Raw genomic sequence first — 144,179 nt, forward strand, 5'->3', positions numbered from 1 at the left:
AAAATGCGTTAAAGGAAGTGAAACGATAATCTCCGTCTCGCGTCACAAGCGGAACTGTGTCAGTTTTGCTCCTTGAAAGTACACGTAGCGGTACATGAGCTAGAGAACATTTCAAATCATGTTGTTGTTTTTTTGCTTCGGAGTATCAAGATCGTGAGGACATACATAATATATTAATAAATAAACTCCGGGCAAAACAATGTCGCCGTTACGTTACCGTCGAACCGTCGAACAAAGACGAATTTGAATTCTCCGACTCTCCCCCGATCTGTTCATACTATACCAGTTTAAACGGACGCAATCGTAAGGAGTTCACGAGAGTTATGGATCAGTATCTACGAGTATCTACCGTCTTTGCGAACATTATCTATAATTATTTATTTAATCATTTGAAAATATACTTGAAGGTTTCAACAACGAGCAATCTTGTCTAATAAATCTCACGATCAACCATCCTCTACACACAAGTCCTCTGAAAACATAACGACTTTTCAGTTCAATTTGAATCGTTGCGTTCAACGCCATCAGGGTGTCCTGCATAACGCGGGCATCCGACTAGGTGCTGATACCACATACAAGAACAAGCCGAATATGTGAAATAAAGCTTTTTAGCTTAAGGTCCCGTTTTGAAAAAAATACAGTTTGAACATGTTCGGTTGGCAATTGGCTTAATACACGCGTATGATAAATAATAAGATTTATTACATGATTTTACAAAATTTGTTAAAATTGATTAAGAAGTTACTTTCAAGAAGTAATATTTACATAATTGTAAATTGAACCCTATGTTTAACAAAATTAGGCATTCTTAAGTATTTGTTATTGTAAATTACTATTATGCTTCGCCAAGTGTGATTGGCTATTTCTGGAACACAGCGTCCATCGATGTCTTCAATGAAAGAACATAAGTTTAATAACCTAACTTATCGACGAAATAAATCCCTGGCCCCCGGGTACCGTGTTAGGAAGCTTCCGTGGTAATTCTTTTAAAAGCAATTAACGAGTGATCTGTTCGCGAATTATTGTATTGTATTATATATTATGTGGCATCATGATATCATAAGAAATACAAGTCACTATGATTTCTTCGTACTATTTCACAGATGGAGTGTGCAAATTTGACTTTACAATGAACAAAGTCAAACGTGACAATGACAAAATTGTATGTGGCAAAACTGGATACCTCAATGTTATACAGTGTGTCAAGAAAGTGTTTGTTGTCATCTTATGTCTTTGGGAGGTAATTCTACACCTTCGGATTTGCGAAGATCGGTTGAAAAAGAGGATCAAAAAGCAAAATTGACCTCGAGCATTCTATTGCACGTATTGCGTGTTTGTGCGCGTATTTATCCATCGATGTATTGCAAAGAACAGTTTGTCCAATAGGGGTTTCACACGCAGCAGTGGGAAAAATAATACTCTCACCCTGAGAGAATTGACCGGCGAGGGCGCGGCAGAGGCCATGGAAGCGCTTCGGTGAGGCGCGCTAGGTCCGCCGCGCCCCCCGGTGGGGTGCAAACTTAGGCGCTGGCAACTCAGCGCCCCGGGGCAGCAAATCAGCCCGGCAGGGGAACCGGACTGTCTGGCACGGCGGCTCCGGCGACGAGGCGCGGTGTGACGTGGCCGCATATCGCTCCGTTAGGGGGTGTATTGAGCGCGGGGGGGGTGTATCCCTCACACCAGTTCCCGGGCCCCTCTAGATCGCTGCCGGGACGGTCATCATGGAGGTTTTAGTCCGTTGGCGTCCGCCACTACCACGCCGCTTTTTCCCAGAAGCGACCTGGTGTCCTCCACGTTAATAAAAAAAAAAAAAAAGTGGGAAAAATAATACGCCAAAAAGGTGTACGTTATAAGGTTCGCCGTGTGCGAAATTATGTCGTTTGACGAATATTCGATGGTTAGCCGCTAAGAAAATTATAACGCAATCCTTGGAAATATCTTGTTTACGGATGAGAGCGATTCTTCCGATAGCAATGTTCTCGATCGTCAGACTGCAAAGATTTAGGCTTGTGAAAGTTCTCACATTATGATACAATGATACAGAGATTCAAGCAGGCTCGAGCAAGTTTGATTTATTCCACAGCTCGCTTTAACGTGTAGATAAAATCAATTTGAAAATGGAATAGATATCATATGTTCGCGAGCAGCCAGAAAACAACACTGACGTTATTTCGTATCGCATCTGACTTTAAAAACGAACATAAAATGAAAATAAACGGTTTTTCATACAAAAATGCATACTTGTTACGATGCATCGTGAGTAGCAGAGTAACGCATATGTTCGTGTATTACAGCATGAACGTATTAATGAATAAATAATATATATATATTACATTAAAATTTTTAATATTTTTATAATTTAATAATAATAATAATTACTATATTTATATAAGTATTATAAATAAAATATTTATAATAATATTATTAATATCTTTTTATTAGAACTAAAAATATAATTTAAAAATTTTTAATATTTTTATAATTTAATAATTATATTTATTTAAATATTATAAATAAAATATTTATAGTAATATTATTAATATTTTTTTTATTAATATTAAAAATACAATCTTAAAATTTTTAATATTTTTAATTTTATAATATCATTAATATTTTTTATTTATATTAATATATAATTGAAATTTCTGATATTTTATAATTTAATATATATATATCATAAATAAAAAATTATTAAATTATATATTATACAATTTATATTATAGTAATTTCCATTTTTTCAAAATAAAAAAAATTGTATATTAAACAATTTAAAAATAAAGGGTAGAATATTTAAGTATTAATATTTTATAATTTAATTTTATAGATAATTAAATATTTATAGTAATATTATTATTTTTTATTAATATTTTAAAATATTATATATATATATATATATATGTCGGGTTTACATTAGAATTAGGGTTAGGGGCGTGAAACGAATCTTCGTTTGGGTTACACGTTGTCGTTATGCAATAGAGAAGACATTGACTAGTGCAAATACGATTATTACAGAACCGGACAAGTAACCGTGGTAGTTAGGTACTCGAGAAACTAATGACAATGATCCTAGGTTCAATAACGAATCCGCGGTCGACGGGATGATAGATGAACGTACTCACAAAATCAAAGTCGGACGCGTAATATTCACTGATCGTAAAGAGTTACTCCTTTCATCAATGAGATCGCGAGCGAGAATGCCTTTCCCGTCCCGATGATGCCACAGAGGAAAACTATAATGGGGTGTGTCTAAGGATACGAGATCATCGGGTTCGTCGAGAAAAGCCTTCGTTCAGAAAGTAAGGGAAATTGGCGTTGCTGCTAATTGGTCAATCTCCATATCGGTGGTTAGAAAAAGATGCTAGCCGCCCTCGAGGGAAAGTTGCTAGTGGGAGACGCCGCTCGTTGAAAAATATGTCTCCCCTATCTTCCCATAGTTGGGACAAAGACTGTTTGTCTGTTTGAAGGACTTTAGTTAACTAAACCTTAAGATTTATAACGGGCCCTCGGGCTAGCCGAACATGTACTGCGGAGACGCATCGACATCTGGCAATCATCTTACTCGAAGAATAGGGTCTGCGTGTGGCGAGCCACGGGACAGAAACCGTTGGAATGTTTACTGTCGCGTGTCGCCACGAATATTTCTTTTAAGGAGAGCTAAGAATTACTCCATACCTTTGTTAAACAAAGCGTTCATCCCGTAACCGCGGCTACGTTCGGCGACTGACTGTGTCCTCGAGCCCAAGCTCATTATCACAACTCTCGAACAGTTACAATCGGATTGAATAACTACAATTGTTCAATTACAGACTCCGGTGTTCTTTCATCTCCGACATATATATATTTTTTACATTTGTAGTTGCGCACAGATTTTATTAAAGAAAAGTGTTAACAATGTGTTTTCATGATTTATTTCTCGCGACTGACTTCCATTAATCCCTAATATTCCTGTCGCTATACGCGTGTAAATCTAACATGGCTGCTCATAAATGTCATCAGTAAAGTTATAGTGACGGGTCTTTAGTTTTGTTTAATATCGAAGTAATTTTCCGTCTGCCGCTCGTTTTTCCTTATTCTACCGCAATTAGAACATTTATTTATTAATATTGCTTTAAAGTGACAAAAGTATTGTTCGTGTGAATATACGTATATATATATATATATATATTTATGTTGTGTGTCATTTTAATATGGCTAATGTTTTGTAATTCTTCGATTGCGTTATTTATTGTTTTGAGTAGTTTATTTTATAGAGTATTCGATAATATAAATATATATATATATATATATATATATATATATATATATATATATATATATATATATATATATATATATATATATATATATACGTATTCATATGCATATTTCTCTTGGCAGTGTAGTATTCATACGAAATGAAATGTCAATTATTTATTTATCCTTTACCGGAATGTAGGCTAGTTTTAAGTATGTATCTTAGATTATCGGTTTGATAGAATTCGCACACATATATATATTTCTGACAATGTAACCTTCATTTCTTTAATAATACAATATTGTATGTTTTATGTATTCGTTAAACTATTAGTTTTTGACTTCATGTATACTTATATTTCATAAATTGATAATATTGTATTTATTGCATAGTATTGGAAGCACTGTCTCTAATATTTACTAGGTTATTACATGTTCGGCATATATGTTTATACTTATATGTAACTCTCCAAATTGATTGATTGAAATATATTTATATATATATATATATATTCCTGGCGTTTCAATTATTTCCCCCTTTTGTAGTTATTCTTATTTCCTGGTTTATTTAGAATTGTGTGTATATGTATTTTGTTTATTGTTGGATCCGTTAATCGCCCTCGTTTTGTTAATCCTTCCTTTCGTTTCGTAGTGCCGTGTGTTCGTTTGTGCATTCAAATCCTTATTCGCGTGTTTTGTATAGAATGGTTTTCTTGTTCTTGTTACGGCGCGTGCGGAGCGCGGGACGTGACATCCCCGCCCTTGGAGTTCAAATTTCCAAAGGAAATTTGACTGATGGTATCTCTGAGTTCGCTCAAGGCGGACGTAGATGTCGTTGGTAGTTGAGTGACTACCGGTGTTATCGATATCCCTTGAGGCTGTGCTGTTTGATCATCGATATTTCGTCTTCTTTTGAGGTATAGTAGCGGGTGGGTGACTGAGCCGCATATTGCTCCTAATATGGCGATTCACATTCGTAAGTTTCACGTAACTGGTATCCGTGTGCGGCTATATCTATTATCGTTTTGATTAGTTTAAATATTGCGAGTATTCCAAATATTGCTGCACTGACAGTTCCAAATTCCATAAAACCAGTCCATAAGCTTGATACGGTATTTTTCGCTATTGTCGTTAATGTGTTTTGTCCATCATTCCCAGAATGTTTACTGTTCCAGGGACGATTGTTTTTCCTGTTGCTCCTCTGGCCAATGCGTTCAAGACTGCAGATTTTCTGCCGGGAACATGACGTGGTCCCGTAGTGCATCGAGGTCTTTTGGGTATATATTCCGCTCGTGGCCAACGACGATGGTGCTGAATATCGCCACGTTTGGCGTACGTCCGGGCGGAGTTCCTGTGGTGCAATTGTTTCCATGGGTTTTGGTACGAATTTGTGCCAGAGTCCGTCGATATTGTATAGCGTAGGTAGTACCGCGCTACATTCTCTGTGGTTTCCGTGTTGCGTTAGGATGTGTGTTTTTGGCGTTAAAAATGCGGTGCGATTCCCTTGCCAAACGGGTAGCTCCGAGTAGCATTCTGTTGTATGTCGTACTTTTACTTGTACCGGAATGCATTTGACTATGTGGACTGCTTCTCCTGCGATCAGGGCCATGTGTCCTGGGGTTTTGGATATGGTATATGCAAATTCATCGGGCAGTAAGATTGCTAAGCTTAAAGCATTTTCTATTAGTTTCTTCTGTGTGGTACATCTTTGTGTCAGTATATCATGGTACAATGTTGTCATTTGTCGTTTAATATGTTTCTCTACGTAAATGAATTTTGAGTTGACGTATGCGAATATGTCCAAGTTTTCGACTGCTGTCTTGCTTTTGGAGATAAACGTATTTTCTCTTGTTGTTTCAACTATTTGGGGTGTTCGGTGGATAGTAGGGTATATCCACACAGTGGCTGTTCTCCGGTTTTAGTCAGTGCAAATGTTACTTCTTGCGTTGTTAGTGCGTAAACTGGTTGTGCTGATTCTCTGTTGGTTTTTATTTCCTGGATCTTTGTAGCAATTCCTTCATATAGCACATCGTACTGATCAAATTTGCATGGTGAGGGTGGTTGTGGTTGCCAATAAGTGTATCCGTCTTCAGCGTCTAGACAGTTTCCTTCGCTAAAGGTACATACTGTTCCTGATTTCAGTAGAATTTTGTTCGCCTCGATCCGTACTGGCACAACTGCTGATTTTAAACTTATCCTTACTGTTGCTTGTACGACGACCTTTTCCCAGCTCCCGTATGGGTCTACATACTGTGTTCCCTGGCAGCTGTCGTCGTCTGTTAGCTTGCCGGCTAGGACAAGCGACCTTGTTTCTGTTGCATTATCTTTTAGGCCAACTATAAGGTTTTGTGGTCCGAGTGAAAACGTGCCGTCTTGGTGCATCCTTGCACATTGTTGGTCGGTTGTTTCATGGAGGTATTCGGCGAATCCGTTATGCACTGCCGACGTGTGAGAGTGCATGCCACAGTAATATGCAATTCGAGTTATTTGCACCTTGCATTGCCTTACGTTGGTAAATTCAAATTCTGAGAGTTGAAGTAGTTGTATATAAATATCTTGGGTTTCAGTCATTGTAGGCTGTATGCTGCAGTCCCCGATGGAGTTTAGAGAGATAGTGGTAACGTTGAGGTGGTTGCCATTGCAGTCATATCCTACCAGGCCGTATGCTATTTTGATGAGGGTAAGTACGATGACCAGGCGATTCATCTTCCTATTAACAATTTATTAAATTGTTTCTTACTCTCGAGTTTATTAGAAATAAGAATAATCTTTTATTATTATTAATATATATAAAAAAAAATTTATATTTATATGTTTTTTTTTTTTTTTGTTAAAACTTATTATCGGTGAAAATAAATACCATGAATGTTACCTGGGTTATAATTATATACGTATATGCATACGTATTGGTAAGTAATATAGATGAGATTTGTTTTATCGTTATAAATATATAAGTATATATTATCTATAGGAATAGATATTACAATTATAGCTTGTCTTTGAATATATATATATGTGCGTGTAATGGTAAATATGACGACTTATTTTACGAGTCACTCGGATTATCAATGGAAGTGAGTGTCATAGATATCGCCTACTTTACAACATGCGTGCATATATATATTGGTAAACATAAGTGAAAATTATATGCATAATTATAAATGTCGTTTGTTTAGGTGGATAGCATCAGTATTTGGTCTTGTGCGTAGCATACAAGTACTTTATAGTTCTACGGCGCGGATTGCTATTCCTTGAACTAAAAAGTTTCTTTCAAGGTGAGTTAGATTAGTGTAAACGATCATGCATTGGAGGCATGATATAGCGGGTTGTAGGTCCGCTAGGTTTATATCACACATACGACAGTATGATATTCGTGTTCTTGCAGATACTCCGCATATGAAATGAGTGGGTGGGTCGTCACATAGGTCCTGGTGGTCTGGATCTAAGTTATCGAAACAGTCTTGACAAAGATGACCGTTATCTAAATGGTAGACAGAACGTATCAACCGAACACAGAGGCAAGACTGAACATCCTCCATCGCTTCCAGATCGAATGCGGGTACGGGCCCGTCTGAGTCCTCTATGTTAGGGTTGATGAACTCGCCACCTGTTCTGGACATACATATGAAAACAGTTAATATATATATTTTATAATTTTTTATAAGTTTTGTTCGGACCTATCCCTTTGTACAAATACTGTATCCCTGTATGTGGTATAATATATAATATGTTATGGTTATGTTAGTTGTTGTTTATTATATATATTTTCCTTATCTCTCTCTTTTTTTTCTTTTTTTTTTTATTATTTCTTTTTTGTGTTCAGTACCTAGCATTGCTATTATAATGCTGTATTACATTGTGTTGGCTATTATTTGTGTTGGGGTGCGTATGTGTGGGGTGCGTGCGACGAATTTTCAACATGGTCGCTTGCGTGTATCGTTTGTTTAATGTCAACAGTAGCGTGTTGTTGAAATAGTTAATTTGTTAATCATTATAGTTTATTTTGTAGTGTTTCTGTAATATTGTTTGTGTTTCATGATATTGTGTGTGTCAATACCGTGTGCTACCTTAATGCGATAGCATAGATTGTGTTGTTTTCGAATTTCGATAGTCATTGTTTTGATTATACGTGACTCGCATTTATATAAATCTTGTTTAATTTAGTTAATGTTTTTTTTCTTTTTTTTTTGTGTATTGTGTTACCAGATATTTTGTGTAACGTAACTTTATTCCTTTGCACCGAGTTCAGTCATGTTGTTAATATTTAGTTAGTCTATCTTGATTAATTTCTAACCTATTCCTGTGTTTATTAACCTTTCTTATTTTCCCTATTAATTTATTATTGCATGTACTTGCTATTTGCTATTATTTTGTGTATGATATGAGTTAGTTCCCTTATTAGTGATTAAAACCTACTTGTTAGATTAACATTGTCTGTAATTCTTCAGATTCTACTCTTCCGATGCTGCATCACTTACCTAGATCATTCCCACATCACCTGATTCTTCGATATGCCTTGGATACTTACTACGGTTGTCTTCAATCGTCTTATATCTGTGGCCATAAAGGTACTGTTTAGTTTATTTAGTTTAATATGTGTATAATGCATTGTGTGTGCGACCGCTATTGTGTATTACAAAATCCACTTCTACATGTTAGATATAATAATATAACAATACTACGTAGATTAATACATAATAAGATATCCTTTTACTTTCAATTAATCTATCTTAATTATTTTCTAACCACTTTCTACACTTATCAGCTATTTTATTTCTTCTTGTTAATCTGCGACATTCATGCATGTACACTTCCTTGTATGGTGATTAATTGTTCACGAGGTAAGTTGCACTTCCACTGTTTTAGTTATTCGTTGAACTAACACGTTTTACATTCAAACAGTAATCGGAGCATTTGTAATAAACTTCTTTTTCTTTTCAGGTTTCCGCCATCTGTGTTGTTCGACGAACAGTGCCATGCTTCCATAGTATTGTTATAACATTTAGTACTGTTGTATTTTGCATTAAGGCAGTTGAAGTTATTTTTCAGCTGGCTGTTGTACATGGTGTTTCGCAAACCGAGATCCATAACCTATTTTGCACGTAAACCTTCTCGTATGATGATTACTTGTTCACAAGGTAACTTTCACTTTCAATTTTAATTCAACTTTTAATTTTTATTGAATCAACACGTTGTATATTCAAACAATAATTGGAGTACACCAGATAATTTTCCTTTTTTTTCTTTTAGGTTTTCGCTATCTGTATTATTCGACGAACAATGTCACACTTCCTTTTGATTTATCCATAATATAGTTATAACACTTAGTAACCTTGTATTTTGTACTGAGACAATTGAGACTAATTTATTCACTTATTTTAGGTAGCTGTCATACATTATGTTCCGCGAACAACGATCCATAACCTATACTTACACGTACACTTTCTTGTTTGTTGATCACTTGTTCGCAAGGTAACTTTCACTTTCACTCTTTTAATTATTTATTGAATCAACACGTTTTATATTCAAACAATAATTAGAGTACATATAATAATTTTTCCTTTTCTCTTTTAGGTGTTCGATATCTGTATTATTCGACGAACAGCACTACAACATACACTACTGCACTACGTTGCCCACTGAAATCACTTTATTCATTGCTTATTTCGGTTATGCGCTAGTTTTAGCTTGTTTAAGTGCACTGTTCGCGGAATCCCTTTTACTTCAATCTTGACGTTCTGGTTCTGCAAGATTTCTAGCACCTTGTATGGTCCAGTATATTGATCGGAGAATTTTCCTTTACTAGGTTCTTTTAGTAGATATATCGAATCTCCTGTTTTAAAATCTTGAGGGTTAATTCGTCGATCGTTAGTCTTAGTTTGGATTTTATCAAATTTTCTCTTGCCATTCGTTGTACAGTGTTAATTTTATTGAACAGATCTTCGAGATATTCTGCGCATGTTGGTTCCGTGTTCTCTTCGATTGTTACTTCACCAATAGGTTCTCTGGCTAGATGTCCGAAACTAATTTGTGCGGGGAGAATTTCGTTCCTTTCCTTCATTTTAGTTTTTATTTTACGCCAAGACACAGGTTTACTGACATTGATCCAATTATCCAATTGCTTGCTAATAGCATTTAAGATACAAATTTTTGAGAGTGCCGCAGCCATATTAACCCAAAAATATTTTGTATATAGTATAGTGTGATACCATCCATATTTTCCTGGGGGAATCATAAGATCAGCACTACTTACTATGTTACCTACGTCAAATATTAGATGTAGTAACCAATAAAGTATTTTTAATCCAATTATAATCCAATGGCTAGCATATTTATTCAAGTTTTTATATATATCTTCGACTGGTGATTCCCTGTTTTCTCCCTTTTGATTTCTTTGAGCTCGTTGAACTTGCGTTTCTTCAGCTTGAAAATGTTTAGAATCCTTTTCCTTAGTTACCCTTGTTTCTTCTTCATTTATTTTATTCGCAGCACCTTTATTTTTCTCTACCTTTTCAGGATGAATAGTTTTACTGGAAGTGCTTATTATAATTAAATTATTATTTATTTGTATGGAACGTTTAGGAATATTTTTGGTAGATTTGGAATTATTCTTTGAATTTTTATTACAAACCTTTTTGCTTATAGATTCTGTTTTGGATTTAGGGATAGCTATATTTTTATTTTCTATAGTGTGATCTTCCTTGCAATTTAATGATTTGGCTTTGAGTTCGATAAAGTTTCCTTCTGATGGTTTTATAGAAGTTTTTGAGAGAGATGCACTCACTATCTCTTTTCCTATTATGGTTGAAACATTCACGAAATTCGTGGAGTCTTGCTTTTGTATCTTTGCCAAGTTGAACGTGGAGAGGCGATTTGCACTTCCCAGCGGGTCCAATATCTCTGTGAAGTTAGGCAGTGGATAAGCATTGCCTGTCGTCTCGTCGTTCAATTTCCTAGTTTCTGCTTTGTCTGAAAGTTCTTTGGCACTAATATTATTTATCTTGTTTGGTAACTCAGAAAATTTCTCACTCATGATCCTGTCTATGGCACCGTGCGTCCTTTTATTATTTAACGTGACATTATCCCTTATCACAGCAACGGAATGATGTTTGCATTGAAAAGTTGATTGGTTGAAATGATCAGCATCTCTCTTTTGATTTAGATCTCTATCGAGGTATTTATTTATGCGTTTTTCTTCCCAAGTTATTGCTCTTGTTTCTTTCCTGACATTTTCTTCTATTCCCGGGTTGTTTAGATGTTTCTGCGACGGCGGTACAAATCTCCAGTCCTGGCGGATGTTTACAGTATAGATACTATTGTATGGTGGATGAGCGTTGTTTTGGTTATAATTATCCGAAGGTGTCGGACGTTGGTATCGAATTCTATTGTTCACTTGTTTTAATTCTCGTGTTGCTTTCACGGCTTAGCGGTACGCATCGTCCAAGGATTGGTATCCTGCTATCTTTACTCGTAAATACACCTCGTTTGGGAGCCCCTTAACGAAAGCTTCCCTCGTGTCTCGATCTATCCTATCTTGAAATACGGTGCCGTACTCGTACCTTTCCCCGTTCATTATCGCCAGCCTGAGATCTTTGACGCGTTCTATGTAGTCCAAAATATCTTCTCCCGGTCGTTGAAATATTGTAGCTAATTCCCCTTTATATTCGTTAACCGTTTTTCCCGGACCGAACATATCTTTTAATTTATTCCCGAAATCGTTTAAACTTATTACTTCTGTGTCTTCTACGGCGAGAAACGCGTGTCCGCGAAGCTTATTCGTTAATAATTTTACTAACTGAGATTCTTGATGCCTAGGAACCATGTTTCGTGCACGCTCGCATGCTCTTAAAAATCGAAATACCGAGGGTCGATGTCCGTCGAACACTGGTACTGTCTCTATTGCATCTTTTAACTTAATTGATTGGGGATTAACTTCTATCGGTATTGTCGCTTGGGAAATTATCGGCGATGATACGGGTGTCTTGATTTCCTTTTTTATTTTCAGTGAACGCACATCGTCTTGTAATTTATTCGTTGTTGTACTCATGTCGCGAAAATTCGCATCCCATGCTTTAAGTTTTTCCGATAACATCAAGATCATGCCTTTGTCCAACGATTCTAATTTAGTCGACATTATTTCTTAGGTATATATTTTATCGATAATCGTGACAACTTTAATCCCTTGTGGAGCGAATCGAACCGTTTAAACCAACTTTAATCCTCCGTAGAGCGTATCCCACCGCTGCCACCAAAAATTTATTACTTTACTCTGTTACGTATCTATTTGTTTAAATCGATCAAATCTAAAGTTAAATTTTACTGAAAAATTTTTTTTTTATAGTTTGAGTTTTGAATTTAATCGGAAGGGAAATAAATTGAAATGATATTATTGTGTATTTAATACTGATTTAGATTTCTAATTAATACGGTAGTTGCTGCCACCAGAAATAGTCTAAGGACTATTTCAAAATATTTTATTTTTATTATTTTCTTTTACGCTTAATGGGTAGCGTTAACTGACGCTTAATGCAACTGGTAAACGAATTCCACTTTTCGGCTAACCTGCTATGCGCAGGGATACTAGCACGGGAGAGGATTAAAGCTGGGTAGAATAAATATTTTTCCTCGTTGAACGGATTTTTATTTGAATGTAAAATGGCTTAGGTTATTATATATATATTTTATTAGCTAGATAATATATATTTTAGCGTTGCTGGATTGGATAGGAATGTGAGATTTTTGGTTGTTTTATATAAATTTATTTTTACGTTTGACTTCTTCTTCTCTTTTAATTTCGCTGTAGTAGTTTGCCGTTAGGACCGAAACTCAATTCATTTACTACGATGGATTTTGTCACCACGATTTTCTTGCCTTTTGAGTTTAATAATCGGGGATGATTCTAACGATCCTCTCTGTGTGGGACTCGTGTGATTTCGCAAGCCTTGCCCAAAGACGGGTAATATTTTACCAACAGTGGGAGGAGGAATGCGAAGATCGATGGGTGTTTTCGATAAGCGAAAACACCGTTTGCACAAGCCAACACAGCGAACGATCCTTTGGTTAAATTCTCGAAGGGAAATTGTTCTGTTATATCTCTCTTACAATCGCATGCAATGATGGCAAGAATATCAGTTAATAGCAATGCCGGTATTGTTCTTAATTTTCGATTGACCCCGACGATGTATTTAATAGTCCTTTCTGTGCGGGACTTGTGTGATTTCGCAAGCCTTGCCCAAAGGCGGGTAATATTTTACCAACAATGGGAGGAGGAATGCGAAGATCAGTGGATGTTTCAGTAGTTGAAAACACCGTTCGCACAAGCCGACACAGCGGACAACTCTTTTGTTAAAAGTTTAAACAATGATTCTATCTTCAAAACCGTTCACGAAAATAAAACGAAATCGATGATAGGAAGTTCTAATTCAATTCTCGAGGGCAACGAGATTACCAGAGAAGAAGGAAATTTTCAAAATTAATTTTCTTACCTTGAGGAGTAGGTGCTGTCTGGTGCCATTGCCTCAGCCGCTCCGGTGGTCGTCGAAGTTTTGTTGGGTTTATTATTTGAACTCGAATATAGTTTACTATCAACTCTTACTTTATTTATCTATTTTAATACAGACTGAGCAATTCACTTAGCTGGATTAATACCGCAATTACAATGCGCGTTTGTGTTTAAACGATGAAATGAGGACTTCAAAGATAAAATTTTCTTTTTACTTAGTCGCGACTCTCTTTTCTTGACCGAAAAAATTAAGACCCCGAAACGCAAAATACTATACAAAATTTCTAAACGCAGTGACGAGCGCAATAACGAACGTAGTAATAAATTAATAATGGGCCGTAATAACAAACGATCACAAGAATTATGAACGAACTAATGAGCGAAGAATAATGAGCCGTAAGGAATGAACACTATAAAAAATGAACGAACGCAAATTATAAGAAGAATGGACACTATAATAATGAACAAAGAATAATGAACCGTAATAAGAATGTTCACCAGAATAATAATGAGCGCTGCGCTATGTTGCTACGCTTATTTATAATGCCATCCCCCACGGGGTGGTGGTCCACTGGGGGTACGCTTCCGTGGGAATCGGGATGTTGCAGTTTGGGCTTCTTGGAATCGTACGTGACAAAATGCAAATTCCATATTTCGACTTAGTTTTTATCAGTCCTGTGTTCCGCTGAGCTAGCGTCTAGGAGATTTGAAGCATTCCACGCTGATCTAGTCCTTTCCACGAGAAACTTCCACGTGCTGTACCGTGGGAATTACCGGTGTTCTTCGGCGCGTGGAAGGGCTGGTGGCTGCAGCATCATTATCATTTCAATGTTTACTGGGTAAACACACGCAACTCCGCTGCTCTCCCATAACAAGGACCTCCTCCTTCGAGTTGTTTTGCGTAAGTTTGGATGTTTGCATATTAAGGTTGTTTTTGTGATTTTGATTGTTTTTTCCTTTTTTGCTATTTCCCTAGGCTTCGGTGATCGACGTTCGAACAATGTTTGCGGAGTCGTTTCCATCAGAGGTTCCTTTCCAGACTTCCCTGGTACGTATTTAGTCTTGTTCTTAGTCCGCTTGATTCGTCCTGTTTCGTTTTATTTAAAATATACCGTGTTGTTCTCAGCCCAAGCGAAAGAGGGATTCCGAAGAACCCTTGGGCGACTCGGGAGGACCAATCAAACGCATGCGGCCCTGTGATAAACCACGAGTATCAGAGTGGTTGGAGGAACTATTCAACATTGGTGCCGAGGCCGTGTCGAAATTGGGCTTTGACGATTTGGTTACTTTCGACGAGAATTTCTTCGATGCAGAGACCGTCGTATTGGAGAGGGAACCCCCTCTGGTTGAAATCGTTGATACCGATCGTTGCGTGAAAGTTCGTTTTGCGAATGAAATTCCCGAAGAGGTTTTGGAGGCACATCTTCGTCACCATGCTTCTGGGAGAAAGGGAATTTCCCCTGTTGTGCGCTATTGGTGTAGGCGTGAGTTCAGCGAACTTTATCCCGGAGCTCCTTGCTTCGATTTTGATTTAGTGTAGCTGCTTCAATTTCGTTGGTTCGCTGTTTGATGTTCCTTATTATTATTAATTTTTTGATGTATTTTGTTTTGTGTTCAATATATATATATATATATATATTTTGAATGTGATAGTGTTAGGTTATCTATTTTACGTTTGTTATTTTTTTCAATTTTATATTTCCCCCCTTTTAATTAATTATATATATATATTTTTTTTTTACATTTGTAGTTGCGCATAGAATTTATTAAAGAAAAGTGTTAACAATGTGTTTTCATGATTTGTTTCTCGCGCCTGACTTTCATTAATCCCTAATATTCCTGTCGCCATGACGCGTGTAAATCCAACATGGCTGCTCATAAATGTCATCAGTAAAGTTTTTAGTGACGGGTCTTTAGTTTTGTTTGATATCGAAGTAATTTTTCGTCTGTCGCTCGTTTTTCCTTATTCTACCGCAATTAGAACATTTATTTATTAATATTGTTTTAAAGTGACAATAGTATAATATGTATATATATATATATATATGTTTATGTTGTGTGTCACTTCAATATGGCTAATGTTTTGTAATTCTTCGATTACGTTATTTATTGTTTTGAGTAGTTTATTTTATAGAGTATTCGATAATATAAAACATATGCACTCACACATACATATATATATATATATATATACACGTATTTATATGTATATTTCTCTCGTTCATGTAGTGTTCGTACGAAATGAAATGTTAATTATTTATTTTATATTAATTTCTTTTAATAAGATAGAACACGCACACGCACACGTATATATGTATATATTTCTGGCAAAGTGATTTTCATTTAGATTCTTTTGTGATATAGTGTTGTGTATTTGAGGTTATGTGTCAATCATTTGATTTCATATATACATATATATTTTGTATTGTGACAACATAGTATTGAAGGTTTTGTTTCTAGATTATTGTGCGTTTTATGTGTGTTTACATATTTGTGCTTGATGACAGAATTTCTGTAAGCAATTCCTCAAGTCGTTGCGGTGTTAATTATTTTGAGCGTTTGGCCTGTCGACAGGTTGTCGCTTGGTCCCAAGTGTTGCGTTGTGTGTTCTATTTCTTTTGTAGATTATTAATAGTGGTTTTAGTTTAGAAAATAGATTATTTATATGTTTATATAGAGACATGCATGTTTCATAATGTAGTTCTTATTTTATAATGCTTTACCGGCATGTAGGCTAGTTTTAAGTATGTATTTCAGATTGTAGAATGCACATAGATTAGTAGTAGTTTAGAATATAGATTTTTATATGTTTATATAGAGACATGCATGTTTCGTAGCGTAGTTCTTATTTTATAACTCTTTACCGGAACGTAGGCTAGTTTTAAGTATGTTTCTGTTTAATAGAATGCGCACACATATATATATGTTTCTGACAATGTAACTTTTATTTCTTTAATAATGCAATATTGTATGTTTTATGTATTCGTTAGACTATTAGTTTTTAACTTCGTATATACTTATATTTCATAAATTGATAATATTGTATTTGTTGCATAGTATTATAAGCACTAACACTAATATTTACTAGTTTATTACATATCTAGCATATATGTTTATACTTATATGTAACTCTCCAAGTTGATTGATTAAAATATATTTATATATACATGTATTTCTGGCGCTTCAATTATTTCCCTTTTTGTAGTTATTCTTATTTCCTGGTTTATTTGTTTGGTTCGTAACTCGTTCAATCCGTTAGCTGGTTTTATTTATTTTATTTTATACTGGTTGGATTTATTAGTCGCCCTCGCTTTGTTAATCCTTCCTTTAGTTTCGTAGCGCCGTGTGTTCGTTTGTGCATTCAAATCTTTATTCGCGTGTTTTGTATAGAATGGTTTTCTTGTTCTTGTTACGGCGCGTGCGGAGCGCGGGACGTGACATCCCCGCCCTTGGAGTTCAAATTTCCAAAGGAAATTTGACTGATGGTATCTCTGAGTTCGCTCAAGGCGGACGTAGATGTCGTTGGTAGTTGAGTGACTACCGGTGTTATCGATATCCCTTGAGGCTGTGCTGTTTGATCATCGATATTTCGTCTTCTTTTGAGGTATAGTAGCGGGTGGGTGACTGAGCCGCATATTGCTCCTAATATGGCGATTCACATTCGTAAGTTTCACGTAACTGGTATCCGTGTGCGGCTATATCTATTATCGTTTTGATTAGTTTAAATATTGCGAGTATTCCAAATATTGCTGCACTGACAGTTCCAAATTCCATAAAACCAGTCCATAAGCTTGATACGGTATTTTTCGCTATTGTCGTTAATGTGTTTTGTCCATCATTCCCAGGATGTTTACTGTTCCAGGGACGATTGTTTTTCCTGTTGCTCCTCTGGCCAATGCGTTCAAGACTGCAGATTTTCTGCCGGGAACATGACGTGGTCCCGTAGTGCATCGAGGTCTTTTGGGTATATATTCCGCTCGTGGCCAACGACGATGGTGCTGAATATCGCCACGTTTGGCGCACGTCCGGGCGGAGTTCCTGTGGTGCGATTCCTTTGCCAAACGGGTAGTTCCGAGTAGCATTTTGTTGTATGTCGTACCTTTACTTGTACCGGAATTCATTTGACTATATGGACCGCTTCTCCTGCGATCAAAGCCATGTGTCCTGGGTTTTGGTTATGGTGTATGCAAATTCGTCGGGCGGTAAGTTTGCCAAGCTTAAAGCGTTCTCTATTAGTTTCTTCTGTGTGGTGTATCTTTGTGTCAGTGTATCATGGTATAATGTTTTCATTTCTCGAGTTTATCAGAAATAGGAATAACCTTTTATAGAAAAAGAAAATTTTATATTTATATATATTTGTTAAGGAAATTCGAGGATATGGGAATACAAATTATTGCCTACATTTCCCACACAACAGTTATACATCTATATTACTCTCTGAAGAACGTCTTGCACGCACGCTGGTCGCCAACCGACTATCCTAGATTCTTCTAACATCTGGCAACAGTCTTTTGTCTCCACTAAGACCTTGACGCCCTCTGGCCCTTACACACACACTCTCATGTACAGTGTAAATGTATCACTTCCCTAACAATGTTATATTTTTTTTCTTTCCTTTTTTCTTCTTCCCCTTTTTCTTTTTTTTTTTTTTTGTTTTTTTTATTGTTAAAACCTTTGTTTTATTTTAGGTTTTACGTACTTGTTATCAGTGAAAATAAATATTATGAATACTACTTGGATTGTAATTATATACATATATGCGTACGTATTGGTAAGTAGTATAAGTGAGATTTGTTTTATTGTTATAAATATATAAGTATATATCATCAATAGGAATAAATATCACAAATGTACCTTGTTTTCGAGTATATATATATATATGTGCGTGCAATGGTAAATATGACGGCTTATTTTTATGAGTCACTTGCATTATCAATGGAAGTGAATGTTATAAATATCGCCTACTTTACAACATGCGTGTATATATATATAGTGGTGAACATAAGTGAAAATTATATGCATAGTTATAAATGTTGTTTGTTTACAGGTGGATAGCATCAGTGTTTGGTTTCGTGAGTGGCGTACAAATACTTTACAGTTCCACTGTGTGGATTGCTATTCATGTTCTTCCATCCGTCGTTCAGAAAATGGTTGATGAGTTCGCCATCAGTTCTGTACACACATATAAAAATAGTTAATGTATATATGTAGTATCGTGAGTGAGAGGCCTGGGAGTTGGCGGGTGAACCGCGTGGAATGTCGCGAGAGCCGAGGCGTTTGTTTTTGATCGCGTAGTTTCGGAAAGAGGAGACCTACGTGATCTTGGCTACGAGCGGTTGCCAAGGGACGGGAGAAAAGGAATCAACAAACAGAGTTTGCGAGTGGCGTTGCCGAGAGAGTGTTGATTGCATTTTGTGAAAGTCGAGTCGTTATCTAATTATTTAGTTGTGCTGTTTTCTGTACGTTTGGTGTGAATAGTTCAGGTTGAACAACAATCGTCTTTTTCTGTCCGATTAACATCTGTATCATCCATTCCTTGTAAATATATTATATCACGATATTACATTTTTGGGAGCTCATCCGGGATTGGACAAGACAGAAAACGAAACGGTTTAACAGAGCTATTCGAGCTAGTTGTGAATTTACCGGTACGCGGTGCGATAAAAGACGATATCGTTGACTGTTTAAGTTTGTGTAGTGTGAAAAATGGCAAACGTTGGGGACGAACGATTGTCGGGTGAAGAGGGTTCGACGCTGGAGGAGCTGAGGAGTAAGCTCGCGCGAATGAACCTCCCTATATCTGGTGCGAGGTCAGTGCTGATTGCAAGGCTGAATCGGGCGTGTAGGGCTGGACAATCGTATCCTAAGGGATCGACGGGCGGTGAAGAGCTAACCGGTCAACGAGATTTAGGAAATGTACAGAGAGCTGAGCGTGATTGTAACGAAGATGAAAATTTTGAGAAAATGAATACGAAGGAGTTGAAGGAGCGCCTCGCTAGTTTGGGTTTAAAAACGACGGGAAGAAAAGTAGAATTACGCGCACGGCTACAAGCGGCCATGGATGGTAATGACATATCGTCGGAAGAAGAAAGCGACGACGAAAGTGAGTATGAAGATGATAAAAAAAAACGCAAGAGGATACAAGAGAGGTACGCGAAGGGTGTATCAGGACCGTGATGAATATTGTCGAAGGGCATGTGTTGGTTCGACACTGAGTTTTAGAGACGTCGAAGATGCATTAGAGTCGTTTAGTGGCAACAAAGGTGAAAATGTCGAACGATGGTTCGAGTCGTTCGAGGAAGTCGCTGATACGTGCATGTGGTCGGATGGGCAGAAGGCAGTCTACGCGAGGAAGCTGCTGAAGGGATCAGCGAAAATATTTGCGAGCTTCGAGTGTCATGCCAGGACTTGGCATGAGTTGAAGAGGGGGCTAGTGAAAGAATTTTCGAGGAAAGTCAACAGTAGGCAAGTACATCAGAAACTTGAAGAAACAAAAAAGGAGAGTGATGAAGCATGTTTGGCTTACATGTACCACATGCTCGAAATAGCCAACCATGTGGACATAGAGGAGGAAGCAAAGGTGGAATACATAGTGGATGGAATAATAGACGACGAGAACAATAAGGCTATATTGTACGGCGCTACGTCAATCAAAGAGTTGAGGAAGAGGTTAGTGATGTACGAAGAGCAGAAGAGTCGCAGAGTAAAGTCGATTGTGAAGCCGGCTAAAACCCAGAAGAACGGGAAGCCCAGTCAATCTGTAGATGCAATGAAGAAAAGAAGATGCTTCATTTGCGGTAGTGAGGATCATCTAAGTGTTAAGTGTCCGGAGAGGGGAGATGGTGTTAGGTGTTCCGAGTGCAGCGGATTTGGACATATTGCAGCGAGGTGTACGGCACGACCGAAGGAGACTTGCGTAGTGTCAAGATCCGAAAAGGGGAAGTATGTGAAGGAAGTGGCGATAGATGATTGTAGGTTTGTGGCACTAGTGGATACGGGTAGTGATCTCACGTTCATTCGATCAGACGAGTATGCAAGGTTAGGGTCACCACCGCTAGGTGAATGCACGCTTAAGTTCGACGGTGTTGGTTCCGCTGGCAATGAGACCTGGGGTGAATTCACCAAGGTAATGACGGTTGATGGGTGTAAACTGCCAATCACTTTGCACGTTGTTTCAAACAAAATATTGACGAAGCACGGCCTGTTGTTAGGCACTGATTTTCTGGATCAGGTATAGTTACGGGTTAAACGAGGCGAAGTGACTTTCTTGCGGCTTGACGAACAGACTAACAAAGACGTGCCGGATGTGTTTAGAGTTAACGTGGTAGAACAGACCGACGAAACAGACCTAATACACGTACGGGAACCGCATTATCGTGAAGCGATTCGCGATATCGTTAGGGGGTATACCCGGAGAAAAAGCGGGACGTTGGGATAACGGCAAAAATCGTTTTAAAGAGTGACAAACCTGTGGTTCGAAGGCCGCGAAGATTGGCACCTTCGGAGAAAAAAGAGGTGGACGAGTTGATGGAATTATGGACAAATGAAGGCACAATAAAACCGTCAAACTAAGAATATGCAAGTCCCATAGTTGTAGTTAGAAAGAAAGATGGTTCTATCAGAGTCTGTGTTGATTTTCGCGAGCTTAATGAACTTATTGAGTGTCCACATTTCCCATTGCCTTTAATTGATGATATTTTAGATGCATTGCAAGGTACTCAGTTTTTCACAACGTTGGATTTAAAGAATGGTTTTTTCACGTGTGTTTAGACAAAGACAGCCGAAAATATACATCTTTCGTTACGCCATCGGGCCAATATGAATTTTTGAAGTTGCCGTTTGGTTTAAAGATTTCACCCATTGTGTTTCAGAAGTATATTTTGATGATCTTTAAGGAACGTAGTAGGTAAAGGTATTGTTATCGTGTATATGGATGACATTATTATTCTTGCAAAGAATTTAGAGGAGGCATGGGAACGTTTGCAAATGGTCATAGAGTTAGCTGAGCAGTATGGGCTAATTATAAACTGGGGAAAATGTCGTTTTCTGCAGCAGGAAATTGAATATTTGGGGTATATAGTCTCAAAAAATACCATAAGGCCGTCTACACATAAAACTAGGGCAGTAGCAAACTTTCCCAAGCCAACATCTGTTAAAAAGGTTCAGAGTTTTTTGGGACTTACGGGGTACTTTCGAAAATTTATTAGGGGATACGCGAAGATTGCTAAGCCTTTGACGGATTTGTTGAAAAAGGAGGTAAAATTTCAGTTCGGCGATCGAGAAGTAGAGGCCTTTGAAATCTTGAAAACAGCGCTTGTCAACGAACCAGTGTTAAAGTTGTATAGAATGGGCGCGGAGACTGAGTTGCATACAGACGCGTCCGCAGAGGGTTACGGAGCAATTTTAATGCAACTAGATCTGGACGATGGAAAATTCCATCCGGTCTACTTTGCCAGCGGAAAAACAACTCCCGCCGAGGCAAAGTACACCAGTTACGAACTGGAAGTACTAGCAATTGTAAAAGCGTTGAACAAGTTTAGAATATATCTGTTAGGTATGCCGTTTACTATCGTCACGGATTGCCAAGCGTTTGCTATGACAATGAAAAAGAAAGATTTGTGTGTGCGTGTAGCCAGATGGGCCTTGTTACTAGACGAGTTTAAGTATCAGGTGTGTCATAGGCCAGGTAAAAGCATGCAGCATGTGGATGCTCTGAGTAGAAACCCCCTGCCGAGCACTATGTATGTAACGGAAAGTGAAGACGGGCTGATTGCACGGTTGAGAAGTGCACAGAACAAGGACGTTGAAGTCCGTAGGATTTTAGACGCCGCAACGTGCAATCAGGTCGATGGGTATGTAATAAGGAACAATATTTTGTATAAAGAGTGTAAGGATGATGTGTTAATAGTAGTACCGAAGGCTATGCAGGTTCAGGTAGTCAGGCAGGCGCACGAGCGTGGGCATTTTGGGGTCTCCAAAACAGAAGCTATAGTCAAGAAGGACTTTTGGTTTAAGGGGCTACGTGAAAAGGTCGAGCATGTGGTATCTAACTGTCTCGATTGTATCCTAGCCGAACGAAAATTGGGCAAGCAAGAGGGATATCTAAATCCGTTAGACAAAGGTGACACACCGTTAGACACTTACCATATTGACCATGTGGGCCCTATGACAGCTACAAAGAAAAGATACGCACACATCTTTGTAGTAGTGGATGCGTTCACGAAGTTTACGTGGCTTTATCCTACTAGATCTACTGATACCGCGGATGTTATCGATCGACTGAAGAAGCAAGCGGCTGTTTTTGGGAACCCACGACGAATTATCTCTGATCGGGGAACAGCGTTCACATCCAACGCGTTCCAAGAGTACTGCGAAGAAGAAAATATAAAGCATTTATTAGTCACGACGGGGGCGTCGAGGGGGAACGGGCAGGTAGAGAGGGTAAACAGGACACTCATACCTTTACTAACTAAACTGACTGCCCCTAAACCCGATGATTGGTATAAACATGTCGACCAAGCACAGAAATACCTGAATTTTACATTAAACAGGAGCACGGGAAAAACTCCTTTCCAGCTACTTGTCGGGGTCGAGATGCAAACTAAAGAAGACCCACAGATCCGAAAATTGGTTGAAGAAGAATGGGTGGTGGAATTCGAAGAGCAACGTCGTGAACTGCGTGAGGACGCGAAAAAGAAAATTGCTGCTACTCAAGAGGAAAATCGGAGGCACTACAACAAAAGAAGAAAAGGTGCGAAACAGTACCTAAGTGGAGAGTTGGTGGCCATAAAGAGAACGCAGTTTGGCCCAGGATTAAAACTGGGAGGAAGATTTTTGGGTCCGTACCGGATAGTGCGAGCAATGCGGAATGATCGCTACATTGTGGAGAAGGTAGGAGAGCATGAGGGGCCAAAACGGTCATCAACTACTGCTGATTTTATGAAACCTTGGGTCATAAACGCCGAAAGTGACGCATCTGATGACAGCGAGATAGAAGGCAACATCTGAGGGCAGATGTTATCGCAGGATGGCCGAGTGTAGTATCGTGAGTGAGAGGCCTGGGAGTTGGCGGGTGAACCGCGTGGAATGTCGCGAGAGCCGAGGCGTTTGTTTTTGATCGCGTAGTTTTGGAAAGAGGAGACCTACGTGATCTTGGCCACGAGCGGTTGCCAAGGGACGGGAGAAAAGGAATCAACAAACAGAGTTTGCGAGTGGCGTTGCCGAGAGAGTGTTGATTGCATTTTGTGAAAGTCGAGTCGTTATCTAATTATTTAGTTGTGCTGTTTTCTGTACGTTTGGTGTGAATAGTTCAGGTTGAACAACAATCGTCTTTTTCTGTCCGATTAACATCTGTATCATCCATTCCTTGTAAATATATTATATCACAATATTACATATATATATTATTTATTGTTTTTTTATATATATAATTTTCGTTTGGATCTGTTCCTTTGTACGAATACTGTATCCCTGCATATAATATAATATATATAATATGTTATAATTATGTTAGTTGTTATTTATTATATATATTTTCCTTAACTCTCTCCCCCTTTTTCTTGTGTTTTTTTTTTTTTTTATTAGTACCTAACATTGCTATTATGATGCTGTATTGTATTGCATTGGCTGTTATTTGTATGTGCGCGCGACGAATTTTTCAACATGGTCGCTCGCGTGTCTCTTTGGTATGGCGTTGGTTTAATGTCAACAGTAACGTGTTGTTGAAATAACTAATTAATTGTTAATCACTATAATTTTATTTAGTAGTGTTTTGTAATATTGTTTTGTGTTTCATGATATTGTGTGTGTCAATACCGTGTGCTACTTTAATGCGATAGCATGGATTGTATTGTTACCGAATTTCAATAGTCATTGTTTCGATTATACGTGACTTGCATTTATGTAAGTCTCGTTTAATTTAGTTAATGTTTTGTGTATTGTGTTACCAGTTATTTCGTGTAGCATAACTTTATTCCTTTGCACCGAGTTCAGTCATGTCTTGTCGTTAATATTTAGTTAGTCTATCTTGATTAATATATATATTTAACAAATATTTAAGAAACAATGGCGAGTGTAGTGGAATCGTTGGACGAAGAAATGGTTTTGACATTGTCGGAAAAGCTTAAAGCATGGGATGCGAACTTTCGCGATATGAGTGCAAAACTCGCCGAATTACAAAGCGGCTTATTCGAACTTAAAACAAGAACCTAAAACACCCATATCGCCGCCGACAACGCAACAAGAGACGGTCCAGCCGAGTGGACATACCCAGCCAATTAAGCTAAAAGATGCGATCGAATCGGTGCCAGTGTTTGACGGATATCGACCATCGGTATTCCACTTTTTAAGAGCTTGTGAGCGCGCGCGAAATATGATTCCCAGATATCAAGAACCTCAATTGGTAAAATTGTTAGTAAATAAGCTCCGTGGACACGCGCTCCTCGCCATCGAAGACACAGAATTAATGAGTCTAAACGATTTCGGAAACAAATTAAAGGATCTATTCGGCCCAAAGAAATCTCTTAACGAATATAAAGGGGAATTAGGAACGATATTTCAACGACCCGGGGAAGACATATTACATTATATGGATCGCGTTAGAAATCTTAGATTGGCAATAATGGACGGAGAAAGAGGCGACTACGGCATCATATCCCCCGATATCCAAGATACTATAGATTGGGAAACGAAAGAAGCTTTCGTTAAAGGACTTCCGAACGAGGTATATGTGCGAGTAAAAATAGCAGGGTACCATACTTTAGAAGATGCGTATCGTCAAGCCGTCAAAGCAACACACGAATTGAAACAAATAACCGATAGAACGCGACCCCAACGACCGACACCCTCGAACTATTACAGACGCGACAACGCACATCCTTCGAACACTAACAACAATATCAGGAACAACCGCCAAGATCGAAGATCGCTACCTCCATCGCAGAATTTTTTGAATTCTACAAGACAAAATATCACGTGTAACTATTGCAAAAAACCCGGGCATCTAGTGAAAGACTGTTACAAATTTAAAGCCCGAGTAGATGCCGGATTAATCGTACCCTATGCTTCGAGACCATCGGGAAACCAAACACGTCCTTCGGGAGAATGGGGCGAGCCACGAAGGAACGATACGCCGAATCGCCCAAGAGTACAGGCGGCAACCAGGCGACCGGCGCCGACGGCAACAAACACAACAAGGACAGCCACCCCCGCGAGATCGACTCCACCACCCATAACGAGAGACAGAGCGAACGCAATGTCGACCATAAGATCGAACGAACAACCACTAAATATTGTGGGGGAGTCATCCCACAACCAAACGAGGTCACAGACAGAGAATCCAGAATCTCAAGGCAAAAGGAAAAGAGGGAAGCACAAGCAACCGGCGAAGGAAAATCATCAGGAGTTGAATTCAGATTCGGAAGGCGACCTCTCCGAATTATTTCAATAAAATTTAACGATTCCCCAACGACCCCAACTGCACGAATAGTTTCCCCAGATCTAAAGACTAAGACGAGTTTATTATTAGACTCTGGATCGGAAATCAACATTATCAAGAAACCTGCTATACTCGATTCAGCCATCATCGACGAAAAGGAATCAATCGAAGTGCGAGGAATTACGGCAACGAGCCTGGTCTTCTTAGGGCAGACGGTAATACAGGTTGCGGGCCATCCGGTTGTTTTTCATGTAGTCCATGATTCATTGCTAATCGATCAAGACGGAATCCTAGGATCCGAATTTTTTGCAGGTTGTAAGGCTCGTTTAGATTATGAGGGAAAACATATCAGATGGGGAAATATTTATATTCCCTTCGATACTAAAGAAAAAATAATTATACCGAAGCGAAGTTCAATAACGTGTTCGATTAATATCGCTAATCCAGAGATAAAAGAGGGATTTATTCCAAGAATCGAGCCGAACAAGGGAATCTATTTTGGTAATGCAGTTGTGAGGAATCATAAAGGAAAAGGTTACATAAGAGTAATAAATACTGCTTCGAGAGATTACGTATTTACAACACCAACGATGGTAATTAAAGAATTTGAAAATCCCCCGTCCCCGCTTCCTAGGACAGCGTGCAATACAGTTCTAAGATCGGAGGAAAGTAGATACGATAAAATAAATGAGTTACTACGACTCGAACATTTGAACGAAGAAGAAAAGGAAAATGCTAAAAAATTGATTCGTAATAATCAAGATAGGTTTCATATTCCAGGAGATACATTGGAAGCAACCGAAGTTCTGGAACATAGGATAATTACAACGGATAATATACCCATCAATACTAAACAGTATCGATATCCACCAATACATCGAGAAGAAATAAATCGACAGGTCCAAGAACTACTAGATACGGACGTAGTGGAACCATCAATATCTCCATATAACTCCCCGTTATGGATTGTACCCAAAAACCCGATTCGCAAGGAAATAAGCGCTGGAGATTAATCATCGATTATAGAAAATTGAACGATAAAACGATTGGCGATGCCTTCCCACTACCCAACATTACAGAAATATTGGATCAATTAGGAAGTGCAAAATATTTTTCCACGTTTGACTTGGCATCGGGCTTTCACCAGATCCGTATGTCACAGGAAGATGCCCACAAAACTGCATTTTCGACACCATACGGGCATTTTCAATTCAAAAGAATGCCCTTTGGATTAAAAGATGCCCCAGCAACATTTCAACGTTTGATGAATTCAATATTATCTGGTCTGCAAGGAATAGAACTATTCGTCTATCTGGATGACATAGTGATTTATTCCACGTCTCTCCAAGAACACGAAATTAAATTTAATAAATTAATGGAAAGACTGAGGAAAGCTAAATTACGATTACAACCTGATAAGTGCGAATTTTTACGACACGAGGTGAATTATTTAGGACATATAATTAGTGAGGATGGCGTGAAACCCGACCCAAAGAAAGTCGAAGCCGTATCAAAATTTCCACGACCAAAGAGGGCGAAAAATATCAAACAATTTCTGGGACTAGCAGGATATTACAGAAGATTTATACCCCGATTTCCCCAAGGTCGCGAAACCATTGACACAACTATTAAAGAAAGACACTCCCTTTAAATGGACAGAAAATCAAGAAAACGCATTCAATAATTTAAAGACAGCGTTAGTGACGAAACCCATCCTGCAATATCCAGACTTTTCTAAACCCTTTAACCTTACTACAGACGCATCAGGATATGCAATAAGCGGTGTACTGAGTCAAGGGCCAATCGGAAAGGATTTGCCGATTGCGTATGCCTCAAGGCTATTAAATCCCGCCGAACAAAACTACTCTACCATAGAAAAGGAGTGTCTGGCAATTGTTTACAGCGCAATGCACTTCCGACCGTATCTTTACGGAAGAAAGTTTACCATCGTAACCGATCATAAACCTTTAGTGTGGATGCATTCTATCAAAGATCCTACTTCAAGAATTTGGAAAGGGAAATTAAAGTTATCGGACTTCGAATTTGATATTGTATACAAAGAAGGCAGGGCGAACGCAAACGCAGACGCATTATCTAGGAACCCTCCGGAAGTTTGTTTACCAATCAGAAAGAGAGAGGAAGTCTCACCGATTCGCTATCCTGTCTCAAAAAGATTCGAAATAGATACGTCAACCGAAGACTCTCCCATATTCGAAGCTAAACCATACGTCTTGCCTCAATCCAGTGATTCTAAAAATCAAGGAAAGGGTTTTACCCGAAAACATTTTACAATAGAAGAAACCCCCATAAAATATTTAGACCAAGCATTAGAAGAAATCGATGTAAGTACAGATAGAGAAATAACCAATCGAGAAAAAGAAGGCACGGATACAACAAGCGAAAAAGAGACCTCCACTGTAATTCCAGAACTAATTCAACAAGGAGAAAAGGACACGAGACCTACGATAACTGCGGAACTAAGAATTTCAGAAACCCGAGACTCAATTGCGAGAGTAAATGACCATAAAGTAGTATTTATAGATATACATGGCAATCCGATAGATAAAGGAGCCTTAGAAATGAAGGAAACGGGAAAATTACCTCGTTATGAAGATTTAATGTTAGAAAAAGCAAGATTGAATTACGATTCTGGAAAATACATTGTATTCCTACCGATAAAGGAAAATAGAAATATTCCAATAACACCAGAAAATTTATTAAACTCGCTAAGATCTCTATTAGACGCAGTAAATGAAAAACAGTTAACTTCGTTCAGCATTAGCAAAGGAAACTTGGAGGAAATACCCTGGCGATATACAATCAGAAAATTAAAGGAAATATTTATGGAAAAACCCTTAACCATCACCATTTGCACTGGGGAAGTAATTACCCCATCTGTGGAAGCGCGGAACAACATAATACGAGAAAAACATGAATCAAGCGTAGCAGGACACAAAGGAATAACAAAAACTTATCAAAGAATACGACAACATTACTATTGGGAAAATATGAAAAAGGAAATTCAAGATTACGTAAGAACATGTAAGGAATGTCAATTGAAGAAACTCACAAGAATAAAAGCAAAGCAACCAATGGTACTTACAGACACACCAGGTAAAGCGTTCGATAAGGTTAGTATGGATATTATAGGTCCATTATCAAAAACCCAAAAGGGAAACGAATATATATTAACTATCCAAAACTTATTAACAAAATACTCAATTGGGATTCCACTAGGAGGAATCTCTTCAGCCGAGATAGCGGACGTTTCTGTAAAGCGATTTATTTGTCGTTTCGGGTCACCGAGAGCTATTCTCACTGATCAAGGAACGAACTTTACATCCTCACTAATGAAGAAAGTAGCAAAGAGATTCCGCATCAAACAATATACCACGACGGCATATCATCCACAAAGTAACGGTTCAATCGAAAGATCTCACCACGTGCTGATAGAATATCTCAAATTATACATTGAAAATTCCAAAAATTGGGACGAATGGGTAGAATTAGCTATGTTTTCCTATAATACCTCTGTACACGAAGGAACGAAATTCTCCCCACACGAATTAGTTTTTGGACATCTAGCCAGAGAACCTACTGGTGAAGTAATAATCGAAGAGAACATGGAACCAACTTACGCAGAATATCTCGAAGATCTGTTCGATAAAATTAACACCGTACAACGAATGGCAAGAGAAAATTTGATAAAATCCAAACTAAGATCAAAAGAATATTACTACCGACGAATCAACCCCCAAGATTTTAAAATAGGAGATTCGATATATTTACTAAAGGAACCCAGTAAAGGAAAATCTCCGATCAATATACTGGACCATACAAAGTGCTAGAAATCTTGCAGAACCAAAACGTCAAGATCGAAGTAAAAGGGATTCCGCGAACGGTGCATTTAAACAAGTTAAAACTAGCGCATAATCGAAATAAGCAACGAATAAAGCGATTTCAGTGGGCAACGTAGTGCGGTACTATATGTTATAGTGCTGTTCGTCGAATAATACAGATACCGAACACCTAAAAGGAAAAAGGAAAATTATTATACGTGTTTCAATTATTGCTTAAATATAAAACGTGTTAACTCAATGAACAATTAACTAGTGAAAGTGAAAGTTACCTTGTGAACAAGTGATCAACATACAAGAAAGTGTACGTGCAAGTATAGGTTATGGATCGTTGTTCGTGGAACACAATGTATGACAGCTACCTAAAATAAGTGAATAAATTAGTTTCAATTGCCTCGGTGCAAAATACAGGGTTACTAAATGTTATAACTATATTATGGATAAATCAAAAGGAGGTATAACACTGTTCGTTGAATAATACAGATAGCGAAAACCTAAAAAGAAAAAGGGAAAATTATTATGTGTACGCCAATTATTGTTTGAATATACAACATGTCAATTCAATAAATAATTAAAAGAGGGGAAGTGAAAGTTACCTTGTAAACAAGTAATCATCATACAAGAAGGTCTACATGCAAAATAGGTTATGGTTCCCTGCTTGCGGAACACCATGTACCAGCTGAAAATAAACGAACGAATTAACTTCAATTGCCTTAATGCAAAGAGCAGCATCGCTAAATGTTATAACGGTGCTGTGGAGGCGTGGCACTGTTCGTCGAATGACACAGATAGCGGAAACTTGGAAAAAGAAAAGAAGTTTATTACGAATGTTCCAATTACTGTTTGAATGTAAAACGTGTTAGTTCAACGAATAACGAAAACATTGAAAGTGCAACTTACCTCGTGAACAATCAATCACCATACAAGGAAGTGTACATGCATGGATTTCGCAGATTAACAAGAAGAAATAAAATAGCTGATAAATATAGAAAGTGGTTAGAAAATAATTAAGATAGATTAATTGAGAGTTAGTAATAAATATAACCGGAGTAAAAGGATATTTTATTATGTATTAATCTACGTAGTATTGTTATATTATTATATCTAACATGTAGAAGTGGATTTTGTACGCATATATGTATATAATTACAATCCAAGTAGTATTCATAATATTTATTTTCACTGATAACAAGTACGTAAAACCTAAAATAAAACAAAGGTTTTAACAATAAAAAAAAAAAACAAAAAAAAAAAAGAAAAAGGGGAAGAAGAAAAAAAAGAAGAAAAAAGGAAAGAAAAAAAATATAATATATATAAATATAAAATTTTCTTTTTCTATAAAAGGTTATTCCTATTTCTGATAAACTCGAGAAATGAAAACATTATACCATGATACACTGACACAAAGATACACCACACAGAAGAAACTAATAGAGAACGCTTTAAGCTTGGCAAACTTACCGCCCGACGAATTTGCATACACCATAACCAAAACCCAGGACACATGGCTTTGATCGCAGGAGAAGCGGTCCATATAGTCAAATGAATTCCGGTACAAGTAAAGGTACGACATACAACAAAATGCTACTCGGAACTACCCGTTTGGCAAAGGAATCGCACCACAGGAACTCCGCCCGGACGTGCGCCAAACGTGGCGATATTCAGCACCATCGTCGTTGGCCACGAGCGGAATATATACCCAAAAGACCTCGATGCACTACGGGACCACGTCATGTTCCCGGCAGAAAATCTGCAGTCTTGAACGCATTGGCCAGAGGAGCAACAGGAAAAACAATCGTCCCTGGAACAGTAAACATCCTGGGAATGATGGACAAAACACATTAACGACAATAGCGAAAAATACCGTATCAAGCTTATGGACTGGTTTTATGGAATTTGGAACTGTCAGTGCAGCAATATTTGGAATACTCGCAATATTTAAACTAATCAAAACGATAATAGATATAGCCGCACACGGATACCAGTTACGTGAAACTTACGAATGTGAATCGCCATATTAGGAGCAATATGCGGCTCAGTCACCCACCCGCTACTATACCTCAAAAGAAGACGAAATATCGATGATCAAACAGCACAGCCTCAAGGGATATCGATAACACCGGTAGTCACTCAACTACCAACGACATCTACGTCCGCCTTGAGCGAACTCAGAGATACCATCAGTCAAATTTCCTTTGGAAATTTGAACTCCAAGGGCGGGGATGTCACGTCCCGCGCTCCGCACGCGCCGTAACAAGAACAAGAAAACCATTCTATACAAAACACGCGAATAAAGATTTGAATGCACAAACGAACACACGGCGCTACGAAACTAAAGGAAGGATTAACAAAGCGAGGGCGACTAATAAATCCAACCAGTATAAAATAAAATAAATAAAACCAGCTAACGGATTGAACGAGTTACGAACCAAACAAATAAACCAGGAAATAAGAATAACTACAAAAAGGGAAATAATTGAAGCGCCAGAAATACATGTATATATAAATATATTTTAATCAATCAACTTGGAGAGTTACATATAAGTATAAACATATATGCTAGATATGTAATAAACTAGTAAATATTAGTGTTAGTGCTTATAATACTATGCAACAAATACAATATTATCAATTTATGAAATATAAGTATATACGAAGTTAAAAACTAATAGTCTAACGAATACATAAAACATACAATATTGCATTATTAAAGAAATAAAAGTTACATTGTCAGAAACATATATATATGTGTGCGCATTCTATTAAACAGAAACATACTTAAAACTAGCCTACGTTCCGGTAAAGAGTTATAAAATAAGAACTACGCTACGAAACATGCATGTCTCTATATAAACATATAAAAATCTATATTCTAAACTACTACTAATCTATGTGCATTCTACAATCTGAAATACATACTTAAAACTAGCCTACATGCCGGTAAAGCATTATAAAATAAGAACTACATTATGAAACATGCATGTCTCTATATAAACATATAAATAATCTATTTTCTAAACTAAAACCACTATTAATAATCTACAAAAGAAATAGAACACACAACGCAACACTTGGGACCAAGCGACAACCTGTCGACAGGCCAAACGCTCAAAATAATTAACACCGCAACGACTTGAGGAATTGCTTACAGAAATTCTGTCATCAAGCACAAATATGTAAACACACATAAAACGCACAATAATCTAGAAACAAAACCTTCAATACTATGTTGTCACAATACAAAATATATATGTATATATGAAATCAAATGATTGACACATAACCTCAAATACACAACACTATATCACAAAAGAATCTAAATGAAAATCACTTTGCCAGAAATATATACATATATACGTGTGCGTGTGCGTGTTCTATCTTATTAAAAGAAATTAATATAAAATAAATAATTAACATTTCATTTCGTACGAACACTACATGAACGAGAGAAATATACATATAAATACGTGTATATATATATATATATATATATATATGTATGTGTGAGTGCATATGTTTTATATTATCGAATACTCTATAAAATAAACTACTCAAAACAATAAATAACGCAATCGAAGAATTACAAAACATTAGCCATATTGAAGTGACACACAACATAAACATATATATATATATATATACATATTATACTATTGTCACTTTAAAACAATATTAATAAATAAATGTTCTAATTGCGGTAGAATAAGGAAAAACGAGCGACAGACGAAAAATTACTTCAATATCAAACAAAACTAAAGACCCGTCACTAAAAACTTTACTGATGACATTTATGAGCAGCCATGTTGGATTTACACGCGTCATGGCGACAGGAATATTAGGGATTAATGAAAGTCAGGCGCGAGAAACAAATCATGAAAACACATTGTTAACACTTTTCTTTAATAAATTCTATGCGCAACTACAAATGTAAAAAAAAAATATATATATATAATTAATTAAAAGGGGGGAAATATAAAATTGAAAAAAATAACAAACGTAAAATAGATAACCTAACACTATCACATTCAAAATATATATATATATATATATATATATTGAACACAAAACAAAATACATCAAAAAATTAATAATAATAAGGAACATCAAACAGCGAACCAACGAAATTGAAGCAGCTACACTAAATCAAAATCGAAGCAAGGAGCTCCGGGATAAAGTTCGCTGAACTCACGCCTACACCAATAGCGCACAACAGGGGAAATTCCCTTTCTCCCAGAAGCATGGTGACGAAGATGTGCCTCCAAAACCTCTTCGGGAATTTCATTCGCAAAACGAACTTTCACGCAACGATCGGTATCAACGATTTCAACCAGAGGGGGTTCCCTCTCCAATACGACGGTCTCTGCATCGAAGAAATTCTCGTCGAAAGTAACCAAATCGTCAAAGCCCAATTTCGACACGGCCTCGGCACCAATGTTGAATAGTTCCTCCAACCACTCTGATACTCGTGGTTTATCACAGGGCCGCATGCGTTTGATTGGTCCTCCCGAGTCGCCCAAGGGTTCTTCGGAATCCCTCTTTCGCTTGGGCTGAGAACAACACGGTATATTTTAAATAAAACGAAACAGGACGAATCAAGCGGACTAAGAACAAGACTAAATACGTACCAGGGAAGTCTGGAAAGGAACCTCTGATGGAAACGACTCCGCAAACATTGTTCGAACGTCGATCACCGAAGCCTAGGGAAATAGCAAAAAAGGAAAAAACAATCAAAATCACAAAAACAACCTTAATATGCAAACATCCAAACTTACGCAAAACAACTCGAAGGAGGAGGTCCTTGTTATGGGAGAGCAGCGGAGTTGCGTGTGTTTACCCAGTAAACATTGAAATGATAATGATGCTGCAGCCACCAGCCCTTCCACGCGCCGAAGAACACCGGTAATTCCCACGGTACAGCACGTGGAAGTTTCTCGTGGAAAGGACTAGATCAGCGTGGAATGCTTCAAATCTCCTAGACGCTAGCTCAGCGGAACACAGGACTGATAAAAACTAAGTCGAAATATGGAATTTGCATTTTGTCACGTACGATTCCAAGAAGCCCAAACTGCAACATCCCGATTCCCACGGAAGCGTACCCCCAGTGGACCACCACCCCGTGGGGGATGGCATTATAAATAAGCGTAGCAACATAGCGCAGCGCTCATTATTATTCTGGTGAACATTCTTATTACGGTTCATTATTCTTTGTTCATTATTATAGTGTCCATTCTTCTTATAATTTGCGTTCGTTCATTTTTTATAGTGTTCATTCCTTACGGCTCATTATTCTTCGCTCATTAGTTCGTTCATAATTCTTGTGATCGTTTGTTATTACGGCCCATTATTAATTTATTACTACGTTCGTTATTGCGCTCGTCACTGCGTTTAGAAATTTTGTATAGTATTTTGCGTTTCGGGGTCTTAATTTTTTCGGTCAAGAAAAGAGAGTCGCGACTAAGTAAAAAGAAAATTTTATCTTTGAAGTCCTCATTTCATCGTTTAAACACAAACGCGCATTGTAATTGCGGTATTAATCCAGCTAAGTGAATTGCTCAGTCTGTATTAAAATAGATAAATAAAGTAAGAGTTGATAGTAAACTATATTCGAGTTCAAATAATAAACCCAACAAAACTTCGACGACCACCGGAGCGGCTGAGGCAATGGCACCAGACAGCACCTACTCCTCAAGGTAAGAAAATTAATTTTGAAAATTTCCTTCTTCTCTGGTAATCTCGTTGCCCTCGAGAATTGAATTAGAACTTCCTATCATCGATTTCGTTTTATTTTCGTGAACGGTTTTGAAGATAGAATCATTGTTTAAACTTTTAACAAAAGAGTTGTCCGCTGTGTCGGCTTGTGCGAACGGTGTTTTCAACTACTGAAACATCCACTGATCTTCGCATTCCTCCTCCCATTGTTGGTAAAATATTACCCGCCTTTGGGCAAGGCTTGCGAAATCACACAAGTCCCGCACAGAAAGGACTATTAAATACATCGTCGGGGTCAATCGAAAATTAAGAACAATACCGGCATTGCTATTAACTGATATTCTTGCCATCATTGCATGCGATTGTAAGAGAGATATAACAGAACAATTTCCCTTCGAGAATTTAACCAAAGGATCGTTCGCTGTGTTGGCTTGTGCAAACGGTGTTTTCGCTTATCGAAAACACCCATCGATCTTCGCATTCCTCCTCCCACTGTTGGTAAAATATTACCCGTCTTTGGGCAAGGCTTGCGAAATCACACGAGTCCCACACAGAGAGGATCGTTAGAATCATCCCCGATTATTAAACTCAAAAGGCAAGAAAATCGTGGTGACAAAATCCATCGTAGTAAATGAATTGAGTTTCGGTCCTAACGGCAAACTACTACAGCGAAATTAAAAGAGAAGAAGAAGTCAAACGTAAAAATAAATTTATATAAAACAACCAAAAATCTCACATTCCTATCCAATCCAGCAACGCTAAAATATATATTATCTAGCTAATAAAATATATATATAATAACCTAAGCCATTTTACATTCAAATAAAAATCCGTTCAACGAGGAAAAATATTTATTCTACCCAGCTTTAATCCTCTCCCGTGCTAGTATCCCTGCGCATAGCAGGTTAGCCGAAAAGTGGAATTCGTTTACCAGTTGCATTAAGCGTCAGTTAACGCTACCCATTAAGCGTAAAAGAAAATAATAAAAATAAAATATTTTGAAATAGTCCTTAGACTATTTCTGGTGGCAGCAACTACCGTATTAATTAGAAATCTAAATCAGTATTAAATACACAATAATATCATTTCAATTTATTTCCCTTCCGATTAAATTCAAAACTCAAACTATAAAAAAAAAATTTTTCAGTAAAATTTAACTTTAGATTTGATCGATTTAAACAAATAGATACGTAACAGAGTAAAGTAATAAATTTTTGGTGGCAGCGGTGGGATACGCTCTACGGAGGATTAAAGTTGGTTTAAACGGTTCGATTCGCTCCACAAGGGATTAAAGTTGTCACGATTATCGATAAAATATATACCTAAGAAATAATGTCGACTAAATTAGAATCGTTGGACAAAGGCATGATCTTGATGTTATCGGAAAAACTTAAAGCATGGGATGCGAATTTTCGCGACATGAGTACAACAACGAATAAATTACAAGACGATGTGCGTTCACTGAAAATAAAAAAGGAAATCAAGACACCCGTATCATCGCCGATAATTTCCCAAGCGACAATACCGATAGAAGTTAATCCCCAATCAATTAAGTTAAAAGATGCAATAGAGACAGTACCAGTGTTCGACGGACATCGACCCTCGGTATTTCGATTTTTAAGAGCATGCGAGCGTGCACGAAACATGGTTCCTAGGCATCAAGAATCTCAGTTAGTAAAATTATTAACGAATAAGCTTCGCGGACACGCGTTTCTCGCCGTAGAAGACACAGAAGTAATAAGTTTAAACGATTTCGGGAATAAATTAAAAGATATGTTCGGTCCGGGAAAAACGGTTAACGAATATAAAGGGGAATTAGCTACAATATTTCAACGACCGGGAGAAGATATTTTGGACTACATAGAACGCGTCAAAGATCTCAGGCTGGCGATAATGAACGGGGAAAGGTACGAGTACGGCACCGTATTTCAAGATAGGATAGATCGAGACACGAGGGAAGCTTTCGTTAAGGGGCTCCCAAACGAGGTGTATTTACGAGTAAAGATAGCAGGATACCAATCCTTGGACGATGCGTACCGCTAAGCCGTGAAAGCAACACGAGAATTAAAACAAGTGAACAATAGAATTCGATACCAACGTCCGACACCTTCGGATAATTATAACCAAAACAACGCTCATCCACCATACAATAGTATCTATACTGTAAACATCCGCCAGGACTGGAGATTTGTACCGCCGTCGCAGAAACATCTAAACAACCCGGGAATAGAAGAAAATGTCAGGAAAGAAACAAGAGCAATAACTTGGGAAGAAAAACGCATAAATAAATACCTCGATAGAGATCTAAATCAAAAGAGAGATGCTGATCATTTCAACCAATCAACTTTTCAATGCAAACATCATTCCGTTGCTGTGATAAGGGATAATGTCACGTTAAATAATAAAAGGACGCACGGTGCCATAGACAGGATCATGAGTGAGAAATTTTCTGAGTTACCAAACAAGATAAATAATATTAGTGCCAAAGAACTTTCAGACAAAGCAGAAACTAGGAAATTGAACGACGAGACGACAGGCAATGCTTATCCACTGCCTAACTTCACAGAGATATTGGACCCGCTGGGAAGTGCAAATCGCCTCTCCACGTTCAACTTGGCAAAGATACAAAAGCAAGACTCCACGAATTTCGTGAATGTTTCAACCATAATAGGAAAAGAGATAGTGAGTGCATCTCTCTCAAAAACTTCTATAAAACCATCAGAAGGAAACTTTATCGAACTCAAAGCCAAATCATTAAATTGCAAGGAAGATCACACTATAGAAAATAAAAATATAGCTATCCCTAAATCCAAAACAGAATCTATAAGCAAAAAGGTTTGTAATAAAAATTCAAAGAATAATTCCAAATCTACCAAAAATATTCCTAAACGTTCCATACAAATAAATAATAATTTAATTATAATAAGCACTTCCAGTAAAACTATTCATCCTGAAAAGGTAGAGAAAAATAAAGGTGCTGCGAATAAAATAAATGAAGAAGAAACAAGGGTAACTAAGGAAAAGGATTCTAAACATTTTCAAGCTGAAGAAACGCAAGTTCAACGAGCTCAAAGAAATCAAAAGGGAGAAAACAGGGAATCACCAGTCGAAGATATATATAAAAACTTGAATAAATATGCTAGCCATTGGATTATAATTGGATTAAAAATACTTTATTGGTTACTACATCTAATATTTGACGTAGGTAACATAGTAAGTAGTGCTGATCTTATGATTCCCCCAGGAAAATATGGATGGTATCACACTATACTATATACAAAATATTTTTGGGTTAATATGGCTGCGGCACTCTCAAAAATTTGTATCTTAAATGCTATTAGCAAGCAATTGGATAATTGGATCAATGTCAGTAAACCTGTGTCTTGGCGTAAAATAAAAACTAAAATGAAGGAAAGGAACGAAATTCTCCCCGCACAAATTAGTTTCGGACATCTAGCCAGAGAACCTATTGGTGAAGTAACAATCGAAGAGAACACGGAACCAACATGCGCAGAATATCTCGAAGATCTGTTCAATAAAATTAACACTGTACAACGAATGGCAAGAGAAAATTTGATAAAATCCAAACTAAGACTAACGATCGACGAATTAACCCTCAAGATTTTAAAACAGGAGATTCGATATATCTACTAAAAGAACCTAGTAAAGGAAAATTCTCCGATCAATATACTGGACCATACAAGGTGCTAGAAATCTTGCAGAACCAGAACGTCAAGATTGAAGTAAAAGGGATTCCGCGAACAGTGCACTTAAACAAGCTAAAACTAGCGCATAACCGAAATAAGCAATGAATAAAGTGATTTCAGTGGGCAACGTAGTGCAGTAGTGTATGTTGTAGTGCTGTTCGTCGAATAATACAGATATCGAACACCTAAAAGAGAAAAGGAAAAATTATTATATGTACTCTAATTATTGTTTGAATATAAAACGTGTTGATTCAATAAATAATTAAAAGAGTGAAAGTGAAAGTTACCTTGCGAACAAGTGATCAACAAACAAGAAAGTGTACGTGTAAGTATAGGTTATGGATCGTTGTTCGCGGAACATAATGTATGACAGCTACCTAAAATAAGTGAATAAATTAGTCTCAATTGTCTCGGTGCAAAATACAGGGTTACTAAATGTTATAACTATATTATGGATAAATCAAAAGGAGGTATAACACTGTTCGTTGAATAATACAGATAGCGAAAACCTAAAAAGAAAAAGGGAAAATTATTATGTGTACGCCAATTATTGTTTGAATATACAACATGTCGATTCAATAAATAATTAAAAGAGGGGAAGTGAAAGTTACCTTGTAAACAAGTAATCATCATACAAGAAGGTCTACATGCAAAATAGGTTATGGTTCCCTGCTTGCGGAACACCATGTACCAGCTGAAAATAAACGAACGAATTAACTTCAATTGCCTTAATGCAAAGAGCAGCATCGCTAAATGTTATAACGGTGCTGTGGAGGCGTGGCACTGTTCGTCGAATGACACAGACAGCGGAAACTTGGAAAAAGAAAAGAAGTTTATTACGAATGTTCCAATTACTGTTTGAATGTAAAACGTGTTAGTTCAACGAATAACGAAAACATTGAAAGTGCAACTTACCTCGTGAACAATCAATCACCATACAAGGAAGTGTACATGCATGGATTTCGCAGATTAACAAGAAGAAATAAAATAGCTGATAAATATAGAAAGTGGTTAGAAAATAATTAAGATAGATTAATTGAGAGTTAGTAATAAATATAACCGGAGTAAAAGGATATTTTATTATGTATTAATCTACGTAGTATTGTTATATTATTATATCTAACATGTAGAAGTGGATTTTGTACGCATATATGTATATAATTACAATCCAAGTAGTATTCATAATATTTATTTTCACTGATAACAAGTACGTAAAACCTAAAATAAAACAAAGGTTTTAACAATAAAAAAAAAAAAACAAAAAAAAGAAGAAAAAGGGGAAGAAGAAAAAAAAGAAGAAAAAAGGAAAGAAAAAAAATATAATATATATAAATATAAAATTTTCTTTTTCTATAAAAGGTTATTCCTATTTCTGATAAACTCGAGAAATGAAAACATTATACCATGATACACTGACGCAAAGATACACCACACAGAAGAAACTAATAGAGAACGCTTTAAGCTTGGCAAACTTACCGCCCGACGAATTTGCATACACCATAACCAAAACCCAGGACACATGGCTTTGATCGCAGGAGAAGCGGTCCATATAGTCAAATGAATTCCGGTACAAGTAAAGGTACGACATACAACAAAATGCTACTCGGAACTACCCGTTTGGCAAAGGAATCGCACCACAGGAACTCCGCCCGGACGTGCGCCAAACGTGGCGATATTCAGCACCATCGTCGTTGGCCACGAGCGGAATATATACCCAAAAGACCTCGATGCACTACGGGACCACGTCATGTTCCCGGCAGAAAATCTGCAGTCTTGAACGCATTGGCCAGAGGAGCAACAGGAAAAACAATCGTCCCTGGAACAGTAAACATCCTGGGAATGATGGACAAAACACATTAACGACAATAGCGAAAAATACCGTATCAAGCTTATGGACTGGTTTTATGGAATTTGGAACTGTCAGTGCAGCAATATTTGGAATACTCGCAATATTTAAACTAATCAAAACGATAATAGATATAGCCGCACACGGATACCAGTTACGTGAAACTTACGAATGTGAATCGCCATATTAGGAGCAATATGCGGCTCAGTCACCCACCCGCTACTATACCTCAAAAGAAGACGAAATATCGATGATCAAACAGCACAGCCTCAAGGGATATCGATAACACCGGTAGTCACTCAACTACCAACGACATCTACGTCCGCCTTGAGCGAACTCAGAGATACCATCAGTCAAATTTCCTTTGGAAATTTGAACTCCAAGGGCGGGGATGTCACGTCCCGCGCTCCGCACGCGCCGTAACAAGAACAAGAAAACCATTCTATACAAAACACGCGAATAAAGATTTGAATGCACAAACGAACACACGGCGCTACGAAACTAAAGGAAGGATTAACAAAGCGAGGGCGACTAATAAATCCAACCAGTATAAAATAAAATAAATAAAACCAGCTAACGGATTGAACGAGTTACGAACCAAACAAATAAACCAGGAAATAAGAATAACTACAAAAAGGGAAATAATTGAAGCGCCAGAAATACATGTATATATAAATATATTTTAATCAATCAACTTGGAGAGTTACATATAAGTATAAACATATATGCTAGATATGTAATAAACTAGTAAATATTAGTGTTAGTGCTTATAATACTATGCAACAAATACAATATTATCAATTTATGAAATATAAGTATATACGAAGTTAAAAACTAATAGTCTAACGAATACATAAAACATACAATATTGCATTATTAAAGAAATAAAAGTTACATTGTCAGAAACATATATATATGTGTGCGCATTCTATTAAACAGAAACATACTTAAAACTAGCCTACGTTCCGGTAAAGAGTTATAAAATAAGAACTACGCTACGAAACATGCATGTCTCTATATAAACATATAAAAATCTATATTCTAAACTACTACTAATCTATGTGCATTCTACAATCTGAAATACATACTTAAAACTAGCCTACATGCCGGTAAAGCATTATAAAATAAGAACTACATTATGAAACATGCATGTCTCTATATAAACATATAAATAATCTATTTTCTAAACTAAAACCACTATTAATAATCTACAAAAGAAATAGAACACACAACGCAACACTTGGGACCAAGCGACAACCTGTCGACAGGCCAAACGCTCAAAATAATTAACACCGCAACGACTTGAGGAATTGCTTACAGAAATTCTGTCATCAAGCACAAATATGTAAACACACATAAAACGCACAATAATCTAGAAACAAAACCTTCAATACTATGTTGTCACAATACAAAATATATATGTATATATGAAATCAAATGATTGACACATAACCTCAAATACACAACACTATATCACAAAAGAATCTAAATGAAAATCACTTTGCCAGAAATATATACATATATACGTGTGCGTGTGCGTGTTCTATCTTATTAAAAGAAATTAATATAAAATAAATAATTAACATTTCATTTCGTACGAACACTACATGAACGAGAGAAATATACATATAAATACGTGTATATATATATATATATATGTATGTGTGAGTGCATATGTTTTATATTATCGAATACTCTATAAAATAAACTACTCAAAACAATAAATAACGCAATCGAAGAATTACAAAACATTAGCCATATTGAAGTGACACACAACATAAACATATATATATATATATATACATATTATACTATTGTCACTTTAAAACAATATTAATAAATAAATGTTCTAATTGCGGTAGAATAAGGAAAAACGAGCGACAGACGAAAAATTACTTCGATATCAAACAAAACTAAAGACCCGTCACTAAAAACTTTACTGATGACATTTATGAGCAGCCATGTTGAATTTACACGCGTCATGGCGACAGGAATATTAGGGATTAATGAAAGTCAGGCGCGAGAAACAAATCATGAAAACACATTGTTAACACTTTTCTTTAATAAATTCTATGCGCAACTACAAATGTAAAAAAAAAATATATATATATAATTAATTAAAAGGGGGGAAATATAAAATTGAAAAAAATAACAAACGTAAAATAGATAACCTAACACTATCACATTCAAAATATATATATATATATATATATTGAACACAAAACAAAATACATCAAAAAATTAATAATAATAAGGAACATCAAACAGCGAACCAACGAAATTGAAGCAGCTACACTAAATCAAAATCGAAGCAAGGAGCTCCGGGATAAAGTTCGCTGAACTCACGCCTACACCAATAGCGCACAACAGGGGAAATTCCCTTTCTCCCAGAAGCATGGTGACGAAGATGTGCCTCCAAAACCTCTTCGGGAATTTCATTCGCAAAACGAACTTTCACGCAACGATCGGTATCAACGATTTCAACCAGAGGGGGTTCCCTCTCCAATACGACGGTCTCTGCATCGAAGAAATTCTCGTCGAAAGTAACCAAATCGTCAAAGCCCAATTTCGACACGGCCTCGGCACCAATGTTGAATAGTTCCTCCAACCACTCTGATACTCGTGGTTTATCACAGGGCCGCATGCGTTTGATTGGTCCTCCCGAGTCGCCCAAGGGTTCTTCGGAATCCCTCTTTCGCTTGGGCTGAGAACAACACGGTATATTTTAAATAAAACGAAACAGGACGAATCAAGCGGACTAAGAACAAGACTAAATACGTACCAGGGAAGTCTGGAAAGGAACCTCTGATGGAAACGACTCCGCAAACATTGTTCGAACGTCGATCACCGAAGCCTAGGGAAATAGCAAAAAAGGAAAAAACAATCAAAATCACAAAAACAACCTTAATATGCAAACATCCAAACTTACGCAAAACAACTCGAAGGAGGAGGTCCTTGTTATGGGAGAGCAGCGGAGTTGCGTGTGTTTACCCAGTAAACATTGAAATGATAATGATGCTGCAGCCACCAGCCCTTCCACGCGCCGAAGAACACCGGTAATTCCCACGGTACAGCACGTGGAAGTTTCTCGTGGAAAGGACTAGATCAGCGTGGAATGCTTCAAATCTCCTAGACGCTAGCTCAGCGGAACACAGGACTGATAAAAACTAAGTCGAAATATGGAATTTGCATTTTGTCACGTACGATTCCAAGAAGCCCAAACTGCAACATCCCGATTCCCACGGAAGCGTACCCCCAGTGGACCACCACCCCGTGGGGGATGGCATTATAAATAAGCGTAGCAACATAGCGCAGCGCTCATTATTATTCTGGTGAACATTCTTATTACGGTTCATTATTCTTTGTTCATTATTATAGTGTCCATTCTTCTTATAATTTGCGTTCGTTCATTTTTTATAGTGTTCATTCCTTACGGCTCATTATTCTTCGCTCATTAGTTCGTTCATAATTCTTGTGATCGTTTGTTATTACGGCCCATTATTAATTTATTACTACGTTCGTTATTGCGCTCGTCACTGCGTTTAGAAATTTTGTATAGTATTTTGCGTTTCGGGGTCTTAATTTTTTCGGTCAAGAAAAGAGAGTCGCGACTAAGTAAAAAGAAAATTTTATCTTTGAAGTCCTCATTTCATCGTTTAAACACAAACGCGCATTGTAATTGCGGTATTAATCCAGCTAAGTGAATTGCTCAGTCTGTATTAAAATAGATAAATAAAGTAAGAGTTGATAGTAAACTATATTCGAGTTCAAATAATAAACCCAACAAAACTTCGACGACCACCGGAGCGGCTGAGGCAATGGCACCAGACAGCACCTACTCCTCAAGGTAAGAAAATTAATTTTGAAAATTTCCTTCTTCTCTGGTAATCTCGTTGCCCTCGAGAATTTAATTAGAACTTCCTATCATCGATTTCGTTTTATTTTCGTGAACGGTTTTGAAGATAGAATCATTGTTTAAACTTTTAACAAAAGAGTTGTCCGCTGTGTCGGCTTGTGCGAACGGTGTTTTCAACTACTGAAACATCCACTGATCTTCGCATTCCTCCTCCCATTGTTGGTAAAATATTACCCGCCTTTGGGCAAGGCTTGCGAAATCACACAAGTCCCGCACAGAAAGGACTATTAAATACATCGTCGGGGTCAATCGAAAATTAAGAACAATACCGGCATTGCTATTAACTGATATTCTTGCCATCATTGCATGCGATTGTAAGAGAGATATAACAGAACAATTTCCCTTCGAGAATTTAACCAAAGGATCGTTCGCTGTGTTGGCTTGTGCAAACGGTGTTTTCGCTTATCGAAAACACCCATCGATCTTCGCATTCCTCCTCCCACTGTTGGTAAAATATTACCCGTCTTTGGGCAAGGCTTGCGAAATCACACGAGTCCCACACAGAGAGGATCGTTAGAATCATCCCCGATTATTAAACTCAAAAGGCAAGAAAATCGTGGTGACAAAATCCATCGTAGTAAATGAATTGAGTTTCGGTCCTAACGGCAAACTACTACAGCGAAATTAAAAGAGAAGAAGAAGTCAAACGTAAAAATAAATTTATATAAAACAACCAAAAATCTCACATTCCTATCCAATCCAGCAACGCTAAAATATATATTATCTAGCTAATAAAATATATATATAATAACCTAAGCCATTTTACATTCAAATAAAAATCCGTTCAACGAGGAAAAATATTTATTCTACCCAGCTTTAATCCTCTCCCGTGCTAGTATCCCTGCGCATAGCAGGTTAGCCGAAAAGTGGAATTCGTTTACCAGTTGCATTAAGCGTCAGTTAACGCTACCCATTAAGCGTAAAAGAAAATAATAAAAATAAAATATTTTGAAATAGTCCTTAGACTATTTCTGGTGGCAGCAACTACCGTATTAATTAGAAATCTAAATCAGTATTAAATACACAATAATATCATTTCAATTTATTTCCCTTCCGATTAAATTCAAAACTCAAACTATAAAAAAAAAATTTTTCAGTAAAATTTAACTTTAGATTTGATCGATTTAAACAAATAGATACGTAACAGAGTAAAGTAATAAATTTTTGGTGGCAGCGGTGGGATACGCTCTACGGAGGATTAAAGTTGGTTTAAACGGTTCGATTCGCTCCACAAGGGATTAAAGTTGTCACGATTATCGATAAAATATATACCTAAGAAATAATGTCGACTAAATTAGAATCGTTGGACAAAGGCATGATCTTGATGTTATCGGAAAAACTTAAAGCATGGGATGCGAATTTTCGCGACATGAGTACAACAACGAATAAATTACAAGACGATGTGCGTTCACTGAAAATAAAAAAGGAAATCAAGACACCCGTATCATCGCCGATAATTTCCCAAGCGACAATACCGATAGAAGTTAATCCCCAATCAATTAAGTTAAAAGATGCAATAGAGACAGTACCAGTGTTCGACGGACATCGACCCTCGGTATTTCGATTTTTAAGAGCATGCGAGCGTGCACGAAACATGGTTCCTAGGCATCAAGAATCTCAGTTAGTAAAATTATTAACGAATAAGCTTCGCGGACACGCGTTTCTCGCCGTAGAAGACACAGAAGTAATAAGTTTAAACGATTTCGGGAATAAATTAAAAGATATGTTCGGTCCGGGAAAAACGGTTAACGAATATAAAGGGGAATTAGCTACAATATTTCAACGACCGGGAGAAGATATTTTGGACTACATAGAACGCGTCAAAGATCTCAGGCTGGCGATAATGAACGGGGAAAGGTACGAGTACGGCACCGTATTTCAAGATAGGATAGATCGAGACACGAGGGAAGCTTTCGTTAAGGGGCTCCCAAACGAGGTGTATTTACGAGTAAAGATAGCAGGATACCAATCCTTGGACGATGCGTACCGCTAAGCCGTGAAAGCAACACGAGAATTAAAACAAGTGAACAATAGAATTCGATACCAACGTCCGACACCTTCGGATAATTATAACCAAAACAACGCTCATCCACCATACAATAGTATCTATACTGTAAACATCCGCCAGGACTGGAGATTTGTACCGCCGTCGCAGAAACATCTAAACAACCCGGGAATAGAAGAAAATGTCAGGAAAGAAACAAGAGCAATAACTTGGGAAGAAAAACGCATAAATAAATACCTCGATAGAGATCTAAATCAAAAGAGAGATGCTGATCATTTCAACCAATCAACTTTTCAATGCAAACATCATTCCGTTGCTGTGATAAGGGATAATGTCACGTTAAATAATAAAAGGACGCACGGTGCCATAGACAGGATCATGAGTGAGAAATTTTCTGAGTTACCAAACAAGATAAATAATATTAGTGCCAAAGAACTTTCAGACAAAGCAGAAACTAGGAAATTGAACGACGAGACGACAGGCAATGCTTATCCACTGCCTAACTTCACAGAGATATTGGACCCGCTGGGAAGTGCAAATCGCCTCTCCACGTTCAACTTGGCAAAGATACAAAAGCAAGACTCCACGAATTTCGTGAATGTTTCAACCATAATAGGAAAAGAGATAGTGAGTGCATCTCTCTCAAAAACTTCTATAAAACCATCAGAAGGAAACTTTATCGAACTCAAAGCCAAATCATTAAATTGCAAGGAAGATCACACTATAGAAAATAAAAATATAGCTATCCCTAAATCCAAAACAGAATCTATAAGCAAAAAGGTTTGTAATAAAAATTCAAAGAATAATTCCAAATCTACCAAAAATATTCCTAAACGTTCCATACAAATAAATAATAATTTAATTATAATAAGCACTTCCAGTAAAACTATTCATCCTGAAAAGGTAGAGAAAAATAAAGGTGCTGCGAATAAAATAAATGAAGAAGAAACAAGGGTAACTAAGGAAAAGGATTCTAAACATTTTCAAGCTGAAGAAACGCAAGTTCAACGAGCTCAAAGAAATCAAAAGGGAGAAAACAGGGAATCACCAGTCGAAGATATATATAAAAACTTGAATAAATATGCTAGCCATTGGATTATAATTGGATTAAAAATACTTTATTGGTTACTACATCTAATATTTGACGTAGGTAACATAGTAAGTAGTGCTGATCTTATGATTCCCCCAGGAAAATATGGATGGTATCACACTATACTATATACAAAATATTTTTGGGTTAATATGGCTGCGGCACTCTCAAAAATTTGTATCTTAAATGCTATTAGCAAGCAATTGGATAATTGGATCAATGTCAGTAAACCTGTGTCTTGGCGTAAAATAAAAACTAAAATGAAGGAAAGGAACGAAATTCTCCCCGCACAAATTAGTTTCGGACATCTAGCCAGAGAACCTATTGGTGAAGTAACAATCGAAGAGAACACGGAACCAACATGCGCAGAATATCTCGAAGATCTGTTCAATAAAATTAACACTGTACAACGAATGGCAAGAGAAAATTTGATAAAATCCAAACTAAGACTAACGATCGACGAATTAACCCTCAAGATTTTAAAACAGGAGATTCGATATATCTACTAAAAGAACCTAGTAAAGGAAAATTCTCCGATCAATATACTGGACCATACAAGGTGCTAGAAATCTTGCAGAACCAGAACGTCAAGATTGAAGTAAAAGGGATTCCGCGAACAGTGCACTTAAACAAGCTAAAACTAGCGCATAACCGAAATAAGCAATGAATAAAGTGATTTCAGTGGGCAACGTAGTGCAGTAGTGTATGTTGTAGTGCTGTTCGTCGAATAATACAGATATCGAACACCTAAAAGAGAAAAGGAAAAATTATTATATGTACTCTAATTATTGTTTGAATATAAAACGTGTTGATTCAATAAATAATTAAAAGAGTGAAAGTGAAAGTTACCTTGCGAACAAGTGATCAACAAACAAGAAAGTGTACGTGTAAGTATAGGTTATGGATCGTTGTTCGCGGAACATAATGTATGACAGCTACCTAAAATAAGTGAATAAATTAGTCTCAATTGTCTCGGTGCAAAATACAGGGTTACTAAATGTTATAACTATATTATGGATAAATCAAAAGGAGGTATAACACTGTTCGTTGAATAATACAGATAGCGAAAACCTAAAAAGAAAAAGGGAAAATTATTATGTGTACGCCAATTATTGTTTGAATATACAACATGTCGATTCAATAAATAATTAAAAGAGGGGAAGTGAAAGTTACCTTGTAAACAAGTAATCATCATACAAGAAGGTCTACATGCAAAATAGGTTATGGTTCCCTGCTTGCGGAACACCATGTACCAGCTGAAAATAAACGAACGAATTAACTTCAATTGCCTTAATGCAAAGAGCAGCATCGCTAAATGTTATAACGGTGCTGTGGAGGCGTGGCACTGTTCGTCGAATGACACAGACAGCGGAAACTTGGAAAAAGAAAAGAAGTTTATTACGAATGTTCCAATTACTGTTTGAATGTAAAACGTGTTAGTTCAACGAATAACGAAAACATTGAAAGTGCAACTTACCTCGTGAACAATCAATCACCATACAAGGAAGTGTACATGCATGGATTTCGCAGATTAACAAGAAGAAATAAAATAGCTGATAAATATAGAAAGTGGTTAGAAAATAATTAAGATAGATTAATTGAGAGTTAGTAATAAATATAACCGGAGTAAAAGGATATTTTATTATGTATTAATCTACGTAGTATTGTTATATTATTATATCTAACATGTAGAAGTGGATTTTGTACGCATATATGTATATAATTACAATCCAAGTAGTATTCATAATATTTATTTTCACTGATAACAAGTACGTAAAACCTAAAATAAAACAAAGGTTTTAACAATAAAAAAAAAAAAACAAAAAAAAGAAGAAAAAGGGGAAGAAGAAAAAAAAGAAGAAAAAAGGAAAGAAAAAAAATATAATATATATAAATATAAAATTTTCTTTTTCTATAAAAGGTTATTCCTATTTCTGATAAACTCGAGAAATGAAAACATTATACCATGATACACTGACGCAAAGATACACCACACAGAAGAAACTAATAGAGAACGCTTTAAGCTTGGCAAACTTACCGCCCGACGAATTTGCATACACCATAACCAAAACCCAGGACACATGGCTTTGATCGCAGGAGAAGCGGTCCATATAGTCAAATGAATTCCGGTACAAGTAAAGGTACGACATACAACAAAATGCTACTCGGAACTACCCGTTTGGCAAAGGAATCGCACCACAGGAACTCCGCCCGGACGTGCGCCAAACGTGGCGATATTCAGCACCATCGTCGTTGGCCACGAGCGGAATATATACCCAAAAGACCTCGATGCACTACGGGACCACGTCATGTTCCCGGCAGAAAATCTGCAGTCTTGAACGCATTGGCCAGAGGAGCAACAGGAAAAACAATCGTCCCTGGAACAGTAAACATCCTGGGAATGATGGACAAAACACATTAACGACAATAGCGAAAAATACCGTATCAAGCTTATGGACTGGTTTTATGGAATTTGGAACTGTCAGTGCAGCAATATTTGGAATACTCGCAATATTTAAACTAATCAAAACGATAATAGATATAGCCGCACACGGATACCAGTTACGTGAAACTTACGAATGTGAATCGCCATATTAGGAGCAATATGCGGCTCAGTCACCCACCCGCTACTATACCTCAAAAGAAGACGAAATATCGATGATCAAACAGCACAGCCTCAAGGGATATCGATAACACCGGTAGTCACTCAACTACCAACGACATCTACGTCCGCCTTGAGCGAACTCAGAGATACCATCAGTCAAATTTCCTTTGGAAATTTGAACTCCAAGGGCGGGGATGTCACGTCCCGCGCTCCGCACGCGCCGTAACAAGAACAAGAAAACCATTCTATACAAAACACGCGAATAAAGATTTGAATGCACAAACGAACACACGGCGCTACGAAACTAAAGGAAGGATTAACAAAGCGAGGGCGACTAATAAATCCAACCAGTATAAAATAAAATAAATAAAACCAGCTAACGGATTGAACGAGTTACGAACCAAACAAATAAACCAGGAAATAAGAATAACTACAAAAAGGGAAATAATTGAAGCGCCAGAAATACATGTATATATAAATATATTTTAATCAATCAACTTGGAGAGTTACATATAAGTATAAACATATATGCTAGATATGTAATAAACTAGTAAATATTAGTGTTAGTGCTTATAATACTATGCAACAAATACAATATTATCAATTTATGAAATATAAGTATATACGAAGTTAAAAACTAATAGTCTAACGAATACATAAAACATACAATATTGCATTATTAAAGAAATAAAAGTTACATTGTCAGAAACATATATATATGTGTGCGCATTCTATTAAACAGAAACATACTTAAAACTAGCCTACGTTCCGGTAAAGAGTTATAAAATAAGAACTACGCTACGAAACATGCATGTCTCTATATAAACATATAAAAATCTATATTCTAAACTACTACTAATCTATGTGCATTCTACAATCTGAAATACATACTTAAAACTAGCCTACATGCCGGTAAAGCATTATAAAATAAGAACTACATTATGAAACATGCATGTCTCTATATAAACATATAAATAATCTATTTTCTAAACTAAAACCACTATTAATAATCTACAAAAGAAATAGAACACACAACGCAACACTTGGGACCAAGCGACAACCTGTCGACAGGCCAAACGCTCAAAATAATTAACACCGCAACGACTTGAGGAATTGCTTACAGAAATTCTGTCATCAAGCACAAATATGTAAACACACATAAAACGCACAATAATCTAGAAACAAAACCTTCAATACTATGTTGTCACAATACAAAATATATATGTATATATGAAATCAAATGATTGACACATAACCTCAAATACACAACACTATATCACAAAAGAATCTAAATGAAAATCACTTTGCCAGAAATATATACATATATACGTGTGCGTGTGCGTGTTCTATCTTATTAAAAGAAATTAATATAAAATAAATAATTAACATTTCATTTCGTACGAACACTACATGAACGAGAGAAATATACATATAAATACGTGTATATATATATATATATATGTATGTGTGAGTGCATATGTTTTATATTATCGAATACTCTATAAAATAAACTACTCAAAACAATAAATAACGCAATCGAAGAATTACAAAACATTAGCCATATTGAAGTGACACACAACATAAACATATATATATATATATATACATATTATACTATTGTCACTTTAAAACAATATTAATAAATAAATGTTCTAATTGCGGTAGAATAAGGAAAAACGAGCGACAGACGAAAAATTACTTCGATATCAAACAAAACTAAAGACCCGTCACTAAAAACTTTACTGATGACATTTATGAGCAGCCATGTTGAATTTACACGCGTCATGGCGACAGGAATATTAGGGATTAATGAAAGTCAGGCGCGAGAAACAAATCATGAAAACACATTGTTAACACTTTTCTTTAATAAATTCTATGCGCAACTACAAATGTAAAAAAAAAATATATATATATAATTAATTAAAAGGGGGGAAATATAAAATTGAAAAAAATAACAAACGTAAAATAGATAACCTAACACTATCACATTCAAAATATATATATATATATATATATTGAACACAAAACAAAATACATCAAAAAATTAATAATAATAAGGAACATCAAACAGCGAACCAACGAAATTGAAGCAGCTACACTAAATCAAAATCGAAGCAAGGAGCTCCGGGATAAAGTTCGCTGAACTCACGCCTACACCAATAGCGCACAACAGGGGAAATTCCCTTTCTCCCAGAAGCATGGTGACGAAGATGTGCCTCCAAAACCTCTTCGGGAATTTCATTCGCAAAACGAACTTTCACGCAACGATCGGTATCAACGATTTCAACCAGAGGGGGTTCCCTCTCCAATACGACGGTCTCTGCATCGAAGAAATTCTCGTCGAAAGTAACCAAATCGTCAAAGCCCAATTTCGACACGGCCTCGGCACCAATGTTGAATAGTTCCTCCAACCACTCTGATACTCGTGGTTTATCACAGGGCCGCATGCGTTTGATTGGTCCTCCCGAGTCGCCCAAGGGTTCTTCGGAATCCCTCTTTCGCTTGGGCTGAGAACAACACGGTATATTTTAAATAAAACGAAACAGGACGAATCAAGCGGACTAAGAACAAGACTAAATACGTACCAGGGAAGTCTGGAAAGGAACCTCTGATGGAAACGACTCCGCAAACATTGTTCGAACGTCGATCACCGAAGCCTAGGGAAATAGCAAAAAAGGAAAAAACAATCAAAATCACAAAAACAACCTTAATATGCAAACATCCAAACTTACGCAAAACAACTCGAAGGAGGAGGTCCTTGTTATGGGAGAGCAGCGGAGTTGCGTGTGTTTACCCAGTAAACATTGAAATGATAATGATGCTGCAGCCACCAGCCCTTCCACGCGCCGAAGAACACCGGTAATTCCCACGGTACAGCACGTGGAAGTTTCTCGTGGAAAGGACTAGATCAGCGTGGAATGCTTCAAATCTCCTAGACGCTAGCTCAGCGGAACACAGGACTGATAAAAACTAAGTCGAAATATGGAATTTGCATTTTGTCACGTACGATTCCAAGAAGCCCAAACTGCAACATCCCGATTCCCACGGAAGCGTACCCCCAGTGGACCACCACCCCGTGGGGGATGGCATTATAAATAAGCGTAGCAACATAGCGCAGCGCTCATTATTATTCTGGTGAACATTCTTATTACGGTTCATTATTCTTTGTTCATTATTATAGTGTCCATTCTTCTTATAATTTGCGTTCGTTCATTTTTTATAGTGTTCATTCCTTACGGCTCATTATTCTTCGCTCATTAGTTCGTTCATAATTCTTGTGATCGTTTGTTATTACGGCCCATTATTAATTTATTACTACGTTCGTTATTGCGCTCGTCACTGCGTTTAGAAATTTTGTATAGTATTTTGCGTTTCGGGGTCTTAATTTTTTCGGTCAAGAAAAGAGAGTCGCGACTAAGTAAAAAGAAAATTTTATCTTTGAAGTCCTCATTTCATCGTTTAAACACAAACGCGCATTGTAATTGCGGTATTAATCCAGCTAAGTGAATTGCTCAGTCTGTATTAAAATAGATAAATAAAGTAAGAGTTGATAGTAAACTATATTCGAGTTCAAATAATAAACCCAACAAAACTTCGACGACCACCGGAGCGGCTGAGGCAATGGCACCAGACAGCACCTACTCCTCAAGGTAAGAAAATTAATTTTGAAAATTTCCTTCTTCTCTGGTAATCTCGTTGCCCTCGAGAATTTAATTAGAACTTCCTATCATCGATTTCGTTTTATTTTCGTGAACGGTTTTGAAGATAGAATCATTGTTTAAACTTTTAACAAAAGAGTTGTCCGCTGTGTCGGCTTGTGCGAACGGTGTTTTCAACTACTGAAACATCCACTGATCTTCGCATTCCTCCTCCCATTGTTGGTAAAATATTACCCGCCTTTGGGCAAGGCTTGCGAAATCACACAAGTCCCGCACAGAAAGGACTATTAAATACATCGTCGGGGTCAATCGAAAATTAAGAACAATACCGGCATTGCTATTAACTGATATTCTTGCCATCATTGCATGCGATTGTAAGAGAGATATAACAGAACAATTTCCCTTCGAGAATTTAACCAAAGGATCGTTCGCTGTGTTGGCTTGTGCAAACGGTGTTTTCGCTTATCGAAAACACCCATCGATCTTCGCATTCCTCCTCCCACTGTTGGTAAAATATTACCCGTCTTTGGGCAAGGCTTGCGAAATCACACGAGTCCCACACAGAGAGGATCGTTAGAATCATCCCCGATTATTAAACTCAAAAGGCAAGAAAATCGTGGTGACAAAATCCATCGTAGTAAATGAATTGAGTTTCGGTCCTAACGGCAAACTACTACAGCGAAATTAAAAGAGAAGAAGAAGTCAAACGTAAAAATAAATTTATATAAAACAACCAAAAATCTCACATTCCTATCCAATCCAGCAACGCTAAAATATATATTATCTAGCTAATAAAATATATATATAATAACCTAAGCCATTTTACATTCAAATAAAAATCCGTTCAACGAGGAAAAATATTTATTCTACCCAGCTTTAATCCTCTCCCGTGCTAGTATCCCTGCGCATAGCAGGTTAGCCGAAAAGTGGAATTCGTTTACCAGTTGCATTAAGCGTCAGTTAACGCTACCCATTAAGCGTAAAAGAAAATAATAAAAATAAAATATTTTGAAATAGTCCTTAGACTATTTCTGGTGGCAGCAACTACCGTATTAATTAGAAATCTAAATCAGTATTAAATACACAATAATATCATTTCAATTTATTTCCCTTCCGATTAAATTCAAAACTCAAACTATAAAAAAAAAATTTTTCAGTAAAATTTAACTTTAGATTTGATCGATTTAAACAAATAGATACGTAACAGAGTAAAGTAATAAATTTTTGGTGGCAGCGGTGGGATACGCTCTACGGAGGATTAAAGTTGGTTTAAACGGTTCGATTCGCTCCACAAGGGATTAAAGTTGTCACGATTATCGATAAAATATATACCTAAGAAATAATGTCGACTAAATTAGAATCGTTGGACAAAGGCATGATCTTGATGTTATCGGAAAAACTTAAAGCATGGGATGCGAATTTTCGCGACATGAGTACAACAACGAATAAATTACAAGACGATGTGCGTTCACTGAAAATAAAAAAGGAAATCAAGACACCCGTATCATCGCCGATAATTTCCCAAGCGACAATACCGATAGAAGTTAATCCCCAATCAATTAAGTTAAAAGATGCAATAGAGACAGTACCAGTGTTCGACGGACATCGACCCTCGGTATTTCGATTTTTAAGAGCATGCGAGCGTGCACGAAACATGGTTCCTAGGCATCAAGAATCTCAGTTAGTAAAATTATTAACGAATAAGCTTCGCGGACACGCGTTTCTCGCCGTAGAAGACACAGAAGTAATAAGTTTAAACGATTTCGGGAATAAATTAAAAGATATGTTCGGTCCGGGAAAAACGGTTAACGAATATAAAGGGGAATTAGCTACAATATTTCAACGACCGGGAGAAGATATTTTGGACTACATAGAACGCGTCAAAGATCTCAGGCTGGCGATAATGAACGGGGAAAGGTACGAGTACGGCACCGTATTTCAAGATAGGATAGATCGAGACACGAGGGAAGCTTTCGTTAAGGGGCTCCCAAACGAGGTGTATTTACGAGTAAAGATAGCAGGATACCAATCCTTGGACGATGCGTACCGCTAAGCCGTGAAAGCAACACGAGAATTAAAACAAGTGAACAATAGAATTCGATACCAACGTCCGACACCTTCGGATAATTATAACCAAAACAACGCTCATCCACCATACAATAGTATCTATACTGTAAACATCCGCCAGGACTGGAGATTTGTACCGCCGTCGCAGAAACATCTAAACAACCCGGGAATAGAAGAAAATGTCAGGAAAGAAACAAGAGCAATAACTTGGGAAGAAAAACGCATAAATAAATACCTCGATAGAGATCTAAATCAAAAGAGAGATGCTGATCATTTCAACCAATCAACTTTTCAATGCAAACATCATTCCGTTGCTGTGATAAGGGATAATGTCACGTTAAATAATAAAAGGACGCACGGTGCCATAGACAGGATCATGAGTGAGAAATTTTCTGAGTTACCAAACAAGATAAATAATATTAGTGCCAAAGAACTTTCAGACAAAGCAGAAACTAGGAAATTGAACGACGAGACGACAGGCAATGCTTATCCACTGCCTAACTTCACAGAGATATTGGACCCGCTGGGAAGTGCAAATCGCCTCTCCACGTTCAACTTGGCAAAGATACAAAAGCAAGACTCCACGAATTTCGTGAATGTTTCAACCATAATAGGAAAAGAGATAGTGAGTGCATCTCTCTCAAAAACTTCTATAAAACCATCAGAAGGAAACTTTATCGAACTCAAAGCCAAATCATTAAATTGCAAGGAAGATCACACTATAGAAAATAAAAATATAGCTATCCCTAAATCCAAAACAGAATCTATAAGCAAAAAGGTTTGTAATAAAAATTCAAAGAATAATTCCAAATCTACCAAAAATATTCCTAAACGTTCCATACAAATAAATAATAATTTAATTATAATAAGCACTTCCAGTAAAACTATTCATCCTGAAAAGGTAGAGAAAAATAAAGGTGCTGCGAATAAAATAAATGAAGAAGAAACAAGGGTAACTAAGGAAAAGGATTCTAAACATTTTCAAGCTGAAGAAACGCAAGTTCAACGAGCTCAAAGAAATCAAAAGGGAGAAAACAGGGAATCACCAGTCGAAGATATATATAAAAACTTGAATAAATATGCTAGCCATTGGATTATAATTGGATTAAAAATACTTTATTGGTTACTACATCTAATATTTGACGTAGGTAACATAGTAAGTAGTGCTGATCTTATGATTCCCCCAGGAAAATATGGATGGTATCACACTATACTATATACAAAATATTTTTGGGTTAATATGGCTGCGGCACTCTCAAAAATTTGTATCTTAAATGCTATTAGCAAGCAATTGGATAATTGGATCAATGTCAGTAAACCTGTGTCTTGGCGTAAAATAAAAACTAAAATGAAGGAAAGGAACGAAATTCTCCCCGCACAAATTAGTTTCGGACATCTAGCCAGAGAACCTATTGGTGAAGTAACAATCGAAGAGAACACGGAACCAACATGCGCAGAATATCTCGAAGATCTGTTCAATAAAATTAACACTGTACAACGAATGGCAAGAGAAAATTTGATAAAATCCAAACTAAGACTAACGATCGACGAATTAACCCTCAAGATTTTAAAACAGGAGATTCGATATATCTACTAAAAGAACCTAGTAAAGGAAAATTCTCCGATCAATATACTGGACCATACAAGGTGCTAGAAATCTTGCAGAACCAGAACGTCAAGATTGAAGTAAAAGGGATTCCGCGAACAGTGCACTTAAACAAGCTAAAACTAGCGCATAACCGAAATAAGCAATGAATAAAGTGATTTCAGTGGGCAACGTAGTGCAGTAGTGTATGTTGTAGTGCTGTTCGTCGAATAATACAGATATCGAACACCTAAAAGAGAAAAGGAAAAATTATTATATGTACTCTAATTATTGTTTGAATATAAAACGTGTTGATTCAATAAATAATTAAAAGAGTGAAAGTGAAAGTTACCTTGCGAACAAGTGATCAACAAACAAGAAAGTGTACGTGTAAGTATAGGTTATGGATCGTTGTTCGCGGAACATAATGTATGACAGCTACCTAAAATAAGTGAATAAATTAGTCTCAATTGTCTCGGTGCAAAATACAGGGTTACTAAATGTTATAACTATATTATGGATAAATCAAAAGGAGGTATAACACTGTTCGTTGAATAATACAGATAGCGAAAACCTAAAAAGAAAAAGGGAAAATTATTATGTGTACGCCAATTATTGTTTGAATATACAACATGTCGATTCAATAAATAATTAAAAGAGGGGAAGTGAAAGTTACCTTGTAAACAAGTAATCATCATACAAGAAGGTCTACATGCAAAATAGGTTATGGTTCCCTGCTTGCGGAACACCATGTACCAGCTGAAAATAAACGAACGAATTAACTTCAATTGCCTTAATGCAAAGAGCAGCATCGCTAAATGTTATAACGGTGCTGTGGAGGCGTGGCACTGTTCGTCGAATGACACAGACAGCGGAAACTTGGAAAAAGAAAAGAAGTTTATTACGAATGTTCCAATTACTGTTTGAATGTAAAACGTGTTAGTTCAACGAATAACGAAAACATTGAAAGTGCAACTTACCTCGTGAACAATCAATCACCATACAAGGAAGTGTACATGCATGGATTTCGCAGATTAACAAGAAGAAATAAAATAGCTGATAAATATAGAAAGTGGTTAGAAAATAATTAAGATAGATTAATTGAGAGTTAGTAATAAATATAACCGGAGTAAAAGGATATTTTATTATGTATTAATCTACGTAGTATTGTTATATTATTATATCTAACATGTAGAAGTGGATTTTGTACGCATATATGTATATAATTACAATCCAAGTAGTATTCATAATATTTATTTTCACTGATAACAAGTACGTAAAACCTAAAATAAAACAAAGGTTTTAACAATAAAAAAAAAAAAACAAAAAAAAGAAGAAAAAGGGGAAGAAGAAAAAAAAGAAGAAAAAAGGAAAGAAAAAAAATATAATATATATAAATATAAAATTTTCTTTTTCTATAAAAGGTTATTCCTATTTCTGATAAACTCGAGAAATGAAAACATTATACCATGATACACTGACGCAAAGATACACCACACAGAAGAAACTAATAGAGAACGCTTTAAGCTTGGCAAACTTACCGCCCGACGAATTTGCATACACCATAACCAAAACCCAGGACACATGGCTTTGATCGCAGGAGAAGCGGTCCATATAGTCAAATGAATTCCGGTACAAGTAAAGGTACGACATACAACAAAATGCTACTCGGAACTACCCGTTTGGCAAAGGAATCGCACCACAGGAACTCCGCCCGGACGTGCGCCAAACGTGGCGATATTCAGCACCATCGTCGTTGGCCACGAGCGGAATATATACCCAAAAGACCTCGATGCACTACGGGACCACGTCATGTTCCCGGCAGAAAATCTGCAGTCTTGAACGCATTGGCCAGAGGAGCAACAGGAAAAACAATCGTCCCTGGAACAGTAAACATCCTGGGAATGATGGACAAAACACATTAACGACAATAGCGAAAAATACCGTATCAAGCTTATGGACTGGTTTTATGGAATTTGGAACTGTCAGTGCAGCAATATTTGGAATACTCGCAATATTTAAACTAATCAAAACGATAATAGATATAGCCGCACACGGATACCAGTTACGTGAAACTTACGAATGTGAATCGCCATATTAGGAGCAATATGCGGCTCAGTCACCCACCCGCTACTATACCTCAAAAGAAGACGAAATATCGATGATCAAACAGCACAGCCTCAAGGGATATCGATAACACCGGTAGTCACTCAACTACCAACGACATCTACGTCCGCCTTGAGCGAACTCAGAGATACCATCAGTCAAATTTCCTTTGGAAATTTGAACTCCAAGGGCGGGGATGTCACGTCCCGCGCTCCGCACGCGCCGTAACAAGAACAAGAAAACCATTCTATACAAAACACGCGAATAAAGATTTGAATGCACAAACGAACACACGGCGCTACGAAACTAAAGGAAGGATTAACAAAGCGAGGGCGACTAATAAATCCAACCAGTATAAAATAAAATAAATAAAACCAGCTAACGGATTGAACGAGTTACGAACCAAACAAATAAACCAGGAAATAAGAATAACTACAAAAAGGGAAATAATTGAAGCGCCAGAAATACATGTATATATAAATATATTTTAATCAATCAACTTGGAGAGTTACATATAAGTATAAACATATATGCTAGATATGTAATAAACTAGTAAATATTAGTGTTAGTGCTTATAATACTATGCAACAAATACAATATTATCAATTTATGAAATATAAGTATATACGAAGTTAAAAACTAATAGTCTAACGAATACATAAAACATACAATATTGCATTATTAAAGAAATAAAAGTTACATTGTCAGAAACATATATATATGTGTGCGCATTCTATTAAACAGAAACATACTTAAAACTAGCCTACGTTCCGGTAAAGAGTTATAAATCGTATGAATACTACACTGCCAAGAGAAATATGCATATGAATACGTATATATATATATATATATATATATATATATATATATATATATTTATATTATCGAATACTCTATAAAATAAACTACTCAAAACAACAAATAACGCAATCGAAGAATTACAAAACATTAGCCATATTGAAGTGACACACAACATAAACATATATATATATATACATATTATACTATTGTCACTTTAAAACAATATTAATAAATAAATGTTCTAATTGCGGTAGAATAAGGAAAAACGAGCGACAGACGAAAAATTACTTCGATATCAAACAAAACTAAAGACCCGTCACTAAAAACTTTACTGATGACATTTATGAGCAGCCATGTTGGATTTACACGCGTCATGGCGACAGGAATATTAGGGATTAATGGAAGTCAGGCGCGAGAAACAAATCATGAAAACACATTGTTAACACTTTTCTTTAATAAATTCTATGCGCAACTACAAATGTAAAAAAAAATATATATATATAATTAATTAAAAGGGGGGAAATATAAAATGGAAAAAAATAACAAACGTAAAATAGATAACCTAACACTATCACATTCAAAATATATATATATATATTGAACACAAAACAAAATACATCAAAAAATTAATAATAATAAGGAACATCAAACAGCGAACCAACGAAATTGAAGCAGCTACACTAAATCAAAATCGAAGCAAGGAGCTCCGGGATAAAGTTCGCTGAACTCACGCCTACACCAATAGCGCACAACAGGGGAAATTCCCTTTCTCCCAGAAGCATGGTGACGAAGATGTGCCTCCAAAACCTCTTCGGGAATTTCATTCGCAAAACGAACTTTCACGCAACGATCGGTATCAACGATTTCAACCAGAGGGGGTTCCCTCTCCAATACGACGGTCTCTGCATCGAAGAAATTCTCGTCGAAAGTAACCAAATCGTCAAAGCCCAATTTCGACACGGCCTCGGCACCAATGTTGAATAGTTCCTCCAACCACTCTGATACTCGTGGTTTATCACAGGGCCGCATGCGTTTGATTGGTCCTCCCGAGTCGCCCAAGGGTTCTTCGGAATCCCTCTTTCGCTTGGGCTGAGAACAACACGGTATATTTTAAATAAAACGAAACAGGACGAATCAAGCGGACTAAGAACAAGACTAAATACGTACCAGGGAAGTCTGGAAAGGAACCTCTGATGGAAACGACTCCGCAAACATTGTTCGAACGTCGATCACCGAAGCCTAGGGAAATAGCAAAAAAGGAAAAAACAATCAAAATCACAAAAACAACCTTAATATGCAAACATCCAAACTTACGCAAAACAACTCGAAGGAGGAGGTCCTTGTTATGGGAGAGCAGCGGAGTTGCGTGTGTTTACCCAGTAAACATTGAAATGATAATGATGCTGCAGCCACCAGCCCTTCCACGCGCCGAAGAACACCGGTAATTCCCACGGTACAGCACGTGGAAGTTTCTCGTGGAAAGGACTAGATCAGCGTGGAATGCTTCAAATCTCCTAGACGCTAGCTCAGCGGAACACAGGACTGATAAAAACTAAGTCGAAATATGGAATTTGCATTTTGTCACGTACGATTCCAAGAAGCCCAAACTGCAACATCCCGATTCCCACGGAAGCGTACCCCCAGTGGACCACCACCCCGTGGGGGATGGCATTATAAATAAGCGTAGCAACATAGCGCAGCGCTCATTATTATTCTGGTGAACATTCTTATTACGGTTCATTATTCTTTGTTCATTATTATAGTGTCCATTCTTCTTATAATTTGCGTTCGTTCATTTTTTATAGTGTTCATTCCTTACGGCTCATTATTCTTCGCTCATTAGTTTGTTCATAATTCTTGTGATCGTTTGTTATTACGGCCCATTATTAATTTATTACTACGTTCGTTATTGCGCTCGTCACTGCGTTTAGAAATTTTGTATAGTATTTTGCGTTTCGGGGTCTTAATTTTTTCGGTCAAGAAAAGAGAGTCGCGACTAAGTAAAAAGAAAATTTTATCTTTGAAGTCCTCATTTCATCGTTTAAACACAAACGCGCATTGTAATTGCGGTATTAATCCAGCTAAGTGAATTGCTCAGTCTGTATTAAAATAGATAAATAAAGTAAGAGTTGATAGTAAACTATATTCGAGTTCAAATAATAAACTCAACAAAACTTCGACGACCACCGGAGCGGCTGAGGCAATGGCACCAGACAGCACCTACTCCTCAAGGTAAGAAAATTAATTTTGAAAACTTCCTTCTTCTCTGGTAATCTCGTTGCCCTCGAGAATTGAATTAGAACTTCCTATCATCGATATCGATTTATTTTCGTGAACGGTTTTGAAGATAGAATCATTGTTTAAACTTTTAACAAAAGAGTTGTCCGCTGTGTCGGCTTGTGCGAACGGTGTTTTCAACTACTGAAACATCCACTGATCTTCGCATTCCTCCTCCCATTGTTGGTAAAATATTACCCGTCTTTGGGCAAGGCTTGCGAAATCACACAAGTCCCGCACAGAAAGGACTATTAAATACATCGTCGGGGTCAATCGAAAATTAAGAACAATACCGGCATTGCTATTAACTGATATTCTTGCCATCATTGCATGCGATTGTAAGAGAGATATAACAGAACAATTTCCCTTCGAGAATTTAACCAAAGGATCGTTCGCTGTGTTGGCTTGTGCAAACGGTGTTTTCGCTTATCGAAAACACCCATCGATCTTCGCATTCCTCCTCCCACTGTTGGTAAAATATTACCCGTCTTTGGGCAAGGCTTGCGAAATCACACGAGTCCCACACAGAGAGGATCGTTAGAATCATCCCCGATTATTAAACTCAAAAGGCAAGAAAATCGTGGTGACAAAATCCATCGTAGTAAATGAATTGAGTTTCGGTCCTAACGGCAAACTACTACAGCGAAATTAAAAGAGAAGAAGAAGTCAAACGTAAAAATAAATTTATATAAAACAACGAAAAATCTCACATTCCTATCCAATCCAGCAACGCTAAAATATATATTATCTAGCTAATAAAATATATATATAATAACCTAAGCCATTTTACATTCAAATAAAAATCCGTTCAACGAGGAAAAATATTTATTGTACCCAGCTTTAATCCTCTCCCGTGCTAGTATCCCTGCGCATAGCAGGTTAGCCGAAAAGTGGAATTCGTTTACCAGTTGCATTAAGCGACAGTTAACGCTACCCATTAAGCGTAAAAGAAAATAATAAAAATAAAATATTTTGAAATAGTCCTTAGACTATTTCTGGTGACAGCAACTACCGTATTAATTAGAAATGTAAATCAGTATTAAATACAAAATAATATCATTTCAATTTATTTCCCTTCCGATTAAATTCAAAACTCAAACCATAAAAAAAAATTTTTCAGTAAAATTTAACTTTAGATTTGATCGATTTAAACAAATAGATACGTAACAGAGTAAAGTAATAAATTTTTGGTGGCAGCGGTGGGATACGCTCCACGGAGGATTAAAGTTGGTTTAAACGGTTCGATTCGCTCCACAAGGGATTAAAGTTGTCACGATTATCGATAAAGTATATACCTAAGAAATAATGTCGACTAAATTAGAATCGTTGGACAAAGGCATGATCTTGATGTTATCGGAAAAACTTAAAGCATGGGATGCGAATTTTCGCGACATGAGTACAACAATGAATAAATTACAAGACGATGTGCGTTCACTGAAAATAAAAAAGGAAATCAAGACACCCGTATCATCGCCGATAATTTCCCAAGCGACAATACCGATAGAAGTTAATCCCCAATCAATTAAGTTAAAAGATACAATAGAGACAGTACCAGTGTTCGACGGACATCGACCCTCGGTATTTCGATTTTTAAGAGCATGCGAGCGTGCACGAAACATGGTTCCTAGGCATCAAGAATCTCAGTTAGTAAAATTATTAACGAATAAGCTTCGCGGACACGCGTTTCTCGCCGTAGAAGACACAGAAGTAATAAGTTTAAACGATTTCGGGAATAAATTAAAAGATATGTTCGGTCCGGGAAAAACGGTTAACGAATATAAAGGGGAATTAGCTACAATATTTCAACGACCGGGAGAAGATATTTTGGACTACATAGAACGCGTCAAAGATCTCAGGCTGGCGATAATGAACGGGGAAAGGTACGAGTACGGCACCGTATTTCAAGATAGGATAGATCGAGACACGAGGGAAGCTTTCGTTAAGGGGCTCCCAAACGAGGTGTATTTACGAGTAAAGATAGCAGGATACCAATCCTTGGACGATGCGTACCGCTAAGCCGTGAAAGCAACACGAGAATTAAAACAAGTGAACAATAGAATTCGATACCAACGTCCGACACCTTCGGATAATTATAACCAAAACAACGCTCATCCACCATACAATAGTATCTATACTGTAAACATCCGCCAGGACTGGAGATTTGTACCGCCGTCGCAGAAACATCTAAACAACCCGGGAATAGAAGAAAATGTCAGGAAAGAAACAAGAGCAATAACTTGGGAAGAAAAACGCATAAATAAATACCTCGATAGAGATCTAAATCAAAAGAGAGATGCTGATCATTTCAACCAATCAACTTTTCAATGCAAACACCATTCCGTTGCTGTGATAAGGGATAATGTCACGTTAAATAATAAAAGGACGCACGGTGCCATAGACAGGATCATGAGTGAGAAATTTTCTGAGTTACCAAACAAGATAAATAATATTAGTGCCAAAGAACTTTCAGACAAAGCAGAAACTAGGAAATTGAACGACGAGACGACAGGCAATGCTTATCCACTGCCTAACTTCACAGAGATATTGGACCCGCTGGGAAGTGCAAATCGCCTCTCCACGTTCAACTTGGCAAAGATACAAAAGCAAGACTCCACGAATTTCGTGAATGTTTCAACCATAATAGGAAAAGAGATAGTGAGTGCATCTCTCTCAAAAACTTCTATAAAACCATCAGAAGGAAACTTTATCGAACTCAAAGCCAAATCATTAAATTGCAAGGAAGATCACACTATAGAAAATAAAAATATAGCTATCCCTAAATCCAAAACAGAATCTATAAGCAAAAAGGTTTGTAATAAAAATTTAAAGAATAATTCCAAATCTACCAAAAATATTCCTAAACGTTCCATACAAATAAATAATAATTTAATTATAATAAGCACTTCCAGTAAAACTATTCATCCTGAAAAGGTAGAGAAAAATAAAGGTGCTGCGAATAAAATAAATGAAGAAGAAACAAGGGTAACTAAGGAAAAGGATTCTAAACATTTTCAAGCTGAAGAAACGCAAGTTCAACGAGCTCAAAGAAATCAAAAGGGAGAAAACAGGGAATCACCAGTCGAAGATATATATAAAAACTTGAATAAATATGCTAGCCATTGGATTATAATTGGATTAAAAATACTTTATTGGTTACTACATCTAATATTTGACGTAGGTAACATAGTAAGTAGTGCTGATCTTATGATTCCCCCAGGAAAATATGGATGGTATCACACTATACTATATACAAAATATTTTTGGGTTAATATGGCTGCGGCACTCTCAAAAATTTGTATCTTAAATGCTATTAGCAAGCAATTGGATAATTGGATCAATGTCAGTAAACCTGTGTCTTGGCGTAAAATAAAAACTAAAATGAAGGAAAGGAACGAAATTCTCCCCGCACAAATTAGTTTCGGACATCTAGCCAGAGAACCTATTGGTGAAGTAACAATCGAAGAGAACACGGAACCAACATGCGCAGAATATCTCGAAGATCTGTTCAATAAAATTAACACTGTACAACGAATGGCAAGAGAAAATTTGATAAAATCCAAACTAAGACTAACGATCGACGAATTAACCCTCAAGATTTTAAAACAGGAGATTCGATATATCTACTAAAAGAACCTAGTAAAGGAAAATTCTCCGATCAATATACTGGACCATACAAGGTGCTAGAAATTTTGCAGAACCAGAACGTCAAGATTGAAGTAAAAGGGATTCCGCGAACAGTGCACTTAAACAAGCTAAAACTAGCGCATAACCGAAATAAGCAATGAATAAAGTGATTTCAGTGGGCAACGTAGTGCAGTAGTGTATGTTGTAGTGCTGTTCGTCGAATAATACAGATATCGAACACCTAAAAGAGAAAAGGAAAAATTATTATATGTACTCTAATTATTGTTTGAATATAAAACGTGTTGATTCAATAAATAATTAAAAGAGTGAAAGTGAAAGTTACCTTGCGAACAAGTGATCAACAAACAAGAAAGTGTACGTGTAAGTATAGGTTATGGATCGTTGTTCGCGGAACATAATGTATGACAGCTACCTAAAATAAGTGAATAAATTAGTCTCAATTGTCTCAGTACAAAATACAAGGTTACTAAGTGTTATAACTATATTATGGATAAATCAAAAGGAAGTGTGACATTGTTCGTCGAATAATACAGATAGCGAAAACCTAAAAGAAAAAAAAGGAAAATTATCTGGTGTACTCCAATTATTGTTTGAATATACAACGTGTTGATTCAATAAAAATTAAAAGTTGAATTAAAATTGAAAGTGAAAGTTACCTTGTGAACAAGTAATCATCATACGAGAAGGTTTACGTGCAAAATAGGTTATGGATCTCGGTTTGCGAAACACCATGTACAACAGCCAGCTGAAAAATAACTTCAACTGCCTTAATGCAAAATACAACAGTACTAAATGTTATAACAATACTATGGAAGCATGGCACTGTTCGTCGAACAACACAGATGGCGGAAACCTGAAAAGAAAAAGAAGTTTATTACAAATGCTCCGATTACTGTTTGAATGTAAAACGTGTTAGTTCAACGAATAACTAAAACAGTGGAAGTGCAACTTACCTCGTGAACAATTAATCACCATACAAGGAAGTGTACATGCATGAATGTCGCAGATTAACAAGAAGAAATAAAATAGCTGATAAGTGTAGAAAGTGGTTAGAAAATAATTAAGATAGATTAATTGAAAGTAAAAGGATATCTTATTATGTATTAATCTACGTAGTATTGTTATATTATTATATCTAACATGTAGAAGTGGATTTTGTAATACACAATAGCGGTCGCACACACAATGCATTATACACATATTAAACTAAATAAACTAAACAGTACCTTTATGGCCACAGATATAAGACGATTGAAGACAACCGTAGTAAGTATCCAAGGCATATCGAAGAATCAGGTGATGTGGGAATGATCTAGGTAAGTGATGCAGCATCGGAAGAGTAGAATCTGAAGAATTACAGACAATGTTAATCTAACAAGTAGGTTTTAATCACTAATAAGGGAACTAACTCATATCATACACAAAATAATAGCAAATAGCAAGTACATGCAATAATAAATTAATAGGGAAAATAAGAAAGGTTAATAAACACAGGAATAGGTTAGAAATTAATCAAGATAGACTAACTAAATATTAACAACATGACTGAACTCGGTGCAAAGGAATAAAGTTACGTTACACAAAATATCTGGTAACACAATACACAAAAAAAAAAGAAAAAAAACATTAACTAAATTAAACAAGATTTATATAAATGCGAGTCACGTATAATCAAAACAATGACTATCGAAATTCGAAAACAACACAATCTATGCTATCGCATTAAGATAGCACACGGTATTGACACACACAATATCATGAAACACAAACAATATTACAGAAACACTACAAAATAAACTATAATGATTAACAAATTAACTATTTCAACAACACGCTACTGTTGACATTAAACAAACGATACACGCAAGCGACCATGTTGAAAATTCGTCGCACGCACCCCACACATACGCACCCCAACACAAATAATAGCCAACACAATGTAATACAGCATTATAATAGCAATGCTAGGTACTGAACACAAAAAAGAAATAATAAAAAAAAAAGAAAAAAAAGAGAGAGATAAGGAAAATATATATAATAAACAACAACTAACATAACCATAACATATTATATATTATACCACATACAGGGATACAGTATTTGTACAAAGGGATAGGTCCGAACAAAACTTATAAAAAATTATAAAATATATATATTAACTGTTTTCATATGTATGTCCAGAACAGGTGGCGAGTTCATCAACCCTAACATAGAGGACTCAGACGGGCCCGTACCCGCATTCGATCTGGAAGCGATGGAGGATGTTCAGTCTTGCCTCTGTGTTCGGTTGATACGTTCTGTCTACCATTTAGATAACGGTCATCTTTGTCAAGACTGTTTCGATAACTTAGATCCAGACCACCAGGACCTATGTGACGACCCACCCACTCATTTCATATGCGGAGTATCTGCAAGAACACGAATATCATACTGTCGTATGTGTGATATAAACCTAGCGGACCTACAACCCGCTATATCATGCCTCCAATGCATGATCGTTTACACTAATCTAACTCACCTTGAAAGAAACTTTTTAGTTCAAGGAATAGCAATCCGCGCCGTAGAACTATAAAGTACTTGTATGCTACGCACAAGACCAAATACTGATGCTATCCACCTAAACAAACGACATTTATAATTATGCATATAATTTTCACTTATGTTTACCAATATATATATGCACGCATGTTGTAAAGTAGGCGATATCTATGACACTCACTTCCATTGATAATCCGAGTGACTCGTAAAATAAGTCGTCATATTTACCATTACACGCACATATATATATATTCAAAGACAAGCTATAATTGTAATATCTATTCCTATAGATAATATATACTTATATATTTATAACGATAAAACAAATCTCATCTATATTACTTACCAATACGTATGCATATACGTATATAATTATAACCCAGGTAACATTCATGGTATTTATTTTCACCGATAATAAGTTTTAACAAAAAAAAAAAAAAACATATAAATATAAATTTTTTTTTATATATATTAATAATAATAAAAGATTATTCTTATTTCTAATAAACTCGAGAGTAAGAAACAATTTAATAAATTGTTAATAGGAAGATGAATCGCCTGGTCATCGTACTTACCCTCATCAAAATAGCATACGGCCTGGTAGGATATGACTGCAATGGCAACCACCTCAACGTTACCACTATCTCTCTAAACTCCATCGGGGACTGCAGCATACAGCCTACAATGACTGAAACCCAAGATATTTATATACAACTACTTCAACTCTCAGAATTTGAATTTACCAACGTAAGGCAATGCAAGGTGCAAATAACTCGAATTGTATATTACTGTGGCATGCACTCTCACACGTCGGCAGTGCATAACGGATTCGCCGAATACCTCCATGAAACAACCGACCAACAATGTGCAAGGATGCACCAAGACGGCACGTTTTCACTCGGACCACAAAACCTTATAGTTGGCCTAAAAGATAATGCAACAGAAACAAGGTCGCTTGTCCTAGCCGGCAAGCTAACAGACGACGACAGCTGCCAGGGAACACAGTATGTAGACCCATACGGGAGCTGGGAAAAGGTCGTCGTACAAGCAACAGTAAGGATAAGTTTAAAATCAGCAGTTGTGCCAGTACGGATCGAGGCGAACAAAATTCTACTGAAATCAGGAACAGTATGTACCTTTAGCGAAGGAAACTGTCTAGACGCTGAAGACGGATACACTTATTGGCAACCACAACCACCCTCACCATGCAAATTTGATCAGTACGATGTGCTATATGAAGGAATTGCTACAAAGATCCAGGAAATAAAAACCAACAGAGAATCAGCACAACCAGTTTACGCACTAACAACGCAAGAAGTAACATTTGCACTGACTAAAACCGGAGAACAGCCACTGTGTGGATATACCCTACTATCCACCGAACACCCCAAATAGTTGAAACAACAAGAGAAAATACGTTTATCTCCAAAAGCAAGACAGCAGTCGAAAACTTGGACATATTCGCATACGTCAACTCAAAATTCATTTACGTAGAGAAACATATTAAACGACAAATGACAACATTGTACCATGATATACTGACACAAAGATGTACCACACAGAAGAAACTAATAGAAAATGCTTTAAGCTTAGCAATCTTACTGCCCGATGAATTTGCATATACCATATCCAAAACCCCAGGACACATGGCCCTGATCGCAGGAGAAGCAGTCCACATAGTCAAATGCATTCCGGTACAAGTAAAAGTACGACATACAACAGAATGCTACTCGGAGCTACCCGTTTGGCAAGGGAATCGCACCGCATTTTTAACGCCAAAAACACACATCCTAACGCAACACGGAAACCACAGAGAATGTAGCGCGGTACTACCTACGCTATACAATATCGACGGACTCTGGCACAAATTCGTACCAAAACCCATGGAAACAATTGCACCACAGGAACTCCGCCCGGACGTACGCCAAACGTGGCAATATTCAGCACCATCGTCGTTGGCCACGAGCGGAATATATACCCAAAAAGACCTCGATGCACTACGGGACCACGTCATGTTCCCGGCAGAAAAATCTGCAGTTTTGAACACATTGGCCAGAGGAGCAACAGGAAAAACAATCGTCCCTGGAACAGTAAACATCCTGGGAATGATGGACGAAAACACATTAACGACAATAGCGAAAAATACCGTATCAAGCTTATGGACTGGTTTTATGGAATTTGGAACTGTCAGTGCAGCAATATTTGGAATACTCGCAATATTTAAACTAATCAAAACGATAATAGATATAGCCGCACACGGATACCAGTTACGTGAAACTTACGAATGTGAATCGCCATATTAGGAGCAATATGCGGCTCAGTCACCCACCCGCTACTATACCTCAAAAGAAGACGAAATATCGATGATCAAACAGCACAGCCTCAAGGGATATCGATAACACCGGTAGTCACTCAACTACCAACGACATCTACGTCCGCCTTGAGCGAACTCAGAGATACCATCAGTCAAATTTCCTTTGGAAATTTGAACTCCAAGGGCGGGGATGTCACGTCCCGCGCTCCGCACGCGCCGTAACAAGAACAAGAAAACCATTCTATACAAAACACGCGAATAAAGATTTGAATGCACAAACGAACACACGGCGCTACGAAACTAAAGGAAGGATTAACAAAGCGAGGGCGACTAATAAATCCAACCAGTATAAAATAAAATAAATAAAACCAGCTAACGGATTGAACGAGTTACGAACCAAACAAATAAACCAGGAAATAAGAATAACTACAAAAAGGGAAATAATTGAAGCGCCAGAAATACATGTATATATAAATATATTTTAATCAATCAACTTGGAGAGTTACATATAAGTATAAACATATATGCTAGATATGTAATAAACTAGTAAATATTAGTGTTAGTGCTTATAATACTATGCAACAAATACAATATTATCAATTTATGAAATATAAGTATATACGAAGTTAAAAACTAATAGTCTAACGAATACATAAAACATACAATATTGCATTATTAAAGAAATAAAAGTTACATTGTCAGAAACATATATATATGTGTGCGCATTCTATTAAACAGAAACATACTTAAAACTAGCCTACGTTCCGGTAAAGAGTTATAAAATAAGAACTACGCTACGAAACATGCATGTCTCTATATAAACATATAAAAATCTATATTCTAAACTACTACTAATCTATGTGCATTCTACAATCTGAAATACATACTTAAAACTAGCCTACATGCCGGTAAAGCATTATAAAATAAGAACTACATTATGAAACATGCATGTCTCTATATAAACATATAAATAATCTATTTTCTAAACTAAAACCACTATTAATAATCTACAAAAGAAATAGAACACACAACGCAACACTTGGGACCAAGCGACAACCTGTCGACAGGCCAAACGCTCAAAATAATTAACACCGCAACGACTTGAGGAATTGCTTACAGAAATTCTGTCATCAAGCACAAATATGTAAACACACATAAAACGCACAATAATCTAGAAACAAAACCTTCAATACTATGTTGTCACAATACAAAATATATATGTATATATGAAATCAAATGATTGACACATAACCTCAAATACACAACACTATATCACAAAAGAATCTAAATGAAAATCACTTTGCCAGAAATATATACATATATACGTGTGCGTGTGCGTGTTCTATCTTATTAAAAGAAATTAATATAAAATAAATAATTAACATTTCATTTCGTACGGACACTACATGAACGAGAGAAATATACATATAAATACGTGTATATATATATATATATATATATATATATATATATGTATGTGTGAGTGCATATGTTTTATATTATCGAATACTCTATAAAATAAGCTACTCAAAACAATAAATAACGCAATCGAAGAATTACAAAACATTAGCCATATTGAAGTGACACACAACATAAACATATATATATATATATATACATATTATACTATTGTCACTTTAAAACAATATTAATAAATAAATGTTCTAATTGCGGTAGAATAAGGAAAAACGAGCGACAGACGAAAAATTACTTCGATATCAAACAAAACTAAAGACCCGTCACTAAAAACTTTACTGATGACATTTATGAGCAGCCATGTTGGATTTACACGCGTCATGGCGACAGGAATATTAGGGATTAATGAAAGTCAGGCGCGAGAAACAAATCATGAAAACACATTGTTAACACTTTTCTTTAATAAATTCTATGCGCAACTACAAATGTAAAAAAAAAATATATATATATAATTAATTAAAAGGGGGGAAATATAAAATTGAAAAAAATAACAAACGTAAAATAGATAACCTAACACTATCACATTCAAAATATATATATATATATTGAACACAAAACAAAATACATCAAAAAATTAATAATAATAAGGAACATCAAACAGCGAACCAACGAAATTGAAGCAGCTACACTAAATCAAAATCGAAGCAAGGAGCTCCGGGATAAAGTTCGCTGAACTCACGCCTACACCAATAGCGCACAACAGGGGAAATTCCCTTTCTCCCAGAAGCATGGTGACGAAGATGTGCCTCCAAAACCTCTTCGGGAATTTCATTCGCAAAACGAACTTTCACGCAACGATCGGTATCAACGATTTCAACCAGAGGGGGTTCCCTCTCCAATACGACGGTCTCTGCATCGAAGAAATTCTCGTCGAAAGTAACCAAATCGTCAAAGCCCAATTTCGACACGGCCTCGGCACCAATGTTGAATAGTTCCTCCAACCACTCTGATACTCGTGGTTTATCACAGGGCCACATGCGTTTGATTGGTCCTCCCGAGTCGCCCAAGGGTTCTTCGGAATCCCTCTTTCGCTTGGGCTGAGAACAACACGGTATATTTTAAATAAAACGAAACAGGACGAATCAAGCGGACTAAGAACAAGACTAAATACGTACCAGGGAAGTCTGGAAAGGAACCTCTGATGGAAACGACTCCGCAAACATTGTTCGAACGTCGATCACCGAAGCCTAGGGAAATAGCAAAAAAGGAAAAAACAATCAAAATCACAAAAACAACCTTAATATGCAAACATCCAAACTTACGCAAAACAACTCGAAGGAGGAGGTCCTTGTTATGGGAGAGCAGCGGAGTTGCGTGTGTTTACCCAGTAAACATTGAAATGATAATGATGCTGCAGCCACCAGCCCTTCCACGCGCCGAAGAACACCGGTAATTCCCACGGTACAGCACGTGGAAGTTTCTCGTGGAAAGGACTAGATCAGCGTGGAATGCTTCAAATCTCCTAGACGCTAGCTCAGCGGAACACAGGACTGATAAAAACTAAGTCGAAATATGGAATTTGCATTTTGTCACGTACGATTCCAAGAAGCCCAAACTGCAACATCCCGATTCCCACGGAAGCGTACCCCCAGTGGACCACCACCCCGTGGGGGATGGCATTATAAATAAGCGTAGCAACATAGCGCAGCGCTCATTATTATTCTGGTGAACATTCTTATTACGGTTCATTATTCTTTGTTCATTATTATAGTGTCCATTCTTCTTATAATTTGCGTTCGTTCATTTTTTATAGTGTTCATTCCTTACGGCTCATTATTCTTCGCTCATTAGTTTGTTCATAATTCTTGTGATCGTTTGTTATTACGGCCCATTATTAATTTATTACTACGTTCGTTATTGCGCTCGTCACTGCGTTTAGAAATTTTGTATAGTATTTTGCGTTTCGGGGTCTTAATTTTTTCGGTCAAGAAAAGAGAGTCGCGACTAAGTAAAAAGAAAATTTTATCTTTGAAGTCCTCATTTCATCGTTTAAACACAAACGCGCATTGTAATTGCGGTATTAATCCAGCTAAGTGAATTGCTCAGTCTGTATTAAAATAGATAAATAAAGTAAGAGTTGATAGTAAACTATATTCGAGTTCAAATAATAAACCCAACAAAACTTCGACGACCACCGGAGCGGCTGAGGCAATGGCACCAGACAGCACCTACTCCTCAAGGTAAGAAAATTAATTTTGAAAATTTCCTTCTTCTCTGGTAATCTCGTTGCCCTCGAGAATTGAATTAGAACTTCCTATCATCGATTTCGTTTTATTTTCGTGAACGGTTTTGAAGATAGAATCATTGTTTAAACTTTTAACAAAAGAGTTGTCCGCTGTGTCGGCTTGTGCGAACGGTGTTTTCAACTACTGAAACATCCACTGATCTTCGCATTCCTCCTCCCATTGTTGGTAAAATATTACCCGCCTTTGGGCAAGGCTTGCGAAATCACACAAGTCCCGCACAGAAAGGACTATTAAATACATCGTCGGGGTCAATCGAAAATTAAGAACAATACCGGCATTGCTATTAACTGATATTCTTGCCATCATTGCATGCGATTGTAAGAGAGATATAACAGAACAATTTCCCTTCGAGAATTTAACCAAAGGATCGTTCGCTGTGTTGGCTTGTGCAAACGGTGTTTTCGCTTATCGAAAACACCCATCGATCTTCGCATTCCTCCTCCCACTGTTGGTAAAATATTACCCGTCTTTGGGCAAGGCTTGCGAAATCACACGAGTCCCACACAGAGAGGATCGTTAGAATCATCCCCGATTATTAAACTCAAAAGGCAAGAAAATCGTGGTGACAAAATCCATCGTAGTAAATGAATTGAGTTTCGGTCCTAACGGCAAACTACTACAGCGAAATTAAAAGAGAAGAAGAAGTCAAACGTAAAAATAAATTTATATAAAACAACCAAAAATCTCACATTCCTATCCAATCCAGCAACGCTAAAATATATATTATCTAGCTAATAAAATATATATATAATAACCTAAGCCATTTTACATTCAAATAAAAATCCGTTCAACGAGGAAAAATATTTATTCTACCCAGCTTTAATCCTCTCCCGTGCTAGTATCCCTGCGCATAGCAGGTTAGCCGAAAAGTGGAATTCGTTTACCAGTTGCATTAAGCGTCAGTTAACGCTACCCATTAAGCGTAAAAGAAAATAATAAAAATAAAATATTTTGAAATAGTCCTTAGACTATTTCTGGTGGCAGCAACTACCGTATTAATTAGAAATCTAAATCAGTATTAAATACACAATAATATCATTTCAATTTATTTCCCTTCCGATTAAATTCAAAACTCAAACTATAAAAAAAAAATTTTTCAGTAAAATTTAACTTTAGATTTGATCGATTTAAACAAATAGATACGTAACAGCGCTTAAACGCCGAAATATCACCAACAGGAACGAAATGACGGCTATTTTTCGTCAAAATAAACGAAATCTTCGCGATTTGCGAGATATTTTGCTTGTTACGACGCTTAAATGGTTGTGCATTGCATTAGCACTGTGAAGTGGAGTTCAACGAGCGCTTAAACGTCGAAATATCTCCAACGGGAAGGAAGTTACGGCCATTTATCGTCCAAAAAATCGAAATTTTCGCGATTTGCGAGATATTTCGCTCGTTTCGACGCTTAAATGGTTGTGCATTGCATTAGCACTGTGAAATGGAGTTCAACGAGCGCTTAAACGTCGAAATATCTCCAACGGGAAGGAAGTTACGGCCATTTATCGTCCAAAAAATCGAAATTTTCGCGATTTGCGAGATATTTCGCTTGTTTCGACGCTTAAATGGTTGTGCATTGCATTAGCACTGTGAAATGGAGTTCAACGAGCGCTTAAACGTCGAAATATCTCCAACGGGAAGGAAGTTACGGCCATTTATCGTCCAAAAAATCGAAGTTTTCGCGATTTGCGAGATATTTCGCTCGTTTCGACGCTTAAATGGTTGTGCATTGCATTAGCACTGTGAAATGGAGTTCAACGAGCGCTTATACGTCGAAATATCTCCAACGGGAAGGAAGTTACGGCCATTTATCGTCCAAAAAATCGAAATTTTCGCGATTTGCGAGATATTTCGCTCGTTTCGACGCTTAAATGGTTGTGCATTGCATTAGCACTGTGAAATGGAGTTCAACGAGCGCTTAAACGTCGAAATATCTCCAACGGGAAGGAAGTTACGGCCATTTATCGTCCAAAAAATCGAAATTTTCGCGATTTGCGAGATATTTCGCTCGTTTCGACGCTTAAATGGTTGTGCATTGCATTAGCACTGTGAAATGGAGTTCAACGAGCGCTTAAAGGTCGAAATATCTCCAACGGGAAGGAAGTTACGGCCATTTATCGTCCAAAAAATCGAAATTTTCGCGATTTGCGAGATATTTCGCTCGTTTCGACGCTTAAATGGTTGTGCATTGCATTAGCACTGTGAAATGGAGTACAACGAGCGCTTAAACGTTTAAATATCTCCAACGGGAAGGAAGTTACGGCCATTTATCGTCCAAAAAATCGAAATTTTCGCAATTTGCGAGATATTTCGCTCGTTTCGACGCTTAAATGGTTGTGCATTGCATTAGCACTGTGAAATGGAGTTCAACGAGCGCTTAAACGTCGAAATATCTCCAACGGGAAGGAAGTTACGGCCATTTATCGTCCAAAAAATCGAAATTTTCGCGATTTGCGAGATATTTCGCTCGTTTCGACGCTTAAATGGTTGTGCATTGCATTAGCACTGTGAAATGGAGTTCAACGAGCGCTTAAACGTCGAAATATCTCCAACGGGAAGGAAGTTACGGCCATTTATCGTCCAAAAAATCGAAATCTTCGCGATTTGCGAGATATTTCGCTCGTTTCGACGCTTAAATGGTTGTGCATTGCATTAGCACTGTGAAATGGATTTCAACGAGCGCTTAAACGTCGAAATATCTCCAACGGGAAGGAAGTTACGGCCATTTATCGTCCAAAAAATCGAAATTTTCGCGATTTGCGAGATATTTCGCTCGTTTCGACGCTTAAATGGTTGTGCATTGCATTAGCACTGTGAAATGGAGTTCAACGAGCGCTTAAAGGTCGAAATATCTCCAACGGGAAGGAAGTTACGGCCATTTATCGTCCAAAAAATCGAAATTTTCGCGATTTGCGAGATATTTCGCTCGTTTCGACGCTTAAATGGTTGTGCATTGCATTAGCACTGTGAAATGGAGTACAACGAGCGCTTAAACGTTTAAATATCTCCAACGGGAAGGAAGTTACGGCCATTTATCGTCCAAAAAATCGAAATTTTCGCAATTTGCGAGATATTTCGCTCGTTTCGACGCTTAAATGGTTGTGCATTGCATTAGCACTGTGAAATGGAGTTCAACGAGCGCTTAAACGTCGAAATATCTCCAACGGGAAGGAAGTTACGGCCATTTATCGTCCAAAAAATCGAAATTTTCGCGATTTGCGAGATATTTCGCTCGTTTCGACGCTTAAATGGTTGTGCATTGCATTAGCACTGTGAAATTGAGTTCAACGAGCGCTTAAACGTCGAAATATCTCCAACGGGAAGGAAGTTACGGCCATTTATCGTCCAAAAAATCGAAATTTTCGCGATTTGCGAGATATTTCGCTCGTTTCGACGCTTAAATGGTTGTGCATTGCATTAGCACTGTGAAATGGAGTTCAACGAGCGCTTAAACGTCGAAATATCTCCAACGGGAAGGAAGTTACGGCCATTTATCGTCCAAAACATCGAAATTTTCGCGATTTGCGGGATATTTCGCTCGTTTCGACGCTTAAATGGTTGTGCATTGCATTAGCACTGTGAAATGGAGTTCAACGAGCGCTTAAACGTCGAAATATCTCCAACGGGAAGGAAGTTACGGCCATTTATCGTCCAAAAAATCGAAATTTTCGCGATTTGCGAGATATTTCGCTCGTTTCGACGCTTAAATGGTTGTGCATTGCATTAGCACTGTGAAATGGAGTACAACGAGCGCTTAAACGTTTAAATATCTCCAACGGGAAGGAAGTTACGGCCATTTATCGTCCAAAAAATCGAAATTTTCGCAATTTGCGAGATATTTCGCTCGTTTCGACGCTTAAATGGTTGTGCATTGCATTAGCACTGTGAAATGGAGTTCAACGAGCGCTTAAACGTCGAAATATCTCCAACGGGAAGGAAGTTACGGCCATTTATCGTCCAAAAAATCGAAATTTTCGCGATTTGCGAGATATTTCGCTCGTTTCGACGCTTAAATGGTTGTGCATTGCATTAGCACTGTGAAATGGAGTTCAACGAGCGCTTAAACGTCGAAATATCTCCAACGGGAAGGAAGTTACGGCCATTTATCGTCCAAAAAATCGAAATTTTCGCGATTTGCGAGATATTTCGCTCGTTTCGACGCTTAAATGGTTGTGCATTGCATTAGCACTGTGAAATGGAGTACAACGAGCGCTTAAACGTTTAAATATCTCCAATGGGAAGGAAGTTACGGCCATTTATCGTCCAAAAAATCGAAATTTTCGCAATTTGCGAGATATTTCGCTCGTTTCGACGCTTAAATGGTTGTGCATTGCATTAGCACTGTGAAATGGAGTACAACGAGCGCTTAAACGTCGAAATATCTCCAACGGGAAGGAAGTTACGGCCATTTATCGTCCAAAAAATCGATATTTTCGCGATTTGCGAGATATTTCGCTCGTTTCGACGCTTAAATGGTTGTGCATTGCATTAGCACTGTGAAATGGAGTTCAACGAGCGCTTAAACGTCGAAATATCTCCAACGGGAAGGAAGTTACGGCCATTTATCGTCCAAAAAATCGAAATTTTCGCGATTTGCGAGATATTTCGCTCGTTTCGACGCTTAAATGGTTGTGCATTGCATTAGCACTGTGAAATGGAGTTCAACGAGCGCTTAAACGTCGAAATATCTCCAACGGGAAGGAAGTTACGGCCATTTATCGTCCAAAAAATCGAAATTTTCGCGATTTGCGAGATATTTCGCTCGTTTCGACGCTTAAATGGTTGTGCATTGCATTAGCACTGTGAAATGGAGTTCAACGAGCGCTTAAACGTCGAAATATCTCCAACGGGAAGGAAGTTACGGCCATTTATCGTCCAAAAAATCGAAATTTTCGCGATTTGCGAGATATTTCGCTCGTTTCGACGCTTAAATGGTTGTGCATTGCATTAGCACTGTGAAATGGAGTTCAACGAGCGCTTAAAGGTCGAAATATCTCCAACGGGAAGGAAGTTACGGCCATTTATCGTCCAAAAAATCGAAATTTTCGCGATTTGCGAGATATTTCGCTCGTTTCGACGCTTAAATGGTTGTGCATTGCATTAGCACTGTGAAATGGAGTACAACGAGCGCTTAAACGTTTAAATATCTCCAACGGGAAGGAAGTTACGGCCATTTATCGTCCAAAAAATCGAAATTTTCGCAATTTGCGAGATATTTCGCTCGTTTCGACGCTTAAATGGTTGTGCATTGCATTAGCACTGTGAAATGGAGTTCAACGAGCGCTTAAACGTCGAAATATCTCCAACGGGAAGGAAGTTACGGCCATTTATCGTCCAAAAAATCGAAATTTTCGCGATTTGCGAGATATTTCGCTCGTTTCGACGCTTAAATGGTTGTGCATTGCATTAGCACTGTGAAATGGAGTTCAACGAGCGCTTAAACGTCGAAATATCTCCAACGGGAAGGAAGTTACGGCCATTTATCGTCCAAAAAATCGAAATTTTCGCGATTTGCGAGATATTTCGCTCGTTTCGACGCTTAAATGGTTGTGCATTGCATTAGCACTGTGAAATTGAGTTCAACGAGCGCTTAAACGTCGAAATATCTCCAACGGGAAGGAAGTTACGGCCATTTATCGTCCAAAAAATCGAAATTTTCGCGATTTGCGAGATATTTCGCTCGTTTCGACGCTTAAATGGTTGTGCATTGCATTAGCACTGTGAAATGGAGTTCAACGAGCGCTTAAACGTCGAAATATCTCCAACGGGAAGGAAGTTACGGCCATTTATCGTCCAAAACATCGAAATTTTCGCGATTTGCGGGATATTTCGCTCGTTTCGACGCTTAAATGGTTGTGCATTGCATTAGCACTGTGAAATGGAGTTCAACGAGCGCTTAAACGTCGAAATATCTCCAACGGGAAGGAAGTTACGGCCATTTATCGTCCAAAAAATCGAAATTTTCGCGATTTGCGAGATATTTCGCTCGTTTCGACGCTTAAATGGTTGTGCATTGCATTAGCACTGTGAAATGGAGTACAACGAGCGCTTAAACGTTTAAATATCTCCAATGGGAAGGAAGTTACGGCCATTTATCGTCCAAAAAATCGAAATTTTCGCAATTTGCGAGATATTTCGCTCGTTTCGACGCTTAAATGGTTGTGCATTGCATTAGCACTGTGAAATGGAGTACAACGAGCGCTTAAACGTCGAAATATCTCCAACGGGAAGGAAGTTACGGCCATTTATCGTCCAAAAAATCGATATTTTCGCGATTTGCGAGATATTTCGCTCGTTTCGACGCTTAAATGGTTGTGCATTGCATTAGCACTGTGAAATGGAGTTCAACGAGCGCTTAAACGTCGAAATATCTCCAACGGGAAGGAAGTTACGGCCATTTATCGTCCAAAAAATCGAAATTTTCGCGATTTGCGAGATATTTCGCTCGTTTCGACGCTTAAATGGTTGTGCATTGCATTAGCACTGTGAAATGGAGTTCAACGAGCGCTTAAACGTCGAAATATCTCCAACGGGAAGGAAGTTACGGCCATTTATCGTCCAAAAAATCGAAATTTTCGCGATTTGCGAGATATTTCGCTCGTTTCGACGCTTAAATGGTTGTGCATTGCATTAGCACTGTGAAATGGAGTTCAACGAGCGCTTAAACGTCGAAATATCTCCAACGGGAAGGAAGTTACGGCCATTTATCGTCCAAAAAATCGAAATTTTCGCGATTTGCGAGATATTTCGCTCGTTTCGACGCTTAAATGGTTGTGCATTGCATTAGCACTGTGAAATGGAGTTCAACGAGCGCTTAAAGGTCGAAATATCTCCAACGGGAAGGAAGTTACGGCCATTTATCGTCCAAAAAATCGAAATTTTCGCGATTTGCGAGATATTTCGCTCGTTTCGACGCTTAAATGGTTGTGCATTGCATTAGCACTGTGAAATGGAGTACAACGAGCGCTTAAACGTTTAAATATCTCCAACGGGAAGGAAGTTACGGCCATTTATCGTCCAAAAAATCGAAATTTTCGCAATTTGCGAGATATTTCGCTCGTTTCGACGCTTAAATGGTTGTGCATTGCATTAGCACTGTGAAATGGAGTTCAACGAGCGCTTAAACGTCGAAATATCTCCAACGGGAAGGAAGTTACGGCCATTTATCGTCCAAAAAATCGAAATTTTCGCGATTTGCGAGATATTTCGCTCGTTTCGACGCTTAAATGGTTGTGCATTGCATTAGCACTGTGAAATGGAGTTCAACGAGCGCTTAAACGTCGAAATATCTCCAACGGGAAGGAAGTTACGGCCATTTATCGTCCAAAAAATCGAAATTTTCGCGATTTGCGAGATATTTCGCTCGTTTCGACGCTTAAATGGTTGTGCATTGCATTAGCACTGTGAAATGGAGTTCAACGAGCGCTTAAACGTCGAAATATCTCCAACGGGAAGGAAGTTACGGCCATTTATCGTCCAAAAAATCGAAATTTTCGCGATTTGCGAGATATTTCGCTCGTTTCGACGCTTAAATGGTTGTGCATTGCATTAGCACTGTGAAATGGAGTTCAACGAGCGCTTAAAGGTCGAAATATCTCCAACGGGAAGGAAGTTACGGCCATTTATCGTCCAAAAAATCGAAATTTTCGCGATTTGCGAGATATTTCGCTCGTTTCGACGCTTAAATGGTTGTGCATTGCATTAGCACTGTGAAATGGAGTACAACGAGCGCTTAAACGTTTAAATATCTCCAACGGGAAGGAAGTTACGGCCATTTATCGTCCAAAAAATCGAAATTTTCGCAATTTGCGAGATATTTCGCTCGTTTCGACGCTTAAATGGTTGTGCATTGCATTAGCACTGTGAAATGGAGTTCAACGAGCGCTTAAACGTCGAAATATCTCCAACGGGAAGGAAGTTACGGCCATTTATCGTCCAAAAAATCGAAATTTTCGCGATTTGCGAGATATTTCGCTCGTTTCGACGCTTAAATGGTTGTGCATTGCATTAGCACTGTGAAATGGAGTTCAACGAGCGCTTAAACGTCGAAATATCTCCAACGGGAAGGAAGTTACGGCCATTTATCGTCCAAAAAATCGAAATTTTCGCGATTTGCGAGATATTTCGCTCGTTTCGACGCTTAAATGGTTGTGCATTGCATTAGCACTGTGAAATGGAGTTCAACGAGCGCTTAAACGTCGAAATATCTCCAACGGGAAGGAAGTTACGGCCATTTATCGTCCAAAAAATCGAAATTTTCGCGATTTGCGAGATATTTCGCTCGTTTCGACGCTTAAATGGTTGTGCATTGCATTAGCACTGTGAAATGGAGTTCAACGAGCGCTTAAACGTCGAAATATCTCCAACGGGAAGGAAGTTACGGCCATTTATCGTCCAAAAAATCGAAATTTTCGCGATTTGCGAGATATTTCGCTCGTTTCGACGCTTAAATGGTTGTGCATTGCATTAGCACTGTGAAATGGAGTTCAACGAGCGCTTAAACGTCGAAATATCTCCAACGGGAAGGAAGTTACGGCCATTTCTCGTCCAAAAAATCGAAATTTTCGCGATTTGCGAGATATTTCGCTCGTTTCGACGCTTAAATGGTTGTGCATTGCATTAGCACTGTGAAATGGAGTTGAACGAGCGCTTAAAGGTCGAAATATCTCCAACGGGAAGGAAGTTACGGCCATTTATCGACCAAAAAATCGAAATTTTCGCAATTTGCGAGATAGTTCGCTCGTTTCGACGCTTAAATGGTTGTGCATTGCATTAGCACTGTGAAATGGAGTTCAACGAGCGCTTAAAGGTCGAAATATCTCCAACGGGAAGGAAGTTACGGCCATTTATCGTCCAAAAAATCGAAATTTTCGCGATTTGCGAGATATTTCGCTCGTTTCGACGCTTAAATGGTTGTGCATTGCATTAGCACTGTGAAATGGAGTACAACGAGCGCTTAAACGTTTAAATATCTCCAACGGGAAGGAAGTTACGGCCATTTATCGTCCAAAAAATCGAAATTTTCGCAATTTGCGAGATATTTCGCTCGTTTCGACGCTTAAATGGTTGTGCATTGCATTAGCACTGTGAAATGGAGTTCAACGAGCGCTTAAACGTCGAAATATCTCCAACGGGAAGGAAGTTACGGCCATTTATCGTCCAAAAAATCGAAATTTTCGCGATTTGCGAGATATTTCGCTCGTTTCGACGCTTAAATGGTTGTGCATTGCATTAGCACTGTGAAATTGAGTTCAACGAGCGCTTAAACGTCGAAATATCTCCAACGGGAAGGAAGTTACGGCCATTTATCGTCCAAAAAATCGAAATTTTCGCGATTTGCGAGATATTTCGCTCGTTTCGACGCTTAAATGGTTGTGCATTGCATTAGCACTGTGAAATGGAGTTCAACGAGCGCTTAAACGTCGAAATATCTCCAACGGGAAGGAAGTTACGGCCATTTATCGTCCAAAACATCGAAATTTTCGCGATTTGCGGGATATTTCGCTCGTTTCGACGCTTAAATGGTTGTGCATTGCATTAGCACTGTGAAATGGAGTTCAACGAGCGCTTAAACGTCGAAATATCTCCAACGGGAAGGAAGTTACGGCCATTTATCGTCCAAAAAATCGAAATTTTCGCGATTTGCGAGATATTTCGCTCGTTTCGACGCTTAAATGGTTGTGCGTTGCATTAGCACTGTGAAATGGAGTTCAACGAGCGCTTAAACGTCGAAATATCTCCAACGGGAAGGAAGTTACGGCCATTTATCGTCCAAAAAATCGAAATTTTCGCGATTTGCGAGATATTTCGCTCGTTTCGACGCTTAAATGGTTGTGCATTGCATTAGCACTGTGAAATGGAGTTCAACGAGCGCTTAAACGTCGAAATATCTCCAACGGGAAGGAAGTTACGGCCATTTATCTTCCAAAAAATCGAAATTTTCGCGATTTGCGAGATATTTCGCTCGTTTCGACGCTTAAATGGTTGTGCATTGCATTAGCACTGTGAAATGGAGTTCTACGAGCGCTTAAACGTCGAAATATCTCCAACGGGAAGGAAGTTACGGCCATTTATCGTCCAAAAAATCGAAATTTTCGCGATTTGCGAGATATTTCGCTCGTTTCGACGCTTAAATGGTTGTGCATTGCATTAGCACTGTGAAATGGAGTTCAACGAGCGCTTAAACGTCGAAATATCTCCAACGGGAAGGAAGTTACGGCCATTTATCGTCCAAAAAATCGAAATTTTCGCGATTTGCGAGATATTTCGCTCGTTTCGACGCTTAAATGGTTGTGCATTGCATTAGCACTGTGAAATGGAGTTCAACGAGCGCTTAAACGTCGAAATATCTCCAACGGGAAGGAAGTTACGGCCATTTAACGTCCAAAAAATCGAAATTTTCGCGATTTGCGAGATATTTCGCTCGTTTCGACGCTTAAATGGTTGTGCGTTGCATTAGCACTGTGAAATGGAGTTCAACGAGCGCTTAAACGTCGAAATATCTCCAACGGGAAGGAAGTTGCGGCCATTTATCGTCCAAAAAATCGAAATTTTCGCGATTTGCGAGATTTTTCGCTCGTTTCGACGCTTAAATGGTTGTGCATTGCATTAGCACTGTGAAATGGAGTTCAACGAGCGCTTAAACGTCGAAATATCTCCAACGGGAAGGAAGTTACGGCCATTTATCGTCCAAAAAATCGAAATTTTCGCGATTTGCGAGATATTTCGCTCGTTTCGACGCTTAAATGGTTGTGCATTGCATTAGCACTGTGAAATTGAGTTCAACGAGCGCTTAAACGTCGAAATATCTCCAACGGGAAGGAAGTTACGGCCATTTATCGTCCAAAAAATCGAAATTTTCGCGATTTGCGAGATATTTCGCTCGTTTCGACGCTTAAATGGTTGTGCATTGCATTAGCACTGTGAAATGGAGTTCAACGAGCGCTTAAACGTCGAAATATCTCCAACGGGAAGGAAGTTACGGCCATTTAACGTCCAAAAAATCGAAATTTTCGCGATTTGCGAGATATTTCGCTCGTTTCGACGCTTAAATGGTTGTGCATTGCATTAGCACTGTGAAATGGAGTTCAACGAGCGCTTAAACGTCGAAATACCTCCAACGGGAAGGAAGTTACGGCCATTTATCGTCCAAAAAATCGAAATTTTCGCGATTTGCGAGATATTTCGCTCGTTTCGACGCTTAAATGGTTGTGCATTGCATTAGCACTGTGAAATGGAGTTCAACGAGCGCTTAAACGTCGAAATACCTCCAACGGGAAGGAAGTTATGGCCATTTATCGTCCAAAAAATCGAAATTTTCGCGATTTGCGAGATATTTCGCTCGTTTCGACGCTTAAATGGTTGTGCATTGCATTAGCACTGTGAAATGGAGTTCAACGAGCGCTTAAACGTCGAAATACCTCCAACGGGAAGGAAGTTACGGCCATTTATCGTCCAAAAAATCGAAATTTTCGCGATTTGCGAGATATTTCGCTCGTTTCGACGCTTAAATGGTTGTGCATTGCATTAGCACTGTGAAATGGAGTTCAACGAGCGCTTAAACGTAGAAATATCTCCAACGGGAAGGAAGTTACGGCCATTTATCGTCCAAAAAATCGAAATTTTCGCGATTTGCGAGATATTTCGCTCGTTTCGACGCTTAAATGGTTGTGCATTGCATTAGCACTGTGAAATGGAGTTCAACGAGCGCTTAAACGTCGAAATATCTCCAACGGGAAGGAAGTTACGGCCATTTATCGTCCAAAAAATCGAAATTTTCGCGATTTGCGAGATATTTCGCTCGTTTCGACGCTTAAATGGTTGTGCATTGCATTAGCACTGTGAAATGGAGTTCAACGAGCGCTTAAACGTCGAAATATCTCCAACGGGAAGGAAGTTACGGCCATTTATCGTCCAAAAAATCGAAATTTTCGCGATTTGCGAGATATTTCGCTCGTTTCGACGCTTAAATGGTTGTGCATTGCATTAGCACTGTGAAATGGAGTTCAACGAGCGCTTAAACGTCGAAATATCTCCAACGGGAAGGAAGTTACGGCCATTTATCGTCCAAAAAATCGAAATTTTCGCGATTTGCAAGATATTTCGCTCGTTTCGACGCTTAAATGGTTGTGCATTGCATTAGCACTGTGAAATGGAGTTCAACGAGCGCTTAAACGTCGAAATATCTCCAACGGGAAGGAAGTTACGGCCATTTATCGTCCAAAAAATCGAAATTTTCGCGATTTGCGAGATATTTCGCTCGTTTCGACGCTTAAATGGTTGTGCATTGCATTAGCACTGTGAAATGGAGTTCAACGAGCGCTTAAACGTCGAAATATCTCCAACGGGAAGGAAGTTACGGCCATTTATCGTCCAAAAAATCGAAATTTTCGCGATTTGCGAGATATTTCGCTCGTTTCGACGCTTAAATGGTTGTGCATTGCATTAGCACTGTGAAATGGAGTTCAACGAGCGCTTAAACGTCGAAATATCTCCAACGGGAAGGAAGTTACGGCCATTTATCGTCCAAAAAATCGAAATTTTCGCGATTTGCGAGATATTTCGCTCGTTTCGACGCTTAAATGGTTGTGCATTGCATTAGCACTGTGAAATGGAGTTCAACGAGCGCTTAAACGTCGAAATATCTCCAACGGGAAGGAAGTTACGGCCATTTATCTTCCAAAAAATCGAAATTTTCGCGATTTGCGAGATATTTCGCTCGTTTCGACGCTTAAATGGTTGTGCATTGCATTAGCACTGTGAAATGGAGTTCAACGAGCGCTTAAACGTCGAAATATCTCCAACGGGAAGGAAGTTACGGCCATTTATCGTCCAAAAAATCGAAATTTTCGCGATTTGCGAGATATTTCGCTCGTTTCGACGCTTAAATGGTTGCGCATTGCATTAGCGCTGTGAAATGGAGTTCAACGAGCGCTTAAACGTCGAAATATCTCCAACGGGAAGGAAGTTACGGCCATTTATCGTCCAAAAAATCGAAATTTTCGCGATTTGCGAGATATTTCGCTCGTTTCGACGCTTAAATGGTTGTGCATTGCATTAGCACTGTGAAATGGAGTTCAACGAGCGCTTAAACGTCGAAATATCTCCAACGGGAAGGAAGTTACGGCCATTTATCGTCCAAAAAATCGAAATTTTCGCGATTTGCGAGATATTTCGCTCGTTTCGACGCTTAAATGGATGTGCATTGCATTAGCACTGTGAAATGGAGTTCAACGAGCGCTTAAACGTCGAAATATCTCCAACGGGAAGGAAGTTACGGCCATTTATCGTCCAAAAAATCGAAATTTTCGCGATTTGCGAGATATTTCTCTCGTTTCGACGCTTAAATGGTTGTGCATTGCATTAGCGCTGTGAAATGGAGTTCAACGAGCGCTTAAACGTCGAAATATCTCCAACGGGAAGGAAGTTACGGCCATTTATCGTCCAAAAAATCGAAATTTTCGCGATTTGCGAGATATTTCGCTCGTTTCGACGCTTAAATGGTTGTGCATTGCATTAGCACTGTGAAATGGAGTTCAACGAGCGCTTAAACGTCGAAATATCTCCAACGGGAAGGAAGTTACGGCAATTTATCGTCCGAAAAATCGAAATTTTCGCGATTTGCGAGATATTTCGCTCGTTTCGACGCTTAAATGGTTGTGCATTGCATTAGCACTGTGAAATGGAGTTCAACGAGCGCTTAAACGTCGAAATATCTCCAACGGGAAGGAAGTTACGGCCATTTATCGTCCAAAAAATCGAAATTTTCGCGATTTGCGAGATATTTCGCTCGTTTCGACGCGTAAATGGTTGTGCATTGCATTAGCACTGTGAAATGGAGTTCAACGAGCGCTTAAACGTCGAAATATCACCAACGGGGAGGAAGTTACGGCCATTTATCGTCCAAAAAATCGAAATTTTCGCGATTTGCGAGATATTTCGCTCGTTTCGACGCTTAAATGGTTGTGCATTGCATTAGCACTGTGAAATGGAGTTCAACGAGCGCTTAAACGTCGAAATATCTCCAACGGGAAGGAAGTTACGGCCATTTATCGTCCAAAAAATCGAAATTTTCGCGATTTGCGAGATATTTCGCTCGTTTCGACGCTTAAATGGTTGTGCATTGCATTAGCACTGTGAAATGGAGTTCAACGAGCGCTTAATCGTCGAAATATCTCCAACGGGAAGGAAGTTACGGCCATTTGTCGTCCAAAAAATCGAAATTTTCGCGATTTGCGAGATATTTCGCTCGTTTCGACGCTTAAATGGTTGTGCATTGCATTAGCACTGTGAAATGGAGTTCAACGAGCGCTTAAACGTCGAAATATCTCCAACGGGAAGGAAGTTACGGCCATTTATCGTCCAAAAAATCGAAATTTTCGCGATTTGCGAGATATTTCGCTCGTTTCGACGCTTAAATGGTTGTGCATTGCATTAGCACTGTGAAATGGAGTTCAACGAGCGCTTAAACGTCGAAATATCTCCAACGGGAAGGAAGTTACGGCCATTTATCGTCCAAAAAATCGAAATTTTCGCGATTTGCGAGATATTTCGCTCGTTTCGACGCTTAAATGGTTGTGCATTGCATTAGCACTGTGAAATGGAGTTCAACGAGCGCTAAAACGTCGAAATATCTCCAACGGGAAGGAAGTTACGGCCATTTATCGTCCAAAAAATCGAAATTTTCGCGATTTGCGAGATATTTCGCTCGTTTCGACGCTTAAATGGTTGTGCATTGCATTAGCGCTGTGAAATGGAGTTCAACGAGCGCTTAAACGTCGAAATATCTCCAACGGGAAGGAAGTTACGGCCATTTATCGTCCAAAAAATCGAAATTTTCGCGATTTGCGAGATATTTCGCTCGTTTCGACGCTTAAATGGTTGTGCATTGCATTAGCACTGTGAAATGGAGTTCAACGAGCGCTTAAACGTCGAAATATCTACAACGGGAAGGAAGTTACGGCCATTTATCGTCCAAAAAATCGAAATTTTCGCGATTTGCGAGATATTTCGCTCGTTTCGACTCTTAAATGGTTGTGCATTGCATTAGCACTGTGAAATGGAGTTCAACGAGCGCTTAAACGTCGAAATATCTCCAACGGGAAGGAATTTACGGCCATTTATCGTCCAAAAAATCGAAATTTTCGCGATTTGCGAGATATTACGCTCGTTTCGACGCTTAAATGTTTGTGCATTGCACTAGCACTGTGAAATGGAGTTCAACGAGCGCTTAAACGTCGAAATATCTCCAACGGGAAGGAAGATTTTTTGGACGATAAATGGCCGTAACTTCCTTCCCGTTGGAGATATTTCGACGTTTAAGCGCTCGTTGAACTCCATTTCACAGTGCTAATGCAATGCACAACCATTTACGCGTCGAATCGAGCGAAATATCTCGCAAATCGCGAAAATTTCGATTTTTTGGACGATAAATGGCCGTAACTTCCTTCCCGTTGGAGATATTTCGACGTTTAAGCGCTCGTTGAACTCCTTTTCACAGTGCTGATGCAATGCACAACCATTTAAGCGTCGAAACGAGCGAAATATCTCGCAAATCGCGAAAATTTCGATTTTTTGGACGATAAATGGCCGTAACTTCCTTCCCGTTGGAGATATTTCGACGTTTAAGCGCTCGTTGAACTCCATTTCACAGTGCTGATGCAATGCACAACCATTTAAGCGTCGAAACGAGCGAAATATCTCGCAAATCGCGAAAATTTCGATTTTTTGGACGATAAATGGCCGTAACTTCCTTCCCGTTGGAGATATTTCGACGTTTAAGCGCTCGTTGAACTCCATTTCACAGTGCTAATGCAATGCACAACCATTTAAGCGTCGAAACGAGCGAAATATCTCGCAAATCGCGAAAATTTCAATTTTGTGGACGATAAATGGCCGTAACTTCTTTCCCGTTGGAGATATTTCGACGTTTAAGCGCTCGTTGAACTCCATTTCACAGTGCTAATGCAATGCACAACCATTTAAGCGTCGAAACGAGCGAAATATCTCGCAAATCGCGAAAATTTCGATTTTTTGGACGATAAATGGCCGTAACTTCCTTCCCGTTGGAGATATTTCGACGATTAAGCGCTCGTTGAACTCCATTTCACAGTGCTAATGCAATGCTCAACCATTTAAGCGTCGAAACGAGCGAAATATCTCGCAAATCGCGAAAATTTCGATTTTTTGGACGATAAATGGCCGTAACTTCCTTCCCGTTGGAGATATTTCGACGTTTAAGCGCTCGTTGAACTCCATTTCACAGTGCTAATGCAATGCACAACCATTTAAGCGTCGAAACGAGCGAAATATCTCGCAAATCGCGAAAATTTCGATTTTTTGGACGATAAATGGCCGTAACTTCCTTCCCGTTGGAGATATTTCGACGTTTAAGCGCTCGTTGAACTCCTTTTCACAGTGCTGATGCAATGCACAACCATTTAAGCGTCGAAACGAGCGAAATATCTCGCAAATCGCGAAAATTTCGATTTTTTGGACGATAAATGGCCGTAACTTCCTTCCCGTTGGAGATATTTCGACGTTTAAGCGCTCGTTGAACTCCATTTCACAGTGCTGATGCAATGCAAAACCATTTAAGCGTCGAAACGAGCGAAATATCTCGCAAATCGCGAAAATTTCGATTTTTTGGACGATAAATGGCCGTAAGTTCCTTCCCGTTGGAGATATTTCGACGTTTAAGCGCTCGTTGAAGTCCATTTCACAGTGCTAATGCAATGCACAACCATTTAAGCGTCGAAACGAGCGAAATATCTCGCAAATCGCGAAAATTTCAATTTTGTGGACGATAAATGGCCGTAACTTCTTTCCCGTTGGAGATATTTCGACGTTTAAGCGCTCGTTGAACTCCATTTCACAGTGCTAATGCAATGCACAACCATTTAAGCGTCGAAACGAGCGAAATATCTCGCAAATCGCGAAAATTTCGATTTTTTGGACGATAAATGGCCGTAACTTCCTTCCCGTTGGAGATATTTCGACGGTTAAGCGCTCGTTGAACTCCATTTCACAGTGCTAATGCAATGCTCAACCATTTAAGCGTCGAAACGAGCGAAATATCTCGCAAATCGCGAAAATTTCGATTTTTTGGACGATAAATGGCCGTAACTTCCTTCCCGTTGGAGATATTTCGACGTTTAAGCGCTCGTTGAACTCCATTTCACAGTGCTAATGCAATGCACAACCATTTAAGCGTCGAAACGAGCGAAATATCTCGCAAATCGCGAAAATTTCGATTTTTTGGACGATAAATGGCCGTAAATTCCTTCCCGTTGGAGATATTTCGACGTTTAAGCTCTCGTTGAACTCCATTTCACAGTGCTAATGCAATGCACAACCATTTACGCGTCGAATCGAGCGAAATATCTCGCAAATCGCGAAAATTTCGATTTTTTGGACGATAAATGGCCGTACCTTCCTTCCCGTTGGAGATATTTCGACGTTTAAGCGCTCGTTGAACTCCATTTCACAGTGCTGATGCAATGCACAACCATTTAAGCGTCGAAACGAGCGAAATATCTCGCAAATCGCGAAAATTTCGATTTTTCGGACGATAAATGGCCGTAACTTCCTTCCCGTTGGAGATATTTCGACGATTAAGCGCTCGTTGAACTCCATTTCACAGTGCTAATGCAATGCACAACCATTTAAGCGTCGAAACGAGCGAAATATCTCGCAAATCGCGAAAATTTCGATTTTTTGGACGATAAATGGCCGTAACTTCCTTCCCGTCGGAGATATTTCGACGTTTAAGCGCTCGTTGAACTCCATTTCACAGTGCTAATGCAATGCACAACCATTTAAGCGTCGAAACGAGCGAAATATCTCGCAAATCGCGAAAATTTCGATTTTTTGGACGATAAATGGCCGTACCTTCCTTCCCGTTGGAGATATTTCGACGTTTAAGCGCTCGTTGAACTCCATTTCACAGTGCTAATGCAATGCACAACCATTTAAGCGTCGAAACGAGCGAAATATCTCGCAAATCGCGAAAATTTCGATTTTTCGGACGATAAATGGCCGTACCTTCCTTCCCGTTGGAGATATTTCGACGTTTAAGCGCTCGTTGAACTCCATTTCACAGTGCTGATGCAATGCACAACCATTTAAGCGTCGAAACGAGCGAAATATCTCGCAAATCGCGAAAATTTCGATTTTTCGGACGATAAATGGCCGTAACTTCCTTCCCGTTGGAGATATTTCGACGTTTAAGCGCTCGTTGAACTCCATTTCACAGTGCTAATGCAATGCACAACAATTTAAGCGTCGAAACGAGCGAAATATCTCGCAAATCGCGAAAATTTCGATTTTTCGGACGATAAATGGCCGTAACTTCCTTCCCGTTGGAGATATTTCGACGTTTAAGCGCTCGTTGAACTCCATTTCACAGTGCTAATGCAATGCACAACCATTTAAGCGTCGAAACGAGCGAAATATCTCGCAAATCGCGAAAATTTCGATTTTTCGGACGATAAATGGCCGTAACTTCCTTCCCGTTGGAGATATTTCGACGTTTAAGCGCTCGTTGAACTCCCATTTCACAGTGCTAATGCAATGCACAACCATTTAAGCGTCGAAACGAGCGAAATATCTCGCAAATCGCGAAAATTTCGATTTTTCGGACGATAAATGGCCGTAACTTCCTTCCCGTTGGAGATATTTCGACGTTTAAGCGCTCGTTGAACTCCATTTCACAGTGCTAATGCAATGCACAACCATTTAAGCGTCGAAACGAGCGAAATATCTCGCAAATCGCGAAAATTTCGATTTTTCGGACGATAATGGCCGTACCTTCCTTCCCGTTGGAGATATTTCGACGTTTAAGCGCTCGTTGAACTCCATTTCACAGTGCTAATGCAATGCACAACCATTTAAGCGTCGAAACGAGCGAAATATCTCGCAAATCGCGAAAATTTCGATTTTTTGGACGATAAATGGCCGTACCTTCCTTCCCGTTGGAGATATTTTGACGTTTAAGCGCTCGTTGAACTCCATTTCACAGTGCTGATGCAATGCACAACCATTTAAGCGTCGAAACGAGCGAAATATCTCGCAAATCGCGAAAATTTCGGTTTTTCGGACGATAAATGGCCGTAACTTCCTTCCCGTTGGAGATATTTCGACGTTTAAGCGCTCGTTGAACTCCATTTCACAGTGCTAATGCAATGCACAACCATTTAAGCGTCGAAACGAGCGAAATATCTCGCAAATCGCGAAAATTTCGATTTTTCGGACGATAAATGGCCGTAACTTCCTTCCCGTTGGAGATATTTCGACGTTTAAGCGCTCGTTGAACTCCATTTCACAGTGCTAATGCAATGCACAACCATTTAAGCGTCGAAACGAGCGAAATATCTCGCAAATCTCGAAAATTTCGATTTTTTGGACGATAAATGGCCGTAACTTCCTTCCCGTTGGAGATATTTCGACGTTTAAGCGCTCGTTGAACTCCATTTCACAGTGCTAATGCAATGCACAACCATTTAAGCGTCGAAACGAGCGAAATATCTCGCAAATCGCGAAAATTTCGATTTTTTGGACGATAAATGGCCGTAACTTCCTTCCCGTTGGAGATATTTCGACGTTTAAGCGCTCGTTGAACTCCATTTCACAGTGCTAATGCAGTGCACAACCATTTAAGCGTCGAAACGAGCGAAATATCTCGCAAATCGCGAAAATTTCGATTTTTTGGACGATAAATGGCCGTACCTTCCTTCCCGTTGGAGATATTTCGACGTTTAAGCGCTCGTTGAACTCCATTTCACAGTGCTAATGCAATGCACAACCATTTAAGCGTCGAAACGAGCGAAATATCTCGCAAATCGCGAAAATTTCGATTTTTTGGACGATAAATGGCCGTAACTTCCTTCCCGTTGGAGATATTTCGACGTTTAAGCGCTCGTTGAACTCCATTTCACAGTGCTAATGCAATGCACAACCATTTACGCGTCGAAACGAGCGAAATATCTCGCAAGTCGCGAAAATTTCGATTTTTTGGACGATAAATGGCCGTAACTTCCTTCCCGTTGGAGATATTTCGACGTTTAAGCGCTCGTTGAACTCCATTTCACAGTGCTAATGCAATGCACAACCATTTAAGCGTCGAAACGAGCGAAATATCTCGCAAATCGCGAAAATTTCGATTTTTCGGACGATAAATGGCCGTAACTTCCTTCCCGTTGGAGATATTTCGACGTTTAAGCGCTCGTTGAACTCCATTTCACAGTGCTAATGCAATGCACAACCATTTAAGCGTCGAAACGAGCGAAATATCTCGCAAATCGCGAAAATTTCGATTTTTTGGACGATAAATGGCCGTACCTTCCTTCCCGTTGGAGATATTTCGACGTTTAAGCGCTCGTTGAACTCCATTTCACAGTGCTAATGCAATGCACAACCATTTAAGCGTCGAAACGAGCGAAATATCTCGCAAATCGCGAAAATTTCGATTTTTCGGACGATAAATGGCCGCAACTTCCTTCCCGTTGGAGATATTTCGACGTTTAAGCGCTCGTTGAACTCCATTTCACAGTGCTAATGCAATGCACAACCATTTAAGCGTCGAAACGAGCGAAATATCTCGCAAATCGCGAAAATTTCGATTTTTTGGACGATAAATGGCCGTACCTTCCTTCCCGTTGGAGATATTTCGACGTTTAAGCGCTCGTTGAACTCCATTTCACAGTGCTAATGCAATGCACAACCATTTAAGCGTCGAAACGAGCGAAATATCTCGCAAATCGCGAAAATTTCGATTTTTCGGACGATAAATGGCCGTAACTTCCTTCCCGTTGGAGATATTTCGACGTTTAAGCGCTCGTTGAACTCCATTTCACAGTGCTAATGGAATGCACAACCATTTAAGCGTCGAAACGAGCGAAATATCTCGCAAATCGCGAAAATTTCGATTTTTTGGACGATAAATGGCCGTAACTTCCTTCCCGTTGGAGATATTTCGACGTTTAAGCGCTCGTTGAACTCCATTTCACAGTGCTAATGCAATGCACAACCATTTAAGAGTCGAAACGAGCGAAATATCTCGCAAATCGCGAAAATTTCGATTTTTTGGACGATAAATGGCCGTAACTTCCTTCCCGTTGGAGATATTTCGACGTTTAAGCGCTCGTTGAACTCCATTTCACAGTGCTAATGCAATGCACAAACATTTAAGCGTCGAAACGAGCGAAATATCTCGCAAATCGCGAAAATTTCGATTTTTTGGACGATAAATGGCCGTAACTTCCTTCCCGTTGGAGATATTTCGACGTTTAAGCGCTCGTTGAACTCCATTTCACAGTGCTAATGCAATGCACAACCATTTAAGCGTCGAAACGAGCGAAATATCTCGCAAATCGCGAAAATTTCGATTTTTTGGACGATAAATGGCCGTAAATTCCTTCCCGTTGGAGATATTTCGACGTTTAAGCGCTCGTTGAACTCCATTTCACAGTGCTAATGCAATGCACAACCATTTAAGCGTCGAAACGAGCGAAATATCTCGCAAATCGCGAAAATTTCGATTTTTTGGACGATAAATGGCCGTACCTTCCTTCCCGTTGGAGATATTTCGACGTTTAAGCGCTCGTTGAACTCCATTTCACAGTGCTAATGCAATGCACAACCATTTAAGCGTCGAAACGAGCGAAATATCTCGCAAATCGCGAAAATTTCGATTTTTCGGACGATAAATGGCCGTAACTTCCTTCCCGTTGGAGATATTTCGACGTTTAAGCGCTCGTTGAACTCCATTTCACAGTGCTAATGCAATGCACAAACATTTAAGCGTCGAAACGAGCGAAATATCTCGCAAATCGCGAAAATTTCGATTTTTTGGACGATAAATGGCCGTAACTTCCTTCCCGTTGGAGATATTTCGACGTTTAAGCGCTCGTTGAACTCCATTTCACAGTGCTAATGCAATGCACAACCATTTAAGAGTCGAAACGAGCGAAATATCTCGCAAATCGCGAAAATTTCGATTTTTTGGACGATAAATGGCCGTAACTTCCTTCCCGTTGGAGATATTTCGACGTTTAAGCGCTCGTTGAACTCCATTTCACAGTGCTAATGGAATGCACAACCATTTAAGCGTCGAAACGAGCGAAATATCTCGCAAATCGCGAAAATTTCGATTTTTTGGACGATAAATGGCCGTAACTTCCTTCCCGTTGGAGATATTTCGACGTTTAAGCGCTCGCTGAACTCCATTTCACAGTGCTAATGCAATGCGCAACCATTTAAGCGTCGAAACGAGCGAAATATCTCGCAAATCGCGAAAATTTCGATTTTTTGGACGATAAATGGCCGTAACTTCCTTCCCGTTGGAGATATTTCGACGTTTAAGCGCTCGTTGAACTCCATTTCACAGTGCTAATGCAATGCACAACCATTTAAGCGTCGAAACGAGCGAAATATCTCGCAAATCGCGAAAATTTCGATTTTTTGGACGATAAATGGCCGTACCTTCCTTCCCGTTGGAGATATTTCGACGTTTAAGCGCTCGTTGAACTCCATTTCACAGTGCTAATGCAATGCACAACCATTTAAGCGTCGAAACGAGCGAAATATCTCGCAAATCGCGAAAATTTCGATTTTTCGGACGATAAATGGCCGTAACTTCCTTCCCGTTGGAGATATTTCGACGTTTAAGCGCTCGTTGAACTCCATTTCACAGTGCTAATGCAATGCACAAACACTTAAGCGTCGAAACGAGCGAAATATCTCGCAAATCGCGAAAATTTCGATTTTTTGGACGATAAATGGCCGTAACTTCCTTCCCGTTGGAGATATTTCGACGTTTAAGCGCTCGTTGAACTCCATTTCACAGTGCTAATGCAATGCACAACCATTTAAGAGTCGAAACGAGCGAAATATCTCGCAAATCGCGAAAATTTCGATTTTTTGGACGATAAATGGCCGTAACTTCCTTCCCGTTGGAGATATTTCGACGTTTAAGCGCTCGTTGAACTCCATTTCACAGTGCTAATGCAATGCACAACCATTTAAGAGTCGAAACGAGCGAAATATCTCGCAAATCGCGAAAATTTCGATTTTTTGGACGATAAATGGCCGTAACTTCCTTCCCGTTGGAGATATTTCGACGTTTAAGCGCTCGTTGAACTCCATTTCACAGTGCTAATGCAATGCACAACCATTTAAGCGTCGAAACGAGCGAAATATCTCGCAAATCGCGAAAATTTCGATTTTTCGGACGATAAATGGCCGTAACTTCCTTCCCGTTGGAGATATTTCGACGTTTAAGCGCTCGTTGAACTCCATTTCACAGTCCTAATGCAATGCACAACCACTTAAGCGTCGAAACGAGCGAAATATCTCGCAAATCGCGAAAATTTCGATTTTTTGGACGATAAATGGCCGTAACTTCCTTCCCGTTGGAGATATTTCGACGTTTAAGCGCTCGTTGAACTCCATTTCACAGTGCTAATGCAATGCACAACCATTTAAGCGTCGAAACGAGCGAAATATCTCGCAAATCGCGAAAATTTCGATTTTTCGGACGATAAATGGCCGTAACTTCCTTCCCGTTGGAGATATTTCGACGTTTAAGCGCTCGTTGAACTCCATTTCACAGTGCTAATGCAATGCACAAACATTTAAGCGTCGAAACGAGCGAAATATCTCGCAAATCGCGAAAATTTCGATTTTTTGGACGATAAATGGCCGTAACTTCCTTCCCGTTGGAGATATTTCGACGTTTAAGCGCTCGTTGAACTCCATTTCACAGTGCTAATGCAATGCACAACCATTCAAGAGTCGAAACGAGCGAAATATCTCGCAAATCGCGAAAATTTCGATTTTTTGGACGATAAATGGCCGTAACTTCCTTCCCGTTGGAGATATTTCGACGTTTAAGCGCTCGTTGAACTCCATTTCACAGTGCTAATGGAATGCACAACCATTTAAGCGTCGAAACGAGCGAAATATCTCGCAAATCGCGAAAATTTCGATTTTTTGGACGATAAATGGCCGTAACTTCCTTCCCGTTGGAGATATTTCGACGTTTAAGCGCTCGCTGAACTCCATTTCACAGTGCTAATGCAATGCGCAACCATTTAAGCGTCGAAACGAGCGAAATATCTCGCAAATCGCGAAAATTTCGATTTTTTGGACGATAAATGGCCGTAACTTCCTTCCCGTTGGAGATATTTCGACGTTTAAGCGCTCGTTGAACTCCATTTCACAGTGCTAATGCAATGCACAACCATTTAAGCGTCGAAACGAGCGAAATATCTCGCAAATCGCGAAAATTTCGATTTTTTGGACGATAAATGGCCGTACCTTCCTTCCCGTTGGAGATATTTCGACGTTTAAGCGCTCGTTGAACTCCATTTCACAGTGCTAATGCAATGCACAACCATTTAAGCGTCGAAACGAGCGAAATATCTCGCAAATCGCGAAAATTTCGATTTTTCGGACGATAAATGGCCGTAACTTCCTTCCCGTTGGAGATATTTCGACGTTTAAGCGCTCGTTGAACTCCATTTCACAGTGCTAATGCAATGCACAAACACTTAAGCGTCGAAACGAGCGAAATATCTCGCAAATCGCGAAAATTTCGATTTTTTGGACGATAAATGGCCGTAACTTCCTTCCCGTTGGAGATATTTCGACGTTTAAGCGCTCGTTGAACTCCATTTCACAGTGCTAATGCAATGCACAACCATTTAAGAGTCGAAACGAGCGAAATATCTCGCAAATCGCGAAAATTTCGATTTTTTGGACGATAAATGGCCGTAACTTCCTTCCCGTTGGAGATATTTCGACGTTTAAGCGCTCGTTGAACTCCATTTCACAGTGCTAATGCAATGCACAACCATTTAAGAGTCGAAACGAGCGAAATATCTCGCAAATCGCGAAAATTTCGATTTTTTGGACGATAAATGGCCGTAACTTCCTTCCCGATGGAGATATTTCGACGTTTAAGCGCTCGTTGAACTCCATTTCACAGCGCTAATGCAATGCACAACCATTTAAGCGTCGAAACGAGCGAAATATCTCGCAAATCGCGAAAATTTCGATTTTTTGGACGATAAATGGCCGTAACTTCCTTCCCGTTGGAGATATTTCGACGTTTAAGCGCTCGTTGAACTCCATTTCACAGTGCTAATGCAATGCACAACCATTTAAGGTTCGAAACGAGCGAAATATCTCGCAAATCGCGAAAATTTCGATTTTTTGGACGATAAATGGCCGTACCTTCCTTCCCGTTGGAGATATTTCGACGTTTAAGCGCTCGTTGCACTCCATTTCACAGTGCTAATGCAATGCACAACCATTTAAGCGTCGAAACGAGCGAAATATCTCGCAAATCGCGAAAATTTCGATTTTTTGGACGATAAATGGCCGTACCTTCCTTCCCGTTGGAGATATTTCGACGTTTAAGCGCTCGTTGAACTCCATTTCACAGTGCTGATGCAATGCACAACCATTTAAGCGTCGAAACGAGCGAAATATCTCGCAAATCGCGAAAATTTCGATTTTTCGGACGATAAATGGCCGTAACTTCCTTCCCGTTGGAGATATTTCGACGTTTAAGCGCTCGTTGAACTCCATTTCACAGTGCTAATGCAATGCACAAACACTTAAGCGTCGAAACGAGCGAAATATCTCGCAAATCGCGAAAATTTCGATTTTTTGGACGATAAATGGCCGTAACTTCCTTCCCGTTGGAGATATTTCGACGTTTAAGCGCTCGTTGAACTCCATTTCACAGTGCTAATGCAATGCACAACCATTTAAGAGTCGAAACGAGCGAAATATCTCGCAAATCGCGAAAATTTCGATTTTTTGGACGATAAATGGCCGTAACTTCCTTCCCGTTGGAGATATTTCGACGTTTAAGCGCTCGTTGAACTCCATTTCACAGTGCTAATGCAATGCACAACCATTTAAGAGTCGAAACGAGCGAAATATCTCGCAAATCGCGAAAATTTCGATTTTTTGGACGATAAATGGCCGTAACTTCCTTCCCGTTGGAGATATTTCGACGTTTAAGCGCTCGTTGAACTCCATTTCACAGCGCTAATGCAATGCACAACCATTTAAGCGTCGAAACGAGCGAAATATCTCGCAAATCGCGAAAATTTCGATTTTTTGGACGATAAATGGCCGTAACTTCCTTCCCGTTGGAGATATTTCGACGTTTAAGCGCTCGTTGAACTCCATTTCACAGTGCTAATGCAATGCACAACCATTTAAGGTTCGAAACGAGCGAAATATCTCGCAAATCGCGAAAATTTCGATTTTTTGGACGATAAATGGCCGTACCTTCCTTCCCGTTGGAGATATTTCGACGTTTAAGCGCTCGTTGCACTCCATTTCACAGTGCTAATGCAATGCACAACCATTTAAGCGTCGAAACGAGCGAAATATCTCGCAAATCGCGAAAATTTCGATTTTTTGGACGATAAATGGCCGTACCTTCCTTCCCGTTGGAGATATTTCGACGTTTAAGCGCTCGTTGAACTCCATTTCACAGTGCTGATGCAATGCACAACCATTTAAGCGTCGAAACGAGCGAAATATCTCGCAAATCGCGAAAATTTCGATTTTTCGGACGATAAATGGCCGTAACTTCCTTCCCGTTGGAGATATTTCGACGTTTAAGCGCTCGTTGAACTCCATTTCACAGTGCTAATGCAATGCACAACCATTTAAGCGTCGAAACGAGCGAAATATCTCGCAAATCGCGAAATATCTCGCAAATCGCGAAAATTTCGATTTTTTGGACGATAAATGGCCGTAACTTCCTTCCCGTTGGAGATATTTCGACGTTTAAGCGCTCGTTGAACTCCATTTCACAGTGCTAATGCAATGCACAACCATTTAAGCGTCGAAACGAGCGAAATATCTCGCAAATCGCGAAAATTTCGATTTTTTGGACGATAAATGGCCGTAACTTCCTTCCCGTTGGAGATATTTCGACGTTTAAGCGCTCGTTGAACTCCATTTCACAGTGCTAATGCAATGCGCAACCATTTAAGCGTCGAAACGAGCGAAATATCTCGCAAATCGCGAAAATTTCGATTTTTCGGACGATAAATGGCCGTAACTTCCTTCCCGTTGGAGATATTTCGACGTTTAAGCGCTCGTTGAACTCCATTTCACAGTGCTAATGCAATGCACAAACATTTAAGCGTCGAAACGAGCGAAATATCTCGCAAATCGCGAAAATTTCGATTTTTTGGACGATAAATGGCCGTAACTTCCTTCCCGTTGGAGATATTTCGACGTTTAAGCGCTCGTTGAACTCCATTTCACAGTGCTAATGCAATGCACAACCATTTAAGAGTCGAAACGAGCGAAATATCTCGCAAATCGCGAAAATTTCGATTTTTTGGACGATAAATGGCCGTAACTTCCTTCCCGTTGGAGATATTTCGACGTTTAAGCGCTCGTTGAACTCCATTTCACAGTGCTAATGGAATGCACAACCATTTAAGCGTCGAAACGAGCGAAATATCTCGCAAATCGCGAAAATTTCGATTTTTCGGACGATAAATGGCCGTAACTTCCTTCCCGTTGGAGATATTTCGACGTTTAAGCGCTCGTTGAACTCCATTTCACAGTGCTAATGCAATGCACAAACACTTAAGCGTCGAAACGAGCGAAATATCTCGCAAATCGCGAAAATTTCGATTTTTTGGACGATAAATGGCCGTAACTTCCTTCCCGTTGGAGATATTTCGACGTTTAAGCGCTCGTTGAACTCCATTTCACAGTGCTAATGCAATGCACAACCATTTAAGAGTCGAAACGAGCGAAATATCTCGCAAATCGCGAAAATTTCGATTTTTTGGAAGATAAATGGCCGTAACTTCCTTCCCGTTGGAGATATTTCGACGTTTAAGCGCTCGTTGAACTCCATTTCACAGTGCTAATGCAATGCACAACCATTTAAGAGTCGAAACGAGCGAAATATCTCGCAAATCGCGAAAATTTCGATTTTTTGGACGATAAATGGCCGTAACTTCCTTCCCGTTGGAGATATTTCGACGTTTAAGCGCTCGTTGAACTCCATTTCACAGTGCTAATGCAATGCACAACCATTTAAGCGTCGAAACGAGCGAAATATCTCGCAAATCGCGAAAATTTCGATTTTTCGGACGATAAATGGCCGTAACTTCCTTCCCGTTGGAGATATTTCGACGTTTAAGCGCTCGTTGAACTCCATTTCACAGTCCTAATGCAATGCACAACCACTTAAGCGTCGAAACGAGCGAAATATCTCGCAAATCGCGAAAATTTCGATTTTTTGGACGATAAATGGCCGTAACTTCCTTCCCGTTGGAGATATTTCGACGTTTAAGCGCTCGTTGAACTCCATTTCACAGTGCTAATGCAATGCACAACCATTTAAGAGTCGAAACGAGCGAAATATCTCGCAAATCGCGAAAATTTCGATTTTTCGGACGATAAATGGCCGTAACTTCCTTCCCGTTGGAGATATTTCGACGTTTAAGCGCTCGTTGAACTCCATTTCACAGTCCTAATGCAATGCACAACCACTTAAGCGTCGAAACGAGCGAAATATCTCGCAAATCGCGAAAATTTCGATTTTTTGGACGATAAATGGCCGTAACTTCCTTCCCGTTGGAGATATTTCGACGTTTAAGCGCTCGTTGAACTCCATTTCACAGTGCTAATGCAATGCACAAACACTTAAGCGTCGAAACGAGCGAAATATCTCGCAAATCGCGAAAATTTCGATTTTTTGGACGATAAATGGCCGTAACTTCCTTCCCGTTGGAGATATTTCGACGTTTAAGCGCTCGTTGAACTCCATTTCACAGTGCTAATGCAATGCACAACCATTTAAGAGTCGAAACGAGCGAAATATCTCGCAAATCGCGAAAATTTCGATTTTTTGGAAGATAAATGGCCGTAACTTCCTTCCCGTTGGAGATATTTCGACGTTTAAGCGCTCGTTGAACTCCATTTCACAGTGCTAATGCAATGCACAACCATTTAAGAGTCGAAACGAGCGAAATATCTCGCAAATCGCGAAAATTTCGATTTTTTGGACGATAAATGGCCGTAACTTCCTTCCCGTTGGAGATATTTCGACGTTTAAGCGCTCGTTGAACTCCATTTCACAGTGCTAATGGAATGCACAACCATTTAAGCGTCGAAACGAGCGAAATATCTCGCAAATCGCGAAAATTTCGATTTTTCGGACGATAAATGGCCGTAACTTCCTTCCCGTTGGAGATATTTCGACGTTTAAGCGCTCGTTGAACTCCATTTCACAGTGCTAATGCAATGCACAAACACTTAAGCGTCGAAACGAGCGAAATATCTCGCAAATCGCGAAAATTTCGATTTTTTGGACGATAAATGGCCGTAACTTCCTTCCCGTTGGAGATATTTCGACGTTTAAGCGCTCGTTGAACTCCATTTCACAGTGCTAATGCAATGCACAACCATTTAAGAGTCGAAACGAGCGAAATATCTCGCAAATCGCGAAAATTTCGATTTTTTGGAAGATAAATGGCCGTAACTTCCTTCCCGTTGGAGATATTTCGACGTTTAAGCGCTCGTTGAACTCCATTTCACAGTGCTAATGCAATGCACAACCATTTAAGAGTCGAAACGAGCGAAATATCTCGCAAATCGCGAAAATTTCGATTTTTTGGACGATAAATGGCCGTAACTTCCTTCCCGTTGGAGATATTTCGACGTTTAAGCGCTCGTTGAACTCCATTTCACAGTGCTAATGCAATGCACAACCATTTAAGCGTCGAAACGAGCGAAATATCTCGCAAATCGCGAAAATTTCGATTTTTCGGACGATAAATGGCCGTAACTTCCTTCCCGTTGGAGATATTTCGACGTTTAAGCGCTCGTTGAACTCCATTTCACAGTCCTAATGCAATGCACAACCACTTAAGCGTCGAAACGAGCGAAATATCTCGCAAATCGCGAAAATTTCGATTTTTTGGACGATAAATGGCCGTAACTTCCTTCCCGTTGGAGATATTTCGACGTTTAAGCGCTCGTTGAACTCCATTTCACAGTGCTAATGCAATGCACAACCATTTAAGCGTCGAAACGAGCGAAATATCTCGCAAATCGCGAAAATTTCGATTTTTCGGACGATAAATGGCCGTAACTTCCTTCCCGTTGGAGATATTTCGACGTTTAAGCGCTCGTTGAACTCCATTTCACAGTGCTAATGCAATGCACAAACATTTAAGCGTCGAAACGAGCGAAATATCTCGCAAATCGCGAAAATTTCGATTTTTTGGACGATAAATGGCCGTAACTTCCTTCCCGTTGGAGATATTTCGACGTTTAAGCGCTCGTTGAACTCCATTTCACAGTGCTAATGCAATGCACAACCATTCAAGAGTCGAAACGAGCGAAATATCTCGCAAATCGCGAAAATTTCGATTTTTTGGACGATAAATGGCCGTAACTTCCTTCCCGTTGGAGATATTTCGACGTTTAAGCGCTCGTTGAACTCCATTTCACAGTGCTAATGGAATGCACAACCATTTAAGCGTCGAAACGAGCGAAATATCTCGCAAATCGCGAAAATTTCGATTTTTTGGACGATAAATGGCCGTAACTTCCTTCCCGTTGGAGATATTTCGACGTTTAAGCGCTCGCTGAACTCCATTTCACAGTGCTAATGCAATGCGCAACCATTTAAGCGTCGAAACGAGCGAAATATCTCGCAAATCGCGAAAATTTCGATTTTTTGGACGATAAATGGCCGTAACTTCCTTCCCGTTGGAGATATTTCGACGTTTAAGCGCTCGTTGAACTCCATTTCACAGTGCTAATGCAATGCACAACCATTTAAGCGTCGAAACGAGCGAAATATCTCGCAAATCGCGAAAATTTCGATTTTTTGGACGATAAATGGCCGTACCTTCCTTCCCGTTGGAGATATTTCGACGTTTAGGCGCTCGTTGAACTCCATTTCACAGTGCTAATGCAATGCACAACCATTTAAGCGTCGAAACGAGCGAAATATCTCGCAAATCGCGAAAATTTCGATTTTTCGGACGATAAATGGCCGTAACTTCCTTCCCGTTGGAGATATTTCGACGTTTAAGCGCTCGTTGAACTCCATTTCACAGTGCTAATGCAATGCACAAACACTTAAGCGTCGAAACGAGCGAAATATCTCGCAAATCGCGAAAATTTCGATTTTTTGGACGATAAATGGCCGTAACTTCCTTCCCGTTGGAGATATTTCGACGTTTAAGCGCTCGTTGAACTCCATTTCACAGTGCTAATGCAATGCACAACCATTTAAGAGTCGAAACGAGCGAAATATCTCGCAAATCGCGAAAATTTCGATTTTTTGGACGATAAATGGCCTTAACTTCCTTCCCGTTGGAGATATTTCGACGTTTAAGCGCTCGTTGAACTCCATTTCACAGTGCTAATGCAATGCACAACCATTTAAGAGTCGAAACGAGCGAAATATCTCGCAAATCGCGAAAATTTCGATTTTTTGGACGATAAATGGCCGTAACTTCCTTCCCGTTGGAGATATTTCGACGTTTAAGCGCTCGTTGAACTCCATTTCACAGTGCTAATGCAATGCACAACCATTTAAGCGTCGAAACGAGCGAAATATCTCGCAAATCGCGAAAATTTCGATTTTTTGGACGATAAATGGCCGTACCTTCCTTCCCGTTGGAGATATTTCGACGTTTAAGCGCTCGTTGAACTCCATTTCACAGTGCTAATGCAATGCACAACCATTTAAGCGTCGAAACGAGCGAAATATCTCGCAAATCGCGAAAATTTCGATTTTTCGGACGATAAATGGCCGTAACTTCCTTCCCGTTGGAGATATTTCGACGTTTAAGCGCTCGTTGAACTCCATTTCACAGTGCTAATGCAATGCACAAACACTTAAGCGTCGAAACGAGCGAAATATCTCGCAAATCGCGAAAATTTCGATTTTTTGGACGATAAATGGCCGTAACTTCCTTCCCGTTGGAGATATTTCGACGTTTAAGCGCTCGTTGAACTCCATTTCACAGTGCTAATGCAATGCACAACCATTTAAGAGTCGAAACGAGCGAAATATCTCGCAAATCGCGAAAATTTCGATTTTTTGGACGATAAATGGCCTTAACTTCCTTCCCGTTGGAGATATTTCGACGTTTAAGCGCTCGTTGAACTCCATTTCACAGTGCTAATGCAATGCACAACCATTTAAGAGTCGAAACGAGCGAAATATCTCGCAAATCGCGAAAATTTCGATTTTTTGGACGATAAATGGCCGTAACTTCCTTCCCGTTGGAGATATTTCGACGTTTAAGCGCTCGTTGAACTCCATTTCACAGCGCTAATGCAATGCACAACCATTTAAGCGTCGAAACGAGCGAAATATCTCGCAAATCGCGAAAATTTCGATTTTTCGGACGATAAATGGCCGTAACTTCCTTCCCGTTGGAGATATTTCGACGTTTAAGCGCTCGTTGAACTCCATTTCACAGTGCTAATGCAATGCACAAACATTTAAGCGTCGAAACGAGCGAAATATCTCGCAAATCGCGAAAATTTCGATTTTTTGGACGATAAATGGCCGTAACTTCCTTCCCGTTGGAGATATTTCGACGTTTAAGCGCTCGTTGAACTCCATTTCACAGTGCTAATGCAATGCACAACCATTCAAGAGTCGAAACGAGCGAAATATCTCGCAAATCGCGAAAATTTCGATTTTTTGGACGATAAATGGCCGTAACTTCCTTCCCGTTGGAGATATTTCGACGTTTAAGCGCTCGTTGAACTCCATTTCACAGTGCTAATGGAATGCACAACCATTTAAGCGTCGAAACGAGCGAAATATCTCGCAAATCGCGAAAATTTCGATTTTTTGGACGATAAATGGCCGTAACTTCCTTCCCGTTGGAGATATTTCGACGTTTAAGCGCTCGCTGAACTCCATTTCACAGTGCTAATGCAATGCGCAACCATTTAAGCGTCGAAACGAGCGAAATATCTCGCAAATCGCGAAAATTTCGATTTTTTGGACGATAAATGGCCGTAACTTCCTTCCCGTTGGAGATATTTCGACGTTTAAGCGCTCGTTGAACTCCATTTCACAGTGCTAATGCAATGCACAACCATTTAAGCGTCGAAACGAGCGAAATATCTCGCAAATCGCGAAAATTTCGATTTTTTGGACGATAAATGGCCGTACCTTCCTTCCCGTTGGAGATATTTCGACGTTTAAGCGCTCGTTGAACTCCATTTCACAGTGCTAATGCAATGCACAACCATTTAAGCGTCGAAACGAGCGAAATATCTCGCAAATCGCGAAAATTTCGATTTTTCGGACGATAAATGGCCGTAACTTCCTTCCCGTTGGAGATATTTCGACGTTTAAGCGCTCGTTGAACTCCATTTCACAGTGCTAATGCAATGCACAAACACTTAAGCGTCGAAACGAGCGAAATATCTCGCAAATCGCGAAAATTTCGATTTTTTGGACGATAAATGGCCGTAACTTCCTTCCCGTTGGAGATATTTCGACGTTTAAGCGCTCGTTGAACTCCATTTCACAGTGCTAATGCAATGCACAACCATTTAAGAGTCGAAACGAGCGAAATATCTCGCAAATCGCGAAAATTTCGATTTTTTGGACGATAAATGGCCTTAACTTCCTTCCCGTTGGAGATATTTCGACGTTTAAGCGCTCGTTGAACTCCATTTCACAGTGCTAATGCAATGCACAACCATTTAAGAGTCGAAACGAGCGAAATATCTCGCAAATCGCGAAAATTTCGATTTGTTGGACGATAAATGGCCGTAACTTCCTTCCCGTTGGAGATATTTCGACGTTTAAGCGCTCGTTGAACTCCATTTCACAGCGCTAATGCAATGCACAACCATTTAAGCGTCGAAACGAGCGAAATATCTCGCAAATCGCGAAAATTTCGATTTTTTGGACGATAAATGGCCGTAACTTCCTTCCCGTTGGAGATATTTCGACGTTTAAGCGCTCGTTGAACTCCATTTCACAGTGCTAATGCAATGCACAACCATTTAAGGTTCGAAACGAGCGAAATATCTCGCAAATCGCGAAAATTTCGATTTTTTGGACGATAAATGGCCGTACCTTCCTTCCCGTTGGAGATATTTCGACGTTTAAGCGCTCGTTGCACTCCATTTCACAGTGCTAATGCAATGCACAACCATTTAAGCGTCGAAACGAGCGAAATATCTCGCAAATCGCGAAAATTTCGATTTTTTGGACGATAAATGGCCGTACCTTCCTTCCCGTTGGAGATATTTCGACGTTTAAGCGCTCGTTGAACTCCATTTCACAGTGCTGATGCAATGCACAACCATTTAAGCGTCGAAACGAGCGAAATATCTCGCAAATCGCGAAAATTTCGATTTTTCGGACGATAAATGGCCGTAACTTCCTTCCCGTTGGAGATATTTCGACGTTTAAGCGCTCGTTGAACTCCATTTCACAGTGCTAATGCAATGCACAACCATTTAAGCGTCGAAACGAGCGAAATATCTCGCAAATCGCGAAATATCTCGCAAATCGCGAAAATTTCGATTTTTTGGAAGATAAATGGCCGTAACTTCCTTCCCGTTGGAGATATTTCGACGTTTAAGCGCTCGTTGAACTCCATTTCACAGTGCTAATGCAATGCACAACCATTTAAGCGTCGAAACGAGCGAAATATCTCGCAAATCGCGAAAATTTCGATTTTTTGGACGATAAATGGCCGTAACTTCCTTCCCGTTGGAGATATTTCGACGTTTAAGCGCTCGTTGAACTCCATTTCACAGTGCTAATGCAATGCGCAACCATTTAAGCGTCGAAACGAGCGAAATATCTCGCAAATCGCGAAAATTTCGATTTTTTGGACGATAAATGGCCGTAACTTCCTTCCCGTTGGAGATATTTCGACGTTTAAGCGCTCGTTGAACTCCATTTCACAGTGCTAATGCAATGCACAACCATTTAAGCGTCGAAACGAGCGAAATATCTCGCAAATCGCGAAAATTTCGATTTTTTGGACGATAAATGGCCGTACCTTCCTTCCCGTTGGAGATATTTCGACGTTTAAGCGCTCGTTGAACTCCATTTCACAGTGCTAATGCAATGCACAACCATTTAAGCGTCGAAACGAGCGAAATATCTCGCAAATCGCGAAAATTTCGATTTTTCGGACGATAAATGGCCGTAACTTCCTTCCCGTTGGAGATATTTCGACGTTTAAGCGCTCGTTGAACTCCATTTCACAGTGCTAATGCAATGCACAAACATTTAAGCGTCGAAACGAGCGAAATATCTCGCAAATCGCGAAAATTTCGATTTTTTGGACGATAAATGGCCGTAACTTCCTTCCCGTTGGAGATATTTCGACGTTTAAGCGCTCGTTGAACTCCATTTCACAGTGCTAATGCAATGCACAACCATTTAAGAGTCGAAACGAGCGAAATATCTCGCAAATCGCGAAAATTTCGATTTTTTGGACGATAAATGGCCGTAACTTCCTTCCCGTTGGAGATATTTCGACGTTTAAGCGCTCGTTGAACTCCATTTCACAGTGCTAATGGAATGCACAACCATTTAAGCGTCGAAACGAGCGAAATATCTCGCAAATCGCGAAAATTTCGATTTTTTGGACGATAAATGGCCGTAACTTCCTTCCCGTTGGAGATATTTCGACGTTTAAGCGCTCGCTGAACTCCATTTCACAGTGCTAATGCAATGCGCAACCATTTAAGCGTCGAAACGAGCGAAATATCTCGCAAATCGCGAAAATTTCGATTTTTTGGACGATAAATGGCCGTAACTTCCTTCCCGTTGGAGATATTTCGACGTTTAAGCGCTCGTTGAACTCCATTTCACAGCGCTAATGCAATGCACAACCATTTAAGCGTCGAAACGAGCGAAATATCTCGCAAATCGCGAAAATTTCGATTTTTTGGACGAAAAAATGGCCGTAACTTCCCTCCCGTTGGAGATATTTCGACGTTTAAGCGCTCGTTGAACTCCATTTCACAGTGCTAATGCAATGCACAACCATTTAAGCGTCGAAACGAGCGAAATATCTCGCAAATCGCGAAAATTTCGATTTTTTGGACGATAAATGGCCGTACCTTCCTTCCCGTTGGAGATATTTCGACGTTTAAGCGCTCGTTGAACTCCATTTCACAGTGCTAATGCAATGCACAACCATTTAAGCGTCGAAACGAGCGAAATATCTCGCAAATCGCGAAAATTTCGATTTTTTGGACGATAAATGGCCGTAACTTCCTTCCCGTTGGAGATATTTCGACGTTTAAGCGCTCGTTGAACTCCATTTCACAGTGCTAATGCAATGCGCAACCATTTAAGCGTCGAAACGAGCGAAATATCTCGCAAATCGCGAAAATTTCGATTTTTTGGACGATAAATGGCCGTAACTTCCTTCCCGTTGGAGATATTTCGACGTTTAAGCGCTCGTTGAACTCCATTTCACAGTGCTAATGCAATGCACAACCATTTAAGCGTCGAAACGAGCGAAATATCTCGCAAATCGCGAAAATTTCGATTTTTTGGACGATAAATGGCCGTACCTTCCTTCCCGTTGGAGATATTTCGACGTTTAAGCGCTCGTTGAACTCCATTTCACAGTGCTAATGCAATGCACAACCATTTAAGCGTCGAAACGAGCGAAATATCTCGCAAATCGCGAAAATTTCGATTTTTCGGACGATAAATGGCCGTAACTTCCTTCCCGTTGGAGATATTTCGACGTTTAAGCGCTCGTTGAACTCCATTTCACAGTGCTAATGCAATGCACAACCATTTAAGCGTCGAAACGAGCGAAATATCTCGCAAATCGCGAAAACTTCGATTTTTCGGACGATAAATGGCCGTAACTTCCTTCCCGTTGGAGATATTTCGACGTTTAAGCGCTCGTTGAACTCCATTTCACAGTCCTAATGCAATGCACAACCACTTAAGCGTCGAAACGAGCGAAATATCTCGCAAATCGCGAAAATTTCGATTTTTTGGACGATAAATGGCCGTAACTTCCTTCCCGTTGGAGATATTTCGACGTTTAAGCGCTCGTTGAACTCCATTTCACAGTGCTAATGCAATGCACAACCATTTAAGCGTCGAAACGAGCGAAATATCTCGCAAATCGCGAAAATTTCGATTTTTCGGACGATAAATGGCCGTAACTTCCTTCCCGTTGGAGATATTTCGACGTTTAAGCGCTCGTTGAACTCCATTTCACAGTGCTAATGCAATGCACAAACATTTAAGCGTCGAAACGAGCGAAATATCTCGCAAATCGCGAAAATTTCGATTTTTTGGACGATAAATGGCCGTAACTTCCTTCCCGTTGGAGATATTTCGACGTTTAAGCGCTCGTTGAACTCCATTTCACAGTGCTAATGCAATGCACAACCATTCAAGAGTCGAAACGAGCGAAATATCTCGCAAATCGCGAAAATTTCGATTTTTTGGACGATAAATGGCCGTAACTTCCTTCCCGTTGGAGATATTTCGACGTTTAAGCGCTCGTTGAACTCCATTTCACAGTGCTAATGGAATGCACAACCATTTAAGCGTCGAAACGAGCGAAATATCTCGCAAATCGCGAAAATTTCGATTTTTTGGACGATAAATGGCCGTAACTTCCTTCCCGTTGGAGATATTTCGACGTTTAAGCGCTCGCTGAACTCCATTTCACAGTGCTAATGCAATGCGCAACCATTTAAGCGTCGAAACGAGCGAAATATCTCGCAAATCGCGAAAATTTCGATTTTTTGGACGATAAATGGCCGTAACTTCCTTCCCGTTGGAGATATTTCGACGTTTAAGCGCTCGTTGAACTCCATTTCACAGTGCTAATGCAATGCACAACCATTTAAGCGTCGAAACGAGCGAAATATCTCGCAAATCGCGAAAATTTCGATTTTTTGGACGATAAATGGCCGTACCTTCCTTCCCGTTGGAGATATTTCGACGTTTAAGCGCTCGTTGAACTCCATTTCACAGTGCTAATGCAATGCACAACCATTTAAGCGTCGAAACGAGCGAAATATCTCGCAAATCGCGAAAATTTCGATTTTTCGGACGATAAATGGCCGTAACTTCCTTCCCGTTGTAGATATTTCGACGTTTAAGCGCTCGTTGAACTCCATTTCACAGTGCTAATGCAATGCACAAACACTTAAGCGTCGAAACGAGCGAAATATCTCGCAAATCGCGAAAATTTCGATTTTTTGGACGATAAATGGCCGTAACTTCCTTCCCGTTGGAGATATTTCGACGTTTAAGCGCTCGTTGAACTCCATTTCACAGTGCTAATGCAATGCACAACCATTTAAGAGTCGAAACGAGCGAAATATCTCGCAAATCGCGAAAATTTCGATTTTTTGGACGATAAATGGCCTTAACTTCCTTCCCGTTGGAGATATTTCGACGTTTAAGCGCTCGTTGAACTCCATTTCACAGTGCTAATGCAATGCACAACCATTTAAGAGTCGAAACGAGCGAAATATCTCGCAAATCGCGAAAATTTCGATTTTTTGGACGATAAATGGCCGTAACTTCCTTCCCGTTGGAGATATTTCGACGTTTAAGCGCTCGTTGAACTCCATTTCACAGCGCTAATGCAATGCACAACCATTTAAGCGTCGAAACGAGCGAAATATCTCACAAATCGCGAAAATTTCGATTTTTCGGACGATAAATGGCCGTAACTTCCTTCCCGTTGGAGATATTTCGACGTTTAAGCGCTCGTTGAACTCCATTTCACAGTGCTAATGCAATGCACAAACATTTAAGCGTCGAAACGAGCGAAATATCTCGCAAATCGCGAAAATTTCGATTTTTTGGACGATAAATGGCCGTAACTTCCTTCCCGTTGGAGATATTTCGACGTTTAAGCGCTCGTTGAACTCCATTTCACAGTGCTAATGCAATGCACAACCATTCAAGAGTCGAAACGAGCGAAATATCTCGCAAATCGCGAAAATTTCGATTTTTTGGACGATAAATGGCCGTAACTTCCTTCCCGTTGGAGATATTTCGACGTTTAAGCGCTCGTTGAACTCCATTTCACAGTGCTAATGGAATGCACAACCATTTAAGCGTCGAAACGAGCGAAATATCTCGCAAATCGCGAAAATTTCGATTTTTTGGACGATAAATGGCCGTAACTTCCTTCCCGTTGGAGATATTTCGACGTTTAAGCGCTCGCTGAACTCCATTTCACAGTGCTAATGCAATGCGCAACCATTTAAGCGTCGAAACGAGCGAAATATCTCGCAAATCGCGAAAATTTCGATTTTTTGGACGATAAATGGCCGTAACTTCCTTCCCGTTGGAGATATTTCGACGTTTAAGCGCTCGTTGAACTCCATTTCACAGTGCTAATGCAATGCACAACCATTTAAGCGTCGAAACGAGCGAAATATCTCGCAAATCGCGAAAATTTCGATTTTTTGGACGATAAATGGCCGTACCTTCCTTCCCGTTGGAGATATTTCGACGTTTAAGCGCTCGTTGAACTCCATTTCACAGTGCTAATGCAATGCACAACCATTTAAGCGTCGAAACGAGCGAAATATCTCGCAAATCGCGAAAATTTCGATTTTTCGGACGATAAATGGCCGTAACTTCCTTCCCGTTGGAGATATTTCGACGTTTAAGCGCTCGTTGAACTCCATTTCACAGTGCTAATGCAATGCACAAACACTTAAGCGTCGAAACGAGCGAAATATCTCGCAAATCGCGAAAATTTCGATTTTTTGGACGATAAATGGCCGTAACTTCCTTCCCGTTGGAGATATTTCGACGTTTAAGCGCTCGTTGAACTCCATTTCACAGTGCTAATGCAATGCACAACCATTTAAGCGTCGAAACGAGCGAAATATCTCGCAAATCGCGAAAATTTCGATTTTTTGGACGATAAATGGCCGTAACTTCCTTCCCGTTGGAGATATTTCGACGTTTAAGCGCTCGTTGAACTCCATTTCACAGTGCTAATGCAATGCACAACCATTTAAGGTTCGAAACGAGCGAAATATCTCGCAAATCGCGAAAATTTCGATTTTTTGGACGATAAATGGCCGTACCTTCCTTCCCGTTGGAGATATTTCGACGTTTAAGCGCTCGTTGCACTCCATTTCACAGTGCTAATGCAATGCACAACCATTTAAGCGTCGAAACGAGCGAAATATCTCGCAAATCGCGAAAATTTCGATTTTTTGGACGATAAATGGCCGTACCTTCCTTCCCGTTGGAGATATTTCGACGTTTAAGCGCTCGTTGAACTCCATTTCACAGTGCTGATGCAATGCACAACCATTTAAGCGTCGAAACGAGCGAAATATCTCGCAAATCGCGAAAATTTCGATTTTTCGGACGATAAATGGCCGTAACTTCCTTCCCGTTGGAGATATTTCGACGTTTAAGCGCTCGTTGAACTCCATTTCACAGTGCTAATGCAATGCACAACCATTTAAGCGTCGAAACGAGCGAAATATCTCGCAAATCGCGAAATATCTCGCAAATCGCGAAAATTTCGATTTTTTGGACGATAAATGGCCGTAACTTCCTTCCCGTTGGAGATATTTCGACGTTTAAGCGCTCGTTGAACTCCATTTCACAGTGCTAATGCAATGCACAACCATTTAAGCGTCGAAACGAGCGAAATATCTCGCAAATCGCGAAAATTTCGATTTTTTGGACGATAAATGGCCGTAACTTCCTTCCCGTTGGAGATATTTCGACGTTTAAGCGCTCGTTGAACTCCATTTCACAGTGCTAATGCAATGCGCAACCATTTAAGCGTCGAAACGAGCGAAATATCTCGCAAATCGCGAAAATTTCGATTTTTTGGACGATAAATGGCCGTAACTTCCTTCCCGTTGGAGATATTTCGACGTTTAAGCGCTCGTTGAACTCCATTTCACAGTGCTAATGCAATGCACAACCATTTAAGCGTCGAAACGAGCGAAATATCTCGCAAATCGCGAAAATTTCGATTTTTTGGACGATAAATGGCCGTACCTTCCTTCCCGTTGGAGATATTTCGACGTTTAAGCGCTCGTTGAACTCCATTTCACAGTGCTAATGCAATGCACAACCATTTAAGCGTCGAAACGAGCGAAATATCTCGCAAATCGCGAAAATTTCGATTTTTCGGACGATAAATGGCCGTAACTTCCTTCCCGTTGGAGATATTTCGACGTTTAAGCGCTCGTTGAACTCCATTTCACAGTGCTAATGCAATGCACAAACATTTAAGCGTCGAAACGAGCGAAATATCTCGCAAATCGCGAAAATTTCGATTTTTTGGACGATAAATGGCCGTAACTTCCTTCCCGTTGGAGATATTTCGACGTTTAAGCGCTCGTTGAACTCCATTTCACAGTGCTAATGCAATGCACAACCATTTAAGAGTCGAAACGAGCGAAATATCTCGCAAATCGCGAAAATTTCGATTTTTTGGACGATAAATGGCCGTAACTTCCTTCCCGTTGGAGATATTTCGACGTTTAAGCGCTCGTTGAACTCCATTTCACAGTGCTAATGGAATGCACAACCATTTAAGCTTCGAAACGAGCGAAATATCTCGCAAATCGCGAAAATTTCGATTTTTTGGACGATAAATGGCCGTAACTTCCTTCCCGTTGGAGATATTTCGACGTTTAAGCGCTCGCTGAACTCCATTTCACAGTGCTAATGCAATGCGCAACCATTTAAGCGTCGAAACGAGCGAAATATCTCGCAAATCGCGAAAATTTCGATTTTTTGGACGATAAATGGCCGTAACTTCCTTCCCGTTGGAGATATTTCGACGTTTAAGCGCTCGTTGAACTCCATTTCACAGCGCTAATGCAATGCACAACCATTTAAGCGTCGAAACGAGCGAAATATCTCGCAAATCGCGAAAATTTCGATTTTTTGGACGAAAAAATGGCCGTAACTTCCCTCCCGTTGGAGATATTTCGACGTTTAAGCGCTCGTTGAACTCCATTTCACAGTGCTAATGCAATGCACAACCATTTAAGCGTCGAAACGAGCGAAATATCTCGCAAATCGCGAAAATTTCGATTTTTTGGACGATAAATGGCCGTACCTTCCTTCCCGTTGGAGATATTTCGACGTTTAAGCGCTCGTTGAACTCCATTTCACAGTGCTAATGCAATGCACAACCATTTAAGCGTCGAAACGAGCGAAATATCTCGCAAATCGCGAAAATTTCGATTTTTTGGACGATAAATGGCCGTAACTTCCTTCCCGTTGGAGATATTTCGACGTTTAAGCGCTCGTTGAACTCCATTTCACAGTGCTAATGCAATGCGCAACCATTTAAGCGTCGAAACGAGCGAAATATCTCGCAAATCGCGAAAATTTCGATTTTTTGGACGATAAATGGCCGTAACTTCCTTCCCGTTGGAGATATTTCGACGTTTAAGCGCTCGTTGAACTCCATTTCACAGTGCTAATGCAATGCACAACCATTTAAGCGTCGAAACGAGCGAAATATCTCGCAAATCGCGAAAATTTCGATTTTTTGGACGATAAATGGCCGTACCTTCCTTCCCGTTGGAGATATTTCGACGTTTAAGCGCTCGTTGAACTCCATTTCACAGTGCTAATGCAATGCACAACCATTTAAGCGTCGAAACGAGCGAAATATCTCGCAAATCGCGAAAATTTCGATTTTTCGGACGATAAATGGCCGTAACTTCCTTCCCGTTGGAGATATTTCGACGTTTAAGCGCTCGTTGAACTCCATTTGACAGTGCTAATGCAATGCACAAACATTTAAGCGTCGAAACGAGCGAAATATCTCGCAAATCGCGAAAATTTCGATTTTTTGGACGATAAATGGCCGTAACTTCCTTCCCGTTGGAGATATTTCGACGTTTAAGCGCTCGTTGAACTCCATTTCACAGTGCTAATGCAATGCACAACCATTTAAGAGTCGAAACGAGCGAAATATCTCGCAAATCGCGAAAATTTCGATTTTTTGGACGATAAATGGCCGTAACTTCCTTCCCGTTGGAGATATTTCGACGTTTAAGCGCTCGTTGAACTCCATTTCACAGTGCTAATGGAATGCACAACCATTTAAGCGTCGAAACGAGCGAAATATCTCGCAAATCGCGAAAATTTCGATTTTTTGGACGATAAATGGCCGTAACTTCCTTCCCGTTGGAGATATTTCGACGTTTAAGCGCTCGCTGAACTCCATTTCACAGTGCTAATGCAATGCGCAACCATTTAAGCGTCGAAACGAGCGAAATATCTCGCAAATCGCGAAAATTTCGATTTTTTGGACGATAAATGGCCGTAACTTCCTTCCCGTTGGAGATATTTCGACGTTTAAGCGCTCGTTGAACTCCATTTCACAGCGCTAATGCAATGCACAACCATTTAAGCGTCGAAACGAGCGAAATATCTCGCAAATCGCGAAAATTTCGATTTTTTGGACGAAAAAATGGCCGTAACTTCCCTCCCGTTGGAGATATTTCGACGTTTAAGCGCTCGCTGAACTCCATTTCACAGTGCTAATGCAATGCACAACCATTTAAGCGTCGAAACGAGCGAAATATCTCGCAAATCGCGAAAATTTCGATTTGTTGGACGATAAATGGCCGTACCTTCCTTCCCGTTGGAGATATTTCGACGTTTAAGCGCTCGTTGAACTCCATTTCACAGTGCTAATGCAATGCACAACCATTTAAGCGTCGAAACGAGCGAAATATCTCGCAAATCGCGAAAATTTCGATTTTTTGGACGATAAATGGCCGTAACTTCCTTCCCGTTGGAGATATTTCGACGTTTAAGCGCTCGGTGAACTCCATTTCACAGCGCTAATGCAATGCACAACCATTTAAGCGTCGAAACGAGCGAAATATCTCGCAAATCGCGAAAATTTCGATTTTTTGGACGATAAATGGCCGTAACTTCCCTCCCGTTGGAGATATTTCGACGTTTAAGCGCTCGTTGAACTCCATTTCACAGTGCTAATGCAATGCACAACCATTTAAGCGTCGAAACGAGCGAAATATCTCGCAAATCGCGAAAATTTCGATTTTTTGGACGATAAATGGCCGTACCTTCCTTCCCGTTGGAGATATTTCGACGTTTAAGCGCTCGTTGAACTCCATTTCACAGTGCTAATGCAATGCACAACCATTTAAGCGTCGAAACGAGCGAAATATCTCGCAAATCGCGAAAATTTCGATTTTTTGGACGATAAATGGCCGTAACTTCCTTCCCGTTGGAGATATTTCGACGTTTAAGCGCTCGTTGAACTCCATTTCACAGTGCTAATGCAATGCGCAACCATTTAAGCGTCGAAACGAGCGAAATATCTCGCAAATCGCGAAAATTTCGATTTTTTGGACGATAAATGGCCGTAACTTCCTTCCCGTTGGAGATATTTCGACGTTTAAGCGCTCGTTGAACTCCATTTCACAGTGCTAATGCAATGCACAACCATTTAAGCGTCGAAACGAGCGAAATATCTCGCAAATCGCGAAAATTTCGATTTTTTGGACGATAAATGGCCGTACCTTCCTTCCCGTTGGAGATATTTCGACGTTTAAGCGCTCGTTGAACTCCATTTCACAGTGCTAATGCAATGCACAACCATTTAAGCGTCGAAACGAGCGAAATATCTCGCAAATCGCGAAAATTTCGATTTTTCGGACGATAAATGGCCGTAACTTCCTTCCCGTTGGAGATATTTCGACGTTTAAGCGCTCGTTGAACTCCATTTGACAGTGCTAATGCAATGCACAAACATTTAAGCGTCGAAACGAGCGAAATATCTCGCAAATCGCGAAAATTTCGATTTTTTGGACGATAAATGGCCGTAACTTCCTTCCCGTTGGAGATATTTCGACGTTTAAGCGCTCGTTGAACTCCATTTCACAGTGCTAATGCAATGCACAACCATTTAAGAGTCGAAACGAGCGAAATATCTCGCAAATCGCGAAAATTTCGATTTTTTGGACGATAAATGGCCGTAACTTCCTTCCCGTTGGAGATATTTCGACGTTTAAGCGCTCGTTGAACTCCATTTCACAGTGCTAATGGAATGCACAACCATTTAAGCGTCGAAACGAGCGAAATATCTCGCAAATCGCGAAAATTTCGATTTTTTGGACGATAAATGGCCGTAACTTCCTTCCCGTTGGAGATATTTCGACGTTTAAGCGCTCGCTGAACTCCATTTCACAGTGCTAATGCAATGCGCAACCATTTAAGCGTCGAAACGAGCGAAATATCTCGCAAATCGCGAAAATTTCGATTTTTTGGACGATAAATGGCCGTAACTTCCTTCCCGTTGGAGATATTTCGACGTTTAAGCGCTCGTTGAACTCCATTTCACAGCGCTAATGCAATGCACAACCATTTAAGCGTCGAAACGAGCGAAATATCTCGCAAATCGCGAAAATTTCGATTTTTTGGACGAAAAAATGGCCGTAACTTCCCTCCCGTTGGAGATATTTCGACGTTTAAGCGCTCGCTGAACTCCATTTCACAGTGCTAATGCAATGCACAACCATTTAAGCGTCGAAACGAGCGAAATATCTCGCAAATCGCGAAAATTTCGATTTGTTGGACGATAAATGGCCGTACCTTCCTTCCCGTTGGAGATATTTCGACGTTTAAGCGCTCGTTGAACTCCATTTCACAGTGCTAATGCAATGCACAACCATTTAAGCGTCGAAACGAGCGAAATATCTCGCAAATCGCGAAAATTTCGATTTTTTGGACGATAAATGGCCGTAACTTCCTTCCCGTTGGAGATATTTCGACGTTTAAGCGCTCGGTGAACTCCATTTCACAGTGCTAATGCAATGCACAACCATTTAAGCGTCGAAACGAGCGAAATATCTCGCAAATCGCGAAAATTTCGATTTTTTGGACGATAAATGGCCGTAACTTCCTTCCCGTTGGAGATATTTCGACGTTTAAGCGCTCGTTGAACTCCATTTCACAGTGCTAATGCAATGCACAACCATTTAAGCGTCGAAACGAGCGAAATATCTCGCAAATCGCGAAAATTTCGATTTTTTGGACGATAAATGGCCGTAACTTCCTTCCCGTTGGAGATATTTCGACGTTTAAGCGCTCGTTGAACTCCATTTCACAGTGCTAATGCAATGCGCAACCATTTAAGCGTCGAAACGAGCGAAATATCTCGCAAATCGCGAAAATTTCGATTTTTTGGACGATAAATGGCCTTAACTTCCTTCCCGTTGGAGATATTTCGACGTTTAAGCGCTCGTTGAACTCCACTTCACAGTGCTAATGCAATGCGCAACCATTTAAGCGTCGAAACGAGCGAAATATCTCGCAAATCGCGAAAATTTCGATTTTTTGGACGATAAATGGCCGTAACTTCCTTCCCGTTGGAGATATTTCGACGTTTAAGCGCTCGTTGAACTCCATTTCACAGTGCTAATGCAATGCACAACCATTTAAGCGTCGAAACGAGCGAAATATCTCGCAAATCGCGAAAATTTCGATTTTTTGGACGATAAATGGCCGTACCTTCCTTCCCGTTGGAGATATTTCGACGTTTAAGCGCTCGTTGAACTCCATTTCACAGTGCTAATGCAATGCACAACCATTTAAGCGTCGAAACGAGCGAAATATCTCGCAAATCGCGAAAATTTCGATTTTTCGGACGATAAATGGCCGTAACTTCCTTCCCGTTGGAGATATTTCGACGTTTAAGCGCTCGTTGAACTCCATTTCACAGTGCTAATGCAATGCACAAACACTTAAGCGTCGAAACGAGCGAAATATCTCGCAAATCGCGAAAATTTCGATTTTTTGGACGATAAATGGCCGTAACTTCCTTCCCGTTGGAGATATTTCGACGTTTAAGCGCTCGTTGAACTCCATTTCACAGTGCTAATGCAATGCACAACCATTTAAGCGTCGAAACGAGCGAAATATCTCGCAAATCGCGAAAATTTCGATTTTTTGGACGATAAATGGCCGTAACTTCCTTCCCGTTGGAGATATTTCGACGTTTAAGCGCTCGTTGAACTCCATTTCACAGTGCTAATGCAATGCACAACCATTTAAGGTTCGAAACGAGCGAAATATCTCGCAAATCGCGAAAATTTCGATTTTTTGGACGATAAATGGCCGTACCTTCCTTCCCGTTGGAGATATTTCGACGTTTAAGCGCTCGTTGCACTCCATTTCACAGTGCTAATGCAATGCACAACCATTTAAGCGTCGAAACGAGCGAAATATCTCGCAAATCGCGAAAATTTCGATTTTTTGGACGATAAATGGCCGTACCTTCCTTCCCGTTGGAGATATTTCGACGTTTAAGCGCTCGTTGAACTCCATTTCACAGTGCTGATGCAATGCACAACCATTTAAGCGTCGAAACGAGCGAAATATCTCGCAAATCGCGAAAATTTCGATTTTTCGGACGATAAATGGCCGTAACTTCCTTCCCGTTGGAGATATTTCGACGTTTAAGCGCTCGTTGAACTCCATTTCACAGTGCTAATGCAATGCACAACCATTTAAGCGTCGAAACGAGCGAAATATCTCGCAAATCGCGAAATATCTCGCAAATCGCGAAAATTTCGATTTTTTGGACGATAAATGGCCGTAACTTCCTTCCCGTTGGAGATATTTCGACGTTTAAGCGCTCGTTGAACTCCATTTCACAGTGCTAATGCAATGCACAACCATTTAAGCGTCGAAACGAGCGAAATATCTCGCAAATCGCGAAAATTTCGATTTTTTGGACGATAAATGGCCGTAACTTCCTTCCCGTTGGAGATATTTCGACGTTTAAGCGCTCGTTGAACTCCATTTCACAGTGCTAATGCAATGCGCAACCATTTAAGCGTCGAAACGAGCGAAATATCTCGCAAATCGCGAAAATTTCGATTTTTTGGACGATAAATGGCCGTAACTTCCTTCCCGTTGGAGATATTTCGACGTTTAAGCGCTCGTTGAACTCCATTTCACAGTGCTAATGCAATGCACAACCATTTAAGCGTCGAAACGAGCGAAATATCTCGCAAATCGCGAAAATTTCGATTTTTTGGACGATAAATGGCCGTACCTTCCTTCCCGTTGGAGATATTTCGACGTTTAAGCGCTCGTTGAACTCCATTTCACAGTGCTAATGCAATGCACAACCATTTAAGCGTCGAAACGAGCGAAATATCTCGCAAATCGCGAAAATTTCGATTTTTCGGACGATAAATGGCCGTAACTTCCTTCCCGTTGGAGATATTTCGACGTTTAAGCGCTCGTTGAACTCCATTTCACAGTGCTAATGCAATGCACAAACATTTAAGCGTCGAAACGAGCGAAATATCTCGCAAATCGCGAAAATTTCGATTTTTTGGACGATAAATGGCCGTAACTTCCTTCCCGTTGGAGATATTTCGACGTTTAAGCGCTCGTTGAACCCCATTTCACAGTGCTAATGCAATGCACAACCATTTAAGAGTCGAAACGAGCGAAATATCTCGCAAATCGCGAAAATTTCGATTTTTTGGACGATAAATGGCCGTAACTTCCTTCCCGTTGGAGATATTTCGACGTTTAAGCGCTCGTTGAACTCCATTTCACAGTGCTAATGGAATGCACAACCATTTAAGCTTCGAAACGAGCGAAATATCTCGCAAATCGCGAAAATTTCGATTTTTTGGACGATAAATGGCCGTAACTTCCTTCCCGTTGGAGATATTTCGACGTTTAAGCGCTCGCTGAACTCCATTTCACAGTGCTAATGCAATGCGCAACCATTTAAGCGTCGAAACGAGCGAAATATCTCGCAAATCGCGAAAATTTCGATTTTTTGGACGATAAATGGCCGTAACTTCCTTCCCGTTGGAGATATTTCGACGTTTAAGCGCTCGTTGAACTCCATTTCACAGCGCTAATGCAATGCACAACCATTTAAGCGTCGAAACGAGCGAAATATCTCGCAAATCGCGAAAATTTCGATTTTTTGGACGAAAAAATGGCCGTAACTTCCCTCCCGTTGGAGATATTTCGACGTTTAAGCGCTCGTTGAACTCCATTTCACAGTGCTAATGCAATGCACAACCATTTAAGCGTCGAAACGAGCGAAATATCTCGCAAATCGCGAAAATTTCGATTTTTTGGACGATAAATGGCCGTACCTTCCTTCCCGTTGGAGATATTTCGACGTTTAAGCGCTCGTTGAACTCCATTTCACAGTGCTAATGCAATGCACAACCATTTAAGCGTCGAAACGAGCGAAATATCTCGCAAATCGCGAAAATTTCGATTTTTTGGACGATAAATGGCCGTAACTTCCTTCCCGTTGGAGATATTTCGACGTTTAAGCGCTCGTTGAACTCCATTTCACAGTGCTAATGCAATGCGCAACCATTTAAGCGTCGAAACGAGCGAAATATCTCGCAAATCGCGAAAATTTCGATTTTTTGGACGATAAATGGCCGTAACTTCCTTCCCGTTGGAGATATTTCGACGTTTAAGCGCTCGTTGAACTCCATTTCACAGTGCTAATGCAATGCACAACCATTTAAGCGTCGAAACGAGCGAAATATCTCGCAAATCGCGAAAATTTCGATTTTTTGGACGATAAATGGCCGTACCTTCCTTCCCGTTGGAGATATTTCGACGTTTAAGCGCTCGTTGAACTCCATTTCACAGTGCTAATGCAATGCACAACCATTTAAGCGTCGAAACGAGCGAAATATCTCGCAAATCGCGAAAATTTCGATTTTTCGGACGATAAATGGCCGTAACTTCCTTCCCGTTGGAGATATTTCGACGTTTAAGCGCTCGTTGAACTCCATTTCACAGCGCTAATGCAATGCACAACCATTTAAGCGTCGAAACGAGCGAAATATCTCGCAAATCGCGAAAATTTCGATTTTTTGGACGAAAAAATGGCCGTAACTTCCCTCCCGTTGGAGATATTTCGACGTTTAAGCGCTCGCTGAACTCCATTTCACAGTGCTAATGCAATGCACAACCATTTAAGCGTCGAAACGAGCGAAATATCTCGCAAATCGCGAAAATTTCGATTTGTTGGACGATAAATGGCCGTACCTTCCTTCCCGTTGGAGATATTTCGACGTTTAAGCGCTCGTTGAACTCCATTTCACAGTGCTAATGCAATGCACAACCATTTAAGCGTCGAAACGAGCGAAATATCTCGCAAATCGCGAAAATTTCGATTTTTTGGACGATAAATGGCCGTAACTTCCTTCCCGTTGGAGATATTTCGACGTTTAAGCGCTCGGTGAACTCCATTTCACAGTGCTAATGCAATGCACAACCATTTAAGCGTCGAAACGAGCGAAATATCTCGCAAATCGCGAAAATTTCGATTTTTTGGACGATAAATGGCCGTAACTTCCTTCCCGTTGGAGATATTTCGACGTTTAAGCGCTCGTTGAACTCCATTTCACAGTGCTAATGCAATGCACAACCATTTAAGCGTCGAAACGAGCGAAATATCTCGCAAATCGCGAAAATTTCGATTTTTTGGACGATAAATGGCCGTAACTTCCTTCCCGTTGGAGATATTTCGACGTTTAAGCGCTCGTTGAACTCCATTTCACAGTGCTAATGCAATGCGCAACCATTTAAGCGTCGAAACGAGCGAAATATCTCGCAAATCGCGAAAATTTCGATTTTTTGGACGATAAATGGCCTTAACTTCCTTCCCGTTGGAGATATTTCGACGTTTAAGCGCTCGTTGAACTCCACTTCACAGTGCTAATGCAATGCGCAACCATTTAAGCGTCGAAACGAGCGAAATATCTCGCAAATCGCGAAAATTTCGATTTTTTGGACGATAAATGGCCGTAACTTCCTTCCCGTTGGAGATATTTCGACGTTTAAGCGCTCGTTGAACTCCATTTCACAGTGCTAATGCAATGCACAACCATTTAAGCGTCGAAACGAGCGAAATATCTCGCAAATCGCGAAAATTTTTCGATTTTTTGGACGAAAAATGGCCGTAACTTCCTTCCCGTTGGAGATATTTCGACGTTTAAGCGCTCGTTGAACTCCATTTCACAGTGCTAATGCAATGCACAACCATTTAAGCGTCGAAACAAGCGAAATATCTCGCAAATCGCGAAGATTTCGATTTTTTGGACGAAAAATGGCCGTAACTTCCTTCCCGTTGGAGATATTTCGACGTTTAAGCGCTCGTTGAACTCCATTTCACAGTGCTAATGCAATGCACAACCATTTAAGAGTCGAAACAAGCGAAATATCTCGCAAATCGCGAAGATTTCGATTTTTTGGACGAAAAATGGCCGTAACTTCCTTCCCGTTGGAGATAATTCGACGTTTAAGCGCTCGTTGAACTCCATTTCACAGTGCTAATGCAATGCACAACCATTTAAGCGTCGAAACGAGCGAAATATCTCGCAAATCGCGAAAATTTCGATTTTTTGGACGATAAATGGCCGTAACTTCCTTCCCGTTGGAGATATTTCGACGTTTAAGCGCTCGTTGAACTCCATTTCACAGTGCTAATGCAATGCACAACCATTTAAGCGTCGAAACGAGCGAAATATCTCGCAAATCGCGAAAATTTCGATTTTTTGGACGATAAATGGCCGTAACTTCCTTCCCGTTGGAGATATTTCGACGTTTAAGCGCTCGTTGAGCTCCATTTCACAGTGCTAATGCAATGCACAACCATTTAAGCGTCGAAACGAGCGAAATATCTCGCAAATCGGGAAAATTTCGATTTTTTGGACGATAAATGGCCGTAACTTCCTTCCCGTTGGAGATATTTCGACGTTTAAGCGCTCGTTGAACTCCATTTCACAGTGCTAATGCAATGCACAACCATTTAAGCGTCGAAACAAGCGAAATATCTCGCAAATCGCGAAGATTTCGATTTTTTGGACGAAAAATGGCCGTAACTTCCTTCCCGTTGGAGACATTTCGACGTTTAAGCGCTCGTTGAACTCCATTTCACAGTGCTAATGCAATGCACAACGATTTAAGCGTCGAAACGAGCGAAATATCTCGCAAATCGCGAAAATTTCGATTTTTTGGACGATAAATGGCCGTAACTTCCTTCCCGTTGGAGATATTTCGACGTTTAAGCGCTCGTTGAACTCCATTTCACAGTGCTAATGCAATGCACAACCATTTAAGCGTCGAAACGAGCGAAATATCTCGCAAATCGCGAAAATTTCGATTTTTTGGACGATAAATGGCCGTAACTTCCTTCCCGTTGGAGATATTTCGACGTTTAAGCGCTCGTTGAACTCCATTTCACAGTGCTAATGCAATGCACAACCATTTAAGCGTCGAAACGAGCGAAATATCTCGAAAATCGCGAAAATTTCGATTTTTTGGACGATAAATGGCCGTAACTTCCTTCCCGTTGGAGATATTTCGACGTTTAAGCGCTCGTTGAACTCCATTTCACAGTGCTAATGCAATGCACAACCATTTAAGCGTCGAAACGAGCGAAATATCTCGCAAATCGCGAAAATTTCGATTTTTTGGACGATAAATGGCCGTAACTTCCTTCCCGTTGGAGATATTTCGACGTTTAAGCGCTCGTTGAACTCCATTTCACAGTGCTAATGCAATGCACAACCATTTAAGCGTCGAAACGAGCGAAATATCTCGCAAATCGCGAAAATTTCGATTTTTTGGACGATAAATGGCCGTAACTTCCTTCCCGTTGGAGATATTTCGACGTTTAAGCGCTCGTTGAACTCCATTTCACAGTGCTAATGCAATGCACAACCATTTAAGCGTCGAAACGAGCGAAATATCTCGCAAATCGCGAAAATTTCGATTTTTTGGACGATAAATGGCCGTAACTTCCTTCCCGTTGGAGATATTTCGACGTTTAAGCGCTCGTTGAACTCCATTTCACAGTGCTAATGCAATGCACAACCATTTAAGCGTCGAAACGAGCGAAATATCTCGCAAATCGCGAAAATTTCGATTTTTTGGACGATAAATTGCCGTAACTTCCTTCCCGTTGGAGATATTTCGACGTTTATGCGCTCGTTGAACTCCATTTCACAGTGCTAATGCAATGCACAACCATTTAAGCGTCGAAACGAGCGAAATATCTCGCAAATCGCGAAAATTTCGATTTTTTGGACGATAAATGGCCGTAACTTCCTTCCCGTTGGAGATATTTCGACGTTTAAGCGCTCGTTGAACTCCATTTCACAGTGCTAATGCAATGCACAACCATTTAAGCGTCGAAACGAGCGAAATATCTCGCAAATCGCGAAAATTTCGATTTTTTGGACGATAAATGGCCGTAACTTCCTTCCCGTTGGAGATATTTCGACGTTTAAGCGCTCGTTGAACTCCATTTCACAGTGCTAATGCAATGCACAACCATTTAAGCGTCGAAACGAGCGAAATATCTCGCAAATCGCGAAACTTTCGATTTTTTGGACGATAAATGGCCGTAACTTCCTTCCCGTTGGAGATATTTCGACGTTTAAGCGCTCGTTGAACTCCATTTCACAGTGCTAATGCAATGCACAACCATTTAAGCGTCGAAACGAGCGAAATATCTCGCAAATCGCGAAAATTTCAATTTTTTGGACGATAAATGGCCGTAACTTCCTTCCCGTTGGAGATATTTCGACGTTTAAGCGCTCGTTGAACTCCATTTCACAGTGCTAATGCAATGCACAACCATTTAAGCGTCGAAACGAGCGAAATATCTCGCAAATCGCGAAAATTTCGATTTTTTGGACGATAAATGGCCGTAACTTCCTTACCGTTGGAGATATTTCGACGTTTAAGCGCTCGTTGAACTCCATTTCACAGTGCTAATGCAATGCACAACCATTTAAGCGTCGAAACGAGCGAAATATCTCGCAAATCGGGAAAATTTCGATTTTTTGGACGATAAATGGCCGTAACTTCCTTCCCGTTGGAGATATTTCGACGTTTAAGCGCTCGTTGAACTCCATTTCACAGTGCTAATGCAATGCACAACCATTTAAGCGTCGAAACGAGCGAAATATCTCGCAAATCGCGAAAATTTCGATTTTTTGGACGATAAATGGCCGTAACTTCCTTCCCGTTGGAGATATTTCGAAGTTTAAGCGCTCGTTGAACTCCATTTCACAGTGCTAATGCAATGCACAACCATTTAAGCGTCGAAACGAGCGAAATATCTCGCAAATCGCGAAAATTTCGATTTTTTGGACGATAAATGGCCGTAACTTCCTTCCCGTTGGAGATATTTCGACGTTTAAGCGCTCGTTGAACTCCATTTCACAGTGCTAATGCAATGCACAACCATTTAAGCGTCGAAACGAGCGAAATATCTCGCAAATCGCGAAAATTTCGATTTTTTGGACGATAAATGGCCGTAACTTCCTTCCCGTTGGAGATATTTCGACGTTTAAGCGCTCGTTGAACTCCATTTCACAGTGCTAATGCAATGCACAACCATTTAAGCGCCGAAACGAGCGAAATATCTCGCAAATCGCGAAAATTTCGATTTTTTGGACGATAAATGGCCGTAACTTCCTTCCCGTTGGAGATATTTCGACGTTTAAGCGCTCGTTGAACTCCATTTCACAGTGCTAATGCAATGCACAACCATTTAAGCGTCGAAACAAGCGAAATACCTCGCAAATCGCGAAGATTTCGATTTTTTGGACGAAAAATGGCCGTAACTTCCTTCCCGTTGGAGATATTTCGACGTTTAAGCGCTCGTTGAACTCCATTTCACAGTGCTAATGCAATGCACAACCATTTAAGCGTCGAAACGAGCGAAATATCTCGCAAATCGCGAAGATTTCGATTTTTTGGACGAAAAATGGCCGTAACTTCCTTCCCGTTGGAGACATTTCGACGTTTAAGCGCTCGTTGAACTCCATTTCACAGTGCTAATGCAATGCACAACGATTTAAGCGTCGAAACAAGCGAAATATCTCGCAAATCGCGAAGATTTCGATTTTTTGGACGTAAAATGGCCGTAACTTCCTACCCGTTGGAGATATTTCGACGTTTAAGCGCTCGTTGAACTCCACTTCACAGTGCTAATGCAATGCACAACCATTTAAGCGTCGAAACAAGCGAAATATCTCGCAAATCGCGAAGATTTCGATTTTTTGGACGAAAAATGGCCGTAACTTCCTTCCCGTTGGAGATATTTCGACGTTTAAGCGCTCGTTGAACTCCATTTCACAGTGCTAATGCAATGCACAACCATTTAAGCGTCGAAACGAGCGAAATATCTCGCAAATCGCGAAAATTTCGATTTTTTGGACGATAAATGGCCGTAACTTCCTTCCCGTTGGAGATATTTCGACGTTTAAGCGCTCGTTGAACTCCATTTCACAGTGCTAATGCAATGCACAACCATTTAAGCGTCGAAACGAGCGAAATATCTCGCAAATCGCGAAAATTTCGATTTTTTGGACGATAAATGGCCGTAACTTCCTTCCCGTTGGAGATATTTCGACGTTTAAGCGCTCGTTGAACTCCATTTCACAGTGCTAATGCAATGCACAACGATTTAAGCGTCGAAACGTGCGAAATATCTCGCAAATCGCGAAAATTTCGATTTTTTGGACGATAAATGGCCGTAACTTCCTTCCCGTTGGAGATATTTCGACGTTTAAGCGCTCGTTGAACTCCATTTCACAGTGCTAATGCAATGCACAACCATTTAAGAGTCGAAACGAGCGAAATATCTCGCAAATCGCGAAGATTTCGATTTTTTGGACGAAAAATGGCCGTAACTTCCTTCCCGTTGGAGATATTTCGACGTTTAAGCGCTCGTTGAACTCCATTTCACAGTGCTAATGCAATGCACAACCATTTAAGCGTCGAAACAAGCGAAATATCTCGCAAATCGCGAAGATTTCGATTTTTTGGACGAAAAATGGCCGTAACTTCCTTCCCGTTGGAGATATTTCGACGTTTAAGCGCTCGTTGAACTCCATTTCACAGTGCTAATGCAATGCACAACCATTTAAGAGTCGAAACAAGCGAAATATCTCGCAAATCGCGAAGATTTCGATTTTTTGGACGAAAAATGGCCGTAACTTCCTTCCCGTTGGAGATATTTCGACGTTTAAGCGCTCGTTGAACTCCATTTCACAGTGCTAATGCAATGCACAACCATTTAAGCGTCGAAACGAGCGAAATATCTCGCAAATCGCGAAAATTTCGATTTTTTGGACGATAAATGGCCGTAACTTCCTTCCCGTTGGAGATATTTCGACGTTTAAGCGCTCTTTGAACTCCATTTCACAGTGCTAATGCAATGCACAACCATTTAAGCGTCGAAACGAGCGAAATATCTCGCAAATCGCGAAAATTTCGATTTTTTGGACGATAAATGGCCGTAACTTCCTTCCCGTTGGAGATATTTCGACGTTTAAGCGCTCGTTGAACTCCATTTCACAGTGCTAATGCAATGCACAACCATTTAAGAGTCGAAACAAGCGAAATATCTCGCAAATCGCGAAGATTTCGATTTTTTGGACGAAAAATGGCCGTAACTTCCTTCCCGTTGGAGATATTTCGACGTTTAAGCGCTCGTTGAACTCCATTTCACAGTGCTAATGCAATGCACAACCATTTAAGCGTCGAAACGAGCGAAATATCTCGCAAATCGCGAAAATTTCGATTTTTTGGACGATAAATGGCCGTAACTTCCTTCCCGTTGGAGATATTTCGACGTTTAAGCGCTCTTTGAACTCCATTTCACAGTGCTAATGCAATGCACAACCATTTAAGCGTCGAAACGAGCGAAATATCTCGCAAATCGCGAAAATTTCGATTTTTTGGACGATAAATGGCCGTAACTTCCTTCCCGTTGGAGATATTTCGACGTTTAAGCGCTCGTTGAACTCCATTTCACAGTGCTAATGCAATGCACAACCATTTAAGCGTCGAAACGAGCGAAATATCTCGCAAATCGCGAAAATTTCGATTTTTTGGACGATAAATGGCCGTAACTTCCTTCCCGTTGGAGATATTTCGACGTTTAAGCGCTCGTTGAACTCCATTTCACAGTGCTAATGCAATGCACAACCATTTAAGCGTCGAAACGAGCGAAATATCTCGCAAATCGCGAAAATTTCGATTTTTTGGACGATAAATGGCCGTAACTTCCTTCCCGTTGGAGATATTTCGACGTTTAAGCGCTCGTTGAACTCCATTTCACAGTGCTAATGCAATGCACAACGATTTAAGCGTCGAAACAAGCGAAATATCTCGCAAATCGCGAAAATTTCGATTTTTTGGATGATAAATGGCCGTAACTTCCTTCCCGTTGGAGATATTTCGACGTTTAAGCGCTCGTTGAACTCCATTTCACAGTGCTAATGCAATGCACAACCATTTAAGAGTCGAAACGAGCGAAATATCTCGCAAATCGCGAAAATTTCGATTTTTTGGACGATAAATGGCCGTAACTTCCTTCCCGTTGGAGATATTTCGACGTTTAAGCGCTCGTTGAGCTCCATTTCACTGTGCTAATGCAATGCACAACCATTTAAGCGTCGAAACGAGCGAAATATCTCGAAAATCGCGAAAATTTCGATTTTTTGGACGATAAATGGCCGTAACTTCCTTCCCGTTGGAGATATTTCGACGTTTAAGCGCTCGTTGAACTCCATTTCACAGTGCTAATGCAATGCACAACCATTTAAGCGTCGAAACGAGCGAAATATCTCGCAACTCGCGAAAATTTCGATTTTTTGGACGATAAATGGCCGTAACTTCCTTCCCGTTGGAGATATTTCGACGTTTAAGCGCTCGTTGAACTCCATTTCACAGTGCTAATGCAATGCACAACCATTTAAGCGTCGAAACGAGCGAAATATCTCGCAAATCGCGAAAATTTCGATTTTTTGGACGATAAATGGCCGTAACTTCCTTCCCGTTGGAGATATTTCGACGTTTAAGCGCTCGTTGAACTCCATTTCACAGTGCTAATGCAATGCACAACCATTTAAGCGTCGAAACGTGCGAAATATCTCGCAAATCGCGAAAATTTCGATTTTTTGGACGATAAATGGCCGTAACTTCCTTCCCGTTGGAGATATTTCGACGTTTAAGCGCTCGTTGAACTCCATTTCACAGTGCTAATGCAATGCACAACCATTTAAGCGTCGAAACGAGCGAAATATCTCGAAAATCGCGAAAATTTCGATTTTTTGGACGATAAATGGCCGTAACTTCCTTCCCGTTGGAGATATTTCGACGTTTAAGCGCTCGTTGAACTCCATTTCACAGTGCTAATGCAATGCACAACCATTTAAGCGTCGAAACGAGCGAAATACCTCGCAAATCGCGAAAATTTCGATTTTTTGGACGATAAATGGCCGTAACTTCCTTCCCGTTGGAGATATTTCGACGTTTAAGCGCTCGTTGAACTCCATTTCACAGTGCTAATGCAATGCACAACCATTTAAGCGCCGAAACGAGCGAAATATCTCGCAAATCGCGAAAATTTCGATTTTTTGGACGATAAATGGCCGTAACTTCCTTCCCGTTGGAGATATTTCGACGTTTAAGCGCTCGTTGAACTCCATTTCACAGTGCTAATGCAATGCACAACCATTTAAGCGTCGAAACAAGCGAAATACCTCGCAAATCGCGAAGATTTCGATTTTTTGGACGAAAAATGGCCGTAACTTCCTTCCCGTTGGAGATATTTCGACGTTTAAGCGTTTGTTGAACTCCATTTCACAGTGCTAATGCAATGCACAACCATTTAAGCGTCGAAACGAGCGAAATATCTCGCAAATCGCGAAGATTTCGATTTTTTGGACGAAAAATGGCCGTAACTTCCTTCCCGTTGGAGACATTTCGACGTTTAAGCGCTCGTTGAACTCCATTTCACAGTGCTAATGCAATGCACAACGATTTAAGCGTCGAAACAAGCGAAATATCTCGCAAATCGCGAAGATTTCGATTTTTTGGACGTAAAATGGCCGTAACTTCCTACCCGTTGGAGATATTTCGACGTTTAAGCGCTCGTTGAACTCCACTTCACAGTGCTAATGCAATGCACAACCATTTAAGCGTCGAAACAAGCGAAATATCTCGCAAATCGCGAAGATTTCGATTTTTTGGACGAAAAATGGCCGTAACTTCCTTCCCGTTGGAGATATTTCGACGTTTAAGCGCTCGTTGAACTCCATTTCACAGTGCTAATGCAATGCACAACCATTTAAGCGTCGAAACGAGCGAAATATCTCGCAAATCGCGAAAATTTCGATTTTTTGGACGATAAATGGCCGTAACTTCCTTCCCGTTGGAGATATTTCGACGTTTAAGCGCTCGTTGAACTCCATTTCACAGTGCTAATGCAATGCACAACCATTTAAGCGTCGAAACGAGCGAAATATCTCGCAAATCGCGAAAATTTCGATTTTTTGGACGATAAATGGCCGTAACTTCCTTCCCGTTGGAGATATTTCGACGTTTAAGCGCTCGTTGAACTCCATTTCACAGTGCTAATGCAATGCACAACGATTTAAGCGTCGAAACGTGCGAAATATCTCGCAAATCGCGAAAATTTCGATTTTTTGGACGATAAATGGCCGTAACTTCCTTCCCGTTGGAGATATTTCGACGTTTAAGCGCTCGTTGAACTCCATTTCACAGTGCTAATGCAATGCACAACCATTTAAGAGTCGAAACGAGCGAAATATCTCGCAAATCGCGAAGATTTCGATTTTTTGGACGAAAAATGGCCGTAACTTCCTTCCCGTTGGAGATATTTCGACGTTTAAGCGCTCGTTGAACTCCATTTCACAGTGCTAATGCAATGCACAACCATTTAAGCGTCGAAACGAGCAAAATATCTCGAAAATCGCGAAAATTTCGATTTTTTGGACGATAAATGGCCGTAACTTCCTTCCCGTTGGAGATATTTCGACGTTTAAGCGCTCGTTGAACTCCATTTCACAGTGCTAATGCAATGCACAACGATTTAAGCGTCGAAACTAGCGAAATATCTCGCAAATCGTGAAGATTTCGATTTTTTGGACGAAAAATGGCCGTAACTTCCTACCCGTTGGAGATATTTCGACGTTTAAGCGCTCGTTGAACTCCATTTCACAGTGCTAATGCAATGCACAACCATTTAAGCGTCGAAACAAGCGAAATATCTCGGAAATCGCGAAGATTTCGATTTTTTGGACGAAAAATGGCCGTAACTTCCTTCCCGTTGGAGATATTTCGACGTTTAAGCGCTCGTTGAACTCCATTTCACAGTGCTAATGCAATGCACAACCATTTAAGCGTCGAAACAAGCGAAATATCTCGCAAATCGCGAAGATTTCGATTTTTTGGACGAAAAATGGCCGTAACTTCCTTCCCGTTGGAGATATTTCGACGTTTAAGCGCTCGTTGAACTCCATTTCACAGTGCTAATGCAATGCACAACCATTTAAGAGTCGAAACAAGCGAAATATCTCGCAAGTCGCGAAGATTTCGATTTTTTGGACGAAAAATGGCCGTAACTTCCTTCCCGTTGGAGATATTTCGACGTTTAAGCGCTCGTTGAACTCCATTTCACAGTGCTAATGCAATGCACAACCATTTAAGCGTCGAAACGAGCGAAATATCTCGCAAATCGCGAAAATTTCGATTTTTTGGACGATAAATGGCCGTAACTTCCTTCCCGTTGGAGATATTTCGACGTTTAAGCGCTCGTTGAACTCCATTTCACAGTGCTAATGCAATGCACAACCATTTAAGCGTCGAAACGATCGAAATATCTCGCAAATCGCGAAAATTTCGATTTTTTGGACGATGAATGGCCGTAACTTCCTTCCCGTTGGAGATATTTCGACGTTTAAGCGCTCGTTGAACTCCATTTCACAGTGCTAAAGCAATGCACAACCATTTAAGCGTCGAAACGAGCGAAATATCTCGCAAATCGCGAAAATTTCGATTTTTTGGACGATAAATGGCCGTAACTTCCTTCCCGTTGGAGATATTTCGACGTTTAAGCGCTCGTCGAGCTCCATTTCACAGTGCTAATGCAATGCACAACCATTTAAGCGTCGAGACGAGCGAAATATCTCGAAAATCGCGAAAATTTCGATTTTTTGGACGATAAATGGCCGTAACTTCCTTCCCGTTGGAGATATTTCGACGTTTAAGCGCTCGTTGAACTCCATTTCACAGTGCTAATGCAATGCACAACCATTTAAGAGTCGAAACAAGCGAAATATCTCGCAAGTCGCGAAGATTTCGATTTTTTGGACGAAAAATGGCCGTAACTTCCTTCCCGTTGGAGATATTTCGACGTTTAAGCGCTCGTTGAACTCCATTTCACAGTGCTAATGCAATGCACAACCATTTAAGCGTCGAAACGAGCGAAATATCTCGCAAATCGCGAAAATTTCGATTTTTTGGACGATAAATGGCCGTAACTTCCTTCCCGTTGGAGATATTTCGACGTTTAAGCGCTCGTTGAACTCCATTTCACAGTGCTAATGCAATGCACAACCATTTAAGCGTCGAAACGATCGAAATATCTCGCAAATCGCGAAAATTTCGATTTTTTGGACGATGAATGGCCGTAACTTCCTTCCCGTTGGAGATATTTCGACGTTTAAGCGCTCGTTGAACTCCATTTCACAGTGCTAATGCAATGCACAACCATTTAAGCGTCGAAACGAGCGAAATATCTCGCAAATCGCGAAAATTTCGATTTTTTGGACGATAAATGGCCGTAACTTCCTTCCCGTTGGAGATATTTCGACGTTTAAGCGCTCGTCGAGCTCCATTTCACAGTGCTAATGCAATGCACAACCATTTAAGCGTCGAGACGAGCGAAATATCTCGAAAATCGCGAAAATTTCGATTTTTTGGACGATAAATGGCCGTAACTTCCTTCCCGTTGGAGATATTTCGACGTTTAAGCGCTCGTTGAACTCCATTTCACAGTGCTAATGCAATGCACAACCATTTAAGCGTCGAAACGAGCGAAATATCTCGCAAATCGCGAAAATTTCGATTTTTTGGACGATAAATTGCCGTAACTTCCTTCCCGTTGGAGATATTTCGACGTTTATGCGCTCGTTGAACTCCATTTCACAGTGCTAATGCAATGCACAACCATTTAAGCGTCGAAACGAGCGAAATATCTCGCAAATCGCGAAAATTTCGATTTTTTGGACGATAAATGGCCGTAACTTCCTTCCCGTTGGAGATATTTCGACGTTTAAGCGCTCGTTGAACTCCATTTCACAGTGCTAATGCAATGCACAACCATTTAAGCGTCGAAACGAGCGAAATATCTCGCAAATCGCGAAAATTTCGATTTTTTGGACGATAAATGGCCGTAACTTCCTTCCCGTTGGAGATATTTCGACGTTTAAGCGCTCGTTGAACTCCATTTCACAGTGCTAATGCAATGCACAACCATTTAAGCGTCGAAACGAGCGAAATATCTCGCAAATCGCGAAAATTTCGATTTTTTGGACGATAAATGGCCGTAACTTCCTTCCCGTTGGAGATATTTCGACGTTTAAGCGCTCGTTGAACTCCATTTCACAGTGCTAATGCAATGCACAACCATCTAAGCGTCGAAACAAGCGAAATATCTCGCAAATCGCGAAGATTTCGATTTTTTGGACGAAAAATGGCCGTAACTTCTTTCCCGTTGGAGATATTTCGACGTTTAAGCGCTCGTTGAACTCCATTTCACAGTGCTAATGCAATGCACAACCATTTAAGCGTCGAAACAAGCGAAATATCTCGCAAATCGCGAAGATTTCGATTTTATTTGGACGAAAAATGGCCGTAACTTCCTTCCCGTTGGAGATATTTCGACGTTTAAGCGCTCGTTGAACTCCATTTCACAGTGCTAATGCAATGCACAACCATTTAAGCGTCGAAACAAGCGAAATATCTCGCAAATCGCGAAGATTTCGATTTTTTGGACGAAAAATGGCCGTAACTTCCTTCCCGTTGGAGATATTTCGACGTTTAAGCGCTCGTTGAACTCCATTTCACAGTGCTAATGCAATGCACAACCATTTAAGCGTCGAAACAAGCGAAATATCTCGCAAATCGCGAAGATTTCGATTTTTTGGACGAAAAATGGCCGTAACTTCCTTCCCGTTGGAGATATTTCGACGTTTAAGCGCTCGTTGAACTCCATTTCACAGTGCTAATGCAATGCACAACCATTTAAGAGTCGAAACAAGCGAAATATCTCGCAAATCGCGAAGATTTCGATTTTTTGGACGAAAAATGGCCGTAACTTCCTTCCCGTTGGAGATAATTCGACGTTTAAGCGCTCGTTGAACTCCATTTCACAGTGCTAATGCAATGCACAACCATTTAAGCGTCGAAACGAGCGAAATATCTCGCAAATCGCGAAAATTTCGATTTTTTGGACGATAAATGGCCGTAACTTCCTTCCCGTTGGAGATATTTCGACGTTTAAGCGCTCGTTGAACTCCATTTCACAGTGCTAATGCAATGCACAACCATTTAAGCGTCGAAACGAGCGAAATATCTCGCAAATCGCGAAAATTTCGATTTTTTGGACGATAAATGGCCGTAACTTCCTTCCCGTTGGAGATATTTCGACGTTTAAGCGCTCGTTGAGCTCCATTTCACAGTGCTAATGCAATGCACAACCATTTAAGCGTCGAAACGAGCGAAATATCTCGCAAATCGGGAAAATTTCGATTTTTTGGACGATAAATGGCCGTAACTTCCTTCCCGTTGGAGATATTTCGACGTTTAAGCGCTCGTTGAACTCCATTTCACAGTGCTAATGCAATGCACAACCATTTAAGCGTCGAAACAAGCGAAATATCTCGCAAATCGCGAAGATTTCGATTTTTTGGACGAAAAATGGCCGTAACTTCCTTCCCGTTGGAGACATTTCGACGTTTAAGCGCTCGTTGAACTCCATTTCACAGTGCTAATGCAATGCACAACGATTTAAGCGTCGAAACGAGCGAAATACCTCGCAAATCGTGAAAATTTCGATTTTTTGGACGATAAATGGCCGTAACTTCCTTCCCGTTGGAGATATTTCGACGTTTAAGCGCTCGTTGAACTCCATTTCACAGTGCTAATGCAATGCACAACCATTTAAGCGTCGAAACGAGCGAAATATCTCGCAAATCGCGAAAATTTCGATTTTTTGGACGATAAATGGCCGTAACTTCCTTCCCGTTGGAGATATTTCGACGTTTAAGCGCTCGTTGAACTCCATTTCACAGTGCTAATGCAATGCACAACCATTTAAGCGTCGAAACGAGCGAAATATCTCGAAAATCGCGAAAATTTCGATTTTTTGGACGATAAATGGCCGTAACTTCCTTCCCGTTGGAGATATTTCGACGTTTAAGCGCTCGTTGAACTCCATTTCACAGTGCTAATGCAATGCACAACCATTTAAGCGTCGAAACGAGCGAAATATCTCGCAAATCGCGAAAATTTCGATTTTTTGGACGATAAATGGCCGTAACTTCCTTCCCGTTGGAGATATTTCGACGTTTAAGCGCTCGTTGAACTCCATTTCACAGTGCTAATGCAATGCACAACCATTTAAGCGTCGAAACGAGCGAAATATCTCGCAAATCGCGAAAATTTCGATTTTTTGGACGATAAATGGCCGTAACTTCCTTCCCGTTGGAGATATTTCGACGTTTAAGCGCTCGTTGAACTCCATTTCACAGTGCTAATGCAATGCACAACCATTTAAGCGTCGAAACGAGCGAAATATCTCGCAAATCGCGAAAATTTCGATTTTTTGGACGATAAATGGCCGTAACTTCCTTCCCGTTGGAGATATTTCGACGTTTAAGCGCTCGTCGAGCTCCATTTCACAGTGCTAATGCAATGCACAACCATTTAAGCGTCGAAACGAGCGAAATATCTCGCAAATCGCGAAAATTTCGATTTTTTGGACGATAAATGGCCGTAACTTCCTTCCCGTTGGAGATATTTCGACGTTTAAGCGCTCGTTGAACTCCATTTCACAGTGCTAATGCAATGCACAACCATTTAAGCGTCGAAACGAGCGAAATATCTCGAAAATCGCGAAAATTTCGATTTTTTGGACGATAAATGGCCGTTACTTCCTTCCCGTTGGAGATATTTCGACGTTTAAGCGCTCGTTGAACTCCATTTCACAGTGCTAATGCAATGCACAACCATTTAAGCGTCGAAACGAGCGAAATATCTCGCAAATCGCGAAAATTTCGATTTTTTGGACGATAAATTGCCGTAACTTCCTTCCCGTTGGAGATATTTCGACGTTTATGCGCTCGTTGAACTCCATTTCACAGTGCTAATGCAATGCACAATCATTTAAGCGTCGAAACGAGCGAAATATCTCGCAAATCGCGAAAATTTCGATTTTTTGGACGATAAATGGCCGTAACTTCCTTCCCGTTGGAGATATTTCGACGTTTAAGCGCTCGTTGAACTCCATTTCACAGTGCTAATGCAATGCACAACCATTTAAGCGTCGAAACGAGCGAAATATCTCGCAAATCGCGAAAATTTCGATTTTTTGGACGATAAATGGCCGTAACTTCCTTCCCGTTGGAGATATTTCGACGTTTAAGCGCTCGTTGAACTCCATTTCACAGTGCTAATGCAATGCACAACCATTTAAGCGTCGAAACGAGCGAAATATCTCGCAAATCGCGAAAATTTCGATTTTTTGGACGATAAATGGCCGTAACTTCCTTCCCGTTGGAGATATTTCGACGTTTAAGCGCTCGTTGAACTCCATTTCACAGTGCTAATGCAATGCACAACCATTTAAGCGTCGAAACGAGCGAAATATCTCGCAAATCGCGAAAATTTCGATTTTTTGGACGATAAATGGCCGTAACTTCCTTCCCGTTGGAGATATTTCGACGTTTAAGCGCTCGTTGAACTCCATTTCACAGTGCTAATGCAATGCACAACCATTTAAGCGTCGAAACGAGCGAAATATCTCGCAAATCGCGAAAATTTCGATTTTTTGGACGATAAATGGCCGTAACTTCCTTCCCGTTGGAGATATTTCGACGTTTAAGCGCTCGTTGAACTCCATTTCACAGTGCTAATGCAATGCACAACCATTTAAGCGTCGAAACGAGCGAAATATCTCGCAAATCGCGAAAATTTCGATTTTTTGGACGATAAATGGCCGTAACTTCCTTCCCGTTGGAGATATTTCGACGTTTAAGCGCTCGTTGAACTCCATTTCACAGTGCTAATGCAATGCACAACCATTTAAGCGTCGAAACGAGCGAAATATCTCGCAAATCGCGAAAATTTCGATTTTTTGGACGATAAATGGCCGTAACTTCCTTCCCGTTGGAGATATTTCGACGTTTAAGCGCTCGTTGAACTCCATTTCACAGTGCTAATGCAATGCACAACCATTTAAGCGTCGAAACGAGCGAAATATCTCGCAAATCGCGAAAATTTCGATTTTTTGGACGATAAATGGCCGTAACTTCCTTCCCGTTGGAGATATTTCGACGTTTAAGCGCTCGTTGAACTCCATTTCACAGTGCTAATGCAATGCACAACCATTTAAGCGTCGAAACGAGCGAAATATCTCGCAAATCGCGAAAATTTCGATTTTTTGGACGATAAATGGCCGTAACTTCCTTCCCGTTGGAGATATTTCGACGTTTAAGCGCTCGTTGAACTCCATTTCACAGTGCTAATGCAATGCACAACCATTTAAGCGTCGAAACGAGCGAAATATCTCGCAAATCGCGAAAATTTCGATTTTTTGGACGATAAATGGCCGTAACTTCCTTCCCGTTGGAGATATTTCGACGTTTAAGCGCTCGTTGAACTCCATTTCACAGTGCTAATGCAATGCACAACCATTTAAGCGTCGAAACGAGCGAAATATCTCGCAAATCGCGAAAATTTCGATTTTTTGGACGATAAATGGCCGTAACTTCCTTCCCGTTGGAGATATTTCGACGTTTAAGCGCTCGTTGAACTCCATTTCACAGTGCTAATGCAATGCACAACCATTTAAGCGTCGAAACGAGCGAAATATCTCGCAAATCGCGAAAATTTCGATTTTTTGGACGATAAATGGCCGTAACTTCCTTCCCGTTGGAGATATTTCGACGTTTAAGCGCTCGTTGAACTCCATTTCACAGTGCTAATGCAATGCACAACCATTTAAGCGTCGAAACGAGCGAAATATCTCGCAAATCGCGAAAATTTCGATTTTTTGGACGATAAATGGCCGTAACTTCCTTCCCGTTGGAGATATTTCGACGTTTAAGCGCTCGTTGAACTCCATTTCACAGTGCTAATGCAATGCACAACCATTTAAGCGTCGAAACGAGCGAAATATCTCGCAAATCGCGAAAATTTCGATTTTTTGGACGATAAATGGCCGTAACTTCCTTCCCGTTGGAGATATTTCGACGTTTAAGCGCTCGTTGAACTCCATTTCACAGTGCTAATGCAATGCACAACCATTTAAGCGTCGAAACGAGCGAAATATCTCGCAAATCGCGAAAATTTCGATTTTTTGGACGATAAATGGCCGTAACTTCCTTCCCGTTGGAGATATTTCGACGTTTAAGCGCTCGTTGAACTCCATTTCACAGTGCTAATGCAATGCACAACCATTTAAGCGTCGAAACGAGCGAAATATCTCGCAAATCGCGAAAATTTCGATTTTTTGGACGATAAATGGCCGTAACTTCCTTCCCGTTGGAGATATTTCGACGTTTAAGCGCTCGTTGAACTCCATTTCACAGTGCTAATGCAATGCACAACCATTTAAGCGTCGAAACGAGCGAAATATCTCGCAAATCGCGAAAATTTCGATTTTTTGGACGATAAATGGCCGTAACTTCCTTCCCGTTGGAGATATTTCGACGTTTAAGCGCTCGTTGAACTCCATTTCACAGTGCTAATGCAATGCACAACCATTTAAGCGTCGAAACGAGCGAAATATCTCGCAAATCGCGAAAATTTCGATTTTTTGGACGATAAATGGCCGTAACTTCCTTCCCGTTGGAGATATTTCGACGTTTAAGCGCTCGTTGAACTCCATTTCACAGTGCTAATGCAATGCACAACCATTTAAGCGTCGAAACGAGCGAAATATCTCGCAAATCGCGAAAATTTCGATTTTTTGGACGATAAATGGCCGTAACTTCCTTCCCGTTGGAGATATTTCGACGTTTAAGCGCTCGTTGAACTCCATTTCACAGTGCTAATGCAATGCACAACCATTTAAGCGTCGAAACGAGCGAAATATCTCGCAAATCGCGAAAATTTCGATTTTTTGGACGATAAATGGCCGTAACTTCCTTCCCGTTGGAGATATTTCGACGTTTAAGCGCTCGTTGAACTCCATTTCACAGTGCTAATGCAATGCACAACCATTTAAGCGTCGAAACGAGCGAAATATCTCGCAAATCGCGAAAATTTCGATTTTTTGGACGATAAATGGCCGTAACTTCCTTCCCGTTGGAGATATTTCGACGTTTAAGCGCTCGTTGAACTCCATTTCACAGTGCTAATGCAATGCACAACCATTTAAGCGTCGAAAC

At 39.5% G+C, this 144,179-nt stretch overlaps 6 protein-coding genes across 14 annotated transcripts; 1 reads left to right on the top strand and 5 right to left on the bottom strand.

Annotated features, from left to right (window-relative positions):
• Nucleotides 1-5,896: 5,896 nt before the first annotated feature.
• On the bottom strand, nucleotides 5,897-33,508 carry LOC117162549 (uncharacterized). Its single transcript, XM_076621699.1, has 3 exons — nucleotides 32,029-33,508; nucleotides 31,490-31,829; nucleotides 5,897-6,943 (listed from the first exon to the last, which is right to left on the bottom strand). Exon 3 carries the CDS (start codon nucleotides 6,937-6,939, stop codon nucleotides 6,094-6,096), a length of 846 nt encoding a protein of 281 aa, XP_076477814.1. The 5' UTR covers nucleotides 6,940-6,943; nucleotides 31,490-31,829; nucleotides 32,029-33,508; the 3' UTR covers nucleotides 5,897-6,093.
• LOC117162550 (uncharacterized) lies at nucleotides 8,415-21,299 on the top strand. Of its 4 annotated transcripts, none has more exons than XR_013059261.1 (6): nucleotides 8,415-8,500; nucleotides 8,682-8,801; nucleotides 9,175-9,220; nucleotides 9,283-9,371; nucleotides 9,484-14,783; nucleotides 14,862-16,907. XR_013059261.1 is itself a non-coding variant. In XM_076621697.1 (4 exons), the coding sequence occupies exon 4, from the start codon at nucleotides 19,797-19,799 to the stop codon at nucleotides 20,970-20,972; it is 1,176 nt and encodes a 391-aa protein (XP_076477812.1). In that variant the 5' UTR covers nucleotides 12,036-14,636; nucleotides 14,712-14,783; nucleotides 14,862-17,398; nucleotides 17,598-19,796; the 3' UTR covers nucleotides 20,973-21,299. The 4 variants fall into 4 exon arrangements, 2 of the variants coding, with proteins under 2 accessions (XP_076477812.1, XP_076477811.1); XR_013059260.1 differs by having other exon boundaries at nucleotides 9,808-14,783; XM_076621697.1 differs by lacking the exons at nucleotides 8,415-8,500; nucleotides 8,682-8,801; nucleotides 9,175-9,220; nucleotides 9,283-9,371 and adding an exon at nucleotides 17,598-21,299 and having other exon boundaries at nucleotides 12,036-14,636; nucleotides 14,712-14,783; nucleotides 14,862-17,398.
• Nucleotides 33,509-43,470: 9,962 nt separating the features above from the next.
• On the bottom strand, nucleotides 43,471-45,203 carry LOC143303188 (uncharacterized). The gene is made up of 3 exons (XM_076621706.1): nucleotides 44,220-45,203; nucleotides 44,073-44,144; nucleotides 43,471-43,994 (listed from the first exon to the last, which is right to left on the bottom strand). Exons 2-3 carry the CDS (start codon nucleotides 44,118-44,120, stop codon nucleotides 43,581-43,583), a joined length of 462 nt encoding a protein of 153 aa, XP_076477821.1. The 5' UTR covers nucleotides 44,121-44,144; nucleotides 44,220-45,203; the 3' UTR covers nucleotides 43,471-43,580.
• A 7,686-nt stretch (nucleotides 45,204-52,889) lies between these two features.
• Nucleotides 52,890-54,622, bottom strand: LOC143303189 (uncharacterized). Its single transcript, XM_076621707.1, has 3 exons — nucleotides 53,639-54,622; nucleotides 53,492-53,563; nucleotides 52,890-53,413 (listed from the first exon to the last, which is right to left on the bottom strand). Exons 2-3 carry the CDS (start codon nucleotides 53,537-53,539, stop codon nucleotides 53,000-53,002), a joined length of 462 nt encoding a protein of 153 aa, XP_076477822.1. The 5' UTR covers nucleotides 53,540-53,563; nucleotides 53,639-54,622; the 3' UTR covers nucleotides 52,890-52,999.
• A 7,051-nt stretch (nucleotides 54,623-61,673) lies between these two features.
• Nucleotides 61,674-68,660, bottom strand: LOC143303187 (uncharacterized). 3 transcript variants are annotated; one of them, XM_076621704.1, is made up of 7 exons: nucleotides 68,574-68,660; nucleotides 68,273-68,392; nucleotides 67,854-67,899; nucleotides 67,703-67,791; nucleotides 62,439-67,266; nucleotides 62,292-62,363; nucleotides 61,674-62,213 (listed from the first exon to the last, which is right to left on the bottom strand). In XM_076621704.1, the coding sequence occupies exons 1-5, from the start codon at nucleotides 68,587-68,589 to the stop codon at nucleotides 67,160-67,162; spliced, it is 378 nt and encodes a 125-aa protein (XP_076477819.1). In that variant the 5' UTR covers nucleotides 68,590-68,660; the 3' UTR covers nucleotides 61,674-62,213; nucleotides 62,292-62,363; nucleotides 62,439-67,159. The 3 variants fall into 3 exon arrangements, with proteins under 3 accessions (XP_076477819.1, XP_076477820.1, XP_076477818.1); XM_076621705.1 differs by having other exon boundaries at nucleotides 62,439-67,590; XM_076621703.1 differs by lacking the exons at nucleotides 67,703-67,791; nucleotides 67,854-67,899; nucleotides 68,273-68,392; nucleotides 68,574-68,660 and having other exon boundaries at nucleotides 61,701-62,213; nucleotides 62,439-64,161.
• Nucleotides 68,661-69,100: 440 nt separating this feature from the next.
• Nucleotides 69,101-76,697, bottom strand: LOC143303186 (uncharacterized). Of its 4 annotated transcripts, XR_013059262.1 has the most exons (5): nucleotides 74,637-76,697; nucleotides 74,490-74,561; nucleotides 73,610-74,411; nucleotides 70,160-70,272; nucleotides 69,101-69,663 (listed from the first exon to the last, which is right to left on the bottom strand). XR_013059262.1 is itself a non-coding variant. In XM_076621701.1 (4 exons), exons 1-4 carry the CDS (start codon nucleotides 71,880-71,882, stop codon nucleotides 69,631-69,633), a joined length of 411 nt encoding a protein of 136 aa, XP_076477816.1. In that variant the 5' UTR covers nucleotides 71,883-72,004; the 3' UTR covers nucleotides 69,101-69,630. The 4 variants fall into 4 exon arrangements, 2 of the variants coding, with proteins under 2 accessions (XP_076477816.1, XP_076477817.1); XR_013059263.1 differs by lacking the exons at nucleotides 73,610-74,411; nucleotides 74,490-74,561; nucleotides 74,637-76,697 and adding an exon at nucleotides 71,418-71,682 and having other exon boundaries at nucleotides 69,101-69,454; nucleotides 69,565-69,663; XM_076621701.1 differs by lacking the exons at nucleotides 73,610-74,411; nucleotides 74,490-74,561; nucleotides 74,637-76,697 and adding exons at nucleotides 71,418-71,666; nucleotides 71,867-72,004.
• Nucleotides 76,698-144,179: the final 67,482 nt, after the last annotated feature.

The sequence above is a fragment of the Bombus vancouverensis genome, chromosome 9, assembly GCF_051014615.1.
Source record: "Bombus vancouverensis nearcticus chromosome 9, iyBomVanc1_principal, whole genome shotgun sequence".
Classification (NCBI taxonomy): domain Eukaryota; kingdom Metazoa; phylum Arthropoda; class Insecta; order Hymenoptera; family Apidae; genus Bombus; species Bombus vancouverensis.

Bases quoted from the DNA above. Each gene is read 5' to 3' on its own strand.
- LOC117162549 (XM_076621699.1), bottom strand. From the start codon at position 6,939: ATGAATCGCCTGGTCATCGTACTTACCCTCATCAAAATAGCATACGGC.
- LOC117162550 (XM_076621696.1), top strand. From the start codon at position 19,797: ATGGTAATGACATATCGTCGGAAGAAGAAAGCGACGACGAAAGTGAGT.
- LOC143303188 (XM_076621706.1), bottom strand. From the start codon at position 44,120: ATGTTTGCGGAGTCGTTTCCATCAGAGGTTCCTTTCCAGACTTCCCTG. The intron at 43,995-44,072 runs GTACGTATTTAG...TGTTGTTCTCAG, and splicing joins TTCCTTTCCAGACTTCCCTG to CCCAAGCGAAAGAGGGATTC.
- LOC143303189 (XM_076621707.1), bottom strand. From the start codon at position 53,539: ATGTTTGCGGAGTCGTTTCCATCAGAGGTTCCTTTCCAGACTTCCCTG. The intron at 53,414-53,491 runs GTACGTATTTAG...TGTTGTTCTCAG, and splicing joins TTCCTTTCCAGACTTCCCTG to CCCAAGCGAAAGAGGGATTC.
- LOC143303187 (XM_076621703.1), bottom strand. From the start codon at position 62,339: ATGTTTGCGGAGTCGTTTCCATCAGAGGTTCCTTTCCAGACTTCCCTG. The intron at 62,214-62,291 runs GTACGTATTTAG...TGTTGTTCTCAG, and splicing joins TTCCTTTCCAGACTTCCCTG to CCCAAGCGAAAGAGGGATTC.
- LOC143303186 (XM_076621701.1), bottom strand. The intron at 70,273-71,417 runs GTAGTACCGCGC...CTTGGGTTTCAG, and splicing joins GTCGATATTGTATAGCGTAG to TCATTGTAGGCTGTATGCTG. The intron at 69,664-70,159 runs GTAAGTACGATG...TCGTTTGTTTAG, and splicing joins CGTATGCTATTTTGATGAGG to GTGGATAGCATCAGTATTTG.